The sequence below is a fragment of the Natator depressus genome, chromosome 3 (assembly GCF_965152275.1).
Source record: "Natator depressus isolate rNatDep1 chromosome 3, rNatDep2.hap1, whole genome shotgun sequence".
Taxonomy (NCBI): Eukaryota; Metazoa; Chordata; order Testudines; family Cheloniidae; genus Natator; species Natator depressus.
In genome coordinates, this window is record NC_134236.1 from 199,392,433 (window position 1) to 199,536,611 (window position 144,179).

The 144,179-nt window shown below is 44.4% G+C and overlaps 1 protein-coding gene and 1 pseudogene across 2 annotated transcripts; one reads left to right on the forward strand and one right to left on the reverse strand.

Annotated features, from left to right (window-relative positions):
- Window positions 1–3,191: 3,191 nt before the first annotated feature.
- On the reverse strand, window positions 3,192–96,815 carry SNAP25 (synaptosome associated protein 25). 2 transcript variants are annotated; one of them, XM_074949656.1, is made up of 8 exons: window positions 96,656–96,815; window positions 40,191–40,326; window positions 39,339–39,380; window positions 29,626–29,674; window positions 18,735–18,852; window positions 14,172–14,297; window positions 11,440–11,584; window positions 3,192–4,529 (listed from the first exon to the last, which is right to left on the reverse strand). In XM_074949656.1, exons 2-8 carry the CDS (start codon window positions 40,260–40,262, stop codon window positions 4,461–4,463), a joined length of 621 nt encoding a protein of 206 aa, XP_074805757.1. In that variant the 5' UTR covers window positions 40,263–40,326; window positions 96,656–96,815; the 3' UTR covers window positions 3,192–4,460. The 2 variants fall into 2 exon arrangements, with proteins under 2 accessions (XP_074805757.1, XP_074805756.1); XM_074949655.1 differs by lacking the exon at window positions 18,735–18,852 and adding an exon at window positions 18,479–18,596 and having other exon boundaries at window positions 3,193–4,529.
- LOC141984573 (recombining binding protein suppressor of hairless-like) lies at window positions 81,261–82,042 on the forward strand (annotated as a pseudogene).
- Window positions 96,816–144,179: the final 47,364 nt, after the last annotated feature.

Genomic DNA, 144,179 nt, shown 5'->3' on the forward strand with positions numbered 1-144,179 from the left:
TGTATAAATGATTACTGGGTTAGGTCATAAGTGATCATGGTCAATGATGTGGCTGAAACTGCACTGTCAATCAAGCACTAAAATAATGTCTTGCTATAGCGGTCGAAAGTAACCATCGTCATGTATGTCAGCGTGAAGTTCACTGGGGATAGTCCTGTTGCTCACAGTTATGAGTCAGTGGACAATTTGTCCATTAAAAAAATATATTCAACACGCAGGTGAAGCGTTAGGTTTATCCATATAGCCAGTTCCCTCCATTGCTTTGGGCTGATCCTTTTACGTTTCCAGGAGAATTTGCACTTTTCAAGGGAGGCTGTCATATAAGGGGTGGTGTCCACAAAATAACATGTGGCCTATGCTATGAAAATGTCAGAGAATCCCTGCCCTAGCACCTTTCATAGTCCTCAATTTCCCCCTGGTCAGAGATCCCCCAAGAATAGCCTCTGTTATGGTCATTTGGTATTTCTGTTTCCACCTGAGAGTAGGAAGTGGCCAGGATGTGTGACCGCCTCCATCTTGGCCAACACACTGGGGACCAAATCAATGATCTCCAGGGCTAAAAGCACAAGCTGCTTGAGCTAACAAGCCAAGTCTCTGTAACTGGGAGCTGTCACAGCTCATATCCTCCAGGGTTCAATACAGAGAGGGACCTGGAATATGCGGGTTACAAATGACTCATCATTTTAGAGGAACTCGTCAGCCGTGCTTTTACAGAGCTCAACGAATGTTTGGTTAGATCTGAGTTTTGGGTCAAGATTTCAGATGAGGAGGCTGGACACCCCAGTCATCTCTGGAACCCAGCAAAGCTCTGGTCGGCTCCATACCAACTCCATGTCAGAACCGCATCATTATCAGGATTTGGCCCTATAGGTTGTATACAAACTGTCAGTGAATGTGTGCGTCAGCTGTAAAATGTAAGCTATATTCCATTAACCCCGGCCTACTTGCTGATCACCCTCAGATCCTTTCCCCAAAGGGTAGCTTTCTACGTGGTGCCGGTTCAGAGAACATTTCTACAACATGAGGGTGGTGTGCAGAAAACGCTGCCTGGCTGTTTACTCAGCTAACATTCCCCCCCATATGTCCCTTTGTAGGGCCTTGTACTGACCTCCTCACCAGGGGTGAGTTTTAGCTGAGGCAGGACTCAGGCTCTGCGTGAAGATTTGCCTTTAGGGATTCGTGACTGGAGTGTGCATCTCAGCATTTACATGTGTGTCGAGATTCCAAGGCCAGAAGGAACCACTGTAATCATCTGGTCTGGCCTCCTTCATAACACAGGCCAGTGAATGTCTCAAAAATAATTCCTGTTTGAACTACAGCAGATCTTTTAGAAAAAACAGTCAATCTTGATTTTAAAATTGCCTGTAATGGAGAATCCATTATTTTGGTAAGTTATTATTACTCTCACTGTTAAATATTTACACCTTATTTCCAGTCTGATTTTGTTTAGATCAGTGGTTTTCAACCTGTAGTCTGCCCACCCTTGGGGGGTCCACAGACTATGTCTAAGATTTCCAAAGGGGTCTGCACTTCTATGTGAAACATTTTAGGGATCCACAAATGAAAACAGGTTGAAAACCACTGGTCTAGATTCAACCTCCAGCCATTGCTTCTTGCTATACTTTTGTTTGCTAGGCTGAAGTGCCCATTGTTAAATATTTGTTCCCCATGTAGGTACTTACAGACTGTGAGCAAGTCATCCCTTACCCATCTCTTTGTTAAGATAAATAGATTGAGCTCCTTGAGCCTACCACTATGAGGCATGTTTTCCAATCCTTTAATCACTCGGGTGGCTCGTCTCCTAACTCTTCCAGTTTATTATCAACCTTCTTGAATTGTGGGCACCAGAACTAGACACACTATTCCAGCAGTGGTCGCACCAGTGCCAAATACAGAGGTAAAATGACCTCTCTACTTCTATTTGAGATTCCTTTGTTTATGCATCCAAGGATCGCAGTAAGTCCTTTTGGCCAAAGTGTTGCACCGGGAGCTCGCGTTCAGCTTTTTATCCATCATGAACTCTTCAGAGTCACTGCTTTCCAAGATAGAGCCCCTCCTCAGCATGTAAGTAAGGCTTAAATTCTTTGTTCCTTTGCCCATATTAAAACACATATTGTTTGCCTGCACCCAACTTACCAAGCAATCCAGTTCGCTCTGCATGAGTGACCTGTCCTCTTCATTATTTACCACGCCGCCAATTTTTGTGTCAACTGCAAACGTTATCAGTGATGGTTTTATGTTTTGACAATTTGGTCACTTATTTAGGAGGGTGCTAATAACATCAGAACGCGGGGCAAGATCTTCATGGGGAATAAATCATGTAAATGTGGATTTAGGACTCTAAATTTAGACACCCATTCTTGGAAATCTAAACCCATAGTTTTGCATATTTCCCTGAGTCTGACATAGCTCTTTAATTTTAGCATAGTATGATCCATAATAATATTTGCCAGAAGTTTACCCTTTATCGACAGAAAGTGGGGGGAAATTATTTGCACAAACGGAATAACAACAGATACTAAAAATAAACGACTGCAAGAACACACACAGCCTGGCATTTGCTTTCTTATATGTTTTGACAGAGATCCATTTAGGCATGTGAATGAATTGTTCACTCATGTAGAGCTAACAATAATTGGACTCCCCGTAAGAAAAATACCTGGAAAAAATATGCCAAACCTATTTTTAACCACATTCATTGTCAATAAATATTTACCTATATTTAGTCCTTTGTTAAAGGCATTCCTACCAGGCTATACAAATGTTACAGTTACTAGGGTTCTGTGAATACAGCCATATTAATAACATGAGGCCTGACCCTCAGCTGGTATCAATCAATAACATTCCATTGACTTCAGTGAAGCTACACCGGTTTATACCAGCTGGGGATCTGGCCCATGTATTCTATTTTCTACCCCAGAACAGGGAGAAATTTTCATCTCAGTATTCAGCTAGCTCCCCAAAACGAGGTAACTTAAAACAATAATCACATCACAGTTTGCTCGGTGTGAACCGCTTTTGTTCGGAATAGTTCCCTGTCACTTTAATTAGCATCCCAAATGGAAATCTTTTGTTTCCAGCCCTTACATACCACTGATTTGCAAAGAGCCCTTGGACTGCATCCCTGGCTCCCTTTTCACACGTGGGTGGAAAATAACAAGATATCACTGACACACAGGCCGACAAATGGATAATGGAAGCCTAGATTCCGAGGTCTATAATTTTTAATAATTTTTAAACTAGCTACAAAATGTCAATCACGTCACAAACTGACAGGAGACAGAAAGAATTTTCATATTACATGCGTCAATGATATTTATCTCACAGTTTATCTAGATTTCATTCGTGTAGGTTATTTTTTATTATTATTTTTCATTAAGTCAGCTACTAAACATCTCAGCGATTTGGTGTGCATAGCCCTAGGTAAGCAACAGAGAACTGTACTGATAACAAACCACACGAGGAGAGCGAGTAGTAAGATAGAGCCTTATAAAAATTACATCTCTTTGCATCGATTCCTATGGTAGTCGTTTCCTCCAAAAGATAAGTCTTCAAAAGCAACAGACAAACCCAATATATTACACCTATTTCTTTTTGCCTTTGACATATTTTCAGCCAAAGGTTCAATTTTACTGGCAATGATGAAATGGTGAGTGCCCAAGCCATCTTTTTTTCCATAATTAAAAAAAACCGATCATGGTTAAAAACTGTATATATATCAACAAGAAAAAAGTGGCACGACTGCATACTTGCTGGTATAACACAGTCCCAATACCGAGCATGCTTTTGTTGTCATTTGTTGGTGTGCTACTGCCATGGGAAAAGTCTTGTTTAAGTAGGAGTCTAGAGGTCTAGTTATTTCTCATGCATAAATGCATAAATCACATCACTTTTTAGTGCAATGCTTGTTATAGTTACATAATTCCACATTGTCTTATCATGAAATTATAACAACAGATGACAGCAATGGAGAACAGAAGACAGTAAGTTTAAGTGATACCCAAAGACAGGAGTATGGCAGTAGCTCTGTGGAATGTCACAGTTTTACAAGAACAATACTGTATATTTAAGGGTTAACAGCACAGTTAGCATTCCAACATTGGTGTCATTCAGCAAACATCATAAAAGAAAACAAAAAGAAAGCAACCCAAAAGAGAGAGAGAGAGAGAGAATTGAAACAAACAAACAAACAAAAAAACCCAACCAAAGAATCCCCCCAAAACTTCAAAGTGAGCTAGAGCCATCAAATCAGCACTATGTACAACCTTTGGAAAGAAAGGTCTCTAGAAAAAAATAATTACAAGTATCATTTTTGGAAAGCTGACAGACTACACAGGACAACATTGACAATGGGGGCTGATATGTGCATGTGTGCAAACCTAGTAGGTAAATACCATGAGAAAAGCATGAAGAGACTGCCGCCTGGGACAGTGCTAAGAGGGAAATGCATTACGTGGCATTTAACCACTGCCCAGCATCTTTGTTGCACGTTGGTTGGCTTCATCAATCCTGGTTTTGTTGGAGTCAGCCTAGGGGAAAGGAAGGAAAGAAACAACTGATTACACAGCAGAGAGAGAACATCTGCTTTGCTAAATATGTAGTAGAGTATTTCACCTATCGGGGCCCTCTCTGCTACCTACCTCTCTGCTTCCTGATCCTGGCCAACTCAGGAAGGGGAAGCTCAGAAATACCATGGAATTGGCTGTTGTGTTTTTTGGGGCCCAGCAGGAAGACAGAGTAGATTGTAGATTGGGTCCCTTTTGACCTTAAACTGTGTGATTCTGCGACTAATAGAAATCACCTGTTGGCATGGAATTCCCACCCGAATTTGCAAGCCCAAGAGGTTCAGGTAAACTCTGGGTAAGCATCTCACATTTCAGGTTTTTGTCTGAGCTTCCAAATGCTAGGCCACATCCCTGGCGGGTGTGAACTGACATAGCACCATTAAAGTGAATGCTAGGAATCTGACCCAGTTTGAAATTCATCCATCAATAATTGTAACAGATGTGCTGGTTTCCCTGACCTAAGGCTTCGTTCATCTTTGATATTATATAAGCATGTGGGATGCCACGGATCTGGGCTCTGTCCTGGCTGCACAATGATCTAAACCTTGTCCAGGCTGCCTAACAAGACTTTTGTTTTTGTTGCATTGGCAAAGCAGTGGAGAATCCATCGGGACAGAGAGCTAGATTGTCCTTTCATATAAAGCCACTGAGAAGAGGCAGGTTTCTTTTGAAAATACATCAGACTGAATCTTCAGGCCAGAGCAGAACTTGCTGCACTTGTGGTGGGAAGGGAATAGGAGGCATTAGGCCACCCTTCCACCGTTCCCACAAGATCCACTGGCACTGGTGCAAATTACAGCTGCCTCAAGGCTACTCTAATTTTCACCAGCAGATAATAGCATAAATGGGAATTGAGAGAGACCAAGGATCTGGCCCATCAGTTCCACCATATGCTCTGGTGTCAGATGTATACAAGGACTTACAATGCTCCCAATCCTATATTCCTCACATGTGGTTGCATCTCAAAATCCCATTGAAATCAATGGGACTGTCAGGCAGGATTAGGTCCACAAAAAGAAGCAAAAAGAAAAGATTTCTGGAGCCCCCTTGGACACTGGCTCTAAAAGAGACGCTCAGCACACTCCCCGCAACACTTTGTAGAGGGGTCTATGTGGAAGGAAAGAGTCCAGGAATACAGGTTTCACCATCTCGGAGCTCACTGGAATATCATTATAAGAACAGGATTGCAATTCCTTTTGAGAAATGTAAATATCATTTGAAATAATCAGACTGGATCTTATTGAATACAGTGGGTTAAATTCATCCTTCATATAATGTCATTGTCATCCAGGGATGGATCTAGCCCAGTAATTTTGAAAATTAAACAACTCCCCTTTTTTTGGCACAGACACATTTTTTTCAATTGGATCCCCCTTTGACTGTGGGTTGTAGTAGCTGCCCGATGTCAGCTTTGGAGACAAAGGGGCATTATCTCAACTGAAGTCGACCGGCGCAGCTATATCCAAGTGGATGTTGCTACGCCGACTGACACCAGCTGAGGATCTAGTCCCAAATGTTCTTCAGTGTTGATAGACCAATGTATTTAGGTATGGGAAGCAGGGCTGCCAGCTGGGGCTGTGTGTATTCCTGCAGGTTTCGTTACGTGACATAATCTTTAAATCAAGGTTAATCTTTCATCCCTGGAGCCTCCAGGTCAATCCTGGAAGGCTGGCAACCCCCTGGGAAGGGTGGGAATGGCATTACTGCTCTGTTAGCATTCATTTCAAATGAGCAATTGTCCATTTCATTTTATTAGCTCGGTATTGTCTGTGTTGCTTTTCATGATGACTATCCTGGTAGCAGTGCGGGGACACGTTTCTGTCATTTCAAGGTCTGGTCTTGCTCTCATTGGCGTCAATGGGAGTTTTGTCCGTCATTTGTGTGGCCGGAGAAGTGGGACCTGGGTTTATAAAGATTTCTGTATAGAACAAAACCTGGTGGAAAAATTGGTGGTGCAGTCTGAAATAGTGGGTCTTTCTGGAGCCTTTTTCTAGCTCATTCCCAGGCACAAACACTCTGGGGAAGAGAACTTTTACCTCGCCTGAACAAACCAACCCCCCCACCTCCTGTTATGATTCTCCTGGGCAGAGGATAGAGCAATGGGTTCTAGGCCTGGCTCTGCCACTAGCTGGCTGGCTGTCCTTGGGCAAGTCACTCCCTTTCTCTGTGCTCAGTTTTCAGAGCTGCAAAATGGGGATACAGCTGATCCAGCGAGCTAGATGAAAAGGCACTGAATAAGAGTGAGGTAGTGTTATTTTACCTCCTCTCTAAAGCATTATATCAGAACTAGGTATTGTTTTTGTTTCTGCACCCTTGATAAAGTTGAGCCATTAATATTAGACTCGTCACCATTAAAATTTTTAGCCTTTGTAAGCTGATAATGACACAATAGTATTCCTTTTATGTTGTAGGTTAGAGAATGCCATGAATACTCAATAACATTAATTCCTTACTCAGGCAATTGTGAAGATTTTAATGGAGAACACGGTACCTATCTTTTTGGAAAATGCATTAGTATTTCTGTGGTTTGCCTTTGTTTGTTAGCATCTACCGCTGTCTCCAATTTTCTGTGGCATATAAAATACATTTAACTGAATCTGAGAGGTAAGTAGGGTTACCCCTTTTTACAGGTGGGGAAACTTAGGCACAGAGTGGCACAGTGACTTGCCCAGACATGGGCCTTTCCAGTTCTTTTTAAAAGTGGCAAAATGGATAGGCTGATCATCTTTTCTTTAGAGTTTGCTGCCTTGTGTCCCATAATTGATTTGAAAGGCTACGAAGAAAGATATTTTTAGTACAGTAATGAATGCAGTGCTACTTTGTTTTATCTGTGGGCCAGCTCCTCCGCAAGTGTCAATCTGCATAGGTCCTTTCATTTCACTGGAGCTTTTGTACTGGATGCGGATTTGGCCCCAGGTATCTCTGGATATCTGCGTTTGTTCATGACAAATGGTGCCTCTGTTAGAATGCTGGAAGACCATGAACAGTTTTCCATTAAGTAACAGGAACAATGCTGGGGCAAGGTTATATTTTGTCAAAGATGAAGGCATGACAGTCTACTTGAAAATGGTAAAGGCCATGGGCGGCCATTGAACTCAGTGGGAGTCTTACAGTTGACCTCAATGGGAGCAGAGGTAGGCCAAAGCAGAGCACTTTTGAAAGCCCCGCCCCATATTTATGGCTCATTGTCACCCAAAGTCCTCTGGAGAATGTGTCAAATCTCCACGATGTTCCTGAGTTTTTATATCTGGATTTCTGACTTAAGAGAGGGAAAGAACAAAGGCTTTTCTTTACCACTCTCCATAACTGGATAGGTCAGTCAAGAGCTCAGTCCTCTGAGGTAGCTCCAGGTTGCTCATAGATCCAGCTTAAGTTCAGTGCCATATAAGCACCCAGAGCTGGCATTGCTGTGAACCTCTGTTTTTACAGAGAGTGGCAGTGGGGGGATTTTTAATTACTCCAAGTGATCCAGGCTGCTATTTCCTATCTCCTCTGAATGACAGCACCTTCAGCAACACAGTGCCCGTACCACTAGGACGGACCATTAGTCCATTACTGACTCATGGGGAAGAGTCCTCCCTACTGAATTACCATCACCACCACTAGGAGCACCCGGGTTTTCCCTCGGAGTTGACCTGATCCAGCTTTGCTGGCCTTAAATCTCATAGCTTGAAGTAATGTCAATAGGGTTAGAGGGAATGATATCGATACTGTTCCTTGGTTGTTTTCATGAGCCAAGGACTTGGTCAATTTAAGGAACCATTATTTTCTCTTGATCTGGAGTAGGGGGTTAACATGATATATTTGTGTGATGCATGTACCCTGGTGAGCTGGATAGTAGCATATTTTGCTGTATTGGTCTGTATTGCAGGTGTTTGGTTAGAATCAAGGAACACGCTATGCATGGGAAATGGCCTCTAGTGACAATATTCTTTAAGGAAGGATGTTGGGAATTTACACAGAGCTTGGTGCACAGTGAACACTGCCTCATTTTACCTTCATTCAAAAACATGAAGCTTGCTCTGTGAGCATGGTGTGCAGATCCAGTATTCAGAAGCACACAGGTCAGCGTTTTCAGCCAAATGCTGAGAAGCCAAGAATCCTGCCAAGTCAGTGCTCTACCTCCGGCTGGATTTAAGCATCTGTGTTAGACTACAACATAGCTTCTTAAACTCTGTACAGTGTGGTGTACCTAGCTATGTAAGAGGTTTGCATAGAGGGCCATTCCTCAGCTGGTATAAATCCGTGTAGGTGAAATAACACCTGAACTACATCCATTTATACCAGCTAAAGATCTGGCCCACAGGGCTTTACCTACACAAAGTGCCTTGTCTATGTTTTCAACATCCGTCAGGATGTTTTCTAAGCAAGAACTGGATCCAGCCCAGCAACGGGATATTCCGAGCTAGTATTCAGTGCATCGTTACGTCCCATAGGCACAAATGCCACACACCAGTATTTCATCTGTGTTAAATCACCTACTGGTAAGGCTGTGCCATGCTACTGTTGGTGGCTAGCATGTGCTTCTGCACTTCATCTAAAAAAGCACTTGTGTGCTACGCCTCCCATTTCCAAGACAGATATGACCCATGCCGTGCAATACTGCCATCCCTTCTCCTATCACAGATAGGCAACTTTCATTCAACATTGAGCTGAATATTAGCAATCTCTTAATGCCCCATATCAGGTTTCCGCACTCCAGAAGTGTGACATTTTACAGGTGGTGCCGTGAGAATGGTCATGCCTTTCTCAGTGTGTCCCAGCTCCTTTTCTTTATAAAGTTTAGATTGCTGGTCTGAAGAAAATGTGCCCTGACTCACCCTGATGTCTAACACAGGTGCAGTTACTGTCATCAAACCACGAGGCCCTTCATTCATTGCTTCATGGGCTTGCAATCTGACAAGGAACGTCACAAAGTGCTACATGTCCCCGAGTGTCAGGGTGCAGGAACAGTTTGCATCGTGGGGGTGCTGAGAGCCATTGAACCAAACTGTCAACCCTGTATTTAATGGAAACCACTTCAAGCCAAGGGGTGCGGCAGCCCCCCTAGTTCTAGCACCTATGCCTGAGTGCGCGTACGTTTTGCACTGGGCTCTCTGATTTAGTCAGTGGAAAAGCACATATAGCCTATTGGCCCCCCATATGAGGAGGTTCAATAGTGCAAGTTATTCTGGCATAGGTCAGCATTAACTCCTTGGGCCAGATCCTCAGCTAGTGTAAATCTCCATTGAAATCAACACAGCCACAGAAATTTACACCGCCGCGGTTCTGCCCCCTTATTTTCCTTTCAGTTCCTTTTGAGAGATCTGCCAATACAAAGGTAGGAACTGTGTGGCTCTTCAGATATGGGGCTGCTAATGGATTCTTAGTTAAGCATGGAAGTTGCTGTCAGCTCTTTGAATGTAAAAAGAGACCCAAACTCCAGAGATCTGCAATACAGGTCTGGTGTTGGAATGGTGGCCCCGACTTTTTAGCAAGCAGGGTTTTAATAGTGATTTCAAATGTAATATTTATTATTTGTATTGTCGTAGCACCCAGAAGCGCCAATCAGGGAGCAGGGGCCCTTGTGTGCCAGGCACTGTGTACAATGAAAAGACAGTCCCTGCCTCAAAGAATTAACAATCTCAGTTCGGATGAGATGTATGGGTGCCATCACCATGCTAAGATGAGGCCCCAGTCTCCTTTATGGGAGTTATTCCCATGAAGGAAGATGGGGATTCTAGGTCTTTCATGGAGTTTCCTTCTAATTCTTCCATTGGAAAGGGGGGGGGGGAATTTAATCTACCCCTACCCTGGAAGTGCCAGAGGGTTCAGCCTTCACTGCCCCCCCCCCGCCGTCCCCCCGGCCAAATCTGCAGATCTCTGAGGACTTCTGCATTGCAGTGCACCCTCCTCCCCCAATCCCCAAGCTCCCGCAGGAGCCATATTGAGCTATGCTGTGTCCCAGCTGCTGCTGCCACAGCACAGAAGGGCCAGCAGCACAAGTTACTGGAGACCCTTCAGCACCATGCCCTGCTTGGTCCTAAGGATTTTTCTTTGGTGGGCGAGGGAGGGGGGAAATCTGGCAGAGATCTGCCAGCTCCCAGGCCCAGCTCCCTCTTCCCAGAGCCAAAAAAATGGTCTCTGCAGAGTAACTTAGACAAAGGTTTCTAACCATCAGAGGAGTGAAGTTCTGGAACAGCCTTCCAAGAGAAGCAGTGGGGGCAAAAGACCTATCTGGCTTCAAGATTAAACTCTATAAGTTTATGGAGGAGATGGTATGATGGGATAACATGATTTTGGCAATTAACTGATCTTTAAATATTCATGGTAAATAGGCCTAGTGGCCTGTGATGGGATGTTAGATGGGGTGGGATCTGAGTTACTACAAAGAATTCTTTCCTGGGTATCTGGCTGGTGAATCTTGCCCATATGCTCAGGGTTCAGCTGATCGCCATAAATGGGGTCGGGAAGGAATTTTCCTCCAGGGCAGATTGGAAGAGGCCCTGGGGGTTTTTCGCCTTCCTCTGTAGCATGGGGCACAGGTCCCTTGCTGGAGGATTCTCTGCACCTTGAAGTCTTTAAACCATGCTTTGAGGATTTCAATAGCTCAGACATCGGTGAGAGGTTTATCGCAGGAGTGGGTGGGTGAGATTCTGTGGCCTGCATTGTGCAGGAGGTCAGACTAGATGATCATAATGGTCCCTTCTGACCTTAATATCTATGAATCTATAAGGGTCTTTGTGGGTTGGAGGTGGGGAATTGGCAGGATGCTGCAGGCGAAGGCTTGCAGAGAGGGCTGGGGGCATTCCATCTGGCACTGCCTGCTGGGCAACGTGACTTGTTAGGATTAGTATGGAAAAGTTGTTAGTCCAAGAGGCAAATCAGCCCTCACCTTCTCCATGATCCTGTCAATTTGGCGGTTCTGTGTGTCAATCTCGTTGCCCATATCCAGGGCCATGTGACGGAGATTTCCAATGATGCCGCTGACTTGCTCAAGGTTTTCGTCCATTTCGCCTTCTCGGTCATCATTTGTTACCCTGTGAAGGAACACACAATTCTTTTGAGTGGAGATGGACTCAACCAGTCTGGGTACGTATGCAGCTATCCAGCGGCCCTTGTCCATTCAGCCCTGCCAGCTACTACCCATCCCTACATCTCCCTTCACTTTGGAGCTATTCAACCTTCCTCTGGGCCATTCACCATCAACCATGCTAATCCTGCCACTGCCAGAAGTACTGACAGATTAAGTCTGGGCTGTCACTACCAGCAGTGTTATCTTTAGTGGTGGTTCTTCTGAGCATTGCTACTCTTGGACTTGAGGTTTTGCCTATGAGCGAACAGGATATTTGGGAGCTACCTGTGGGCTGCTGAGCAAGGAGATCCCATCTACCTGCTTTGAGTTACCTACGCCTAACTCATGATGAAAGTGCTGATCTGGCAGATTTGAGACTAATCAAAGCACGACGCAGGAGCAGTCTCATGTCTGAAACTTTTGGCTTAAATGATGAATTTTTAAGTAATTAAAAAAAAAAACAAGTGCATCAATTTCTCTTGGATTCATCTGCTTCAGTATAAATTCCCTGTTGCCCCCATTAATCCCATCTGGAGTTTGCAGTTTAAAGAGAAAATTCTAGCTGGTGGCGAGCAGACCCTGCAAAAGAACTCAGCCGTTAAGTCTTGAATTATGCATCAGCTCTAAGAGTTGGCCAGTTATGCAGGGAGTTACTGGTCGGTGATTCAAACACTGGAAAAAGCTTGGCCCGCTTGGAAAGTCACTGCTTTTCACCATCTCCTGTGTTTCTTACAAAAGATGGCAGATGGATAACCCTGAAGGCAGATGTCTTCTGTTTATCCGCAGAACAAATAGAACAGCAGCGTAAGCTTCCCCTGTGATATTCCACCACTGCGCCACATACCTGACCTGGAGGGGCTGCCCTCTAGGGGTGAAAAGGTAAATGGCAGTCTCGGTGTACTTAAATGGCAGCTGGATCCCACTGTGGTCAGCATCATAGAATCATATAATATCAGGGTTGGAAGGGACCTCAGGAGGTCATATAGTCCAACCCCCTGCTCAAAGCAGGACCAACCCCAACTAAATCATCCCAGCCAAGGCTTTGTCAAGCCGGGCCTTAAAAACCAATAAGGATGGAGATTCCACCTGTCCCACATCCTCCAGTCCCATCACAGTACACACATCTCCCTTCATCACAGCATCCAAAAAGTGAGTGGTTAGTAGTTATCAGAAGAATATTTACCTATTAATCCAGTTACCTCAGTCTTCATAGAGCAAAGCTTTGCATACTGGTAGGCCATTCTGTGGAGCAGCTGTCATTATGAACTTGACTGATAGCATTGACACCTACATATCAGTTTTATAGACACTGTAATCAATATTTACTTACCGCTGTCTCCTTAGCTAAAAGAGAAGGTTAGCAGGTGGGAAGCCAAGTCAGCACACTTTCCTGGTACCAGTGGATTTCATTTCAGCACCACATACCCAGAGGTGGCCACTACATGGCAACATTTACCTGCAGTTAGTGCAACACAGCATCCCAGATACTGCACTTTGCCCCGGTTCAGCAGGGGGCCTCAGGATGCACATAACTTGAAGCTTTGGGTAGTTCCACAGAAGACAACGGCACCACTCATGTGCTTTAAGTTATGCGCTCGCTTGAGGGCCTCGTTGAGTGGGAGCCTGCACAGCTGTTCGTTTAGGAAACATCTCCATCGCACGCAGCGTGAGCCTTCCACCCCAGGCTGACAGACTGGGGCTGGTGGGGCCCCCGGTCCCACCCTAAAGCTAGCTGTGCAGGTGTTTCACTGCGGGCTCTGGAGCCTAGGGAGGGGCATGGACATCAGAGCCCATGCTCCAGCCTCTGGCCCAAGCCACCACTTCACAGTGCTGTCTACACAGCCATTCTTGCAGCGCTAGTGTGAGCGCCGCTAGCCCAAGCCTGTCCACCCAGGCTGGGAGGTTGGGTGTAGACATACCCTTTGATAGAAAATAAGGGGTTTTAAATTGGGTGGTGTACTCCAGTGCTGATGCTCAATGATAACCACTAGGTATCTTGGAACAGTAATAATAAATTGGCATTTATAGGACACTTTTCATCTTCAAAGTACTTTGCAATCATTAATTACTTAGACTCCTCCCCCCCTTTTTTTGCATAGTCTTGTGCCCATGCAGAAGCCCGTTAAAGTCAATGGGGACCATGCAGGCACAGAAGTCCACCAAGGGTCAGTGCCTGAGTACTAGCAACTCCTTGGTCAAGTAATTATTATCATTCATCCTATTTTACAGCTGGGGAAACTGAAGGAGAGAGATTAATGGCCACTGTTTCAAGAGGCCACTCAGTGTGGGTACGTAGGTCCTGATTTTCAGATCAGCCGAGCACCCACAAGTCCAGCTGAAGTCAACAGGAGCGGCTGGTGTTCAGCACCTCTGAAAATCACACATCAGGTGGATGTGAGCACCAACTAATCAGTAGAAAATGTTGGCTTAAGTAACCTCCCCAGTGCCACAGAGCGAATTAATGAAGAATACAGGATTTCTGACCATCTGGAAGAAATCTAAATATATCAGCACCAGGGAAAATAGAGAGAAAACTGGATAACAAGGCTCACCTGCGGATAAAGCCACCGCTGATGGCCATCTGCTCCCGCTCATCCACAACACGTGCAGGCTGGCTGGCTACAACCCCATCTTGATTATTGCCCCAGGCTTTTTTGTAAGCATCACTGGATTTAAGCCTATGCAAAAAAGAGGGTGAGCAACAAAGCACCAAGTAGAAAGAGACAAGTGCAAAAATCTTTACTTCTCCAAGCTACGAGCTACATCAAGCAAATGAGTTTTAAGATAGAGGGGCATTTATCGTATACCGATATATCATAAACCTCAACAAAACTTTTTTTTTTCACTGCCACAACAACTGGAGTGCGCCGAGATTTCGTTTCCAATAGAGCGAATTGCAATGGTCAAGTCTGCAACGTTGCACACTGGGTTTTCGAACAAAACAAAACAAGAATAAAAATAACGGTAACGGGGAGACCATTCAATTGCATTACAGCAACACGTGCGTACTTCGACGTAAGACACAGAGAACACACTGGCAGACAGACATAAAAACAAAACTGCCAAATATAGTGTGTACATCACATCACAGCAACACACTGGCTTAGAGAAAAATAGAGCAGGTGAGATTTTAACACATTCTCATGCAAAAGAGTCCTTTTAAAAATATATCTGTGGCATTGTGGGCATCTCAGGCCCTAACCTGTCCAATGTTTTTCCAAGTATATAGCGTTGTTGGAGGAGGGGGTTGTTTTTAGCGTTTGCGTCACAGTGAGTGTAATTTCATTAGATTTCTAAATAATATATCGGTACTTGAAAATAGTAACCATACATCGACCGTTGATGTACAAACCTTTGTCCACAGAGACAAAAAGTAAAATAGGCAGAAGTGGGATGAGTGCAGGAGAAAATAAATACAAGCAAACTAGCATCAGAAAGGGAAATTTCTCTACACTTTCTTCATGCACCAGCTACAGGCATGAATAAGAAGTGAAGCATTCTCATTAAGCACAACTGCCCCAGTAGTTCATCATACTCTTAATGCACCAGCAGTAACAGCCTTCACAATGAGCAATGCCCAGGCAAAAATAGATCTTGGTCTTCTTCAGGAACCTGAAACCTCAGGACTTAAAAAAATTGCCTTCCAACAGGTCATTTCTTTAGCTTATGCAAACTTTCCAAGAGCCATTTTTGACTGAGCCGCCATGATGAGAAAAATTAAAATCCAGGCATACCAGCAGTGGCAGATATTAAGATGTGCAGCATACTTTGGGTTGTTCTGACACTAAAGTGATCATGAGCTTTTTGGGTTTGTAACCAAAGAACTTCATTTGGTTCCAGAAATTGAGCCTGTTTTCAGCCAAGCTCTTGGGAATGACAAATTCCAATTTCCCTGTTCTGCACACGCCTATGACTGTGTGTGTAAGAAAGAGCCTTGCCGCTTGCACTTTTGTGGAGGGAGTGAACGCACTTTAAGATGAATTGGGGACGTTACTGAAATAAGCTTTAGATACTCCCATCATGTAATTCTACTCTCCCTGGAGCTGCCAGGAATTTGTTTTGTGCAAAGATGAGTTACAATCCGAAAGGGTATTGATAAAACACCATTGAAGGGGATTTTTCCGGAGAGTCATCAGTTCTGCTGTTTTTACCTCTTAGAATTTAGTAAGACAAAAGAAATTGAGGGTTTTTTGCGAGGTGAAATGTATGATACACTATCGTTTCTGGAAACGAATTAGGGAAATGAGTGCATCCAATGAAGTGAGCTGTAGCCCACGAAAGCTTATGCTCAAATAAATGGGTTAGTCTCTAAGGTGCCACAAGTCTTCCTGTTCTTTTTGCGAAGACAGACTAACACGGCTGCTACTCTGAAACCTAAACAGGGCTAGTGATTATCACCCCAAATGCTGCATATAGTTATTGTTATGCACTTTCTTTTAGACCTTTGCCACATGCAGAGAGTAAGATATCTCCAGTGAGTTCTTATATCCCACTCAGAGCCTGTTCCCACTCTTTTTGTGCATGCCAACCTCCCACCCAAAATCAATGGGTGAAATCCTGGCCCTATTGCGGCCAATGGAAGTTTTAACATTGACTTCAATGGGGCCAAGGTTTCACCCAATGAGAACTCTGGCTGCTAACGGAATGGGGGAATGGGCCCTAAATTAGAACACATGGTTCATTTAATGTTATTTCCGTGTAGCAGGGAATTATTAGATGTGAAAGTGTCTCCTCGTATATGGCTACCCAGGAATTGTGGGAACGTGTTATAGTAGTGTTGGTATTTAGGCCCTTATGGATTTTTCTTCCCGCCGAACGTCACTTCTAAGAGCAGTCGCCCTTTCTAAAGCAGTTGATTCCTGGCTTGATGTCTGGGAGAACTGCCTCTAAAAGCAATATGAGCCCAATTCTGCAGCCTTAAAAGGTGAGTACCCCCACTGAATGGTAGTATCACTTGCTTACTGAGCCACTCGTGTCATGGCTGCAGGTCTGGGTCCATGTGTTACTTTGAAACAGTAATCTCAATTAGTAGCAGAGTGACACCTTTAAAAACTAACATGTACCACCCCAAAAACCTACGGGACCCTTTCGCTATGCACTCCATGGTACTGCCATCACCGTGAAGTGGTAAATATTTGAGGGCCAAATTCTCAGGCAGTGTAAACTGATACAGCTCCAGTGGAGCTCAGCGGACTCACACCAGCTGATGATCTGGCCTTGAGTTTTTAGTGGCTTTCCCAACCGTTTGTACACTCAAAAAGTCAAGATTTACTGCAATATCCCATGGGATTTTCTGTATTCAAAGGGCTCCCTTGTGGCATAGGGTTTGCAGAGGATTCCCTCCCCAACAGGAAGCTCCAGAGGCATTGTTCCTATCTCGGGTGCAATGACTCCAGGAGAGCTGGGAAAATGTGGCTGCTGATCTACCCCGTGAAAGGAAACAGCATATGCTCCTTCCCTGCAGCTCCACACCCCACTGCAGAGGGGAGGCAGAGCTAGAACCAAGACTCCACACCAGTGCTTGAGTCCAGGTGGCAGGTAGCCCCTGCATAGGGCATATGCATGTGTATGTGTCTCCTTGAGTTCTCTCCCGAACACCACCTTGTGCACCCAGGCAGGGTTAGACACACTCTGGGGCAACACCAGAGAGGGTATTTATACCTTAGTGCAGCAAATCAGAGTAAGAAAATTGACTTTTAAAGCTCAACCACTGCTTTTATGTCCCGTTCCCCTCTCCCAAACAAATACCAGTATTACATTTCCTCTCAAGAAATTAACTTTAAAAGAAACAGTGATTGCTAAGAGACAAATGCCAATCCTGCTGTTCTTACTCAGGGAAAATTCCCAGGCAATTCTAGGAGACTTTTGACCAGTTTTGCCTCAGTAAGAATAGCAGCATGATAAGACCCCAGTTGTGAACTAAATCAAGCAGTTGTGCCCCCCAAAAGACTGTAACATGGTATAATAACCCCACTCTCAGTGAAATCTTTGGGTTGGTTAATTATAAATGTATTCTCCATAACCCTCTATTCTCAATAACCTTCAAATTGCCTGACTGCATGCTAGGTCTTTTATCCATCGAGAAATCTGGTCTTTCCAGTGTATTTCCTCACTTCCTTACCCCCACAACCACATATCATATTTTTCTGCTGCATTTGAAACAAGCTTCGTTGTACTTGGATAATAGTTTCATTTGAGTGTGATGGCATGCAAGCGAACTAGACACATTTCAACATTTCTGCTTAGTGTATGCTCTACCCAACGGAAAGAAATTTGGCACGACCACTAAAATTTGATTCTTTACAACAAGATGGTAAATACTGTAGGTTGGGATCAAATTGCAAAACATCATGTCTCTTTCAATATCATGTCAAGGGAGATATCTGCCGAGCAATGAGAAGATAGTGATTTCTCTTCCATAACTGTTAGAGGTATGTGTCCCAAATGACCACTTCTGCATGTTTGAGCTATGAGTCTTAAAAACGTAATTAAGCTTGATCATGACAACATGTGTTTTAAAATTTAGGGTCTCCAGAAAAAAAACAGCCCTGATGTTACCATGATTTTTGTCAACTAGGTAGTAGTCCCACGGAGTACACGTTCTGTAAAATGTTGAAACGTTTATCATTAAAAGGTTTTTACAGTAAAGCTTTCACTGCAGTATGCCTGATTTTAATGTATCTACAGTAATTCCCACTGAATTGTCTACACTATGAGATGAATGCATTGGAACCAGAATCGTTCTATCTGCATGCCACATGCTCATCCTGTCCATGTGCCTAGCAAGGATGAGCGTCACAAGGCTTTCAAGATCGGCCTTGAGTGCTCAAAAAGATTCAGGCAGGCAGGCAGCACCTACTTGTTACATGGACAGACACAAAGACCACAGAATTTTCCTAGGTCCGTCAAATTCTTTTCTGCTTCTTTCATGTCCTTATTGATTTGGTCCATTCCCTCTTCGATGCGTTCCAGTTGTTCTGATTAAACACAAGTATTTTATCCCCACAGAATGAAGCAGATGGAAAAGGACAAAGAAAAAAAAGACAAAAAACTTCAGACATTCACTGTGACAAAAAACTGGACATCACATAGCAGAGCCGGTACCCAGTACCTACTTGTTACAAGGACATATGAAAAGGCCACAGCATTTCCCTAAATCTTTTAAATTTTTCTCAGCCTCCTTCATGTCTTGGTTGATATGGTTCATGCCTTCTTCAACACGATCGAGTTGTTCTGGTCAGGACAAAGGGATGACAGCATGGAATGAATTGTATTTTTGTTGCTTGTTTGTTTGTCTTCAACAGAACATGAAAAATGACCATGGGAAACTGAATTAATAGCAATATTACAATGCATTAATCTGGGCTGATGCATTGCTGCTGGGATGTATGCCAAGCTAGATGCTGAAGTATGATGCCTTTTACTAACATGAGTAGAGTAAAGCAAAACAAAGCAAAAAAAAAAAAGAGAAAGAGAGATGTTTGAAATATATTAAACAAGATGTAATGATGTAGAAAGAAAACACGATCATAATCCTGAAAGTCCAGAAACATAATACAGTACATCCACTTACTAAGACACCAATGACATCCAAGAGAAAGAAAGAGATAGGGTTATCATCTTGCATTTATGCGCATTCATAAAGGATAGCATCTCATTCAATGGACAATACCTTAATTACTTACACTTACAAATGCCTTTGAATTAGATGATTGACAATGTAACTGGTTTGACTTGCGGGTGAGTAAGTGACGGAACAGTTAGTAATGAAGTTAGGGGTGGGTATGAGCTGTCAAGTTAAGACCTATGTCCAGGTACACATTTTTGCAGAGACTGGGAGAGTTGAGATCCAGATACTTGGTTCTGGTCCATTTCTAATCAGAAAATTATTCTCCCTGGGATTCTGTTGTAAGTCAGTGGTAATGTCACTTGGGTCAAGGGAATTAGGCATATCTAGAGACCTGGACCAATGCTCATTGAAGATAATGGAAAGATTCCAGTTGACTTCAATGGGCTTTGTATTAGGCCCCTCAATGAAGTTCACGACAATTTGTTATGCCACTATAATTCCATTTATTTTAATGGAGTCACTCCAGATTTGCATTAGAACTAGTGAGCAAAGTATCCAGCCCAATAACGCGGTTTATACAGACGTGATGTGCTGCTTCACTGACATCAGTGGAGTTTTTGTTGACACTTGGGCTGAATTTGCTGCACCTTTTGCTTGGTGACTCTGTGGCTGAGAATAATTTCACATCGTAATTTCTTCACTGAAACTAAAGGTCCAAAGCAGCAATATGCAGAAACTAAAATCCTAGGCCCAGGTCTTTAGGTGCTGGAAATAGTCATAACTCCATTGAGATCCTGGATCCTAACTTTGACTTCAACAGAGCTATACCATTTTGCACCAGCTGAGGTTCTGGCCTTTAGTTTTGTTTTAAAGGGAAAGAAGTATCATGTGTCAGACAAAAATTGCTTAGGGTGCTATTTTAGTCCATCAAACTTTTAGTCAATTGAAGCAATCCTGGTTATACACAAATAAGGAATGATTAACCATGGTTAAACTGGTTAAACTCACGCTTCCTGCACTGGATAGAGAAAATACATCCAGACATTTCCGTGTGTTAGATCTGAGGGGAAAAAAGGACTAGAGAACACAAAAGTGCAATAGAAGTGCAATGTGATGCCTGAAGTTATATGGACCGTGTCAACATACAAATAATATATTTTAGAAACAAGAGCCCAGTCATGCCTCCACTGAAATCAGTGGAAATCTTCTATTGGCTTCAGTGGGAAGAAGAGCAGACCTCATTTCCTCCTTGGGTTTCTGATAACACTTTGAGATTAAGGTTTTCAAAGCTTCATAGGGTATTTGGATGCCCATTTCCCATTACAATTAACTTAATGTATTTTAATTAATTTTAACAGGAGTTGGGCATTTTACTCACGAGGGGCTTTGAAAATCTCAGCCCCAATTATTTAAGCTGAAAGAATTCTAAACATTGAATTTACCATTCAGTATTTACACTATTTAAGTGTTTTTAATTTGAAAGTGAAAGTGGGTGTGTCAACAGGCTGTATGTTGGTTTCACTTTTCTTGGTCTCATCCCCATCAGTATGTTCATGTGTTTGGGTTCCCAGCAGTGCGGGAAACTGTCTGAATCTTAATTAAACCCCACATTTTGGGGCCTAAATTACCTGACAGTGTTCTTTAGAAGGAATACACTTCAGAGGGTTCAAGAGTTAAACATTGATGTGAAAACCTGAGCAACATATTTCACCCGCTTTGTCAAATAAAATTGTTGAATGAAGAACCAAAAATAAAATGGGTGTTTTGCTTTGAGAAACAATATAATTTTGATGTTGAGGCTTAACAGAAGCTTTGATCTGACAATTATCATTAGACTCCTCACATACTGAACTTAACTATCTTACTTGATCATCAGTTCTGTCTTAAAGTGGCACTTTGGTCTGAAAAGTGACCATGTGATGTAAAAATGGCATTTCTGCTCACCTGTTCTGCTCCCTGGGTATTCAAAGTCCTACCTGCTGCTGCTGCTGACTATTTGGCTAACACTCTTTAGCTTGGAAACAGCCCTTGCAGCTGTGGGAGTTTGAGCTGGATTCTATTCTGACTCATGCATCATGACGAGAATTGCTAGCTAAGTCCCAGTTATGTGTTACCTATTACTGGTTTTGATGAAACAACTGGACTTGCTGATGCCAGACGGGGGTCAGTTAGAAGAACCATCTTTTTACTTGAAAATGTTGAGAGAGGCAATCCCTACAGAATCTTGTGGTGCCATTTTTACAGTTACTTTTCACAGGATACCTGCATATATGTTCTCAACATAATCTGACCAGTAGAAACCACTGGGGTTAGGCAGCTAGGGTCAATCACAGATCAAATATGAATGATGGACCTTGAGAATGATCCTCATGCAGGCAAACACCCTCTGAAGTCAAGAGTAGGATGGGGCCTTTGAACTTTTACTCCCAATAGATTCCTTGTGATGTTCCCCATAATGTCCAGGTTAGGCAAGGCTTAATTGGAGGGTGTATTTTACATGGCTCAAGGCTTTATCTTTAAATTATACTTCTCACCTCAGCTCTGCTTTAATTTATCATACTTCTGTATTTGTGAGTGTGCTGCTGTTTGTGATTTCACTTGATGGTAGCCTTCATCAGAGCTTATGCTATTCCTGAGGAACAAGGGGATGCTCAGGCAATCTATCTTCCATTAAGGGAAACCTCATCAGTCCGAAAAGCCTGTATTGCACTAGTAGCCCATCAGTCTAGACATCTGGTTGCGCCTTCTAAAACTGCTTGTTTAATTTAAACCCTGTAGGCCAGATTCTTAGCTGAATTAAATCAGAATAACTCCCGAGGCTTCAATGGAGCAATGCCAATTTACACAAGCTGAAGGTCGGGCCCCCAGGCAAGACTGATAAACAGACTCTTGATCCGGATCACCATTAAAGTGGAATAAAAGTGAAGTGGGGTTATTGTGGATTACGTTGGTATAACAGAGATCAGAATCTGGCCCAGACTGTTTGTTTTTTTTATCGATACAGCATCTGATGGCTAACAAAAGGTTAATGTCATATATATTTAACTGGCTTCCCCTAATCTAATGTTCTCTCTATTGTACTAAATCAGCTGGGGCAGAGGCTATGACAATTTGCACTAGCAAAGGGTCTTTTTCCACGTGATTTAGTGTAACAGACTCTCCATCTCAAATGGCTATAAATGATAGGAATTCCAGCAATCCAGTCTGGAGATGCTGAGCACACAGATCACCATGGCCAGAGCCTTATCTGAGAGACAAGGGTGCAGTCTCCTAATAAGTGGAAGAGAAGGCAGCTCTCGACACTGGCACTGTCTGGTCAGTAAGTGTCGTGGATGAATCCACAGGATCCTTGAGGTTTGCCCCACAGTGACCAATGTGGTACAGAAGGGAGGGAAGCCAGTGTCATGGCTAGTTCTTCAAAGCACTTCCCCCATCCTGGCCAGCATCATTGTGTCTTGCCAAGGGGTAATTTAAGCCAGTTGTTCTTCTTCCAACTGTTGACGACTCTGTGACAGCACTGACGCCATCTGTGGAAACTGAACTACAGCTGGGTGTGACTGGAGTGCTGTCGGCTGCAGAATTTGGGCATCTCACTGCCACTCCAAGTAGTCTCATGTAGGTACTGAAGGGGATAGGGACAAGGTAGATCCCTGTCAGACTCCTCAGGTGGAGTTGTCACCATTCTGTCTTGTTGGAGAGGACTGATTGGAGCCTCTGTAGTTATGTCAACACCCTCTCCAGCTCTGCCCTGAAAGTGGGCCAGCAGTTCCTTTTACTCAGCTGTGATGAAAGCTGCAAGGAAGGCACGTAGTAGGAGCACTGAGATATGATCTCTGTCCATTGCCATGTGGAGGTCATCCAGTAATGCTGCTAGGGCTGTCTCCATGCTGTGACCTGGTCTGAAGCCCAGTTGTGATGTATCCAAGGCAGTGACAGATGTCATAGGTTATTGGAGCTTGGTTGTCACTGCTCTCTCAGCAATTTTGCCTAGAAATGGGAGAGGATAGGTGGTTTGCATCAAGGATTGGGTTTTTGAGGTCTGGTCAGCCCATGGCATTTTTCAATGGGGTTGACGGGTTTTCTTTTCTAAAGGGTTGATAAGTCCTGGTTGCTGCTGTGCAGATTTGTTCTTTGCTAGCTTTCACCATGCAGGAGGAGCAAGGATCTGTTTTCCAGGTGGTGGCAGCATATGTATTCTCACCATGTCTGATAAGGCCAAACACAGTCAGGCATGGTAGAGCAGCTAAAGCCATCTGCTCTGATGTAGATTTTTTTGCCTCATGGAGTTCATGTGGGTGAGCTTATCCGGGGAGTAGGAAGAGAGCTTTTCACAGAGGCTGGTGCTTGTGTCCGACGTTTGCATTATGTAGTTGGGTTGATTAACCTGTGCACTTGGTACAAGGGCTCTGCTGGCTGTGTGTTTGTGGCTGCAGTGGCAGAGAAGGCTTGGCTTCCTTTACCGGGGCAGTGCCTTCCTAGTGGCTGACAAATGAGAGACGTAGGCTTCATCTGTCTTGTCTCGGGTGAAACCTTTGTGTCTGAAACCCAGGCCTTCCTCCTGAATGGTACATCCTGCTTTCGCTGAAGTAAATGGGAAAACTTTCCCTGGCTTCAGCAGAAGCAGAACCAAGCCTGCTATTTCCTTCTGCAGCATACCATGCAAGTGTATCACCGCACCCACCGTCAAGGATGGTAGGGCTGAGATAGCCCTGTCTGAGGATGCTATCCAAGTGTGGTGCTCCTGGGTGAGAAAGGGCACTCTCTTCACTTCATAGCCCCATCGCGCATTGTCAGCTTAAATTGTGAGGAGTGATATCAAACTGGTTTTGAACAATCGCCCTATAAATACAGCTGCATTTTAACATATTTTTAAAGTTAGCATCTGTTGGAGAAATAGTTAACGAATGACAGCTACTGTCATTGCACAAACAATCCATTATTGCACCACAGATTTGGAGTTTAAGGCTTACATACAATATTTTAATGGTTTGACAAATAAGGAAGCTTCCATTTGTGGGTTGGGGGATCTGGCTTGGGCTGCATAGGGAATATTTTCAAAAGCACTTAAGTGACTTAATAACCTGAGTCCCATTTTCACGTGATTTAGGGCCAGGTTTTTAAAAGGTATTTTGGGTGCCTCTATATTCAGACAGGTGCCTAGAGGGATTTTCAAAAGCACCGTGGCAGCTTACTCATGAGTCATGACCCAGGGGACTTAGGTACCTAGGTGCTTTTGAAAATCTTACTAGCCGCCTATCTGCCTAAATGCCTGCCCATAAGTTACTTCTGAAAATAGGACTTAGGCAGCTTAATCACTTCAGCCCATCTCCTCAGCGGTATTCAGGTGCCTAACTCCCATTGATTGCAGATGTAATTTTGTACTTTCTGATGGAGTTTGGTTTGTAAAAACAAAATCTTAAGAAGCATATTAAGCATGTATTTAACACCCTGCAAGGACAACACAAGAGTGCATTTCCTCTGCTTTTTCCTTGGTAAGATCTACAACATGAGCAAAACAATGTAGTAACCTGTGGCTTGACCCTGGGAAGCACAGAGAGTCTGCAATCTTCACTGAAGTCAATGGGCCAAACTCTGAGGTTGTCACCTCACCTAGGCCTATGCGCAGAGGGAACCCTACATGCAGAAATCTCAATATATGCAAAAGGAGGTCCATTCACATTTACTGCAGTGTCTGCTGTCCCTCCATACCCTGCAGAATGCACTAGGACCTGCTAGGGGAGAGTGGGCAGGGTGGGGGAGTGGGGGAAGGAGCAGAATGTGCATCATTCCCCAGGAACCCTTTGGAGCTCAGGGAAGAAGATGATGTAATCTCAGGCCATGTTATATCCCACCCCTCTCCTCTCACACTGGGCATGCCCCTTTAAGGGGTGGACGAAGCAAGTGCTGGTGGTGGGAGCTCTGTCAAGCAGCTCCATTGGAGTCACACAGCCAAGGTGGGTGGGCTGCTGGAGACCCAGAGCTGCAGTTAAACCATGGGGCAGCTGTGTGGGTGGGTGAGGGACCTTTAAGGATCCTTGGAGCTTGTGGATGGGGCCTGCAGCATATTCCATAGAGGGGAGGAATGACTGGAAAGAAATCTCCAGAAAGGGAACCTCCTCTCCCTTTAAGCATCTTTCAGTGGATTTCTCCTGGGGAGGGGCAGTTTCTACTTATTCCTAACTGAAGCGAATCCCAATGGCTTTGGAGAGAATGTCTGGCCCCTCGGGAGTTTTGGGGACCAAGTATCTCTCTGAATCTATTAGGGCCTGATCTAAAGGCCTTTCAGATCATTGGAAAGATTTCGCTGACTTCAGTGGGCATTGGACCAGGCCCCTAGTTCTCACGGCAGTCACATTCCCTGGGGGACCTATTATAACAAAGGGCATGGTGATGGCCCGCCTGGCAGCAGCTGGCTGCGGCGATACAATGTACTATGCAGCCTCCTGGCCTGCAGACTAGACTGAACTCTTCCAGCCAAGAGGAGCTAGCCAAACTGGTTTTTACCCAGAAAACCATCTAAATACCTACTATTAAAAAGATGCATTGGCCTCTTTCCTCTGTAGTGATGATCTCAAAGACATTTGCTTACAGGTGCCAGAAAGTGAGTTCTGCTCTGTGCTATTGAAACTGAAGTTGGCTCAGAAGAATGTCTCTAGTAAGGTGTCTACAACATCAAAGCAAACACGTTGTCTAGAAAACCTACAAACAGAAAAACCCAAAGGGGGTTGAGTGGTTGGAAAGATTAGCTATACTGTTAGCCACCCATTGGAAAGGTCAATGTAATGTTCTTTGTCTAGATGGCACCTAATAATCTTAAGTAACTTATGCCGTCAGGTCAGCTGAAAAAAGATCACACAGCTGTGTTAACGAATGCTTTCATTCATCTGATAATCTGCTGAGACATCCATGAGTTACCCACACTGCAGTAACTGTAGGGTTTGAAAAGCCATCCTAGGTATATTTTGCCCAATTACACATAATAAGTATATCACAATTTAAAAAACAAGTTGCAGCAATTATTATTAGAACAACACACTGCTAAAAATGACACAAACATAATGAAAACGCATTTAACATAGTGCCATGATTACAATATTTGGTTTGCAACATGACCAGTCTCTTTTACCTGAGAAAGCTGTAATCGAAAATTAACAGAGTAATTTACTGAAGCACTTAAAACACGACCATAACCATTTTAAGGAAGCTTTTATGTTGTCTGAGTCTTTCCAGTTGTATTGACTGGCTGCATACCTGATCATACAATGTCCATGTATGTTCAATGGGAATTTAGTACTGAGATTCCTGGATTATAAAGTGGTCAAATGGCCCAATCCTGCAACCCTTATGTATGTAATCCTTGCTCAAGTGAGCGGCCAATGGGACTACACACATGACTAAGGACTGTTTGTATGTATAAGGCTTTTCAGGATCTGACCCTAAATGACAGAGGTCTGAGAACAAAGAATATTCAAGAGACAAAAATATGGTGAATGGAAAATAGCAGTTAGATTATAACGTGCTGCTTTAGCAGTTAGCAGAGTCAGTGGAAAAATCCCATTGAGCTTTTCAGATAAGGCCTTATGGACATAGGTTGAGGTTTTCAAGGGCCCTGAAGGTTGTTAGGCACCAAAATCCTATTGAAATGTAATGCGAGATAGGCTCCTAATTCCCCTAAACCATTTTGAAATTCCCAGCCTGATTCTAGTCTGTGTTCTCATGTGTGGCACAACTTTAATTAACTGCCCTTGAACATTTAAGATCCATTCATGGAGAGAGAAAGAGCATCTGTAAATTTCCTAACCAGTCTGTGGATGTTTTAGCACTGCAGTAGGGTCTCGATTGACTGGAATGAGAATTGCAAGGATAGACTCACTTGGATATTTACAGGCTTTCACTCACGATATTTGTGCTTATTGATTTATTTTAAAAGTGCAGTTCGTTTCTATGCATCATAAAGGATACATGTTACTTATGCAGATACTGTATCTGTTTTGACACAGCTAATCTTTGATTTCTGAGACCTCAAAGTCTCTTTGCTGGTATTATGCATGAAAAGTTAAAGCTGCGCAAACTTGATTCCAATAAAAATCATATGTGAAAAAATGATTTATCTAATGCTTTAAGGGTGAAACTCTACATATGGCTTATGAACCACTTAAGTTCCACCCAAGCCCTCAAAATTGGGCTGAAATTGGACTTAAATGGTGCATAGACTTTGTGCTGCCCGATACAGAGAGGTGAATTCTGTACTAAAAGAAAACAGGCTTAGGAAGTATTCTCTCTTTGATTCATTCCTGACACTCCCGTTATGAATGTTGGCAGGAGCTCTGTGCATGGCGGGAGAGGAGAACGTATCCCTTACTTTGAAATATGTTTTTCCTAGGATATGATTCTGTAATTTATTATTCTGGATTTTACTGGTGTCTAAAGTAGAATTTAGTGAAACCCCAAAGCAAATGAAACTCCAATGAGTTTTGTCTGGTTTCGATGCAAAAAGCTATAAAACAAGGCTCAGATTCATTCTAAAAGGCCATGAACCATAGTACACTTTCCAGTACAGTTAGTTTGGAGTTTGGAATGAAACACAAAAGTGGGTGTGTTTCAGAAGTTTTCATTTTGGTTTCAGATATTTCACACTGCTTTACTTATCAGCTATTGCAGGTCAAACATGAAAGGCCTGAACTGTGGCTTTGACAAGCAGGTATACATAATGGTTATGGGCCAAATCTGGCTTGTTTTGCTTATGCAAGTAATGCCAAGAGGTGTTTTCAGCGCCCATGGAATGTGGTATCGGGCTCTAGACATGTATTTGCAGTGCCAACTCCTGCCTGCTACAGTCACACCTATAGCCCCTTTGACTTCAATTGAGAGTTTTGGATGCACAAGGAAGGCATGATCAGAAATAGCCTGTTATTAGCTGAGGAGCTTAAACAATGTTTATATTATGGGTTAAAAGCCTTTGTTAGACTGTTAGCAAAAAAGTGACACAAGGCAACAACCACAAAGCCGGCGTAAATTGGCCCAGATCCATTAGGATCTGGTCCCAAACCTCTCACTTCCTTGTGATCTTTGGCATAATATCATAAGCACATTCCCACGTTTCGCTTTAAAGAGAAATACTGGCAACAGCTCTGTCAAGAAGCTCCTCCTTTCATTCATTTGTGATACAGAGCAGCTTCCCCAGGCATCAGAATTCCACAGTGAAAGAACTGCCTTATTACCAGGAGTTGCCAATGTTACACAGAAGTGGCACTGTACATCCTGGGACCCAGAACTGAAAATTCCCTTTTTAGACTTAATAAGATGGTAATTTCATGGTGACTCACTGATCAAATACATGAGGTTTTGCTCTTAAAAAAAAAAAAAAAGCGAGGAGGGAAAAATACTTTCCATTTAGATTCCACTATAATGTTGCATTCATTTTAACATCATAAAAGAAAAAAAAATTACAGAAGAAAAGGGCTGTTATGTTATCTACTCCATTCCTTAATAATGCAAGATTGTTCCGGATGCTTTTTTCTGTAGCATAGTGTTGTCAAGTGTCTAGAAAACATTCTCCACTAATGTTTCATGTTCTGTTCTATTCAAAGATGTACCGAAGCCTCACAGGGGAGGCTGGTATGAGATAGGGCCACAGGAATTAACAGTACATCGGGGAATTTCTTTTTGGAGATACCATTTTGTTGCTACTGTGGGACTGCAGCAAAATGGATGCTTCTTAATTTTATTGAAAACATTCCATTTACTGGTCATCAGGATTACAATGGGCAAACAGTGTCATTTTCCCCATGTTTATATTAAACACATCCAACTCTGGTTTTGCCCATATCAGAGCCGCACACTGAGCTCCCTTTTAAGCCTATAAGCTTCTATACTGTACATCATACTGAGCTATATTTTGCCATCACTTTTCATGCAGAACTCTCATTGCCTTCAGTCAGAGCTCTGCCCTGGGAATGATGGAAGAGTGCATCTGATGCATCTCTCTTTTATTTTTCTCTGTTGTTTGGGATTGCTGCCTGCTCTTGAATCATAGCTAGAAAGGGAAAAATCATACAGTGCCTGCATAAATGGTACTGTATTTTAAACAAAGTATTCAGGGACACATTCTCCCGCATTTGTGTGATATTACGGCATGATCCAAAGCCCATTGAAAGATTTTCATTGACTTCAATGGGTGTTGGAACAGGTCCCTTTACATGAATGGGTGCCATATACACAGAGATCAAAGGCAAAATAGCCCCCCCCATATGCTTATCGTAGGTCACTTTATTACAGAAAGAGGTTAGAGACAGTGAGACTATGGCAGATCTCACCTCATACACAAATGCACACAAGTGTGTTTTAAGAGCATTAGTGATTATTTATAATTGCACATAATTAATACACTTCTCTGAGAGTGCTTTTATTTTTTGACTGAAGCAATTTGAACTTACCTCCTTGCTCATCCAACATAACCAAAGTCCTGATACCAGCATCTTTACTCTACATTCCAGTAATGGAAGCAAAATGAGAAGAGAGAGAGAGAGAGAGAGAAAGAGAGAGAGATCAGTGAGGGAACAAATAACCCTAGATTTGAGATTTAGGAAGACAAAGGAAAAACAGTGAAAGGTATGGTAAGGCCATAAGGGGCTAGTTGAATAATTGGAAGCCTTCATGTGAATGAATACAGTAATGGAAACTGAGCATTCTCCATGGCGCCATAACCCATGTAGTACTCACTGGGGTACAGACCTACTACAAAAAAATGGAAAATTCCAGGGCTGCATTTGGAAATTAACATTTTAGACAACAGCCATTTTCTTAACAGAAGGATTAATCTTCAGGTTCCACAGGAGGCCAGGTACATGTTGTAAACGTGCATTCATTCCCCGAGAGAAATTCCAAAGGAAAACATCTTGCACATGAATAAATACTGGTAAAGTATGAGGAGTGGAAGCAACTGTATGAGGCCATCAAGACATATTACTCTCCCTCACTATATATTAGGAAACCTTTCATAAAGCTGGTTAATACTCAAGATGAAAACAGGCAGTCCTCAGACTTACGACGCAGTTGGTTCCTGAAAATCGCATTTTAAGTCGAAAACGTCGTCACTCGAATTTCCCAAAGGAATAATGTCGGATCGAGCATTCTAAAGTCGAAACCGGCGTTGTAAAATCGAAACACAATCACAATTTATAAACGTACGTGCCATTCATCGTAACTCGAATGTCGTAAAGTCGAGGACTGCCTGTATGAATCATTTTTTGGTACAAAGGTTTAACAGATGTAGGGGCTGATCCAAATCTTATTGGAGAAATGGAAAGTCTCCTGTTAACCTCAGTGGGCTTTGGGTCCAGACCTCCATGGGAACAGTTAGGCCAATTTTAAAGCCCTTTTAAAAATCCCGCTAAGTGTACAGATGGCAACGTGCCCTTTACAAACACGGCATTTGCCATTATTGTCATTGATTTGGAAGGAGATAAATTATATTGTTGGTTTTTCAACACTAAACTATACCATAGACCAGAAAGGCATTTTTTTAATTACTAAGGATAGGCTAGACTCTTTCTGCTCAGTGCAATAATAGTCATTGCATATAACTGCGGGTCTGAAAATGCTCATGCCTGTTACAGTTCAAGAGCAGAGGAACCAAGTTCTTTATGGCCCTACATGGTAATATTGACACATTGCCGGGAAATAAGGGCTTCCAGCAAGGGGCCCCACGCAACTATTTTCTGCACAGTTTAACTGCCTTCCCGGTATCTATTAACTGAGTATCACAATACTGCTGTGAGGGAGATAAGGATTATTACCTCCATTGTGCAGCAGTATAAGGAGATTGAATTCCTTGCCCGGGAACTCTGCGGCAGCTGCTAGGAATGGAACCTCCTAGTTTTGTGTCTCAGCCACACCACCATCCTCCCTCCCTGAGGCTACCTAAGGGCTCAGTCCACCAACATTTAATATCCCCAGACAGAGACTTCTTCCCAACTGCTTTTTTGCCACTATCAGCTCCTGGTCACAATGATGTCCTTGCTGCCTCTTGGGATGTCAGCGGCTTGGTCCACCCTCCCTCAGTGCTGAGCAGCCCTAGGCAGTCTGGCTGCACATTCAGCGCATTGGCTCAGCTACGTGACTGAGTGTCTGACACTCAAGGATCGCTCAGAGGCCATGGCCCATCCCCTCCACTCAGGCCCCTCACAAGCGATGAGAGGACCTCTCGTGCTGACCCTAACTGCCAACTCCACTGTAGCCAGCAGGTGGTTGGGGGCCATCAGATCTGTGAGTTGCCTTTTTTCCCCCCTCCTCCTTTCCTTTCCTACCAAGAGCGGGTGAGGCTGGAGAGAGGAGGGGCCAGCCCTATGCCTCCTCTCCATCCTCCCCTCCTTCCTGCAGCAATTCATTTCAAGTCCGTTTGCAGGCACCAGTGAGGTGGACGTTTGCTGCTGCCCTATGCCCCTGTTCTCTGGCTCACTGATGTCATTTATACTCTGACATGGGGCCCCTCCACATGCTGGACCCCCAGGGCGTGCAGTTGTCTTGTAAACCCCGCTGTTTTGTGGCGTGACAAGTGGTGTCCGTTTTCAGCAAAGCCAGCCACTGCCAGGCTTAGAAATGCCAAATGCAGTGAAAAACATCCTTGCCAAATACCATCTGCAGGGGCTGACCTACTCAGGTGAGACCAGTAGCGTGCCTGGGAGTTGCGCCTGGAGAAAGACTCCATGATTTGCCTTTGGTGACAAGTCCATCTGAGGAAAATGAGTGCAACTTTCTTCTGCCTACCTGACCTTAGCTGCCATTTCTGTTGATCAAGCAGAATTTAGTCCGTGTTTATTACCAAGGAGGCCTGTTCCACAGGCTGCCACAGGGTTAATACAGATGTGATCAACCAAGAATTTATTAAACGCATGCACAGTGGATATATTTGTGTGTATTCTGGGCCTGATGCAAAGCCCACTGAAACTAAGAGGAAGGTTCCCGCAGGTTTAGATGGGAACTGGATCAGGTGCTAGGTGATCATCTACTCATACCCTAACATTCTTTTATCATTTGTTTTCAGCTGTCCCCCCGCAGACAAGGCTAAACGGCTAGGCCCACATTTTCAAACGAGCTCAGCTCCCTTACAGGGACTTAAAGAAGAGCCAGATTTTCACCCAGCTCCTCACAGTGTGATGCTGTGGGTGTGCCTATGCCACAGGGTGTGACTGCAGCACATGTCGTCATAAATGCGCTCCCTTCACTCTAGCTAGCTCACAGACCAAGAGCAGCACAGGCTTCAGTATGGGCTAGTCACTTCAGTAATTACCCAAGGTCTTGGATACAACCAGTGCGGAAGCCCCATGCTGCTGCCGGTACATGAGTGAGCTCGATTAAAGCAAGCTTGGCTAGGTCGACAGGTGCTGTACTCACATTCCGGCTTGCAGCACGGACAGACCCTGTGACAGTGTCGGTTTGTGACAGACATCTCCGGCCAATGGCCAGTGTGTCCCCAACGGGCTGAGGTTCTTTTTTGGAGACAGGCTCATTGATTTTGGTGCCAAAATGCAGATGAGCGTCTTTGAAAATCTGGCCCTCTGTCTCGGCAAACTGAGGATTCATGTGAAAACGTGAAACCCTCCTTGATTTAGAAGAACGAACACTAGCATTCACGTTAGCGGGAGCAGAGGGCAGCCAGTGTGGAGTGCTGTTGAAAATCCCACAGGAGATTTAGTTTCTTGATAAATGCAGGATCAGATTCTTGAAGTATCTCAGACCAGAGAGGTATAGCCTACACACAGGACACTACAATGTGCATGGGTCTCCTTTTGTTGAAGTATCATGAAACCAGGTTTTCCAAATCTGGGCTAACTAGTTAAAATATGCAACTGTCTCTTCTCGGTAATACTTGGACTACCTTTGTTTTCCCATTGTACCTGAGAAGAGCATTTGGACCAACATGCTTTGCCATGGCATTATTAAAACCTGAATGTTTTATATGTCTGGTCTTCAGAAAAATAAATCAGAGACTCTAGGGCTTTTGTAAGGTATTGAACTGGTGGGTCTGGAGGCTGCAATCCTTTGTTTAGCCACAAGACAGGTACATCATGGGCAGCAGAAGGATAATCTCTTCAATACATTTCTCAGCCCTAACTCTAGAAATGAGTAGTTCAGTGTCCATGACCATACAGTCTTTGGCCTATGCTGGGAATGCCAAGATGCCAATTAGTGCAAATTGCCATAGTATTTATTGTGATGTGGACATATATCCACTAAGGACAGGCCTGACACCACCCACACATTTCACATAAACCGCCGAACAGCCATCAGATGGTATTGACCAAAGTCCCTTTCACAAATGGAACTTCTATGGAAGCCAATTAGAGTTTTTTGAATGGAAAAACTATGTCATCAAGCACTTGAGCTGAATTTGAACTGGTGACTGATTAGTTAGACATTAATTGCATTAATAGAATAGAAACAAATAGAAAACAAAAAATGTATAAGAGCAATAAGTTCTTATTCTTCCATTATTCAGTACTACTAAGCTCCAGCATTCTGAGTACTAATGAAGTAGTCTTTTCATAAAGGTGCTCATTCAGCAAAGAATTTAAACATGTGCTTAACTTTAAGCATGTGAATCAATCCATTGCTTAAAGTGAGGCACATGCTTAAATGTTTTGCTGGATCTATTTCCTGATTAGAAAAGTATAATCTGGAGTGGCGTATGATTTTAAATTCTATGGGTCAAATTCTGCTCTTGGATAGATCATTGTAAACCTGGCATAACTTCAATGAAATCAGTGTAACCAAGAGCAGAATTTGACCCTGTCAGTGACTATGACATACACTACCCTCTATCTTTTGTAATGTTAACAATAGCTTTTTATTACAGTCTGAGTCAAAGCCCATTGAAGTCAATGGAAAGACTTCCATTGAAGTTTCCACAGCACTTTGAAGGTGAAATGCATTGGTATATAACTGCTAAGTATTATCATTATATGGCTTAATTTCCCAAGGAGGGAATGAAACTGGGAAGGACAATGTAAAACGACTCAAAAGCCCCATCAATCGTTTCAGAAACAGAGTGGCCCTGATTCTTCCTTGCTTTCCACTTTGTGCAGACATTCACACCTGTGCTAAGTGGCTGTAAAAAGGACCTTTTCTGATATAGTAGAGGTCTACACACACTTCTCCTTTGCACAGGTGCAGAGGACAACATAAGGTGCCAGGCACTGAGGAAATCTAGCCCAGAAAATATATCAGCAAGTGAATCAGAAATACAGGAAATGTTTTCCATATGTTTCAGTAGGTACATTGAAAAACAAATATATGCTTGATCATGACCAAATACTATAGCAGACATAAACACCCAGTTAAATAAAGAATTCTACTTCAATCAATATGGCTTATAGACTTTATTCTGAATAAATTAATGCAGACAATTATCTACCAGGACAGGCTGACATTGCTAGCAGTTCACAAAGACACTAAAGGGAAGTGTCAATACCCTAAAGACAAAAGTCTGGCTAACAAAGCATTTCGTAGTCATGCATTATAGTATATTTCCTCAGACCCTTTTTCGAGATAGCAGTAGCTCTATGCAGTACAGTATTGTCTTTCCAGGTCTGAGTAAAGGAATTAATCCATTCTCTCACTACTAGAATTCACCTGATAGTCCAGAACATCAGCTGGTATAAGTCAATGTAGTTCTACTGAAGTCTGTGGGCTGGATCCTCAGCTGGCAGAAACCGATATAGCTCCAGTGACTTCAAGGCAGCAATGCCAATTTACACCACCAAAGGATTTGGCCCTGAACACTTACAGTTGACACGAAAATTCATCGATTCCAAGGCCTGAGGGACCGCTGTGATCATCTAGTCTGACCTCCTGTGTAACTCAGGCCAGAGAACTTCTCCAAAATAACTCCTAGGGCAGATCTTTTAGAGAAATGTCCAATTTTGAAAAATATGTAAAAATAATCAGTGGTGGAGAATCCATCATGACCCTTGGTAAGTTGCTCCAGTGGTTCATTACTCATCATAAAAAATTTACACCTTATTTCTAGTCTGAATTTGTCTAGCTTCAGCTTCCAGCCACTGGATCATGTTAGACCTTTCTCTTGATAGACTGAGGAGCCCATTATTCAATATTTGTTCTCTATGTAGGTACTTTTAGGCTGTAATCAAGTCACTTCCCTTAACCTTCTCTTTGTTAAGCTAAATAGATTGAGCTCCTTGAGTCTATTGCGACAAGGCATGCTATCTAATCCTTTAGGATCCAGCTTCATTTTGGGGCAGATAACTTGCTTCCACAGAGATACATTAACTAAGTAAAACTCTTTCTTGACTAGAGGCCCAATCCAAAGCCCAGTGAAATCAAAGGGATTCTTGCAATGGATCAGGCCCTACATTGTCCAGAATGTTATTTTATGTGGTGCTTGTTAGGCTACCACTGAGGAACATTCAGAATGAAAGAGCGATATCATGGGGAAACATTTCCCTATTACAGATGAGGGCACGTTAATGTACATGAAAGTCAGCTAAAATAGTGACCCTACACTAAGCATCCAGCTTGAAATGGCATCATAGCATTATCCAATGAAACAGTTATACTTTACAGTTTCCATTCTGAAATGTCAATGAGCTTAAATGTAAAACCAAATCTTATAATAACATGAGAAAACAGCCCCATTTGGTTTGGGGTTTACAAAGCAGCTCTTATGTCTGCATAAGAAAAGCCTGTTGAGAGTCCTTGGTTTAAGTTTAGAGGTGAGAGCAACAAGGATGGTGTTATGGTGAGCGTCTGCTATAGGCCACCAGACCAGCAGGATGAGGTAGATGAGGCTTTCTTCAGACACCTAACAGAAGTTCCCAGATCACAGGCCCTGGTTCTCATGGGGGACCTCAATCACCCGTACATCTGCTGGGAAAGCAATACAGCAGTGCACAGACAATCCAGGAAGTTTTTGGAGAGTGTTGGGGACAACTTTCTGGTGCACCTGCTGGAGGAACCAACTAGGGGCCGTGCTCCTCTTGACCTGCTGCTTACAAACATGGAATAATTGGTAGGGGAAGTGGAATTGGGTGGCAACCTGGGCAGCAGTGACCATGAGATGGTCAAGTTCAGGATCCTGACAAAAGGAAGAAAGGAGAGCAGCAGAATACAGACCCTGGACTATAGAAAAGCAGACATTAACTCCCTCAGGAAACTGATGGACAGGATCCCCTGGGAGGCTAATATGAGGGGGAAAGGAGTCCAGGAGAGCTGACTGTATTTTAAAGAAGCCTTATTGAGGGCACAGGAATGAACCATCCTGATGTTCAGAAAGAATAGCAAATATGCCAGGCAACCAGCTTGGCTTAACAGAGAAATCTTCGGTTAGCTTAAACACAAAAAGGAAGCTTACAAGAAGTGGAAACTTGGACAGATAACTAGGGAGGAGTATAAAAATATTTCTTGAGCATGCAGGGGTGTAATCAGGAAGGCCAAAGCACAATTGGAATCGCAGCTAGCAAGGGATGTGAAGGTAACAAGAAGGGTTTCTACAAGTATGTTAGCAACAAGCAGAAGGTCAGGGAAAGTGTGGGACCCTTACTGAATGGGGGAGGCAGCCTAGTGACAGATGATGTGGAGAAAACTGAAGCACTCAATGCTTTTTTTGCCTCAGTCTTCACAGACAAGGTGAGAGCACCCAGACTACTGCACTGGGCAGCACAGTATGGGGAGGAGGTGAGCAGCCCTCCGTGGTGAAAGAACAGTTTAAGGACTATTTAGAAAAGCTGGACATGCACAAGTCCAAGGGGCTGGATGCAATGCATCCAAGGGTGCTGAGGGAGTTGGCTGATGTGATTACAGAACCATTGGCCATTGTCTTTGAAAACTCCAGGCAATCGGGGGAGGTCCCAGATGATTGGGAAAAGGCAAATATAGTGCCCATCTTTAAAAAAGGGAAGAAGGAGAATCCGGGGAGCTACAGACCAGTCAGCCTCACCTCTGTCCTCGGAAAAATCATGGAGCATTTCCTCAAGGAATCCATTTTGAAGCACTTGAAGAGGAAGGTGATCAGGAACAGTCAACATGGATTCACCAATGGCAAGTCATGCCTGACCAACCTGATAGCCTTCTATGATGAGATAACTGGCTCTGTGGCTATGGGGAAAGCGGAGGACGTGATATATCTTGACTTTAGCAAAGCTTTTGATACAGTCTCCCGCAGTATTTTTGCCAGCAAGTTAAAGATGTATGGATTGGATGAATGGACTTCATGGTGGATAGAAAGTTGGCTAGATCGTTGGGCTCAACGGGTAGTGATCAATGGCTCGATGTCTAGTTGGCAGCTGGTATCAAGCAGAGTGCCACTGTTAGACTGTGGTAGGAAATCTGAAAGGCCTTCTGTAGTCACCTTAATGGAAATGATGCTCAGATCACTGTGAGAGATTTCTCCTGATGTTTCAGACTAACCAGTGCTATATTTAGAAAGTTCTTTGACTGAATGGGAAGCTCCTGTATAAGACGAATAAAAGCCAGATCCTGTGATCTGCTGAGCTCTTCCCAGGAAGTGCTGGGCTCCTATATGGACTGATCAGCAAACTCAGTATTCCCAGTCTTTTTCCCATGGAGATCAATTACTGTTATTTAATATTTGCATTCCAGTGGCATTCACTGGATTGGGATTCAAGAGACACAGGTATGATACTTACTGACTGGGACAAGTCACTTGCTATCTCTGTGCCCTTTGTTGTCTAGGCTATTTAAGCTCTTTGGTGTAGGCCCTGTCTGTTATTCTGTGTTTGCAAGACTCGTTTAAGTAGAGTAGAAAGGTTGGAAATAAGAATGGAGAGACTCAAGGGTAGAACTAGAGAAGAGGAAGGCGAAGGATCGATTGCATAAGGCATGTTCACTGAGTGAAGTGGTGGAGGGAGGAGGTGGTAGAGGGACAGGTAAATGGGTTACGGTGGGGTTGTTTCAGGATAGGGGAGAGAAAAGCCTTCTTGAATTGTGAAGGAACAAACCGAGAGAGAGAGAGAGAGAGCTGAAGTAGGTGGGCGGAGAATTACAGTTGTGGTGTTTACTGATCAATAGGTGTCGGACTCCACAATATAAGGCCCAACTCCATTTGAGCTGAAGTCACAGGCAAACCACCACTGATTTCAATGAGGGTAGGAAATGAAGGCTGGAGCTTATGCCACCTTATAAACGTGTGACTCAAGGCTATTTCTTTCCCTTTGTGTTTGCTTGGAACTCCACTGTTGTCGATGCAAAGCAGGCATGGGGGTCGAAGGTGTCCTGCAATAATAAGCATGTCAAAGTTGATGACTTATTAATGTCTGAGGGCCATAAACAAAGTCTAACAGCCGTGTTTGAAATTATACATCAGGTGACCAGGGGACCTGATGGCTGGCTGGTGGTATGAATCCAATGTCCCAGATTATAAAATCCTCCACCACGATTAGGATGAATTGGCACCCGAGTGAACTACCCTTTCCCTCCCAGAAAGTCCCCACCTGGTGAGGATTGAGGCATATTAGCAGGGTAGACTGAGCAAACTTCCACTCTCACTCCCAGTGCTGTGGATGATCAGAGGCCTTCTGTCTCCTGGGTTCTCAATCTGCCATCTTTCATGAACCCTAACATCCTCTGTTAACAACATTCCAAGAGAAGATAAAGAAGCATTGCCTAGATTCTGTGGTGACTGAGGCTCTATAAAGACCCGAAATGGATGAACAGATAGATAAGGAGCCAGTCACACCATTGCATTTCTCCCCATTGACTTCTGTGGAGTTTATCGGCTTCCTGCAGCTTAATGCCACTGTGGGTATCGGGCCCACGGTGACCAACCAGAGGTCATGTACAAAGGGCGTTTCATTGCTTTATCTTGAATATTTCAATTCAACCAAAATTAAAATATGGACTGAATACAGTTCCCCATTAACTATAGTAGTTATCCTGCAGTTCAGTTGAGTCTTTCAACTGCTTGATCAACTTTATCAATGGCTACACCACATCTTGTCTAGACTAATTCCCAGGAACACCTTTTGAAAATGCCCCATTTTTGATGGACACAAAAACCTATGGAGATGCCCTTGGTGTGTGAATATTGGCAAGTGGCTCAGGCCTTTGCTTGTGTCAGGCTTTCCCATACCTCTATCTACAAAGGAAGGGAGGGTAAAGTGTAAGTTCTTACCTCTTCAACAAGCTGCAGCATACGACGGGTGCTTTCAAGTGACTGGAAAAAAAACAGGAGAAAAGCAAGTTAGATTTGGCAAATGCCATTTCCATCACTGGTCTGCAGGCATGTATAAAAGTCATGAATAGCCTCATGTAGAAGTCTTTGAGTGCTTCTTTCCCCACCCTCTAATAGCCAGATTACAGCTATCCCAGCATGGGAATGCAAGGAGGGAAGACGGCGTTTCTCCAGGCACTCTGGCCTGGGAGGTAGCCAGAATTCTGCAGCTAGCACTCTCTAGCAGTAGCACTGTTGGCAGTGATGAATGCTCCCATAAGGAGAGGATAGCCCTGGCCTTGCCCTCCTTCCCCATCTAAAGGTGGGACCTGGGCTCTGAGACCTTCTGCCCTTGCCAGGTTTCAAAGCCTGGGCTTCAGCCCAAGGCCAAATGTCTACACTGCTATTTTTAGCCCTGCAAGCCTGAGTCAGTTGACCTGAGCCCTGAGTCTCGGTGCTGCAGGTTTTTCTTTTCAATGTAGACATACCCTTAGATCCTAACTCTGCCTTACCTCACTCAAGTATCACTTCCATTTTTTCCACCGCCAATACCCTGGCAGTTGAGATCTGCTGGACCACTTGAGCTAACCAACCCTTGGTTTAAACAAGGGTAGATGGGTGGCAGGGCATTTTCAAGGAGGGACCCTTGATGCTGGGATTTTTTTCGTGTTCCGATATCCTAAGCCTGTTGACCTACAGGATATGGTGCCAGACGTATGTTTTGCTACAGCTGTGCACATTTCTGGATGTAGCCTGTGGACAGCAAGAAGAACCTCAAGTGTTTCCACCCTCCTCGTTTGCCATTGGTCTTACCTCATCCGCCAGCTGGTCAGCACGCCGCTGCATTTCTTCCAACTCATTGCGCATATCAAGTTCTTCTGCCATTTTAGCTGTGAGTGTGTCTGTCGAGGCTTCAGACCAAGGATTTGTGTTTGTTCTGCCCGTGAGCCTGCAAGACAGCAAATTGGGGGTTAAACACTGGGGTTAAACTTGCTGCACTCTGCAGATTTGTGCTTAAATGTCAATCCCCTCAAATGCTTTCATATGAGTGCTCTCGCCAGCAATCTTTCATCAGGGCTGGTGATTCTTACAAATGAAAGAGTGCTCGTGGATTGTTCAAGGTGATGTTCTATTCCTGGGCTATTAGTCACTCTCTTGTATAGGAGCATGGATGGATCCTCGCTGCCTTCCCTGCAGAGAAATTAATTCATTTGTATTTTCTACCTAGCACACTTCAACTGCCATTAAGCACCAAACCCTTATAGAATCAGCAGGGATGACTTGTAAGTAGACATGGGCTTGAGCTGCATTCAAACTTCTCTGAAGTTGAAAGGGTTCAGCTCTAGGGTTTTGCCCCATACTTGCTTGCAAGTAAGGGCAAGTCTACACTACAGTGCTACATCGGTGCAGCTACTTCTTCTGGTGAAAGCATGCTATGCTGACAGGAGAGAGAGCGCTCCGGTCAGCATAATTACTCCACCTCAGTGAGAAGCGGAAGCTATGTCGGCGGAAGAGCGTCTCTCACCAACATAGTGCCGGTGTGGACAGCGTGAAACTTGCATAGCTCATGGGGGGAGGGGAGACTTTTTCACACCTAGGAGCGAAGTAAATTATATCGACTTAGGCTGTAGTGTAGACCTGCCCTAGGTATATTTGCCTTTATTTGCCTTTTAGGACAGGGAAGGAGTATCTGACAGAGAGCCAGATCCTTAGTTAAGCTGTAAATCTGTGTCGTGCCATAGTAGCTTGCAGATAATGGAGCCTGATTGATTTTCACCAGCTGAGGATTTGGCCCAGAAACTCCATCTCAGAAACCTGAGCCAGTCAAAACTACACTGGATACATTTTTAAAGGCCTGGCAGGGGGTTGTACTATATCACCCAGTTCATCTTTTCTATCATTGCTTCTAGAGGGGCCAGATTCTGATCTTGATTACTCTTGTCTAAATCCAGAGTAAATCCACTGAACTCACCTGTACCTGAGATCAGACCCCATCCATTGAATCTAGTTTAGGAAGATATTAGCTTTTATTATAAACCAAAAGACACAACGTGGCTTCTATTGTTGACTTGAAAAGGAAAAGTGGGGCCATCCACCACCTCTGAAGTCTGTAGAACACCATCACTGTTTTATTTCTCTGCCTGATTGAAGCATGACACGTTGAAAATTAGTGCTCAGCGAGGGTTTATCGCTTAGAGGAAGAACTAATCCAGCTGGAAGGAGAGGCAGAGGGCTGCGAATAACTGCTATGAAGCACTGGCCATTTTATTCAATTACATAATAACATAACATAAGGATGGCCATACTGGGTCAGACCAATAGTCCATCTAGACCAGTATCCAATGGCCAGTGCCCAAAGCTTCAGAAGAAGCGAACAGAACAGGGCAATTTATTGAGTGATCCATCCCCTGCCATCCAGTCCCAGCTTCCAGCAATCAGAAGTTTAGGGTCACCCAGAGCATGGGGTTGCATCCCTGACCGTCTTGGCTAATAGCCATTGATGGACCTATCCTCCAGGAACTTACCTAATTCTTTTTTGAACTCCATTCTTCTTTTGGCCTACACAACATCCCCTGGCAATGAGTGCCATAAATTGACTGTGTGTTGTGTGACGAAGTACTTCCTTATGTTTGTTTTCAACCTGCTGCCTATTAATTTCATTGGGTGACCCCTGGTTCTTGTGTTATGTGAAGGGGTAAATTCACTTTCTCCACACCATGAACGATTTTATAGAACTCTATCATACCTTGCCTCAGTCGTCTCTTTTCTAAGATGAACAGTCCCTATCTTTTTAATCTCTCCTCACATGGAAGCTGTTCCATCCCCCTCATCTTTTTTGTTGCCCGTCTCTGTTCTTTTTCCAATTCCAATACATCTTTTTTGAGATTTGGTGACCATAGCTGCACACAGTATTCAAGATGTGGGTGTACCATGGATTTATATATTATCTATTCCTTTCCTAATGGGTCCTAATATTCTGCACTGGCTTTACACCTTGTGCCACTTTAATGGAAAAGACGAGTCAGGGCAGCCTTTGGCCCTAGGAGTTGACAGCAAATAAACTATAGCATCTGTCTATAAAAACTAGCTATTATGTATTTAAGGCGGGCTCAGTCCTTGCTCAGACGATACTCTTACTGAAGCCAGTAGGAGCACAGATTAAGGACGGCAGAAGTGGACCATAAGGCCCCAGATCACAGGGTCTGCAAACAGGGAGTACAGGAGCAGATGGGATGCTCACCCCCTTCCCAGGCTATGAGCCTGTGCTAGAAATGCACCTTTTAAGCTGCTGAGGAGAGGAAGTGTGCCTGCTTGATTCACAGAGACATGGATAGGTCACCCAGCGCAAACTCCTCTAAGCTCACACAGACTGAGCCCCTGTAGTGCACATGGGGACACAGAAGCCTCCCCTGGGGGGTTCCCTGCCTGCTGACTCCCACTCAGAAGAATCACACCTGCTGACCCACACTCAGAAGAATCACACCACTTCCTCTGCACCAAGCGGAGCATTTGCTTCATCTATATGGGACAACAGCCAGGCAGGTGTACGAATTAGCATTGGGAGGAAGGAACTCTGTACAACAATAGCAGTGCCCCATGGAGGGCAACACTGGTGTTTGCTTTGCTAACATATGCCGATTAATTAAAGCCAAACAAAAGGTCGTTGGCTAGATGCTGACCCAGCTGTTGACTCCCATTTCAGCAGAATGCAACAAACCAACCACCCAAAACTGTCTAAGTAGCAATCAGCCAATATATGGCAGTGAGTTAAACTCTGGTTTGGATTAGACGTCCTTTCATATTCATCTATCTAGTCCTTCCCCCCCCCCCCCCCACTTTCTTTCCCAGAAACTCTTTTGTAATGGGACGGCCTTTCCTCTGCATAAATCAACTTCCACTGAGCGAGGAGCCATAGCCTTCCAGGGATCAGGCGGCAAAGGATATTTGCTGCTAGAATCAAGCTCTATCTGCTTACGAATATGTAAGAAAATCAGACAGCTGCTTACGTATCCTCTGCAGCTTCTACAAAGGATTGTTGTTATATAAGGAGGGAAATGTATGACCTTCATGCTTTTACATTAGCTGTGCTCTCACTTGAGGTTGTCTTGCTTCTTTTCAGTCTAAAGCAGGAAGAAATCCATCTCAAAGAGGAGACTGAAAAGCCAGCCCCCAAGCAACTGGCACAGCATTCTGTTTACATCAATCTCAAACGCTGAATACATCGCAACACCCCTGTCTGAGAGAGGCTAACATCCTGTGATGGCTCACATCAAATTTAGAAGTTCCCAATATACCCTGGAGTAGCAGCTGGGGTAGGCAGTTCTACCTGGTGTGTTGGATGGCTGGGCAATTCACACCATTAAGGCTCAATGGCAAGAAATGTGTCTGTGGGCTCAGCTGATTGATGCAAATGCCTGGCTTAATGGCACGGTGAATATTCAGTTTGACATCAGACACTTTTGGGATGCTCACTGTCAGCAGTCAGCAGGTTTCACCCCAAAAATAGGAAGCACTCCAGGGATTAGGAGCTCCATGGCAGAGACACATCAGGGATCCTTCTGCTTCCAAAGAAGAACACTGTGAGAGTGACTGAAGAAATCCTATTGTTCTTGTAGGGGCCAATCCAGCCCCGGCCCACATGGGTTCTCCTGGAGGCAGAACCACTGTGATTCCACAGCACTGGATTTGAATGGGCTGTGTGCCTAGAGTGCAGTGCCATGAGGAGTCACTCCCTGAACAGCCACATGCAGGGGTTATTTGGGAGTGAGGCAGATAAGCAAGTGGTCAGGGGAGGTTGAAGATCCTCCATAAAACAGCTGCTCTGCAGCCTAAGTGGAGGACTCCTTGGCTATGTCTACATGACCACGGTAAGTTGACCTACGCTACGCAACTCCAGCTACATGAATAACATGGCTGGAGTTGACGCACCTTAGGTCGAATTACCGCGGGGTATACACCACCGGGGGTCGACGGGAGAAAATCTCCCATCGACTTACCTTACCCTTCTTGTCGGGGGTAGAGTACAGGGGTCAACTGGAGAGCAATCTGCAGTTGATTTGGCAAGACTTTAGACCCGCTAAATCGACTGCCAGCAGATCAATCTCAGAGCATCGATCCCAGCTGTAGCGTAGACCTGCTCCTTGACTCCTTCCTCACCATGTACCTGGGGCACAGCTCACTGTTTGGCTTGGCACTAAAGCTGATCAGAGAACGGAATTTCCATTCATGGGAAATTCCAATATGTCAAAATTTGTTTGCCCAAATCAGAACAAGCCGCCAAAATTTTGAAATTGTCCATGGAATGAACATTCCAATTCAGAACCATTGAATGTGTTGTGTTTCGAAATGGCAAACACATCGTATGGAAACACTGTAATATAATGTAAAATATTAAATGCTATAGATATTCAGTATGTACAAATATAAAATATTAATTTTAATACTGTATTATATGATGTAAAAAAGTCTAAATGAATCAAAATGATAGTCAAAATGAAAAGTTTCAGCATTACAGGAATGAAATGAGAAAGTTAGAATGATTCATTTTTTTACTCTTTCCATAGACAGTTTCATTGAAACCAAGGTTCCTGCTAAACATTTAGATTGTGATGAAATTGCATTTTCTAGCGGAACACTGTTCCATCAGAAATTTCCCAACAAGCTCTACTTGACACTAAAGATCGGACCTAAAGCCACTGAAGTCAATGGGCCATGAGATCAGGCCTGTAGAACAATCAGGGGTACAAAAGCCAGAAAGCATTTCTGGGATTTTCAGTGCCACAGAGGGCTTGGAATAGGGATTCTCTAACTGGCCTGTTGGCCCTAGTCATGATCTGAACATGCACTGGAAGCTTCTCTCTTCATTGTGGGCGGGGGGGGGGCGCTCAGTACGGGTTGATGCAATAGGGGACCTTGGGGAAGAACCAGTTCTCACTTACAGCCCCTCCTTATTTTCCCTGCCTGATTTACTCAGCTGCTATACAAATGTGTGATATTCTTTACAAACTTGGGGCCAGGTCCTCAACTGGTATAAGCTGGCTTGGTTCCATGCCTGGTGAGAAAAATTTGGGGCCGTGGTATGTTATGGTCTTGGGGCCCCACCCTTCCCCTTTTACTTTATTTACACAGATGTTTTGGGGTCCCTTAGTAGAACTGTACTCCACTTCTTCTCCTCCCCCCCCCACACTTCCCATCAGCCCTAGTTCCATTGATTTCAGTGGGGCTATGTCCGTTTACATTAGCTGACTATCTGCCCCATGGTTTGTTTCAGCATTTTCAAATACCTCACCCTGTCACCGCAAGAAGCTAGGTAATGCAGGGAGAGCCTTCCCTCCTGAGTAAGGGCAGTGCACCCTCAACGTGTATTACTTTCAAGACATGCACTGATCTTTATAGCTCTTTGTGGCTTGTCTCCAGCTGGCTTGCTGCCAATCAGCTTTGGAGAATCATTAACCCATGACGTGAACATCAGTGGGCTCTTGTGCTATTTCAGTGGAGGGCACTGGATCTCAGAGCCTTGCTTACCCTAGGGTTCCTACTCTAGAATTTCTCATCGTTGCTAACAGTGTTAGCCACGGGGGGAGCACTAGTGGAGACAAGGAGCTGGGAATTCTAGCCACCATGTTGTCTATATCTGCTCTTAAGTGACCCAGTGCTTAAAATACTCGCAGCTGCCTGCATCTTGGTCTACACTAGCATTGGTGGAGTTGCACAAGTGAATTTTAGGGGAGGGGAAAAGTTAATTTAGACACAGCCTAGGAAGTGATATGATTTGAACGTTCATATGAGTGGGTGAAGAAGAAACTAGAATCTGCTTTCTACCTATTTGGTGTATGGATAGTCTAAATAGTAAGGGGATAAGGGATGGTCTAGGTAATACTTAGTCCTGTCTCAGCATGGGGGGACTGGACTAGATGACCTATCAGTGCTACATTGCTATTGACATTGTATTCCTAGCATGGGAGATGCTAGATAAATAAGACGATGCAATGCTAATAAGGGATTGGTTTTAAACCTCTGAGCATACGCAGTGTAAACTAGGTGGTAAATGAAGCCTGAGCAGACTAATGCTGAGCTGAGTTCTTGTGCAATTAATAAAAAAATAATGATAGTATTTATGAATCACCATAGTTTCTAAACATTGCACAAGTAAATTAGTTCTGCAGTAGACATCTCTCCCCACAACCTGGCTCTTGATTACAGCACTTAATGATCACGAATGACCAGTAAGTTTGGACGGTGATGAGAAGTAGAAAGATATGGAGCCCTTGTGACTTACCCTTAGAATTATAGTTTCTGATTAATATATCCCACCATGTTTACATTTAGGGATAGATTCATCCCATTTTACATCAGCCTAGAAAATGTCAGAGGTTATAACTGCAGAGGTGTTTTGTAGCAAATGATTAAACTTGACAAGTTGATTGAAACTGGTTTTTTTTGGTAAAGCATTTAGAATGGAGTGAGAAACACCACAAAGCCCTCTTACAGGCAAGCCATTTTACATCATGTTTTAGTCATAAACATGAGTGCCCTACTGCGGTGCTGATTCAACTTCATTTATAGAAAACCATGCCCAGGAATCAATACAAGTTACTCATAGGCACACAGTATGGTAAACTGCATAATTTGTCTAGATGCAGGCTGAAAGTGGGTAGATTTTGCAGTTGATACTGGTTATTGCCCATATCTTTGCAATAATCTTCCTTAAGCATGGGGGATAGTATACATTGGGGATGGGATTCTTTAGTTAGATACCCAACACCCACTGAAATTCAAAGGGAGTCGGGTGCTTAACCCAGTTTAAGCTAAAATAAACACTGATGGGAGGTAAAATCCCTTCAGCTTCACTAGACACTGCAGATTTGATTTATGGAAGCAATTATTCTCCTACAATTTAGATTAATATTTTGCCCACTGATACCAGATGCTGTATTTCCAATACAGAAGAACAGTAGGAAACTGAGGGTTAAAGAGAAAGTAATAAAGAAACTCACTGAGGAGAACACATTGTCTACTTCAGTTTGAACACTGCATTTATTATATTACAGGTAAAGTTCAGATGTAATAAAGAATCAGGTAGCTATAATGTTTTATCTATGTGGAGTTATTCTGAAGCTCTAAGTGAACCGTCATATGTCCCTGAAGAGGGAGAAATACAATGGGTGACCTTTAAAAGGAAATATTTACTTTACTGGGATGTAAACTCTTCAACACAATAAATATAGGAAAATGAAAATGCAGCAGTTTACCATGGCAAAGTCAACATCGCAATAAAGCAACTGTTTCTTTTCAAGCACTCTCACTGTGTTAAAGCAGATCTATTTTTTCCCTGGATATCCTTAGCCAGAGGATGACTGCATTGGCATATTCTCCACAAAGAACATATATATATATAGGAGACTGCCAATAACAATACTTTATATAGAGACTTTTCTTCTGTAGAGTTCGAAGAGCCTTGCAAAGGTGGGGTAAGCATTATTATCCCTATTTTACAGAGGGGAAAACTGAAGCACAAAGAGATTGAGTGCCTTGACCCAAGTTGCAGAGCAAGTCAATGGAGAAGCCAAGAATAGAACCGCCGCAAAAACAGTGTTCAAACCAGAGGGCCCACATTCCTCTGTCTCAGCCAGCTCCCATTGCTACCCTCTCAAATGTCACTAGAAAAGCTTCGGGGTCATCAGCAGGCCCCATTTTACACAGGGGTCCGGTTTCCATTCCCCATACTGGGACTCACCAGGAGTAACTGCTGTACTTGTCCTTGCTCCCTGATAAATTCCTGTAAGCTCCTCTATGGCACTGCTTGCCAGGCCAGCAGGGATTTTCTCTCCAGCTGGTGTGACTGTTGGAAAGATTGCATGCTCTGTTGCAGCTTCTTCTGCTGGCCCACCAACCGCTGCGGAGTCTGCTCCATCGTCTGGACACCCAATAATCCCTGAGGCCTCCCCTGTGTGTCTCTCAATTGCCACCACTGGGGCAGTCCAGCTGACAAGCCTCAGCATGTCATGGAGCATGGCTCGCCTCCTGCCTTCTCCCCACAGAAATTACACAGACTCCTATGGTTGTACCTTCACCATATCCTTTTATTTTAAATTCCCTCCACCATTTCCACAACAACCTCCATGCAACAGTCTATTGACAGCACCAACAGTGTTTTTTGGCCCTCTCCCCCAAAACCTGAGGGGAACAGATGTCTCCCTTCCAAGAGGCCTCTGTGTTACTGGGCTTAACTAGCCCTAAACCCTTCTCTCCCATTTTGGGACTTCCTGCCTCTTTATCTCCCTTGGGCTGATGAGCTAATTGGCTCCTTATCCCATCCATCCAGCCAGCCTGGCTGTCTAATGACCTCTGTCAGGTCATTAACGCCTGAGTGATCAGAGTGCAGGGGCACCCGTTTGCTCCCTGCACTCAATCACAGAGGGCGGCGACACACAGGCTGATTGAAGAACACCAGATAAGAAAGAGAAACCTTAGAGAACTGAAACTATAAACCAGAGGGATCTTTTCCTCTCCCACTCTGGTGCTGAGTTATGCGTCTGCAGTTTACTCCCCTCATAGCTGCATATGAGGGGTTTCTATCCTTGGAAAGAGGCCGCTGTACGTTGCTTCACAGGAGCCCCATCGGGGGCAGGGGGACTGCTCTAGTGACATGCAGAATTAGCACATCCACCTACCTGCTATGCAATTATTGTCTCCTCTTCAGCTAGCGCTGCCCACATTTGGAGCTCTGCTGGCTGGCAGGTGGGGAATGCTTTGTACCACTGCCATCCCTCTCAAGGCTGCCTTTCTACTGTGAGTGCTGGGTTATACTAACAGAAGCTGGCATAAGCTGGGGGCTAAAATCTAGCCCAGAGACTGTCCACCAACCCCTTGCAAAGAAAGACTGTTTTGAGATTCAGGAATGTGAAGCTGTTGGGAATAGTCCTTTGGACTCCAGTACCTCCACATGCTGCTGAGAACGAGCATTCTCCAACCCGCCTTTTCTTGTGTCCAGGAGACCCCACTGCGTCAAGGAAGCATAATGCTGCTGCACCTGGCTTCACCTTGTTGACCTGTCATTCCTTGTCCTCAGACCTCTGCCCATCTGAATTCCAGCTCAGATAGTGTCTTGAGAACCTTATGCCTGAAAACAGATGCCAGCTGCTGCCAGAGAATGCAGAGAGGTTTATGTTTTTGAGGTGTAATCTGTCCACATTCAATTTCATATACTAATGCCAATGGGGCAGATTTTATGTGGGAGCATCATTTCCATGGCACACGTGCTATTAAATCCAGTGGGTGCTCTTGTAATTCTCCCCCACAGTTTATAATTCTTCACCAAGTTTTCACATCTGTCTACTTGTAGTAGAGTCCTCAGAGGGCCAGGTGGCATAGTGGTTAGTGCACCCAGTCACTCACCTCCCAACAGGAAGGGCCTTTAGTCCAGATCCTATCTCTTGTCTGTGGCTTATCCTTGCCTCAGAGTTTTCAAAATCCCTTTCCCACCCCTTACTAGAGATTTATACCCTCCCGCAACAAGGACAGTTGGTAGGGGAGCCAGGTCTTCCCACTCCGTTGAGCTCCAACCCAGGGCCCTATAAGACACAATAGTGCCCCAGAGCTGTTTCCCTGGGTCACTTCCTACCATCCATCTCCCCCAGAGTCTCTCAGTCCAATATAAGAGAACAAAAGAAAAGAAAAAACAGTTACACCTTTGTTCCCAAATGGGCTCAGCCTCACAGGGAGGCTTCTTCAGTGTTCTTGTTCAGGAGCCCTCAGGGTAGTAGATAGGTTGGTTGGTCGGTCTTCTCCCCTGCTCTGAGCTGAGTGGCTTCCTTTTAAGTTTCCTCTCCAGCTGGAGCATGCATTGCAAGCCTGGAGGGGCAGAGCTACCGGGGCCCCGTTTTGTCCTTTAACCCCTTTACGCCCAGTGTGGGGTTTGTACACTCCATCACGTTACTCTAACACTATCCATTTGGTTTATAGAGTGCTTATAGCAGTTAATATTGCCTCTACCGAAACCATGGACCGGATAGGCCCTAAATATGTTTTAACTGCTCTGAAAGCACCTTTAAACCCTATCCAGTCTGTTCTGTAATGAAAAATCCTATCTAAAAATTTACGCTATCGATATGAAGCATTATTAACAGACAGGCTGTTTAGATATTATATTTAAATAAATAGATATGATATGTGAATTCAACATTTTGAGTAAAAACTGTGTATGTAAAACCTGTGCCAGGCTCATTGCCTGGATTGTCTAGGATCCTGCAACCTTTTTTAGGGAAATTGGCATTATCCAGCAATTCCAAAGACAGTGGGTTTGCCACGGATACATTTCTGCTTAATTCAAAGCTTCAGCATCTACATTTTTGCAAATTTGTGCTAATGTAAACCCTTGGGACCCAGTCTGGATCTGCACAGGTCAACAAAGTAGGTGGATAATTCATCCCAGTCTGCCTTAGAAAATAGTAAAGAGTAACAACCACTACAAGGAAAGTCTTGAAAAGGAATCATATTAGAAAAGATTGGAAGAATGATCTTGCAGACAGGAATTCAGGAGACCTGAGTGTAATTCCCAGTTTGGCCACAATCTTCCTATGTGGCCTTGAGCAAATCCCTCAATCTCTTTGTGCCTCAGTACCCCCTCTGTAACATGGGGATAATAATACTCCTTTTCTTGCCTCCTTAATCTGTCCTGTCTAGTTTAGCTGGCAAACTCCTTGGCTCAGGGTCGATCTCTCACTATGTGTAAGTACAGCACCTAGCCCAAGGTGGGCCTAATCTCAGTTGAGGCATCTAGATGCTACGGTAATAGACATTTTAAATAATAGCAGGGGTGTGATATGACCCCAGGCTGCATCTTTCCCCCAGTTACTGCCAGAGGAGCACAAGGGAGCGCAAATCAAACTGGAAAGAGCACTCTTCAAAGGCCAAAACAAAGATGTTTGTTGAAGCATAAATAGATGGAGTCATGAGACCGTACCCAATATGTTGGAAAAATAATTCAAAACCAATTTTCCTACGGGCTGGTGTCTATGCAGTTTTTGTACAGTTAATGCTATAACTATATCAAAACAGATAAAGTTAAAGTAGTCCAATGCTAGTGTAGACATACTCATACCAGTATAAATGCACCTCCATGGGTATAGCTGATTCTCATACAAGTATGCACCTTTGTGCTGGGTAGAACCCCATCCACAGTAGAGGGTCGGACCACTTTAACTATCTGATATAGCTGTAAAAAAAATGTGTAGCCCTAGGTGAAAATGTAGCACCCAATATTGTGGGACTAGTAATAACAATGCAAGAGTTCTCCCAAAATCTAAGGGAAAGAACAACATGATACCTACAAAACATTGACAATGGTGAGGTTGCTGTGGTGCCACGGCCACTTTTCCATCATGCTGATGTTTCCTTATACTTCCCTGACTGTCTGTATCCATCTGTGACTTAGATTGTAAGCACTGTTGAGCATAGACCATCTTTTTGTTCTGTGTTTGTACAGTGCTTAGCACAACGGGCTCCTGATCCATGACAAGAGCTCCTCGGTGCTCTGGGAACACAAATGATATACAACAACAAATACTTCCCCACACTGAAAGAGAGACTTCTTATATTGGGTTCTGCAGGGAGCAAGACAGAGGAGAAAGGGATGCCATTGGCACTAGAAGTCTCCAAAATCATGAAGCTGCTGCAACCTGTCATGGAGTTAGACCTGTCCGGGGGTTCTTTGGAGCTAAATATAATAGATGATACGCCATGATCACTCAGTATTATCTCGGACTGAAACCCAGCGTGATGCTGAAACCTGAGATATGCAAGTCATAAGAAGGATCATCACCTACCCCAGATCACTATTTTATAAATGCGTGGTTGCTGTGGAGTATGCAAGTACTGTTGACACAAATGCTCTTAGCTCCTGGGACCTGCAAATAGAGGGGCCAATGAGTAACACATCCCACGGCTTTCCCCCCCCCCCAGGCACTGAAATAGGATAGAAGTGACAGCTGAAAAAAAACTGCTTTTGACATCTCGGAGCTTAACAATAGGACCTAAACTGTACGCCCAAAGCCATGTCCCCCACATGGCAAAGCGATTCATTGTTGTTCTGCCAGTGGGCTGACAACACTTGTGTTTTATAAGGATTAAACAACAGAGCAGGTGGGTGATGTGCTGCAATTCACATACTAGTTTTCTTTAGCTGGCTTCTATACTGAAGACAAGGAAGCTGAGGGCAGCCATTTTGTCATTCTTTCGCCTCACAGAATTGATTTGCTTTCTGTACATTTTCCGGTTAATCAAAAACTTTTGAAAATAAACCTTTCAACATTTTACCTCTTCACAGCCATTTCTCACAACAATTTACCCACTCATTTTTTTCTGCCAGCAACAAAACAATATCACAAATGAAGCATGGGCTGAAAGTGACAGACCTACCGCTGTGGTGGAAGGTAAACAAAAGAACCACCACAGGGTGTGGGGCATTCAAATGGCCATATATGCAGTTTATCTCCAGACAGTGGATGATTAAAGAAAATGTCTTGACCCTTCCTTCCAATGAACAAAGTTTGTTTGCTTTCCTTACTCAGAATTTAACCTGGAAGCAAATGAAATTTCCTCAGCTAGAGGATGAGATTTTCAAACGTGCCTTAGTGATGTAGAAATATAAGTCCCCTTGACTTATGGGATTTGTGTTCCTAAATCACATAGGTGCTTTTGAAAATCCCTACCCCTTATTGCTAGAGCAAACAAAAAGAAACATGCCTGGCTTCAGGAAGACTCTCTTTCTCTCCTTCTGATTATATTTCTTCTAGGAGAAGTCACGGCTTATTCACACTTCTACTACTGAGTCACTAAACCTTGTTAAAAGAGAGCACTAGTAACAAGGGATAAAATCCATCCCACATTGAAGTCACTGGGAGTTCAAGTCTGGAAGTCACTGGAGAGATTAATAAAGCTGGGACTTTTCAGCTTGGAAAAGAGACAACTAAGCGGGGATATGATTGAGGTCTATAAAATCACGACGGGTATGGAGAAAGTAAATAAGGTATTATTATTTACTCCTTCTCATAACACAAGAACTAGGGGTCACCAAATGAGATTAATAGGCAGCAGGTTTAAAACAAACAAAAGGAAGTATTTATTCACACAACGCACAATCAACCTGTGGAACTTCTTGCCAGAGGATGTTGTGAAGGCCAAGACTATAACAGGGTTCAAAAAAGAACTAGATAAGTTCCTGAAGGATAGGTCCATCAATGGCTATTAGCCAGGATGGGCAGGAATGGTGTCCCTAGCCTCTGTTTGCCAGAAGCTGGGAGTGGGTGACAGGGAATGGATCACTTGATGATTACCTGTTCTGTTCATTCCCTCTGGGGCACCTGGCATTGGCCACTGTCAGAAGACAGGATACTGGGCTAGATGGACCTTTGTTCTGACCCAGTATAGCCATTCTTATGTTCTTATGATGTCAGGGGGCAAGGATTTCACCCTAGTTGTTGGATGGCAACATTCTGCTGGCAATATACGCAGGATAGTCATGAGTGTGTGTATGTGTGTGTGTATGAATGGGTGGTTCTTACCCTCACTGGGTGCAAGGCTGGTGCCACTGGTAGGACTGTGGTCCATAAGGCAAGAGTCATGATCTTGCCTCCTTCAGAGGGCCTCAAAGGGACCTGCCTGATGCTCCAAAGATCATGGGACTGACCACCTCCATGTTGGTCAGTGGAGGTGACCCAGCTCTGGCTGGGTGCAAACAGGAGCAAACTCTGCATTCTGCCAGAATATGAAGCAGCAGCCAAGCTCCATCATATTTCTGGAAGTTCCAGAAGACATAAAATCTCCTGGAGTGCTCACTAGGGCAGTGCATCTGTCTTTTGCACCCCAACATGGGACTGTGCTCAGACAGGCCCAAGCAAGTCCTTTATACACAACTGTTCATATGGCTGATGTTCTGGCATTCATATATTAGTTCTCCTAGCTGGCTCCTGCACTGAGGAGATGTGCTCAAATCCAACTATTCTCATGTCCTTTACATCTTTATTAATCATTATGCAAAACATTTGGATCACATTTCTTTTGCATAATGCAGCGGATCTCTTCTGGTTGTGAGAAGATGAAAATAAATGACAGAGCTGAATATAAACGACGGCTGAGGAAGACGAATGAGAGAATGGTATTGTTTCCAGTCAGTGAGGGAACTGTGCACTGTACACATGTCTGAGCCAGTTCCATGTGAAGGACAGTGCATCTCAAAGAGTCTGACAATCTTCATTTATGTCATGCAGCTTGAGCAGAAAGAGACTATTCTGTAAGGTGCTGAGGGACCTGTCCCAGCCCAGAAAGGGCTCAGCACCTGTTAGCATCAGACCATGCTCTTTTTATAACTGGTTAGGCTATGCCATGCTATCTTCACTGTTCAATGCACTCAGTGTGATATGAGCAGTGGCAGTCAACAAGAAAGTCAGGGAATGGAGAGGAGCAGGTAGATTATGCCCAACAGCCTGTTCAGGCAGATTTCTCAAATGCAAACAGAACGAAATCCTTGATTCGATCCCAGAAGATAATTGTATAATACCCAAAATTAATGGTGCCAATGACTACTCAGTCCCCCAAAGGAGTTTCGGGCAGTGTCTCTGAGTCAAGAGCACTTTGGATACATATCATATAACGTAACACGAGAGAACTGCAGTAGCTCAACAAAGTCGGCTCATTCTTTTGCTCTTAATCCTGCCAGTCTGGATGCCTTGGAGCCCAGTGCCCTAAGAGCCAGAGTTGCTGATGTCACTCTACTCTCCCAGGTTAAGGGTCTGGATCTTCGTAAAACAAGAAGAGAAGGCCCACTGGCAACTGATGAGTCAGAAGAAAATTCTGCTTCAGCAGAAGGACATTAAACATCAGCTGTTGTTCAAAGGAAACCAGGGGCCTGAGTCTCCATTGTCCTACCCTTGCACAGTCATCATGCCCGTGCAAAGTTGGTACAAAATGCTATCAGAGCAGAATGGTAGCATTTTATCTTTGCCAAGTGTAAACAATGATACCAAATGCCAGGCAATGGCCAATCAGACCCCAAATCTTTTAGCGTGGTCCAAGACATGCATGAAAGTAGAGTAAGATTCTATATGACATCAGCCAACAGTAGGACTGATATAAGGAGAAACCAAACAATGTTACTGGGAGGCCAGAGCATTTGTTTGCATTGAACTCTGTGGCAAGCTAGACCTAATTACTGCAGTTTCTGTGTTCTATTATCCTTTGATGAGGCCAACTGGAAATTCTGTGGCAGTTTCATATTAATTAACAGGTGAGGTTTTTAATTAATTAAATAGGAAAATGAGTAATTGTGACAGTCTGTATCCCTATGTCCACCCATTTTACAGGACTATGATAATTTTTGTACAAAGCATGACTTGTGAGGTATCATTTGAAAAACATTTGCTGATCATTACTGTCCAGGTAAAATATGTGTGGCAACATTTTATGTAAAGTTATATGATTCTATTCTGTGATGTTACCAAGGCATATTTTAAATCTGGGGACGCAACCACAAACCAGTTCCTCAGAGACAAAAGGCAAACTGATGCCTCAGCCAAGTGTCAATGAAATCAAATGGACTATCACCTGGTTAAGCGACCATTCTTTGGCAGATAAAAGGGCACGAGCAAGAAATTTACATCTTGGCAAAGAAATAGCTGGAGGTTCCTGTCACCACAGACTTTCTGTCTCCTAAAGCCCAGCCGGAGTTGATCCTCAAAGAAGAGGAAAAAGTATAAAGAATGGGGAACAGACACTCCAAACCAACTCTCCCTTCATCTCTTCTCATGACAACAACAGCACTTGAAGGACAAAAAGAATCATCACTGGGCTAGGGAGGGATCCTGGCAGAAAAGAATTCAGCCAGTCAGACTGCAAGAACATGTGGTGAGAGAGACTTTTGCTTTGAATTCACTTAGCTTGTTAAGTTAGGTATTAGTTGCATTTACTTTTGTTTTCTTGTAACCAATTCTGACCTTTATGCCTCATTACTTGTAATCACTTAAAATCCATCTTTCTGTTGTTAATAAACTTGTTTTATTGTTTTAGCTAAACCAGCGTGCTTGGATTGAAGTGTTTGGCAAACTCCATTTGAGATAACAGGATTTGTGCATATCATTTTCTATTGATAAAATGACAGATTTTATATGAGTTTGTGTTGCACAGGAAAGGGCTGGGCTGAAGAAGATGCACATTTCTGGGGAAAGTCTGGGACTGGGCGTTTGCTGCTGTTGCTCTGTAGTGTAATTCAAGAGTGGCTGGCCATAGTGTTCATACAGTATAGCTGGGAGTAAGTTACATGTTGGAGGCTGGGCATGAGCAGACCAGGAGTGGTTGCTCTCTCAGCAAAGCAGTGTAAAAGGCACCACAGGTTGGAGAATTGAGGGGACACAGCTGCTCAACAGTCCAGATTATACCATGGGTAATGTCATAGTAATACAGTCATTACAGTAGCTCTGTGTTCTTTATTTTGGTATTAAAGTCACTTAATTTTGTTCTGTTCCTTCATTTTCAATCCTGATGATGCATAATTGCATGAGAGAAACTGTCAGGATGAATCCAGTGTTGTTGGGAGCTGACTGAGGGATGGCTGAGGGGTTTGGTACATAGGGAAGCATGGGAAGAAGTTTGGGGTTGTGTGATATGCACAATAGCTAGATATTTGTGCTACAATGATTGGCAGTGAGATGGTTAAATATGTTGACATGTAATTGGTCATGTCTTAGATTTCAGGCTTACTGAGATAAATATGGCAAACCACACCTCTCCAAGACATTGTTTCAGACTCTTTATGGAGTCAGGAAGATGACAATGCATTGGTTTGTACTTGGTTCACATTTACAATGTTTTCTTTGCAACGATAAGGGCTAGAAAACACACACGCAGCAGTATGGCACAAATAGACACTTCTAAGAGCCTGGCTTTGCATGTTCTGGATATCACATGTGTGACATTATCTGATTACAGTATAACCATGTAGAGCATTGTTGCTACCACTGTTATATAACTGCAACAAATCTTTGCTCATGTGGAAACACCAACAGGGTGTTTAACCAGCACATTGTGAAGGAACTATTCAAGTTGAATGGCCCATCAAAGAACACTTAACTCATAATGGAAGACGCCTATCTATACTTAATGAACTTTCCTGTGAATGTTCTAACTGGAATATGGGTAATGGCTTGTGCTATGACTAAACGAATCATGTATGGACATGTGACTTGCCCATGTGACTCCAAACACCATCTTATTACCTGTAATTTTCCACAGTGAGAACAATGGGTTTGCCTTCACTTGACAGAAGCTATAAAAGGTCCTAGAAACATATCAATTTTGCTCTTTCCTACACCAACCTCTGGACTGTGAACTTATACTAATGGGAGCATTCTAACCAAGGAACTGAGGACCTTCCAATGATTTGGAAGCAACCAGAGACTTAACAAGCCAGAAGTTTACTCCATCTCTGCTACAAGCCTGAACCAAGAACTTTGCAATTACTGTATGTATTTGATTCCGTTAACCAATTTTAACTCTCATCTTTCGTTCTTTCTTTCTTTCGTTCTTTCTTATAAAAAACATTTAGATTTTAGATACTAGAGGATTGGCAATGGTGTGATTATTGGGTAAGATCAAAGTTATATATTGACCTGGGTATGTGGCTGGTCCTTTGGGATCAGAAGAACCCTTTTGTTTGATGAAATTGGTTTTATATAACCACTCATCATTAAGTTCAGTGTTTTTGGTGGTGATCCAGGACTGGAATACCTAAGGAGACTGCATTTTTGACTTCTTGTTAGCCAGTGTGGTGAGACAGAGGTTTATTTTTGTTGCTGGTTTGGTATATTTCATGGAAGAATAACCACTGGCTTTGGAGTGTGTCTGCCCTTTTCCGCAGCAGCTTGTCCTGAATTTGGTATTCTCCGTTTTGACCCACAGAGGCACGGTGACAACTTGATAACCATGTATTTGTTGGAATAAGTGATTAATAAGCCCAGTCCTTTCACCTCTCTTGCCCAGCATTTATGTTCAATTGGCTGGGGAGATCACGAGATGCACTGTCAATATGCTGACAACCCCAAGCAAACTATTTTTTCCCCCATCCAGCAGACATAATGCTAATTCCCAGCTGTCACAGTGTCTGAGGGAAATTGGAAGCTGGAGAAAGGAATCTAGGCTCAGTCTAACTCTAGGGAAGATGGAGGTGATGTTACTAGGAAGAGAAACTATTTTGGTGAATTGGCGTGAGCTAGGATCTCACCCTTTACTGCAGATATCTGCTTCGGATGGTCACCTGTGTGACTCCTCAGGGGTTTTCTGACCCTGAACATCTAAATAAGCAACAGTGGCCAGAAATTCCTTTTATTTCTCTATCCTGTTGGGTGAAGTCATAGCCGCAATGATCCATGCTTCCAGCACAGCCAGACCTGCACTTTTTAAAGATGCTCTCCATGGGGTTTGACGATGACTGAAACCATCCATACAATAGACAACATCCCAAATTCCTTAATGAGATAGACAGAGCAATGCTAGGGACTCTTCGCTGGGTTCCTAGCCAGATCTGGATCTCTTCCAAGATGGGGACCCCAATCTCCAAATCTCTTTATGGGCTAGGCCTAGGCTATCTCAGAGATCTTCTGTAAGGATCTGGGGACTAGACGCCAAGTTTCCAGAGCCTGGGGTGGCTGGTGTTCTCACAGTGCCACCAGGAGGCCAGAGAAGCACAACCAGGGAGCACTATGGAGAGTAGAAAGAAAAGGAGTATTTGTGGCACCTTAGAGACTAACCAATTTATTTGAGCATGAGCTTTCGTGAGCTACAGCTCACTTCATCGGATGCATACTGTGGAAACTGCAGAAGACATATGCACAGAGACCATGAAACAATAGGTGTCACAGGAAGTGCCGGCCATCATGCCCGAAGTGACAGTACCCTGCAGCGCTCTGATTGGCCAAGTTGCCTGGGAAACCACACAGACTTTGGCCTGCTACAACGCCAGACTTTCCTTGATCTCCAGCCTCCGACTCCAGCCCTGATTCCTGGCTCCTGCTTCTAGGCTAGTGCTATCTCTGGGCTCCGGTCTCTCACCTCAACCTGACCCTGACTCTTGCTTACAGGACCTGGCTCTTGCGATTCCTCCAGCTCCTGCTCAGTGACTACCACCCTTGCTGTGTGGACCTCAGCTCGGCTGTGACTGCTAGGCCAGACTGCCTCCACCCCGCTCCCTTATTTCCCCTTTCCATAGGGCCTCTGCTACAACAGTTATGTCAGAAGTGACCACTGTGGCGGTCCCTTCGACCACCACAGATAAGATCACTTTTAGGACACAATGCAAGACTCATTTCTGTGCTCAAGCTTTTCTCCTAAAAAGAAAACTACAGTACAGAATGGCCTAGCACCATTCTACTGGCAGAAATGAGTGAGAGAAAGAGAGTGTTGGTCTAATCGTGTACAGAAGTCAATCATTTACTTAAGAATATGGCATCTAGACACTGCAGTGAAGAGAGCATTAGAAATGCAGATAGATTATAACCAACAGAAATAGATAAGGCCGGGGGCTGTGGGGGGGGTCATAAAATTTCAAGTTAATTTATCCCCTCAGTTTTGCTTGCTGGTAAATGTGCACATATTTTAACCAGAGACCTGATATATTTTTAGCCGAAAGAACAAATCTTCTTTAACTAAGGCATCAGACTCAAATTGGCTACTGACAAAATATAGACATTGTAAAACAGGATGATTGGTCTTATTTTTACAGTATAATTTTCAGCTGAAGAAGGTTTTTTGGAGGGCGGGGGTGGAGGGAAGATCCCATAGTCCTTGTGATATTTGGTGAAGACGAATATTTTACTAATGAATATTTTACTACCATTTGATTTAGAGGCACAGATCCTCACCTGCAGTAAATCAGAGTAGCTCCACTGAATTCAATATCTGTCTGTCAATCCCTCCCTCCCTCCCTCCCCAGACATATTATCTATCTATCTATCTATCTATCTATCTATCTATCTATCTATCTATCTATCAGATAGTAGTTGAAATAAACCACAATAAGAGAAGGAGCTCCTCAATTTTAGTGCCTGTCCATGTCTAGACATTAGGACAGTGGTCCCCAAACTGTGGGGCATGCCCCCATAGGGGGGTGTGGAGGAATGTTCAGGGGAGTGTGGTGGGTCCCAGGCCAGGCCCCACAGGGGGTGGGGAGGAAGCACCACCCAGCCCCGCTCTGCCCCCAGCTCTGCTCCGGCTCCACCCCTAGCCACGGCCAGTTGTGGCTCCGCTCCTGGCTGAGGCCCTGGCCTCAGCCCCTGGCTCCTGGCCTAGCTACGGCTCTGCACCCGGCCATGGCCCTGGCTGCTGGCCCCAACCACAGCCCAGCCATGGCTCCGCTTTTGACCCTGGCCCCACCCCCCCCAGCCTCAGCCCCCAGCTGTGGCTCCGCTCCCAGCCCTGGCTCTACCCCCTGGCCAGCTGCAGCTCTGGCTCCAGCCTCAGTTCCCTTACCCCTGTCCGCCATTCTCCCCCCCCAAGAAACCACGGCCCCACTCCCGGCCCCAGTTCCTGACCACGATTCCGGGGGGGAGGGAGGAGCAGGCAGGGGTAAGGGGAGGCATGACATGAAAAGTTCAGGGACCACTGCATTAAGGGCACGTCTAATTCCCAGCTCAGGTATAGGTACCTGTGGTTGCTCTGCCGAAATGAGCACACTACAATAGCAGCGAAACTGTGGCAGCGCGGACGGTGGCTCAAGCGCTGACCTAGGATCTCAGATGGGATTGTGCGTGGTAGGCTCGCCCATGTTGCCAGTCCACCCAGGCTGCTATCGCCACACTACTATAGTTAGGTGCTCGCTCAATTAGAGCTAGAGTGTGTACATCTACCTGAGCTGGGAGTTATGCCTCCAGGGGCAGCGTAGACCTAGCCTAGCCGGTGATGGCGCAGTGCACCATCTTGTGGTAATGGAGTGCAACGCAAGGAAGAGAATGGGCCCAAGAGATGAAGCCCATTTAAGTCAACATTTCTAAATGTATCCACAGGAGGTTCACATCCCCAAGCAGGCCCAAACAGAAGCATGTGATTTTGTCTACAGTCTAGGGGCACATCCCTGGTACTGCCCACTAGTTTCTCCCAGGATGGTGAATGTGTGTCGGTGGAAAAGCAAAGAACGGCGGGGCGATCTAAGAAGCTCTTCTCCAGAACATTCCAACATGCCCCATTGAATGTCTTTCCTGTTAGAAGACTCCAGGGCTGGGTTCTCCCATCTGAAAGTCACTTTGCACTGCCTGTGGATCAGCTAAGCCACCAGTTCTGCTGCCTCCTGCCATGGGACCCTTCCCACTGGCATAAGGGGAGGGAGGGGGCCTGTCAAGAGAAAGGAAGATGGGGGACATGAAGGAGTTGGATTCTGCTATGCCTGATTCTCCAGTGGCATACAGTCGCTCAAGGACTTTACATCAGAAGTGCACGTTAAAGCTGCAGGGAGGCTTTGGGAAATGACAAAGAGCCCCTCTCCTTCAAAAAAAAATATCTCCAGCATTTCTGAAATAGCTTTTTACAGGGCCTAATCCAAAACCCACTGAAATTAATGGAAAGACTCCCCTGGATTTCATCGGGCTGTGGATTGGGCCTATGTAGGATACACAGTGGTGTAAAGATATAAGGGATTAATTGACCATTATTTGTGCATTTGAGATGATCTGCCTAACTCACTTATTCCTTCAGCAGTCAGACCTCCAGGGATTCTGTTTCTCTATATCTTCATTTGTTCGCATAGACAGATGACAGACAGACATATTAGAAGGGAGAAAGCACACAAGAAAATCTTTATATTAAAGTGTGGTCTATACTATTAAGAAGTTTGAGAACGCCCCTTCCTTATTCTAATAGTTTTTCAGCTCTGACTTTGGTTATTTCAAACCTCACTGCAGTGCTCCAAAGTACTAAAAATTCCAGGTCAGATCTCCAGCTGCTGTCAATCGGCTTAGCTCCATCAAAGTCAGTGGCACTGCACTTGTGAGTCGCTGTTTACCAGTGTGAGTGAGCGGTTCACAATCTGGCCCCTGAGCACGCTGGAGCTCATTCTGAAATACAGCCTCTGATTTTAGCTCAGTTGATTATAGGAGCAAGGGACAGACTTTAGCTGCCCAGCTATCTAACTCGGGGGGACGTGATCTGGTTATTGGATGGCTACCTCCTAGCACTCACCCTCACAATTAATTGTAGGTGTAAATACAGAAGCACAATTAATTGTGGGGATAAGTATTGCTTTTGGATCATTAGACCTCAGGTTGATGACTGTTTAAAAATGTAGATTTCCAGATACATACATAAGTCGAATATTGAAAGCATCTGGCATTTCCAGGCTGAGCAAAAAATTATATTAGCCACAGGAATATTTAATAGTACCCCGCAGCCTTGTGATACTTACTCAGTCATTTCCAAAGCACACTGCTGCTCTCTGATTCAGACTTGTGACTAATTCCTAGCTGCCTCCCACTTCTCAGTACTCAGTAGTATAAATATGAATAGGCCAAACACACGCACATTGGCTTTCCCTGCTGCAGCATAGGAGAACTTGTCATTTTTTATTATTGCTTCCTGAGGTTGATTTAGAAACCTCTCCTTCCACGAACCACATTTTCAGCCTTCGCAGGCTGATGGAGAGTCCAATGCACAAGCTTTAGTATGCCAAAAATTCCACAGCCTTGCATGAGAGGATTTATGCTGTATTAATATAAAAGCACAACATCGACTCTGGGGTTTTGGGTGTGTGTCGGTGGCATTTTTCTGAAAACCGATCAGCTAAACAACAACAGGCTGGATTGTGCCTCAAGGCCATCACTTTCAATCACGTGATCGGTAGATTAACTGAGAGGCTGCAAATTCGTTTCTGCTCAAATTGTTTTAACAGAGGATCACAATCTTTCCCTCTGCATGTAAGATTTTATTTAGTTGCTTTCATTCCATTTTGCACATGTTCTTGTGGGAATTAAGACCCACAAAGTCAGGCACAATGATCCAGAATGGTGCTGTCCTCTCTCAATAAAGCAGCCTGATGAGTTTATTTGTTAGTATAATGTTTGCCAAATTTTTCCTGGGAATTTTGCCCCTTCCTTAACCTTTATGATTGCATTACAATTGATATCTTGCACTGAGGTCTCATCAAACCGCAGATGTTGCCCTGAAAGAAAAGTTACCGCAGCTGCTTTTCTTTCCCTGGCAAAGTCTATATTCATTAATGACTGAGATGAAAAGATTAAATGAGGCAGTGATGCAATCTTCAGGGGAAAACCCAGGCGCACATGGACTGTACTGAGACGGGCTGCTCACGCCCTACCAGGTTCAGTTTAACAGTTGGCTATGGGATTAATTTAGATCATGTAAATACAATAAATAAGAACTGACTCTTAGGCCTTGTCTACACTACAGGGGAAAGTCAATCTAAGTTATGCAATTTGAGTTACATGAATAGTGTAACTCAAATCAATGTGGCTTAGATCTACTTACCGGGGGCACCACACTATGCAATGTTGAGGGGAGACACTCTCCTGTCGACTCCCCCTACTCTTCTCGATATGATGGAGTACAGGAGTCGACGGGAGAGCGATCTGTGGTCGATTTAGTGGGTCTTCACTAGACCCGCTAAATCAACTGCCGATGCAGCAATCCCCACTCGTCGATCCCCCGGTAAGTGTAGACAAGCCCAGTGTCCCAGCAGTGTGACAAAAGCGGATGGCAATGTAGTCCAAAGGACAAAGATGAAGCAGGAATCCCCATAAAAACCCTATAAACGCTCAGTGCCTACGTCTGCCCTGAGAAATGTGGGTACAACTCCTGTTGACATCCAAAGGGGATCCCTGATTTATTCATTTTCACAGCACACCAAGCTTTCTTACCAACCAAAGAAAATGGGGAACTTCACAAAAAAACACTAGCCACTGTGTTCAAGTGGTGCAGAATGAGAAGCATACCCAGGCAAGGGAGTTACTCAGAAAAGGACATGCAGAAAGGAATGAGCCTGGAATGACCAAATGGCTCCTCTGGCTGAGAAGAAAAGGTGGGGATGTGAAAATGGCAGGAAACTTCATTGTAAGCAATACACTTGCCCAGTCAGAGAACAGGTAAAATACCATGTGACTTACAGCATTTGTCCAATCAAAACTAACCAACTCACCTCAGATGCTGGATGGTAAATGACAGCAGGGAAGTGGCTCATGAACAATCTACAGAATTATTCCAAGAACTAATTCAACAAAGAGTTTCAGTTAAGTCTGAAAAAAGTTTGACCCGCTCTGGACAAGTTGCAAAAAATGTCAAAATCCACCAAGTAAATGATTACCAGTGAACTCTTTGCTTAGGTGTTCCTATAAGTTAGCCACTGAAGAGACTGCGTCAGTGCTAAGGACCTACAGCTAGTGTTTTCAGCCTGGGGAGCAAAATGTGCATTGTACATCTGAGGACGAAGAAAGTTTGCTTCACTGGCTATAAAGGAAAGATCAAATTCTTCACTCATTTAAACCCTTAAAAACCTCCCTGATGTCAGTGGGAGCTACATGGATGTAAGTGGTGGCAGAATTTGGGCCTTTAAGACCAGAGGCACTATAAGGAGTGATGCTAACACAAAGGAATAAAACATTTCTTCTGTTAGATTACAGTAACAGCTGTTTTGACTTTTTTAAGTATTGGAACAGTGCTTGTTTTACAAGCCCATAGACCCCTAAAAGACATCCAGATTCATACTTATTATGCCAAATTTGCTCTGATTTTCCACTGATATAAATCCAGACTCAGTCTGGATTTCAATGGAGTTATTCTGGATTTATAGAAGTATAAATAGACTTGGCAGAATTAGATTTAAAAAAATATTTTTGACAGATAATATTGACGTCTAATTATAAGCATTTTAAAATGTTCACCGATTTAAATTTTCACAGTTGTGCAAAACTATGGATGATCAGACAATAATCATTTAATGACAATAGACACCGAGATTTAAAAATGTAAAACTTCATAAGCAAAACACAAATTGTCAGCATTATACAAAGTATATTGTCAAAATATACAAAGTAAATATTCTTAAATTAAGCTCCAATAAGTTCTCAACCAACAGATTTCTTACTTTGCCTGTCTGTAAATTCTGATTATTGATGGAAGTATTTTTTCATCGGTTTGCGTGTTCGGTGAAATTGATGTTTACTGACATTTACCGATACAAATTTAGTTGAAGTATAAATGAGAGTAGAATGTGGCTCAAGGACAGAAGGCTATCAATAAAACTGTCTCCAGAGTGGCATAAAACATGAGTCAGGCTAGGAGTTCTACGGGGATTAACAGGCATCCTTGCTTACAGAGCTACAGATAGAGCCCACAGGGCAAACTCCATGACAAAGCAGAACTGAGAGTACCCAGCTACCTACCACACAGCATGTCTGGCCAGGAAAAGACTGTGACGACACCCCAGACTGCAAATGCGTAGGTATAGGAATGGTAAAGGATACGTGCGCCAATCAATGAATAGGGTGGGAATAGAAAAGCAATAGGAGATATTGCTATTAAGCATACATGGTATGTATTAATGAAAGAAAGAAAAGCAGCATCATGTTAAAGCTGTGACATCAAGCACTCGTTAGTGAGGAAATTCTAAAAGGTCAGATTGCTCCTGTGCCAGTAAATGGGCCAAGTAGCACATATGTGGTATTTGTCAATCCTCCTTCATTTGCAAAACTTTAAACCCTAGCATATTACTCTTTGATCTAGTTAGCTAGCTAGTTAGGTATGTAACTAGCCTCATCAGCCCCCATCACCGTAGAATTTTGAGTTCCCAACGAGTAACTGATATTAGTCATTACAATAACTATCTCTCTCTCTCCCCACACTGAAGAAGAAGCCTTTCTTGTCGATTGGCTGTTTTATATTGGGTGTAGGTGAGCATGGAAAGCTGAGTCGAAGAAATGTTCTGAAACTGGGGAGGTTCTTATCTCTTGTGGGAGTGAGATCCATAGCTTAGGTCCTGCTCCCGGGAAAGTTCTGTCTCCTATGTTCCCAAGTCTCTCCCTGTTGGCTAATAGTTTCATTGTCCCAGTGGAGCATAGCTGTTGTGGGAAGTTACAGTTGCTGAGGGAGAGGCAATCTCTAATGTGAGTAGGGCCAGTCCCATGGAAGGCTTTGAATATCAGGACAGAGACTTGGAACTGGACTCTGTATTCATTAGGGAACCAGTGCAGAAAGTGGAGCATTGGGATGATGATCTGGCAACCAGCATTGCGAAACAGACTAGCTGTTAGGTTATCAATGAATACAGTACCATAAAATATACAGAATGTGCAATGCAGCCAAATTAGCATGGACTCAGAAACCTTAGGGCCCAATCTTGCAACAAGTGCCAAGTCTCTTCACAGAATTTGGCCTTTACCCTTGGTATTGCTTTGATTTTAGTTTTTTGAATGCAATTAATTAATTTCATTTTGGCATTAATAAGCTGCTGTGGGTAGTGATAAGATGAACAGCTGCACATATGCTCTGTATAGCATTTTGCTGAATATATGTCATGTGATGAAAGACCTTGTTTGTAATGCATGCACACAAAGGGGCAGAGATAAAAGATTGCAGTAGGGACTTTCACACTGAATTTCCTTACTTTTGTGGGATTAAAATCTCAAACTTCATTTATTTCATATTTTGCATATTATTTTCTTTTGTCTTCCTTTTTGCAACTCTCCATGTAAATCCACACTATTGTCTCTAAGTAATAGATACACATTTTGTTGTGGTGAAAAGATGATGGCAATGCATTAGGAATTGTGAATAGATTAAATGCAGCATGCTGATACATTGTCTGGTGAAGTTATACAAGCACAGTGCGAGGCTTACAAATAATAGCTGGGATTTTCAAAGGAAAGTCAATGGGATTTGGGTAGCAAACTTCCTTATACTCCCTGAAAATTCCAGTGTACAGGCCCAAACCCATGACTCTTTACCACTTAACTACATAATCCCTATTTACACAAGAAATCTGATTGACTTCCAATGGATTCCTATTGACTAGAGCTAGTTGGAAAATGGTAAGTGTTTTCTGCATTTTTAGCAAAAATTTTCAGGGTTTTCAACAATAGCAAAAAATACTGTTTTTTTTTCTTTGTTTTCGGTTTTTGAAAACCAAAAGATATGAAGATTTTGGTTTTGGTCAAAAAACTGGAAAATTTTGGAAGAAACAACAAATTTTCCCACAGACAAAGACCCTTTTGATTAAAAAAAATTTCTGACCAAACAATATTGATCAGCTGTACTGACTTCTGTGGAACTCACATGTGCAAGGGTAGCAGAATCAGACCCTAAACTTCTATTGCAACAATTTAAATCTAAAGCAGATATCCCTTTTCCTCATATGTTACATAATCTAAATTCCTGTGGAAAGAATCTGTGAGTCTCTGGCTCTTCAGAAGAACAATCTGAATGGCAAGAACAATTCCATACCTCAGACGGAACACGATCTCTCCACATAGTATTGTTGAATTCAGATGTTTTAGGCTGGATTGTGTTCACGATGATGACATTTATTTTTCAATAGGAAAAAAAAAAAAGCAATGATTACCTCCTCCCTTTGAGATCAGAGTCCCTGGTGGCACGCTGCAGAAAATCCAGGCAATGTTAAAGATCTTGAATACAGCAGCCTCCTCCACACTTGACCTTAGGGTGAATTGAGGACTGCAGCTTTAAGTGATGCTACTCTCTTAAGCTTTACAAATACATCTAAAGGGCATTCTCAAGGACATTTGACCTGGGAGCATCTAGTAGATCATAAACCTCTCATTTTAAGCATATACAAATTGTCATTGCCAGAAAAATAAAAATATTTATGTCAATTAAAGTTATTACAGGCTTCACACAGCCAAGGGTCAGTGACTTGACACATATTTCACAGAACGCTACCAGTATGAAGGCAGGACCATGTTCTGGAACATCACAGCCTAAACTAGTCACTTTATGCAATAATTCAAACAAAACAAGCGTGTTTGTAATTATAAGCCTCTCGAGTCTTGTCCAATGGGATCATGAAATATTTGGAGCCAAATGAACAAGCTGCATTGCTAGATGACCTTGAGTAGTTCACAAATGCTTTAAAGGGATACTTCCCTATTCCTATAGACGATGCATTTCTAGGACTGCCATTTTGTGCGGCGGGGTGATACAGCAGGTTTCAGGTGAGACACACACACAGTGCTCTCCCTCGTGGTGACTTTGCTTTTGATTTTTGTTGTTTCAATGCATTTTTTCCTTAGTAATCTGAAATCAAAGTCACTCAGACCGAAGCACAGGCTTGCTCTCAACAGAAACATTTTCTTGTCTGAATTCCTCCTCCTAGGTGCAATGTGTTTTGTGTTTACTTCCACCCAGTGTTGATGAGTTCATGTGGGCCTTCCAGCAGGCTTCTGGACAACAGGGTCTCCAGCCACAACTGCCCTGTTTCTCTCCCTTCCCAAAGCCATGAAGGCCATGCCAGGAATTGTACTTGGCGCACCAATCGGCACACTTCCCCTGCTCTGGCAAGAGACCATGCTGTAAAGCTGCCAAGGAGAGAAAGGAAAGGTTTTCTCCTCAGAGGCTTTTGAACTCCATGGCAGAATCCTGGTTCTGCACCATTTTCAAGGCTATGCAATCACACAGTCCTGTCAACGTTACTAAAGTCCAGATCCTCAGCTGGTATATCAACATATTTTCTCACTGGAACTGCACCTGTGTACACCAACTGAGAGTCTGACCCCATTTGACTCACCCCAGGAGCTCAGTCATAAAGCTAAGGATTGAATCCACTGCTCCTGAGCATCAATCCAGGGCCTTAGCCACAAGGCCATCCTTCCTGTCTAGTCCCTTGTGTGCTAAATACTGCCCCTGGCTGTTACCTGGCTGTTACCACTCCAGAGATACAAACATGGTGTGTGATGGGCAGGAGTGGCAAACTTTCCTTAGGAGCAAAGAGGTGCCTGTAGATTGAGAGCAGCAGAGGAAGGCAGTGGATAGGAAAAAGAGGGTAAAAGGTGACTGAGCCCTGTTCAGTGTAATGCAAAATAACTGCACAGACCATCCTGTTGTATAACTGAAGGAGGGTGGAATTTTACCCCACATACTCTCACTGATCAGTACTTTACTCTGCAAGTCGTTCCCACTGATCCCAGAGCCCACTGTAAACCTTACTTTTGTGGAGTAAGGTACTAAAGCATGTAGAGACCCGTCTATAATTTGCTGCCATGAAAGCAAGCAGCCCTGTTTTATTTTATTAAAGACTGATGACAAACTCTACAAAGAATTTTTTTTTAAAATCTCCTTTAAAAATGCCATGCAGCCTGTCAGTCCCCTTTACTGGATGAAACCTTCAATCTCCCTAGACAGAAGTGTCCTGAAAACACAGCACACACTTCCCTGGTTTTATGGACATCCATTGTGAATCCCCCTTGCCCCTCTGAAAATATATATGAGGTTTCCAGGGACATTATGGCTCTTTAAAATCAAAACCACTAGCAATGTATTGTGCTTGGAGGGGCCAGTGAGATTAGAATCTCCTTTACCGAAGAGATCCCAGGTCAAGTAGAAGCAAGACAGAAATTAAGATGAGCAGAGAGTTCACCTCATTTTGTTCGCTTGCCTGGGAATAACCATTCCTCCAAGAGCTAACTCTTACTCCTGCACATAAACAGAACTAGCAAAATGATCTGTAATAACGCCATCTGGTGAGAATAATATCACTCCCCTTTCTCAGAGAAAGAACAAGAAAACATGCTGTACAGCTAGTTTTCATAGACTTGACATTTCTCTCTACTGAGTATTTCAGAACATCACTATTTAACATCCTATATTATTCCAATATTCATTTCATTACAAAATGTTCATTTTACAATAGAACCAGCTCAGGTAGCGTACAACTGTGCTTGTCGGTCTTTGCGTTTCTTTGTGAATTTTGGGCAACAAAACTTCAGGCATGGTCAAATGTGTTTGTAAAATGGTGAAGAAAACTGACATCTGGTCTGGAAATAGAGCTTCTTGAGTTATAATCACAAAGGAAATGGATTGATTTCCTGTGATATGAGCAAATGTCCACAGTTACATCTGAATGTTCCCCCAGTGTCCATCTGTACCAGATAGGAATTCAGCCTGTGTAATTTGGCTGCAACAGTTCTAGTGACTATTAGCATTCTGCATGCATACCCTCTCGCCTTCCTGCGGGAGAGAGAAGGCCCAGCAGCATTCCTATTACAGTGCTTGAATTGGATCTCCTCTTTAATTCTTGCATTCACACAGCCCCAATCAACCCATCTCTGGCCCTCTGTGTGTACTTCTCTAGCCCCATGTGTCTCTCTGTCATGTTCAGTCTCGGTGATCACAGACTCCTGAGCCTTGGACCTTTAAAAATCAAATCCTCCATAACAATTTTCTACTTATGGGATGTCCCATACCCTTTCACTGTGGAAATCATCAGCAGTTCTCAGCCTTTTCCATATTATCCACCTCCCATGTTACAAAAGAAACAAGTTTTGAGGTTCCCCTCATATTTAGCCTGTCATAAATATAAAGGGAAGGCTAATCACCTTTAAATCCCTCCTGGCTAGAGGAAAAACCCTTTCACCTGTAAAGGGTTAAGAAGCTAAAGATAACCTCGCTGGCACCTGACCAAAATGACCAATGAGGAGACAAGATACTTTAAAAAAGCTGGAGGGTGGGGGGGGAGAACAAAGGGTTCTCTCTGTCTGTGTGTGTCTTTTGCTGGGACCAGAGCAGGAATGCAGGTCAGAACCCCTGTAAAGGGTTAATAAGCAATCTAGTTAGATATGCGTTAGATTCTGTTTTGTTTAAATGGCTGATAAAATAAGTTGTGCTGAATGGAATGTAATTCCTGTTTTTGTGTCTTTTTGTAACTTAAGGTTTTGCTTAGAGAGATTCTCTATGTTTTGAATCTGACTACCCTGTAAGGTATTTACCATCCTGATTTTACAGAAGTGATTCTTTTACTTTTTCTTTAATTAAAATTCTCTTTTAAGAACCTGATTGCTTTTTCATTGTTCTTAAGATCCAAGGGTTTGGGTCTGTGTTCACCTATGCAAATTGGTGAGGATTTTTATCAAGCCTTCCCCAGGAAAGGGGGTGTAGGGCTTGGGGGGATTTGGGGGGAAAAGATGTTTCCAAATGGGCTATCTCTCGGTTATATTTGTTAGACGCTTGGTGTTGGCAGCAATAAAGTCCAGGGACAAAAGGTAAAATAGTTTGTACCTTGGGAAAGTTTTAACCTAAGCGGGTAAAAATAAGCTTAGGGGGGGTTTCATGCTCGTCCCCACATCTGTACCCTAGAGTTCAGAGTGGGGAAGGAACCTTGACATAGCTGTAGAGGCACGAAAGGTGGTTGTAACCCCCCCTGGACTTGCCTATGACCCCCAGGTTCAAAAGCCATAGTATTTATTAATGTTTTCCTTTTGGCTAGCCAGGATATTTTCCAGCAACATGGACAAATGGGATCTTGCTTAGTGGCACCCCGTAGTTCTGTCAGTTTCTGGTCCAACACAAGTAACCTGTTAGACCAATTAATTAGTTCCTCAAAGGACTCCTCCATATTGTCCTGCCCTGTTAGAGACAATCTGCTTAAGGTATCAGGAACTGATAACCCTTTCCTGGTCTGTGTTTAATTACAGCATTGCATTTAGCCATCATTCTTTTTAGCTTTCTGGGAACTGCCACCATTTATTTTTGCATGATTGCTACCAAAGACATGTGGTCCTATGTGGCCTATGTAACTCCCCCCCTTGCACATACTGAGAAAAGTGTGCACAGCTGGACATCTCTTGTGCAATTTATGCATAGTGACTTGGATACATGAACCACTGGCTTCTCTTCTTGCAGTACACCTCCCACCCCAAGTCCTAGATAGGATCCATCCATCTGAACCGGCGGAAATTTTTCAAACAAAAAATGTGATCATTGAAAAATGGCCTCATTTTCCAAAATGAGATTCCACAATCACCACTATCAATTATTTTTTAATAAAATATACGTGCTTTTTACCCAATATATTTTCATAATTTTGTAAATTAAAACATGCTATAAAACGTTGGACTTTTTTGTTTGCCAAAAATCCCCTCTCCCACACCACCTATTCTAAATGTCAATGTTTTCAATTAAAATTATGAAAAGATATTGAAAAATGCTAAAAAAGATTCATAAATGTCTCCTATGAAGCTTCCAAAATAAAAAGAACTTCCAAATTTTATTTTTTTCATCAGTTTTTCATTTTTTGTCCAGCTCTGTTTACATCATAGTACAGGTTGAAACTCTCTGGTCCGGCAACATCCGTGGTCCAGCGTGATTCTATTTTATGTTTTTTATGCTTTATCTACTTATTTCCTTGTGGCAATACACTAAAATTGTGTATCAACACTACCACTTTGCTATGAAGAGAGCCAGTAAGCCTTGGCTAGGCAGCGTTGCAAGCGTTGTTCCAGGGTCCTGCACTTAGGATGGAAGAATCCAATGCACCGCTACAGACTAGGGACCGAATGGCTAGGCAGCAGTTCTGCGGAAAAGGACCTAGGGGTGACAGTGGACGAGAAGCTGGATATGAGTCAACAGTGTGCCCTTGTTGCCAAGAAGGCCAATGGCATTTTGGGATGTATAAGTAGGGGCATAGCGAGCAGATCGAGGGACGTGATCGTTCCCCTCTATTCGACACTGGTGAGGCCTCATCTGGAGTACTGTGTCCAGTTTTGGGCCCCACACTACAAGAAGGATGTGGATAAATTGGAGAGAGTCCAGCGAAGGGCAACAAAAATGATTAGGGGTCTAGAGCACATGACTTATGAAGAGAGGCTGAGGGAGCTGGGATTGTTTAGTCTGCAGAAGAGAAGAATGAGGGGGGATTTGATAGCTGCTTTCAACTACCTGAAAGGGGGTTCCAAAGAGGATGGCTCTAGACTGTTCTCAATGGTAGCAGATGACAGAACGAGGAGTAATGGTCTCAAGTTGCAATGGGGGAGGTTTAGATTGGATATTAGGAAAAACTTTTTCACTAAGAGGGTGGTGAAACACTGGAATGCGTTACCTAGGGAGGTGGTAGAATCTCCTTCCTTAGAGGTTTTTAAGGTCAGGCTTGACAAAGCCCTGGCTGGGATGATTTAACTGGGAATTGGTCCTGCTTCAAGCAGGGGGTTGGACTAGATGACCTTCTGGGGTCCCTTCTAACCCTGATATTCTATGATTCTATGATTTATTCACCTCGGCGAGATAAAAATAAAAAGAGACCTGCTTGCTACATGTTGACCTCCCGTGGTTCAGCAAATACTCTGGTTCGGCACTGGTCAGGTCCCAAGGGTGCCAGACTAGAGAGGTTCAACCTGTATAGCAATGGGCCTGCACCGTAGCTATGCCAACATAACTCTAGAGCGTAGATGGAGCCTACACTGACAGAAAGGGTAGTTCTGTGGCTGTGGAAACACCAAGCGAGGAAGCATTCTTCCATTACGTGGGGGTGTGGATTTTTCCCACCTGTGAATGACATAGCTATGGTGACATAAAGATTTTACATTTTATTTTTCAGAAGTTTTAATATATCCATACCGACAGATTCAAATATAATGACAAAGAAAATGCAACAGGAGTTCGGCTGTAACAAAAACACAGTATGAAATATTCAGATATAAATACTCCTGTAATTCCCTACCAATGCCCACCAAAAGAAAAGAAAGGAGAAGCATCAGAAGCCCAGTCTACCTGGACTCAGTTTGTAATGTTTTCATGAAAGACCAAGTATCTTCATAGCTGGATCTTGTGCCTCTACAGATTAATGTCAGTTTTTCCACGCGCAATTAGACCATCAAACAATGGCGGGGGGAATAGCAGATTACCATTTTCATAAAATGACTCTTTCGGCCACTATATGTCCTGCAGCAATCCATTTCCTGGCATGACTCAAACAGGGTAGATCTTTCAGAATCCCCAAAACACAAACATGGGGGAAATCCTGACCCCAGTCTCTTTAGATGGAGCACCACATATTTCCTTCCCAAATGTGCATATACTTTGACATTCAAAAACTATATGAGACAGGTTACATTAGGGCTGTCATATCTCTAACATTTTCTATGCGGGGTGAGTCCAGCTGTATGCGAACACTCAGGAGTCCAGTAATATCTATTTAGAATTTTGTTCTGAAAGAAATGCAAAAACAGAGAACAGGATGTTCTGTATATATTGTAAAAACAACGAGGAGTCCTTGTGGCACCTTAGTGACTAATAAAATTTATTTGGGCATAAGCTTTCGAGGGCTGTAACTAGGGTGACCAGACATCCCGATAAAATCAGGACTGTCCCGATATTTAGTTGTTCGTCTTGTGTCCTGACCTATGTACGGTTGGGACACCATTTGTCCCGATATTTTGCTTCCGTGGCACTCCGGCTTTTTTTTTTTTTTTTTTTTTTTTTTTTTGCTTGGAGTGGCAAAAAACCTAGAGCCGGCCCTGGTGGGGGGTGAGCCTGTGGCTGCCCCCCAATGTGTCCCAATATTTTGTTCTTGTCATCTGGTCACCCAGCTATAACCCACTTCATCAGATGCATGGAGTGGAACATACAGTAAGCAGATACAAATATACAGCACATGAAAAGATGGGAGTTACCTTACCAAGTGGGGGATCAGTGCTAATGAGGCCAATTCAATAAGGGTGGATGTGGCCCATTCCCAACAGTTGACAAGAAGGTGTGAGTATCAACAGAGTGAAAATTACTTTTTGTAGTGTCTCAGCCACTCCCAGTCTTTATTCAGGCCTAATTCACTCCATGCATCTGATGAAATGGGTTCTAGCCCACTAAAGCATATGCCTTGGGTAGGAAGGGATAGTTCAGTGGTTTGAGCATTGGCTTTCTAAACCCAGGGTTGTGAGTTCAATCCTTGAGGGGACCCTTTAGGGATCTGGGGCAAAAATTGGGGATTGGTTCTGCTTTGAGCAGGGGGTTGGACAAGATGATTTCTTGAGGTTCCTTCCAACCCTGATATTTTATGATTCTAAATACATGTGTTAGCCTCTAAGGTGCCACAAGGACTCCTCATTGTTTTTATTGGTACAGACTAACACGGCTACCTTCTGAAACCTGTATATATTTTGTCATACTTTGTCCCACCTGTCAGAGGAAATGGAGACGGTTAGCTTCTTCTCCCATTTGTATTTTATGGGATAGTCAATAGGATAAATCAAGGAGTTCAGCCACTTGCATACGTTACCCACAAAATGTTTCTGGCTAGCATACTTTTTAAGTTGCACTTCACATGGGGTGTTATTTGTGGCCTGCCAACAATTCCCCAGCTCCTTCATAATTTTGAGTCAAAGCTGATTGTAAAAAGGACCTTGCTCTGTTGGCAGCTGGTATTTATCATGAAGACATGTGAAGGAGGCTAAAACTGTCTGTTCAATAATATCTTTTATGGTTAACATCCCTTGGTTAGCCAGGTGGTTTTTGAGCTATTAGTAAATTTTAATCAGGTATTATTCTAATCAACCTAAATTTTAAGTGCAGACCAGGCCTCGTTGTGCTGTGATCTTCCTTTTGGAGATCTCTTAGTGATGCTAAAACTCCTGCAAGACATGGTATAATCTTAACAGGTAAATCATCATCCTCAATATCTTTTCTTGTTCAGGGTGCTACTCTGGTGGCCGTGTCTCAAGTGACTATTGCTATTTTTGCAGAATAGGGCTTGGCATCCTCATTTGGGAGAATATGACCAAGATACCTTCCTGCAATTGCAATATTATTTTTAATGGCATCATCTGATGACTCTAAATAATGCTCGATTCACATCCCTTGTGTTTTTTGCTTCCAGTGAAGGTTCTAGTGCATAAGTTTGCTGGCAGGTAGGTTTGTAGAAACAGCAAATTTTAAGTGGCCATTGGAGAATATTCCTGGACAGCAAATTTGGAATTTGTAACTGTAAACGGTTCCACTCACGGCCTTAATGCCCCCTGACTTTAGTGCCTGGCATTGCAGGGGGGTTGCTGCTAACACCCCCTGCTGATTGCTTCTTTGGCTCTGATGGCCTATTTCTGTCCATGAGTTAGCCTTCCAGCTAAGTCACATCTAGTTCTAACCCCCTTCCAGATAACAGAAGTCTAACCAAAAGTTCACACAAATAAAGGGTCTTTCACCCTCTTGGACTCCTCTTCAGCCCACTCTCTGGGCTCAGTTCCCAGCCCCTTCTGGGCTCTGGGATAGAGCCCTGATTGTCTCAGCCCCACTTTCACATTCTGCTCCAGGGTCTTCCACAGGAATCCAGGCACCTCCCTGTGGTTCCTCCTCAACTTCCTTCTGTGTTCTCGTAAGTCTTTTTTATTAGGAGGCCCAGATGCTCACCATACCAACACCTGACCTCCTTACTCCCTCCTCGTCAGGCAGGGACACAGTTAATTGTGGCACCAGTGGAGCTGATTGAACAGTGCTGGGGCAGCCCCAGGCCTCTGGCCCCTAAAAGGGGAAGGCCACACTGTTACAGTAACAAGGAGCTTTTGCACCAGCAACCTGATTCTAAGAGTTACTGTCATCCAATCAGGGAACCGAAACATGTCATGTGAACTTTCATGTACCATTAAAAGTAGGCAACACAGCTCGAATTTTGAATACGTGCAATGGAAAATCTGAGGACCAAAAAATATTTGCAGAAATTACTCAGCAAATAACTTTGACTAACAAGTAAGTCTGAGAAAATCATGATCTGGTGGCAGGCAATTCATGAACAGAATAGAGGGGAAAATTCACCACATAAACGTTTCACTCCTAATTATTCTCCCACTTCGACAGCTGAGTCATGCCTTAAGTATCTCTCTTCAGATGGTCATGTGGTTACTGAGTTGCTGATAAGCAAATTGGCTAACTCACCCCCTGCTTAATACTTCTTCTTAACAGCTGATTAATCAGGAGTAATTCATTCATCTTCAGCCATTTCAGAATGATATCCTGAGCAACTTCTCACGCAGACATGAAGGCAGGAATCCTGGCTGCACTGAAGTCAATGGCAACCCCACATTGACTCCAACAGAGTCGGGGTTGCACCTGAAGTGTGTAATCAAACTTTTTTTTCTGCCTCCTTCAGGTCAATGTATGTACGTATTTATGCATTTTTGGGGCCAGATCCTCAGCTGGTGTTCACCAGGATAGCTCCCTTGACTTCAGTGGTTTTGCACGGATGTGTGCTGGTACTGAGGATCTGGCCCTTTGCTTGTGAGTGTGAGTATGTGTGTAGAATTATTCTCAATGCACTTGTAATTACTCCTTTTTACCGTACACCTCCCAGGTACATACTGAGCTTTCTTTATAAAGGAGGAGCAACTCAACAGACTGTCCTTTGTTCTTGCATCTTGAGCTAAAACTACTCGATCACCACCTGTACGTTTTTCCTTTTCTTCTATCCGTTTTTTTGTAAACTAAATGGGTCAGATCCTCAGCTGGTATAAATTGGTGTAGCTCCTTTGTCTGCAATGTAACTACACTGAATTACGCCACCTGAGGAGCTGGCCCTAAATACTCAGTCATAATGAAAAATATCTACTGCTCTTTAAAAAATTGTGTGTGTACGTTCTGACGGCGTGCCAGTCCAGCAGTATATCTCACTAAGACATGGAGGAGGTCACCTGGCTGTGAGAGCAGACTTGGAAATATACCTCTGGCTGATGGAAAATGGGTACAATTTGTTCCTAGTCTTCCAACTGCCAAAGCCCACTGGCTGAGCAAAATGCAAGTGCTCTTAGCACATGTGCATTGGTATTTGGGACTGAGACAAGGGATATGATGTTCATGGAGGGAAAAAAGAACATCCATTATCTCTTATAGATAGGAGTAAACCTATTCTACAAATACCATCCATTTTATTAAAAGTAACATAGAGTACTTCAATCCTGGTTGTTACTATAAAGCCAGATTCTAATACCCTTACTCATATGAGGTGGCATTTAACTCCACAAGTAACACCACTCATTAACTACTCAATGGAGATCTATTCAATGTGAATAAAGTCATCATAATCTGACCCATAATGATCATGGTGAGCCCTTTAGTTACTATTAGAGCAGGTGGAAATTTTAAAACTCATCGAAATGATTGAAAATACTGCCTTGACAAAAATCAAAATGTTTGCCAAACTATTTGTTTCTTCAAAATGCCTCCATTTTGATAAAAATACAAAATGAAAAAAACTGGTATTTTTTCTTGTTTCCCCTTTTCCAGTGGAAAATAAATGACAAGAGTTCTCCCACTCCCCACTTTCTCTCACTTTTATTTATTTTTTCCACTGAAAACAAGACAAATAAGGAGAGAGAAAATATTGTTTTTCCTGCCAAAATGAAATGTTTGGAATTTTTGCTGGAAAAAAAGGAAACAATCATTTTGCATTGAAAAATGAACAATTTCATGAAAAAAAATGAATGAATTTTTTTTTTAATTTGTCATGAAATAGTTACCTTTTTTCAGCCAGCTCGAATTACTGCTAATCAATTGCTCTTGATTCTCAGCGTTGCTGTGAAATTAATTCTTAGCGAGACAACTTACTAACAGGTTTGAAACAAACTGCCAGCATCCCAGGCCTATCTTCCTTATCACAGCTGACTGGAACTTAAAGGCTGCAAAGGAACCTGCATTGGAAGATTGTCAATCCCTTCCGACTCGGAATGTTGCCAAGCCCGTTCACAGTAAGCGGATTTTGGCTTCTTTCTTTGTGTAATTGCTCTATTGTGCCTATGTTTGCTTGTTGATTGTTTTGGGGTGTTTCCCGGGGGGTGGGAAGGAGGCCTTTCGCTTTTTAAAAAATTATATTTTTAATTTCCCGCTGGAGAGCGTGATTGGCTCTCAGTTGTGCAATCCTCTTCTCTGTGCATGAGCACATTGCTAATAAAGAGTTTAAAAGCCTACTTGGGGTTTGATTTTTCCTTTCGCTTTCGGGTTGCTGCCTAGCTTACTTCAGCCACATGGGACTGTGGCACTAGATAGGGGCGCTGGTTTGTGGTTTGGGTGTTCCAGGGAGGTTTGTGGCTTGGGTTACGGGGCAGGGGGGAGAGGGAGAAGTAGCACTGTTGCACAGTCACACAAATAGTCTTTAACAGCCTGGAAGTCAGAGTCACAAGGTCTCTACTAAACATAATCTTCCAAATAGCTATCATCTTCTCTAATGGAATGACACTGTGAGGAACTGCTTACCAGCGCAGCTTTATGTGATCACCTCTATTCTGTGCACTTTTTATTCTCCTTCATTTTGTATCATGGTTTCCACTGAAGCAACACTTTAATTCACAGCCTTTTCCCAAAACACATCCAGGATTCTGTACAGATATCTATGTATGCATCCTCTGAAATAACGACAGGTTTCAGAGTAGCAGCCGTGTTACTCTGTATTCGCAAAAAGAAAAGGAGGACTTGTGGCACCTTAAAGACTAACCAATTTATTTGAGCATAAGCTTTCGTGAGCTACAGCTCACTTAAGCTTATGCTCAAATAAATTGGTTTGTCTCTAAGGTGCCACAAGTACTCCTTTCCTTTGAAATATAATTCTTTTCCCAAATAGATACCATCTCATTTGCTTGTTCAGTTAAAGAAAAAGTCCAGTCTTTCCCTTGTGACAATGACAAATGGTAACTTGCTTTGATTTCCTGACTGAGAGCTGCATAGGAAATGTGCATTTCCAAGGAGTAGATGTCAATATTTACCACTTCACTCACCAGTGTCTCTCTCTCTTAGAGAAACAGCTACGCTGCTATTATACAATGGCTGTACTCTGCAAACATTGGCTTCCTGCAGACATCCATGTACATCTAAGTTGGTTCTAGCTGTGCCAAAAACTAATGGCACAAGGGGCTAATTCACAGATGGGGAAACTTGATGTCCTGCAGTCGTGTAGCTGTATTTTGTTTAAATCTGCCAGCTATGCTGTAGTTTATGCCTTTAGGCATAGCCCTGAGCGAGGGGTGATCTATACTCTGCACCATCCCACAAGTAGCCTCAAGAGGCATAGTGCTTCCGAGACACCTCTCAGAGTCTTCTCATTATACTAACAAACCCATCTGGTTGGGTAGAAGCAACACACAGTGTCTTTGTTCACATTTGTTAGTAAGGATATAAGAATATCAAAAGTCAAACGGGTAAACAAACCCCAAAATTCTATTTCAGGCAAATATACAGGCCTGAATGCTATATTACCATCTCTAACAGAGCAGTGGGGAATCTTTGTGTTGACAGATGCATAGCCCTGTGGAGATCATGTTTAGCAGAAAGGCCTTGGGACTCTGCCTTGTAGGCTCTGTAAGGTTTAGGGCTAAGGAAGAGAAATTCTGGAAGCAGTGAGAGTTTACAAGCATCTGCCCAATTAGGACTCCCTGTTGGTCAGTGCACTGGCCAGTTTAGGAAGCCAGTCTCAAGGGATGTCAGATTCATCCTACCAGGCCACAAAAATGCTTTGCAAAGCTAAATGCCCAAAAAAACATCCACTGGAATCAACAGGAATCCTTCTATTGACATCAGTGGGGGTTGGACCACACCCCTTTGAAGAGAGAGTAGATATTTTTAGGAATATGGCTGAGTGATGGTGACCCCAGATTATGTTGCTGAGCTAAAGCAGAGGACTCTGATTAAACCAGAATTGAAGCTAAAATCAGACCCAATGGGAGAGAGCCCTGTACACCCTAATAGATTAACACCTTTTAGAGGCTCCACTGCCAGAAATTCAAGTACTAAAGATTATTTTTACGAAGTATACATAGCACCTAATTTTTTGGAACAATATCAGTTTGCTAAAGCAAATTATACTGGGCCTTATTAGAATAATATTAATTGAAGGGTATAGTGTTGCAACTTCAGTGAACAGGCTGGATTCTGGTAATCTAGTGCCCCGGTATCTCCCTGAACAAGATACTCAGGAAATGTACCAAAACCAGGAAACATGGAGAGGATTGTATGGGCAGTGGATGAAAGGGAAAAAAAAAAAACCAAGCAAAGGGAATGTGATGGTTGCTCTGAACAAGAGTCACAACCATCTGCTTTCACTGGAATAGGACACAGTGACCAAGAAATGCAACAGCTGAATTTGGAAGGAAAGAACTATTGCACAGCCAAAACATTGTACATCTCTGACTCAGACAAGAGAAAGCACTTCATGTTATCAGTGAAAATGTTCTCTGGCAACAGTGACAACATTGGTGTGCTCCTCAGTGAACGGATCGAAGTCATCTCCAAACCTTCTAAAAAGAATCACTGAAAAATGCAGACTTATGTATTGCATCAGGGACAAAAGTGGCACTATTTAATAGACTTTGATCCCAAACAGGTAGCACCAGACACGTCCATGTAGAGGGAGAGGAATTCACAGGGAGAGATGGCTACATTCATTATGGACAGACTGTCAAACTTGTGGTTCAGATACTGGCATGGCACTCTCAAGACTGATCATTTGAAAAATGGATAAACAGACAGCGTCACTGGAGGCAGATGGTCCAGCATCGGAGCTCCATAAATGTGCATTCTACCTTAAAGATACGGCAAGAATGTACTCGTGCCTTTCCCAGGAGAAAATAATCCAGTTTCAAACCTCTTGTAATGCCAACCCACACAGTGACGTTGGTAATGGGGATCAAACCTGGGACCTCTGGAGCTAAATGACGCATTTTCTTAGCCAAGGCTGTAGCAGGCTAATCAATTTCTGGGGGGTGACAGAGTGCCTCTCCAAGCAAGCAGGGGTTACCTATAAAAATGAACAGCTTATACATGTACCTTATCAGACATTAAGTACCGATTCCTGCAAGCATCCTCCTTATGGAACTCCCAGTGAAGTCCATGGGAGTTCTAAGTGGCAGACAGATTACATACTTGTGTCCAAAAAAAGGAGGTTTTGGAAAATTTCCCTGGAATATTTTTGTTACAAATGGAACATGCATGCACCAAACAGCAGGATAGCCCCAGCCTCCAAATTTGTGGATCCAGCTGATTGCATCTGCCAAAATAGGCATGCACAGATTTGGGTCTGTACATAGTCACATGCAAAAGCAAACTAGATAGGTGGGCTTCCAGCTGCTCATTCTGCATGTCCAGATCCAGGTTCTGTAGATCCAAATGGGATGCATGTCTAATTCTGCATGCAAAGCAATGGGCAAACCAATTAAGAGGTGAGTTTGGTGTTGGCTAAAAATTTGGCTAAAATTTTTTACTCAGGATATATGGCAAATTAGTCTAGAAGGGAAAAAGGCCAAAATGAATAATAATAAAAAAAAACCTACCAAGCAAAACAATATACAAAATTTAACAACAGTAACCTAGGAAGTTTGTAACCCAAACACTACTCCTTATTTAACCATAGGTCCAAGAGTAATTTAAACACAGAAGCCAGGTTGCTAGCAACCAACAAAACACTAGCCATTTAGAAACTATATTCATAACATACAACTAGTAATTGTCATCGCGCATGCATTGTATGTAGCGGGAGCAATTAGCATGTAAAGATACAGTCAGCACAAGAAGATTTCTTTGTCCTTGTCTCTTGCTGTTTACAATCTGGACTCCTTGCTAGATGATTGGGAGATGAACAATAAGACTTTGAGGTGGGATTTTCAGAATTTCTCAGAACTCGCGTGGGTGGCATGGATCAGTGTTGACATCAAACTCACCATCAGTACCCGGCCTGGGATGGGGAAACTAATGATCCAACCAGCAGACCAAATTCAGTGATGAATCCTGGTCATGTGCTGCATTGTGCATATGCTAAGGGCAGGTCTTCACTACCTGCTGGATCAGCGGGTAGTGATCGATCTATTGGGGATCGATTTATCTCATTTCGTCTAGATGTGATAAATCGATTCCTGAGCATGCTCCCCATCCACTCCGGAACTCCAGCTCACGAGAGGCGGAAGCGGAGTCAACGGGGGAGCGGCAGTGGTCGACTCGCCACCATCCTCCCAGCCAGGTAAGTCGACCTAAGATACGCCAACTTCAGCTACGCTATTTGTGTAGCTGAAGTTGCGTATCTTAGGTCGACACCCACCCACAGTGTAGATCAGGGCTAAGAAGCGCTGGCCTAACTCTGCTCCTGTTAAAGCCAATGGGAATTTGATTGCAATGGAAGCAGAGTTAGACCAATACTGAGTGCTTTGAAAATCTTGCCTTTAATCATTATAGCAGTAACATTCTTCCCATGTTCTTTCTCTCAGTCCCATGGTGCTGTGCAATGAGATGTCTCTTCTAGCTGTTTCTCTCAGTTAAAGAGAGAGCTTCTGAAAGCTACATTTTTTTGGTAGGAGAACGGGGCAATACAAGAAAAGCCTCAGGAGGACATTTTGAGAAACACCAAAGAATAACAGGACTCCAGAATCAACATGGTAAGGAAGAATGTAATGATCAAGGTAATGGATGGTGCAGAGAAGAGCAGCGGGGTTAAATAAAGTATAGGAGTGGATCTGAAGAAGAAATGGAAGGTAACATGGAAGAATGAATCCTGGGGCAACCAGAGAGGTTAGTGCCTAATCCATGGAACAAAGGAACCATGACAAAAGGATCTTCTGTATGTGAGAAATGAGCAGAGAGGATGTCAGAGAGAAATAGAGTAATCAAGACAGAAGCGGAATGAATTGCTGAGGTTCAGTACATTAGAGGAGAGAGCTAGTACATCAAACATCTAGCCAAGAGAGAAGGAAAGTCCAGTAGCTGGCTCTCAAGTACGACATGCAAGTCCACCATCTACCAGTTGAGGTGGAAGGTGTGACTTGGCATAAGGAGTGTATTTTGGAAAAGATCAGGAGAATACTTTTTCTAACCATCTGAAAAGGAGCAGCATCAAAAAACCAGCTTAATTTCCTCCTCCAGAAGTAATTAACAAAAAAAATCTAGACTACCAAACACCGTTTCCACCTCCCACAGCCTATGTCCAAGATGCAAGATCCTCTAACGTAGGTAACAAGTTTATTAAAATTACAAATAATATCATGGCATGTACAATGTAACACAATTAACTGTCACCCATGATGACATTTTTATGGACTTTTAAATCTATGGGTAAAACAGGAAGGCGGGGGTCATACCCAATCAAACCAAGCCCAACCCAACCCAAAGAATGACTGCAATTCATAGAACTAACAAAGCCGAGCCAATTTGTCACCAGACTCATTTGGTTGTACAGTGTGTCCCCATTTGCTACCCTTCATCTGCTTGTGCCTTTACACTGCAAGGCCTCAGGGCAGGGATTGTCTTTTCTATGAACAGCACCAAACACAATGGGGCCCCTGATCCTATTTGGAACTGTTGGGTGCTACCACACCATCAGTGCTTACTACTATCCCAGCGACGTGGTCTGGAGAAAAGAGTACGGGGTTGAGATTCAGGCACTCCTGAATTGTACTACAGGTTCTGCCACTTAAACATCCTATGGCCTTGGAAAGTCACTGCACCTCTTGTCTCAGTTTCCCTATCTGTAAAATAGGAGCAATCCTAGTAACTGTACCTCACAGGGCCACTGGAAGGATTAGTTGGTTAACATCTGGACAGTGCTTTGATCATATAAAAATGCTGTGTATTATTATTTACATTTCTCCCCTTGGATCCACGAGTCCTTCTCTTCTTATGTGTGTGGCTCCCTCACTGACATCAACAGGAGTAAAGCACTGTGCAAAAGAGGGTAGCTTTTTGCCTTATATTTTCAAGAAACAAAAGGGGCACAGAGCTGATGCTCTCTGAGAACCTGAAGTGCCACTAGCCTGTTCTATAACACACTGCCATCTGCCAGGCTGCTTAATATACTAGCATTAAATGCCTCGGGGGCTAATCTGGCCATTCAGGTACTACAGTAATGAACATCCACTTCACTGTCCATGCAGCCCTTTTGCCTTTTTAGTCATTAACCTGTTAAATAGCTTTGTGTAGCGTTATCACATTCAGCAAATGATTTTCAGAACAGATGCATGACCTGTGCAAGTTAGCTACCTGCTCCCAGAACAACCACCTCATAGTATTAAGAACAGTCAATCATGGAGAAACGAACAACTAGAAGATCTGGTGACTGCAAAATCCCCTGATAATAAAGAAAATAACTTTAAAGATGCTCTGAGCTGTCCCTACTGTGTTACGTTAAAGAAGTTGTCTATATAGCATTTTAAATTATACTCAGCACATTCTCAAAGCCTTAAGGGTTTTTTTCCCCACTGACTTTTCCCTGATGTACTCGTCTCAAAAATGTACTAAATTGACAGGACTCCCCAACAAAAGCTACCACATCTGAGAGTCATCCAGTCTGTTTTTAATATACCCTCTTATGATAGGAGACAGAAATGTTTTTCAGCCAGGGCAGAAGTGGGTGGCAGAACCCAAGAAAATGTTTCTTAATGCTAAAGAGACAAGGTGGGTGAGGTGCTGTCTTTCATCGGACCAACTTCTTAAAGGTAAAGATTTAAAAGAAATCCCTGAAAAGGCTGTGCAGGGACCATGTGTATATTTCAATCATTTTCATACAGGCGAGCAAATAGTGGGAACTTTTTCTGGTGGATATTTGCTGCAATTCAATAGTGGATTTTGATTTGTGTTCACACACCTTTTAGGTTTGCTTTCTGAGAGCCTTCAAACATTGGTGTGTCACGTGTATGAATACTTGCAGAAAGTAAATGTTAAGCTCAAATGCTCACAGAAAGAAAATTCCAAGTTGTATATTCAACTGCAGTGTTCTCAATTTGGAATTTGCACTCTGTCAGTTAGTCAGGGCTGGATCCATAGGTCCTGATTCTGTTCTTACACACATGGGTTTAACACCCTTGTAACTCCGTTTACATTAGTGGCATTACTCCGGATATATACCAGAGTGAGATCAGAATCAGACCCATACATGGTTCATCCTATTTTTCCCTTCCCCCATTAATTTTTCCTTGTGCTACCATAAATATAATACATTCCTAGCAGTGTTTAATAAAAATACTTTGTCTTGCTATTGCACCTTTCAACATTTTCAAAAGTGGCTAAATATTCTGGGTGTCTCAACTTTTGGATGCCCAACTTGAGACAATTTAAAGGGGCCAGATTTTCAGAGGACATGTAGGCTGCACTTTCTGACAATCAGTCCCCTTTAAAATGTCTCAAGTAGGGTGCCAAAAAGGGAGGCACCCAAAACAAAATCACTTTTTGAAAATGTAGGCCATTATTCTCATATTTACAGATGCAGGAAATGAGGCTCAGAGAGTCAAAGTAATTTGTCCGAGGTCACATGCAACTAGCCTGTGGCAGACCCAGATCTGAATTTAGATTTCCTGAGTGCCAGTCTTATGCCTTAATCACTAGACTAGGGTTCCTATAACAAAATAGTTGGTACACGTAGGCCCAAATTTATTTTAATAGCAATTTTGTTGCCTGCATTTCCTTCAAGAACACACTATTGGAAAGAGAGATGTTTGTGTCTAATAAATTAAGAACAAAATATCACTGTTCATATGATTTGTAATATACTGGATAGTCCAAGAACCAAACTCTGAGCTTTGACAGATGTCGGGTATATTTCTGAAGCACTCTCACCAGCTGATCAAGTTCAATGCCCTGCTTTCTGAAGAAAGGATCTTATCCTATTTGCCTTTGAAGTAATAGGCAAAATTCTTACCAATAGGAATGAAAGCAGGACTGGACCTAAAATATTAATACTGACAAAAAACAAGGCAAAGCAGAATACAAATTAATCCTGCAGATGCAACTAAAACATTTTTCAGGAAACAGTTTGCAGCAGCTTTCCTTTAAAAGAGGTTAAGTATATGAGCAACATTTGCATATGATGTATCTTAACCCTTGAGTCTGTTGGGATACACATGGCATATAGCAGGTAAAAAGGCATGTATTTGTTTAATTTACAGTAGAAATCCATAACATTCAATTTTTTTTGTTTTAAAACATCTATCTATGAATAGTCATTCAGTTTTTGACAGTTCAGTTCTGTTCAAATAGATTTCTACTGTAGGTCAAGCAAACACATATTATAAGCAGAACGATAAATTGGCATTATAAACTGTGATTTCCTTTTGGGGGGGGGAGGGAGGGAATTAAAACAAGCAGTTCACCTATTCTACAAATGATTGATTTATTTGTTTGAGAACAAATAAAATGGCATGTTTGGGAACACTCATATCACAACCCGTAGAAACATTCCCCAGAATTTCTTCTAATTTAAAAGTATTTCAGATCCACAAGCATTATAAAGAATGGTAGTACTGAGAGCCTTTAGAACACATCCCACTCTGATATCTAGGAGCCTGATCCAAAGCCCACTGAAGCCCACAGGGGTGTTTCTGTTGACTTCTGTGGGCTTTGGGTCAGACTCTGTGAGAACTGAAGGTGTACACCATCCCTCACGAAGCACTCAGCACTTTGCAGAATCAGGCTATTATGGTATTAGATTAAAGCAATCAGCATAGAATTACAAATATGCCCTAGCAAATGCTCTGTAGCATACTTGTTAAAATATATGAAGTGCTTTTGTAGTGTTTTTAGCTGTAATATGCACCTCCCTGTTAATTGGTAGGTTTTTGAGCAAGAAATGGCAAATCATGCATTAATGTAAAAAATCACATATGTGAAACGTCCTTCTGTAATCACGGGCTAGAAAACACAATTTTGTTATTAGCAATTACACAGAACTATGATAATTATAATATTGCCTCTACCAGTATATTTAGGGCACCATAATTTTGCCATATTAAAAACACAAGGAAAACTATAATTATAAAAATATACATATAAAGTATCAGTTCCCTTGCTTCCTGTTAGAAATGTATTCAATGATTCATTTTTTCTACTTTAGCCCACCGAGAGCTGAGTCACGCTGCTGGTAGAATGAGAAATGGTGGGAGTTAAAGGGTTAAATGTATTTTTTTAAAAGATCTGGTAATGTGGCAGCGATATGGATTCCAGTTTAGAAGATATTTGTCAAATATCCTTGATAAAGAAAAAAAGGCAAAACTGAAGATTAGACCGGACTAATAAACTGACAAGGAAAGACACCATAAGGAATCAAAATGCATTACCCTTTCTAGAGGAACAGATTTACTTGTGTATGCATGTATTTATAGAGTACTAGGGCCAGATTCTTGTCTCTGATTCTGACTTTCTGAACATTTGGGTAAATCCAGCGGCATCAGCTGAAACTCAGATGGATTCACATCAGTAACTGAGAACCGAATCTGGTTCATCGCTGTTAACCTCATTAAAAGGTTCTGCTGATATCATATACCACAAGACTGGAGCAGACCCCAAAACTGAATTATAATCTTATTAATCAGTACAGGTGTGTATATTTCTTTATCGTCATCTTCTTCCTACTATCATCATCAATCAATCATCATCACTATTTATAAGAAATATAAACTTTTTCAAATCTTTCTGTTAAAGAATAATATTTGAAACTTCAACTTCATGAAAATGTTAATGCAAAAAGAGTAGGATTTTAGGACCAGATTTTTAAACGTATATAGGTGCTCAACTCCCAAGGAAATACCTTGAAAAGTCTGGGCCTCCAAGCCTATGACTAAACTGCCAATTCATTTAAAACTCAACAGCAGCTGTTGACTGAAAAATAATGTTGTGGCCAGACTGCAGATCAAGTTGAGCTCTGTTAAGCTACCCTAGCGGAGGATCTGGCCCAATAACGAACCATAGCTTGAAACAATAATAAAAGAATAACCGAAAACCTAAGTGCTTCCCAAGTACGTGGCCAGAATAGCCAGTTTGGTCAATGCCAAATGAGCATTCAGCTTCCAAAGGAACAGTGAAACATCCATGATTAATTACTTTGTGCCTCTTTTTTTCATTTGGATTAGAATCCAACCTCCTTTCTTGCATAAAATGAGATACCATATCTATCGTTACCAACGAAGAAAAGCTAGAAAGCTTTAATAAATGTTATTCTTTTTAGGACTACAGCATAACAATACATTTCAGATGACGCATACACAGATCATTCTTTTGGCCCTTTTAAAATTTAAATTGCTAAAATGTGCAACAAAGCCCTGTTGTAAAGATGAATGGTGTGCACAGTTTCCGTTGGGATAATGTATTCAATCAGTAAATGCTGCACTTGGGAATGGTATCTTTTTGATACCTGTCCATCCCCTGCTCTCATCATTAATAAGTCAAAATCTTGATGGCCTTATCATTTAGGACCTCATCCAAAGTCCACTGAAGTCAATGGGAGTCTTTCCAATTATTGCAATATGCTTTGGATCAGGCCCCTAGTACACTGCAAAATCTCTTCTCTCTTTAGACCATCGACTTAAAGCTCCCTTGACATTTGAATTCATATTTGACATTTCATTATAACGTCCATTGATCCCTATTTGATTATTGTTGCAGACAGCCATGCTCGTGACTGAAGAGGTGATTAGGAAATTAACATCATTACATTTTTCAGGCCAAAATAGAGTTCCATTCCAAAATGCTAAAGGAAAGTGGCAAAGACAAAGAAAAAACTTTAAAACGGACATTTAAAAATGCTTTAGGATAAGAAAGGAGACAAAAATAGCACTGATAATGCAAGGGGTCCTGCCATCTTAGCTATGGAGAATGGCTACCATCATCCAAGATCAGGAGAGGACCAGTAACTTCCAGTCCTATAAATTTGACTCAGCTATGGAGGAAAATGCTAGAAACAACGAGACAGGACAGGGCAAGGTATGGAAAGTTGTGGTCCGATTAAGTATAGACTTCACAAAAAGAAGAACATGAGTAAGTACTTTAGGATAAAGGAACAAGCGGGAGTTGGTGGGATAAAGCTATGAATATAATGGATGTGCACTTTAGGAAAGCTCTTGCTGCAGTGCAATGCAGCAGCGTCAACTGCAAGGCCAATAAGTAAGAAACAGAAGGTTATGAAACTTGGGGGCGCTTTGGGGTGATATCAGTTAGGGATGAAAGGAAGGTGGCTACAGATGGATGAGTGCTTTGCTAAGCTATGCTTTCGACAATTTCTGGCCATGGAAGATGACACCTGACTGCTTAAGAGTAGGCATGCTAGCTCTAGTGTCCCCAGCGGGGTGTGCATTTCAGCAGTGGGTGAAGCAATGAGTCTTGTACATACATTTCTATTCTTAGTATAGATCCAGAGTCACTCTGCTGACAACTGTGGAGTTACACCAATGAGAATCTGGAGTGACTGAGTGGGAGGTATCTAGCCCGCTATCTTTAGAGCAGCTCATAAATCTTTAAGATGAAAGATGCTGTATGACAGTAATATTGCTATTATTACGTGTGTTACACTGCTGGTAAGGTGTTCCTTTAAAAAGGTTTTTAAGATAAAGTAGAGACAGACACTAAAAGAATGTTGGTGATCTCTCTAGTGAATAAAGTGTCTAGCCCTGTACTCCTGTGTGGCCAACAATTCACTGATCTGAATGGGAATTGTGCCCAGGCAAATACTGCAGCATCAGGCCCAAAGGGAATCGGTTACAAATAACAGAAATAAGGCCCCGACACAGCAAAGCACTTAAGCACATGCTTAATTTTAGCATACTCTTAGTTCACAGGATTTAAAGACGTGCTTGAAGTTAATAATGTGCTCAAGTGTTTTGCTAAATCAGGGATTAAATGATCAAGGAGCAACTATTTTATATAATATTACAGAGGAGTAAGGCAGAAATTCAACTGAAAATATTTAGAGGGGTACAACTGCTAAATAAGAGGTGTGAGCTAAACTAATTAGCTGCATAGCATCTTCTTTCTCTGAAATGTCTTATGTTCCTGGGCTCAACTGAAAGAGAAATGATTAACAAATTGTAAAAAAAAATTTCCAGTCCTAACTTGGTTCTATAAGAATTGACCCTGCTCCCACTGAAATTAATGGCAAACTTCCCATTGACCTCCATGGCGCAGGATCAGACCCTAAAAGATGTTTTAATTAAAAAGGAGCCATAGTCCTAGTTACTATGCACTGGCTGCACCTTATCAGTAAAAATAAAATAGTCTATTAAAATTTTTCATCTTTTTTTACAGAGAGAGATTTTATTTTCTACAGGCTGGTCTACGCACAGGTTTTGTATCACTTTATACCTATATTGGTGAAGAACCAGTTCAAGAGGTACAACATGCAGTTTTACTATATAAAGTAAAGTACTATATAGTATAAAGGTGCTTATATTGATATAGCTGATTCCCCTAAATTTAGATATAGTTAAAGCAGCACAAAAGCTGCCTGTAGACCAGGCTTAATTTGCCTTAACAATACCGTGTTACGGGCTGGATCCAAAGCTCACTTAAGTCAGTGCGAGACTTTCTATTGACTTCGAAAGGCTTTGGATCAAGTCCTTACAGCTTAAACCTACAGCTGCATGTTGACTCTCATTTGTAGGGAAGCCCCTCTGAAAAAATAAATCAGTTCTTTTTCTCGTTAAAGAGAAAGTCCTCAGGGTGATATTTTCGAGAGGACTCAGCATCGGACTAGCTCTGCCCCCACTGAAATTAATGGTAAAACTCCCAGTGGCAACCGCCTTAGGCTAATACTCAGCACTTTTGAAAAGCCCACCCTTATATCTGCTCCAGTTGGCACAGTAAGTTAAATAATATTGATCTGATTTCTTCAAAGTGCTAGGGCCCTACAGTTCTCATGGAGTTCGATGGGAGCTGCAAACAGAGTTCAGCACCTTTGAAACATCTGGCCATCTATTCCTTTTTTTTGGATGTGTGTCTGTTGTCCCTTTACAAACTGATTCTCCCGAGTCATCTTAGTCATTGAACATGCAGGGAATGTCCTCCTGGCTGACCTCTGTCTGCACTATGCAGAGGTACCAAAAGAAAAAAAAAAGCTTCATTCTAATTTTCACAGCCCGCATCTCTTGGCAATAGGATGGGACATTGTGGAACTCTATTTTGGCAGCTGTGTCTTTTAAAGGTGGACTGCAAGAGTCCCTTGAAACTCCAGAAATGATGCTCTCTTGTCTCTGATTAAATAATAAGACCATCTGTCTGCATCGTAACTCTCATATTTTACCCACCCCACAAACCACCCCCCCCCCGTTTGATTTACATCCGCATTGATACTAGTATTTTGTGTTCTGAAGAAATTTCTTCCCCTAATGTCACAAAAAGAGGTTGCCAAGTATTTGGGACCAGGCAGGCAGAGGGAGAGATTGCCCACTCCCCAGCCCCGCACACTTCTACTGCAGCATCTTCTTCCTTCTCAGTTAATGCACTTGATCTTAGGAGTCTGGGGTTTCTTTAAAGACACGCAGTACTACTGAAAGATTTTCCAGCCATTTTTTTCTAGCACCTGGCAAAGTATTTTGAAATATGATTCAGGCACAAAAAGACAGGAAAAGCAGCTGGTGGGACACTGCGGAAGGGTGTTAGAACCAGTTTGTGGACTTCAAGAATAACCCAGCCTGGGACTGGATTCCTGACCCTCTTCAGAGAGGCAACACTTTCGTTTCTCCCTTCCCCGTCTCCTCTCTCTCCTAACTCCTTTTGCCTTTCCTGTTCTCCTTCTTTTGCTCGTTTTTACTCCGTTTCTCTCCGTTGATCGGTGTGTTCCCCGCTAAGCACACTGCGGTCTCGTCCTCCCCTCCCTGGCAGTCACACATATCCGATGGCCCCTGAACAGACTTTCTGGACTCCCAGCCCTTGCCAGGAAGGGGCTTCCATCGTGTCATTCTACCCTGCCAACCACAGCTCCCAGCCAGTCACAGTGCCAGTGAAGGACGAAACTGCCCCCATGTCAGCACTGAAGTTTGAGCCACATTTTCTACCTCTGGCACCAGCCAGCAGGGAAAAATTACAGTGCTTAATTTGTAATGAAAGAGGTCCCCAGGCTCAAGCAATTAGGTTCAGGGGCTCAAGCAATTTTTTTTATTTTCATAACGGAGGTGGCAAGCCCAGAGATGCAGGGGCTATGAACTGCCACCCAGAGGTGCTGGGGGGGTGGGGGGGGCTATGAACTGCCAAGCCCAGACGTGCCAGGGCTCAGCCCTGCTGGCACAAATTAAGCCCTGGAAAATTACCTTCCCTGCAAGGCACTGGCAAAGCAGCACTCCTCCCTCACCCTTTGGTAGGTACGTTTCCAAGCCCTGCCTGCTCTGCATAAAACCAGGCTGGAGCATGTCCAGCCTAGAGGGGAGAGCAAAGCCGATGGTCCTGTTAATGCCAGTGCCACCCACCCAGTGCAGGCAGCTGACAGAACCCAGCCAGGATGTGGGCAGTTTCCTGCCAGATCCTGCATTTGTCCAAAGGCTGGAGCAAGCCCAGGGTAAGAAGGGGAGGGGGCTCTCCTTGCCTCCTAGCAGCGCTCTTTGATCTCCCACATCGCCAGCGTAGCCTGCCCAGTGCCGGGTTTACAATGGCACCCGTGACGCCACAGAGCCGGGCCCATGCTCAGAAGGGGCCTCGGCCTGTTCTGCTTCCACTGCAGCCCCAGACCCCGCCAGCCCACTGAGTCCCCCTCCACTTGGTCCTCTTGGCCTGCCCGCTGGCCAGGGCTCCTCTTCACCCCCTGACCCCACCCGCCGGCTTCTCTCTGCCTCCTGACAGGACCCCAGTGCACCTCCAGCTCCAGGCAATCTCTGCTTCCCACCATCTGGGGGGGGCCCACCTGTCTCCCTGGATCTGAGCCACCTGGGAGTGGTGCAGAAGCCTGGCCTGTCTCAGCCAATTTGGGGAGGCAGTGTGGGGGGCTTGGCTGGGCCCCTCCAGGCAAGTGGGTTCTGAGGGAGGTCAGCCAGGATGCTGGGCATAGCGAGTCTGTGGGGGCTCTGGCCATAGGGAATCGGGGGGAGGAGCGGGGTCCAGTGTTGGGCGGGCGGCTGTGTGGTGCAGCATGGGCTCACCCCCGGGGGGAAGGGGCAGGCTGGCAGCACAGGGCCAGGCGGGCCATTGTGCGTCTGGCAACTGCTGGTGTGTAAATAGTGCCCTTGCACTGGGCTGGGGGAAGCGGGGCCGCCCCTGCCATGCCATGCCCCTGGCTGGCCCCTCGCTCCGGGGAACGACCCCCACCCACGCCATGTTCCATTGCCCCCATGGGGACCCACATATATGTTTGGGGCTGGGCCCACAAAGGGTTAATCTGGCCCTGAGCCTGCCTGACAGCCGCAACCGACTGTAAAGAGGCTGGCGAGCGTGATGAACATGGGATCAAGGGCGCTGGAATAATTTGGGGGGGTGGGGGGGCGGTGCTGAGAGCCATTGAACCAAACTGCAAACCCTGCATATGATGGAAACCACTTCAAGCTGGGGGGTGCAGCAGCCCCCCTAGTTCCAGCACCTCTGCCTGGGATGGTGGCTTTCTCCCGGTGGCCTCCCCCCTCTCAGCCAGTCTCTGACTCCCCCCCCCAGGAGATTGCATCCACCCCTGCAGGAATCCAGGCAACGTGACGTGCAGTACCCAGCAGCCCGGGGGGGAGGGGGGGGAGAGAGACGCTCCCCGAGCGTGCCCTTAAAAACGTGACCGTCCCCGCCCCCTGCCACTGCAGAGCCCCCCCCCCCCCCCCTGCGTCCCTCCCACGCGCCGGGAGCCGACCCAGCCGCGCGCTGCCCCGGGAAGCGGCCCGGAGACGTGGGGCCCAGCCGCGCGCCGGGAGCTGCCCTTTGACGCAGCTCGGCCAGAGAGCGGGCGGGACGAGCAGCCGGACAGCAGCCCGGGGAAGTTTAACCGGCGTCGCGCACCTGCTGCTTTCGCCTGCCCTGCGGACAAGCCCCCTTGCTTAGCCCCCCCAGCCCTTGCAAAGTTACCCCCGTCCCTTGCAGCGGGCCTGGGGCTCTGCCCCCGCCCCCCCCCCCCCCGGGGAGGAATGGCCGGGTTTGGGCTGCAGCCACCCCAGCCCATGCCCGGGCAGGCCAGCAAATAGGTTACATAAGCTGGCACGCTTTGCTAGCCGAGCTCTGCAGTGCCCAGGCACCGGGCCACAGGGTGCAGCTTGGACTCCCCCCTTCCCCTCCTTCGGGGTGTGTGTGTGGGGGGGGGGATGCATATTTCAATGGGCGCCCTCGCGCCTCGAACAAGACAATGGCTCTGCCCCAGCGCTCCGGTGTGGGAGGGACTCTGGCTCTGCAGCAGCCCAAAGGCTCCCGTGCGGGCATGGGGCTGAGGAGCCCCCCCAGTGAACCTGCAGCGAGCGGCTCTCCCGGAAAGGGGGCGAACAGGCCGGGGTGTCTCGGTCAGATCCCCACTGGCAGGTGCACAGCCCCCAGCCCCGCGGGGAGGCCACCGCGGGTGGCTCACGGACGAGCCCCTCCCGAGCTGCTACCTCAGTGTCCCGCCTCCCCGTGTGTTAGAGCCGCAGGACACGGGGGAACCGGGGACATCCGCAAACCACAACTACTGCCCGGTCCCGGGTTCGAACCCCGGATTAGCCATTCACGCCGTTCAGTGCAGGAGTGCACCAAGGACAAGCGAACAGCCCGGAGTCACACGCGTGGGCGCGCACACCCATGTGTGATGGGCCCCCCCGGGCACGGCTCGGCATGCCTGCCCCTGTGTGGGGAGGAAGGCAGGTACTGCTGGATTCAGAAGGGGGGCGGGAAAGGGGGCGTGGGGTGGCGAAGGGGGTGGAGGAAGGGAAACTGGCGAGCAATTGATTTGGGCAAACGGATCAGTTGCGGGGCTGCTGGCGGCAGAGGAAGGTATAAATAAGATCCGGACGGGCACATTTCCCCCCCCCCCCAACAAAGCCTGCAGCTGTAGAGGTGGGTGTGGACGGGTGGGTGAGGGCCCCCCCCCAGCACTTTGCAGCGTATGTCACAGGGACGCTGCTCCCTTTGCACCCCGCCAGCGCTGCCCCCCAGCGCCGCACCAGTGCCCCCCCCCGCCCCAACCAGCGCCGCTGTCCCGGGTGCTGAGCTGCACAGACCGGCCTCTGTCGCTCTCCGAGGTGCTGAACCGGGCTCTGCGGCTGCGGGCGAGCGCCGCTGTCCCCGGTGCGGACCCCCACGCTGCTGCCCTGTGCACAGGGCGGCCGACCGGGGATGGAGGCTGCTGACCCCAGGGAAACAGAGGCGCAACCTCCTCCTTATTCCCCAAGGGGTTGGGGGGGGGGGTTAATGCAACGGCTATTTGTTCTCCTGTCCCCCCAGTGCAGAAAAGCCAGCTCCATAGCCCCTTGGGTGCCACAATCAATCCCAGGAAAACGGGGCTTTATACATCGCTCCCCGCCCCCTCCGGCGGGCAGAAATAACCTGGTGTGGAGGTTACCGCTCTCCTCCCAGCCTGCAGCAGCTCTGCCCTGCCCCCGTGCCCGGGGCTCCAGGCAGGAGACAAAGGGCTCTGTCCAGGCGCACTCCCCTACCTTGGCTTCCGCAGAGTCCGGTGTAGGCAGCCCGGCGGCGGCTGGGAGGGAAGGACAGCCGCTCCTGACCTCCCCAAGCCTCCTTCTTCAATGGATCGGGAGCTGTGCCCTCATCAAAGATGGCCGTCCCTTCCCACGTCAGCAGCTTTTAATAGACATCTATCAGGGGGTGGGGGGAGGAGAGGAAGCGGGGCGGGGTGGGGGATGGGGGGGGGCTGAGAGTAGTCTGTGGGAGCCTGAGTCGTCAGATGCTTGCTACTGCACTGCAATCCTTTGCATTTCCCCTCCAGTTAGTAACAAGAGACGCCAGAGACAACTGGCCCCAGAATTAGCTCAGCAGCCATGTGATGGGCTGTGATCATCCATGTGCAGCATGCAGCCGCTGGTCTTCTGGGGGGGGGGGGTGATTGTGTGTACGTGTGTGTGCGGGGGGGGGGTTGCTGAGCGAAGCTTTGCTTTAATCATTTTTTGGGAGGGGGAGGGCAGAGAGAGAATGCAGTAGTGATTTGTTTTCGCCAAAGGGGTGGTCCGAAGAGGGTATCCCTGTGAAGTCTCTGGTACTCCATATATGGCCAATCTACGTGGGCTGCTATTTTTGTGTGTGATTTCTTCTTCTTCTTCTTTTTTCAGATCATCATGTCAGGGGGTCTCTGTGTATTAATCTGATCATGTTTTCCCCTCAAAGCAAAACCAACCAAATAACCAGATTTAAAGACACACGGCATGGTTGATCATTTGGGGGGGGGGGGACATCATCGATTAAAACAAACCCACCCCCAGCAGAGATAAAAACGGTTCCAAGAGAAACAAGGTATTATTTATTATTCATTAATGGAATGATCATTTCAGAGCACATCCTATTTGGAACAACTCTCTTATTTAATTTGAATTTTAAAAGTGGAAATCAAAATGCAGAGAAGAGTCCTGTGGTTTCATACAAAATGTTGGCTGATTTTAAATGAAGTACTAGGGTCTACCTCATGCCATAGACTATAGTCCCAATTTTATTCTATACAGATTTATGTGTTCTCTTATGGAACCATCCAGACCTACAATTAAAACAAATATAAGACAAGAGGCTTCATTAATTTCCCAGTCTCAGACATTCTTGTAACCAGAAATGATTTGGTAACTGCTCAGGGCACACATTAAATCCTGACACTCAATTCACAGGCTTTTTAAAATGAAGTGTGGATAATACGAGTCAAAATGTATTTTCCAGATTAGGGATAATTCTAGCCTAATCAAGTTTATTTGGCGTGGCAGGGAAAACCCAGAGAGAGACTAAATGTCATGCAGCTGTATTTGCAGCTCCTGTTATGGTTGTTTGGTGGAGTGAGTAGGAGAGAAGGGAAATGTGGGTGATTTCTCCTCCCATGCTCTGTTGTGCCCCACAGAAAAACGTGATTGTCGGTCGTGCCTGGCAATCACAGCAGCTCGTACCCCCTCCCACAAAAATATGTCCTTGTTTAAATAAGACATCAAAAGTTTGCTAATTATATCACAAAGAATTTCTCAGACAAGAGGGGCTCTCTGATCCGTTACAGTATTCAGTAGTCTATGCACACGAAAGACTCAGGAAAGGAAACAATTGGTTAGGTTTAAGGTTTGTAAGAATATCATATAAATATATTATGACTGTGTAGATCTCAGGTATCTAGTTAAGACATTTGGGAAAATATCCCTTTTAAAACTAATTAATAAGAAGATTTATTAACATCAATGCCAGTTTTGAAAAGCAAGCCATTTTCCATCCAGGTCGTGTTTGTATTAACATTATCCATTGTTTTGATTAGGTAAAGATTCCAGATGTCTAGATAAAATCCAGAATGTCAAAAATCCAGAGTCTGCAGGTACATTTATGATGGGTTTAAATTATCAATACAAATCTAAAGTAAAAAAAATAATTAAACAGTCTATTAGACAGGCACTTGGAAATGAAATTTGATTTCCAATAAAGCAATGCTAATCATTATGAATAATGCACAATAATTAACAATAAAGAGGTGAAACAAAAGGCAAGTTATAAACTGCTGCTTTGCTTAGGTCAGTAGCACTGCAAAATCCTGGCTGGTTTTGGATTCATTCCAAAGAATGCCTTTGAGGAGCATTACAGCCCATTACAATTAAACCCTGGATGAATTTGGTCCATTATAACAAAAGTTGGGGGAGAGGGCGCAGAAACAGTGCTGATGGCAACCTAAAATTCAGTGTGATAAAAATGAAGAAGCTCCAACAGCAGACTTTGTGACATAGGGGAAAAGAAGGGGAAATCCGTACAAAATGTGCAAAAAGTGAGCGGTCACAGATGGGGAGTATCATTATGCAGACAAAAACATTACTACAAGATCAATTGTAAGAAAATTGGATTGGGATATAAAATGAGCTTTCAAGCCCCACTGCACCACACACATATTTTAATAAAACAAAGTGGGACCAAATGATTGAATAGACCATGAACAGTGGCCAGTAGTCCTAATGAGAGTAACTATCTACCTTGTGTTTATGTCTAAAGTTATATGGGTAAGGGATACATTGTATATTGTTTACAAAGGTGGAATGATCTGTTCTGAGAGATACAAGGAGGCAGCCTTTTGCAGCCGAGCACTAAGAATTCTATTGAAAGAAATGCTACTAAGCAATTTTTAGTTGCTTCAGGAGCACTCTTATGATACTTGGTTTTCAAAAAAATGAACAAGTGGGATGCATACCAGTTTATCACCTCTTTATGATATTCATTTAATAGTAAGTAGGAGAACGGATGGAAACAAGGCCTAAAAACAAGGTGGCAGGAGAGACAGAAGATAAGAACCGAAATTTGGTCTAAGAAAGATTCAGCTCCCTCCTCATTATTCAGGAAAAGATTCAACAAGCTGAATAGCTAGTACATGCAGGCACAATCCATGAGTAGTGAGAAAATGAACCTGCTTTGGTGGATGCAAATGTACATTATATTACCAGGATGCCTACGTTACTGTCAGCGAGTCTACTGAGGATATTGAATGCAGAACCTGGAGCACACTGATAGTGTGAAAACCACTTTTGTTTCATATATGACACAAAGTTTTCACATATCACGCAAGAAATCAGGAAGATTTTTGGTTTTAGATAGTGAAAGTTTTCCAGCTGGTAAAAAGAACAAAACAAATAATCTTTCTCCTCACCTGCAGCCTCCAAAAATACTTGTGTGTTGCAAGGGCATGCTGGGTAGAATTTTTAACAAGGAGGTTTTATAGTTTGTGTGTCTGTGTGTATATACCAGTGCTCATAAGACCTGATCCAGAGCCCACGGATAGATGCCCAAATTTTCCAAGCCGAGGAATTTTTGAAATAACATAAACAAATATCCTGTTTATTGATTTATTTATTTGTGCTTGAAAATATATAGGCTGGTAATAGATTCTCCTGACTTACTTGCCAAGAAAGAGACACAGTTTTTCTCCGTTTGAATGTGAATTTTCACAGTGTATTTGAATGTTTGAAGACACACAGGCTACCAGTTTCCAAACCTGGGTGTATAAAATTATGCATCTAAATACATGTTTTGGCACCTCTATGGAAGTGACCTACTTTTCAGAGCTGCTAAGCAATAGGAGCTGTCAGTGCTCTGAAAATTGAGACATTTTTATTTGGGTAACTCAGAGACTGCCTTAGGTGCTTAACTTTATACATCCATATTTGAACATTTTGCCTACACCGAGTAATGTTTGTGAAAGAATAGCCATTCAACTCCCCTTATTTTTAACTGTCTCATCAATATGATGAACCACTTACATTTGTTTTGTGCCTGATTATTAGAGGAGCTGAGCATTACCATGGGAGATGTGAGTGATCAGTACATCTCAGGATCGAGATCTTTATGTCTAATTTATAGCCACTTTGTATCTTACACTGAATTTGGCTGAGAGACATAAATGAGAGAGGCAAGTGCCTACTGCAGGCTGTATTTGATTAAATTTTCAGCCCTGACTAGATCTGAGCTGCATTGTTTTTATACCTTCGGGATATACAGATATAGAACAACATAGTAAAACCATATTTTTAAAGAGTGAATCTGTGATTCAACCCAACTCATTTGTATACCCAAGATTCAATTCAACTTTATTTGGTGAAGATATAAACAGAGATTTAAAATGAAAATTCTAATGTGTGGTCTGATCTAATGCCCAATGAAATCAGTGGAGAGATTTCCATTGACTTTGCTGGACACTAGCTAAAGAGAGGAAGGACACTCTAGTAGCTAGGGCACTAGCTTAGGACTTGGGAGACCCTGGTTCAAGTCCCTGCTCTGTCATGGACTTCTTGTGTGACCTTGGGCAAATCACTTAGCCTCTTGGTGCCTCCGTCCTCCATCTGTAAAGTACACTGCCCTCCTTCCCAGGGGTGTTGTGAGAGTACGTTAAAGATTTTGAGGCGTTCTGATACTATGGTAGTGAGGACTACATAAATCCCTAAAATAGACAGATAGTTCTGGTCCCTAGTCTTGCCATCCTTACTCAGGCAAAGCTTCTAAAGACTTGCATGGGAGATACATGCTCAAACGAACTGTAGGATTAGGACCTTAACTACAACACCACTGCTAAGATAATTTCAATATGGAAGACTATAGACAAGAGTGACAAGGTGGGTGAGGCAATATCTTGTATTATAGGCGAGAGTGGTATTAGTTCACAAATGGCAACATTTGCTTGTGGTGTGGAGGGAAGGTCAGCACAAACTCCTCTGCTCCCAGGCCTCACAAAGCTGCTACATGGGGGTTCCCTTGGCAGGGGCAATTACAATGAGCCCGTGGGCCAAGTAACTTGTCCATCTAGCATGAATAGCAGCTGTGGGGGGCGGAAGATGCTGTGCAGCAGCCCTGGTTGGGAATGGATTTCACACCCCCAATGACTTTGCACTCACCCTGCACAGGGTCTGGATACAGGGACTCAGTGCAGACTGGAGTGGCTCTCACTCAGAGAGTAAGCCTTTGTAATGAAGGATTGCTGGTTGAATATTTACCAATGAAATCAGTGCATAGTGGCAGATCTAATTTAGATCTTTCCAATTATGATAGACTTCAGCATCAGTTATACATTTCTTAAATGCAAATAAACACATAAAGGAGAAATAACCAGAATGCAATCAAAGCAAGGCTGGCGCGCCATCAAGACAAATAATAAACTACTCATTCATTACTAACATCAAAAGTGGGCTTGCGACAAATCCCACCAGCTATTAAGGGAATGACATATATCAAATATAGCATGAGGTACAATGATAAATGAGGAAAGGCAACATGGGTCTCTATTTCTGTATGTTTTATTTAAGAAGAAGTTGTGGAAAGAGGTGTGTGTGTGTGTGTGTGTGTGTGTGTGTGTAAGAGAGAGAGGTTTAAAAATCTACCATTTACGATAAAAGAAATAATAATTTGTTATAAATTCTTCTCCTCTTACGTATAGGGGCTTTAACATGGGGCAACATTTTCCAAAGCACCCAAGTGACTGAGGCACTTATGTCCCATTGACAGTCAACAAGATTTAGGCTCCTAAGTCGATAAGTGCTTTAAAAATGCTTACCCATAATCAGTAACCAACTTTCGGTGATGGAGCAAGAAGGCCCCTAGCTTAACAAACAGACCTTCAAAGGCTGGAAATTCTGATAAGCAGAAACCTAGAGAGCTGATGGTGGGCTATTATTGTGAATCAATTTCATCATGGATTTCCTAGGGAATATAAAACGGGCAATGAAACGAAAATCTTATTTCACATGCCTAAACTGAGTAATCACATGACCATATGACTGTAACCCTTGCCTTTCCTCACACCACTCCTTTACTGTTTGTCACTGTTAAGAACTAATGTAAAAGCTGCACAAAGGGAGCCATTTGCATTTTGCACAATAATGTTTACTGGCCTTACAAGGTCCAGGAACTATATTACATATTCTTGGCTGCCATCTACTGGAACTTTATCTCTAAATTAACTATTTACATATATACAAACATACAGCACTCCTGTAACAGTCACCCTGGCTTGCTGTGTCATAACTAGAATGTAGATTGTGAGCTCCCTGGGAAAGAGACCATGTCATTCCATGCTTTTTCAAAGGCATCATAAATTAACTTAATAAATAATAATCCATTTTTACTGCAGAACTGCAATATTTTAGTGCTTTCCATAAGAGACAGTGCGGTACCCCAGAGGAAGCAACTTTAATGTAAATACCAATTAAAACCAGCTGTGATTTGTAAAACAACGTGGAAGTGTGCAAGAGCTGAACATTTCTTCATTGTGATAGTCCCTTAAAGTGGGATTTACAAAAGCAGTTTGTGTTGACTTGACTCTCATTGACTTCAATGGGAATTTTACCTCTCATGCACTAATAAATAATAATAAGAACACCTAGCTCATATACAGCACTTTTCATCATGCTATAACCTCTAGCTCTTTGAGTGTCTTTGGGTACTCACCCAAAATATAATGGGTCAAATTTATCTATGGAATAAGTGAACACAAGTCCCATTGACATCAGTGGAAGTTGTACCACCTGAGGTCATATCTGACCTTGATCTCATGTATCTACAGGAAAAGTGAATTTCTGGAGGTGGCAGATGTTTAACATCACTGAATAAAAAAGATATTCCTAGAGTTGATGTCACAGAGGCTGCCAACTTGCATTTTTACATAGGAGAAAAGAAAATCTTGCCTCATGCTGGTTTGAAAATAGTTAACTTATGTCCTAGTACAATGCTAAGTAATGAGACTACTTGTCCAATGACTGAATCCTGATTCATACCTCAGCAGCAGATAAAACTATCCCTTGGATTTATTCTGTGGTTAATCTGATTGAATATGCAGCTCTCCACTTTCTGATTGTCTTATCAAAAGTAAATAATCATTTTCCATACCTCTAGACTCATTTCCCCTTGGGAATACTAACTTTAAAAAGCTGATGATGACATTCATTCACATAGAGGGTCAGATTCTGATGCAATTGACTTCAGTAGAGTTATTTTACGTTTGCACTACTCTAACTGAGATCAGAATGGAGCTAAACAACAACTGAGGAGTTGGCTCCTCCTAAATACCTTTGGAAATTGATAGTGTACTACAAACATTAAGGAAGAAACATTTCCTTGCCATAGCAGTTTACAATAGATAAGACAAAGACAAGATACAGGACAATAGTTCAAGAAAGTTCTATACAAGTTAGTCCATTTAGGGCTTCTTTAATTTCATTTCTTGGTTGTACTTCATAGTGTATTGAGTAATAATGCGCACTATTTGCTGCTATATTCTCCCATTTGCTTTCTTTTGCATAACTGTGACGATGAAAAGACAGCAGTGCAATGCTAAAATATTTGTAAAAAGCCCCAAACTTCCACCAAATGCCCTCTTTTGCCACTAAGTTTTCCGCTAGTGAAAATTAGCAATTCTTGCCTATCTTTGCTTAAAATATGGTTACAACTATGGATACATATTGTCCATATAGCCACTGTCCACAGGAAATTATTAAAATGTCTGACATTTAAAACTATGAGAGGGGTTCAAGAACTGAAAAATCCAATTAGTTCCGTGGTTGCCTGCTTGTAATTTTGAAGTCAGCAGAGCTATAATGATCAACCCCAGCTGAGGCTCTGGCCTGTGATTTTTAACAACAGCAACAAATTAACAGTGCCATGTGGATCCCCGTCTACTTACAATTGCAACATATATGTGGGGCAGATCTTCAACTGGTACAAATTGCAACCACTCCATTGACTTCAAGGGAGCCGTGCTGATTTACACCACTTGAGGTCTGGCCCACAGAAAATAAAGCAAAATTTTTTCAGGGACAAAAAGATACAGGAAATAAATATTACTCTCCTAGTGAGAGTAGGAGATAAAGCCGGTGGTTCTCCGCACAGAGGTATGAATTCAGTAGTCAGATTGCTGTTATAAACAACACCAAAAAAACCTCCCCTCAGGGACTCAACTAATATTACTAGGAAGATTGCTGTTGCCATAGCAGAGGAGGACATCAAATCCGGTATACTTCCCGTGGCACTGGTCAGTTAATATTTGTAAAGTGCTTTGAAGCTGAATAGTGTTGTACAGCTGTTAGGAATGGTTATAACACACACCCAAAACTTCAGAGGAAGGCAAATTACCCCTTCTAATGCACTACCGCAACTTCCATTGAAGTCAACCAAGGTCCGCTGCCAATGGGAGTTGGATTGGGGCCCTGTGTCTATTGAGAAGCAGGGAGAATTCCTGAAGTGTGAGTGTTACTAGTCCTATTATAGAATGTTATCTCCCTAACTTTTAAATGCATGATCTAGACATTGTGTGTTGTATGGGCTGGTAGGCAGGATTGTGGTGCCTGTCAGGGGGGGGAAGCCGTAGGACTCAGCACTGGCTCAGTTGTTAGGAGCGATTGTGACTCAAGTGTTTTTCGGAGAGGAAGAGCATAGCAGAAGCCTGGCGGGGGTGAGGAGATGTCGTTTATTAACAGGCCTCTGTAGGGACAAATTCATTCAGCTGTAGTAGTTTACTGCCTTTTTAAGGGTTAACGTTTTGGACCGAGCTGGTATAGTTGTTGTTTATGGAAATATCGAACTGTTCTGAAATCCTGCTAAGTTATTAGCCTCAGTAACATCCCCCAGCAGTGAATTCCACAAGTTGACCACAAGCAGCCTAGAAAAAGTATTATCTTCTCTTTGCTCCTCATCGTGAGATTACGGGACAGAAAGGGCAGAAGCCTTCAGATGGCTTCCACTAAAATGGCAGAGAAACAGGCCCTCAACTGGTAAAAACTGGCTTAAAGCCACTGACTTCAATGGATCTGTACCCAATTACCCTAGCTGAGGATCTGGCCCTCCTTTTTACCCACCTCTGCCTTGGTATGCAGCTGCATCGTGCACCCAGGCCTGCTGTCTGCCCTCACTGCCTCGTGCATGCTGGTAAGCAGCAAGCCGGGGGCATAGGCAACCTGTGGTGCTTGCCATTTGCCATCTTTGACCACAAGAAATGAGTTAGGAGCACAAAGAAGTGCTACAGTTTCTGCGTTTGCTCCCGCTCCTCTTCCTCATTGTTTTCTTTTCACAGAGGAATCTGAGTGAACGTGTGTGGGAGGCTGGGTGGGTGTTGGCAGTTGATCGGAGTGCATTTCATGCTCTCCTCTTCCTTAAACTGGGTCATCCTCATTTAGCCTGTTCCTAGCCTTCTCCCTTGCTGTAGGGTTTCATTCCTTACAGCTGCCCTCCTGTACCATCCCTTCTCCAATACTCCCCACTCTTCCCCTTGTACCATACAGGGGGGAAGTTCATTTCATAGCTTGTTCTCTCTAGCCTAGACAAACCCAGAAGCATTTAACAGAACAAATAGGTAAGTGTCACCTATTCTGGTCAAATTATAAAGCTGTTTTTTTCTTCACTGTACTCCTTGGCTGGCATCATTTCCTCCCTTCCCTTCTCTTCCAACAACCTCCCTGCTGTAACAGCAATTGCTGCTCTCTAGTTGGCTAGTCAAAATCAGTTTGAGGCTAAGTGACTCAGCAGGCTGAAAGCAAGATAGTTGGGTGGGATTTTTTTTTTAAATTTTTGGAGCTCACAAATTATTGCAATGAGGAGGATCATGCATGTGTACAGAAAAAAAGGAGGGATATTATATTGTAGATACAGTGTTGACTGTGGTTTCAGGGATTTTAGCAATTACCAAGGGAAAGAGGTGAAGATTTTCAGCTTATTGCAAACCAATGTCTGGATCTTATTGCTCACCACATAACAGGGCTCTGGATCCCCATCTGCTTGCCATGCTCAGTGTCTGAAAAACTCAAGAGACCCCAGTCCGGCAATGCCTGCGGTTGCTCATAAGTATGTGAATAATCTCATTGACTTCAGTGAGGTTTTTGTTTCGGTGGGTTGGGTCCTAATCACTCACAACAGGATAAAGAAAATAAAAGTATAGAATATAATACTATGAATATAATTCAAATCACAATCCTGGATATGAACCCACCTCCTGAACTGCGGGGAGAGCTGGAATCCAGGCTTAGATCTAGATGAGTGTCTATGCCTTGCCTGGATCTCTTCAACGGGGCAAACCCCAAATCAAAACACTTCTGGACTTTGCCTGGTGGGGAGTTCAAAATCCAGCTTGAAACTCTGGATCATGCTTTGGATCAGGTGGGCCCAAGCAACATTCTTAGATCCAGAATATGCAGCTCAGAAGGACATGGTGACTATTCCTAGCCAATATGCCAGACAGGATTTTCTCAAGAAGAAGATTTTCTCAAGAAGAAGGATGCGTTGTGCTTGTAACACACCCTACAAGAACTAAAAACCTCCTGTCCTCTTCACAGCGGCCATCATATATCAGGAAACATTGTCAGATAGCTGCCAGGAATACTCTGTTATTAATTTGAACTTAACCTCCTGCTTTGATTTTAATGCATCAGACCAGATATGCTACTTTCCCCTGTCAGTACTGGAGAGTCTCAAATTCTCTTCTCACTTGCTGTATGGAGAGGCAGAATGGATTAGGAACTGGACTGGGACTAAGGAGACCTGGCTTCTACTCCCAACTTTGCCACTGAGCTGCTGGAGGACTTTGAGCAAATCACCTCTTGGTTTCCCTTATCACCTTTTACCCCACCTCTTCTATTTAGATTTTAACCTCTTCAGATATGGACTGTCTTTTAGTGCGTGCATGTATAGTGCTTAGCAATGGGACTTGGTTGGTGCCTCTGGGCATGTCTATAACACAAATAACAACAACATATCGTGTAAGCTGTTCCTGACTTTTATTGTTTATCTCTTCAGGAAAACAGGCATAACACAAAATGAGAGCTGGGAAAAATAGTGATTGAAAATTGGGTATGAAGAATGACTATATCTTAGAATATGACTAGTATAGTAATATTGCATTTAAAACCATGTTCAGATTGTGTGATTAAGCACTCAAAAGTCAGGAAATGCCACAATGGAGATTGCCCACACGGTCTTGTGAGTAACTTCTTCATTGCATACGTGCATTATATTCTTTCATATGCTGAAAAGTATTTTATTTTCTCTGTAAATATGATGTGATTGTTTCTTTGACTCCCAACCAAATAAACACAATGGAAAGGCAATGTAAGCAGAGTACGAGTGATGCAGGAGTTGGAAACAAAACTACTGGTTTGGACGGGGGGCTGATGTTCAGAGATTAGAGTCAGGGCAGCCTTCATGTTGCTTACATTTCAGTGATTCCCATTTTGTTTGGTTGGGAGCTGACCAAGAATGTTTCCTCTTTCTCATACACCCAAGACTACAGCAGGTGCTCATTTTCCAGGACACAAGAACTGTATTTAAGATTGACTAGTGGGGAGGTTTCTCTTTATTAGAGAAATGGAAACATTCCGATATTAAAATGTTAATCATGTAAACTCCTTGATCCCTCTGGAGACCCATCATGACCCCACCTTATCCTCCAGAGTCACAACGCACATTGTAGGAAATTTGTTTAATATCACTCCAGAAGAGAGAGAAAAGTTAAAAAGGGAGAAAGCACAGGAATCTTCTGTTGTGACCTAATTTCTATTCTCAGTTTACGTGGGTATAAATCCAGAGTAACTCAAAAGACTTAAAGGGAGTTACTCTGGATTTAGAGCACTGTACATGAGAGAAGAATTTGGCCTTATGAATATCCAGTCAATGATTTTGAATAGGATGTTACAGCTTGTGCTTTTTCTCCACATCCGTATTAAAATTTGAAGATGAGTATAATCTCTGACGGTATTTCCCAGTCTGCACTGGGCAAAAAGTACATTTTTATACCTGTTTTTCAAACCAGCAAAAAGGAATATTCTAACAGGTTTGCTTTATGCATGAAGCTTTCCCCATTCCTCTCCAGTAGTGTTAGGAGTGTGAACTGAGTGGGAGTGAAAAAAGTGTGGGTTTTTTTTTCCTGTGGAAAATTTACATAAAAGTCAAACATTTTTTGCAATTTTTTTTTTTGCAAATTTCCAGCAGAATATTTTGACCTTTTGTCAGAAGATCCAAAACTGACACTTTTTCAGGGTTCAGCAAATGGAAACCAAACTTTTTAGGCTGGATACTGAAAATATTTCTGTCAAAAACTGCGAAAAACTGAGCCCCCCTCCCCAACCCAGGTTTCAGGTTTTTATCTTTCCAGTGGAAAAATAAAATAAAAAAATTATTTTCTGTGAAAATTTTCATTTAACCAAAAATCCCATTTTTCCCATCAAAAATTTTCCATGAAAAATGTTTTGATTAGCCCAATTCTCAGTCCAATATGCATAAAGCAAACTCTTTTGCATAACTGGCATTCATTCAGCCCATGCAATAGCAATGCTTAATACAGACATTAGTCCAGGAGGTCTCATCTTGATGCTTCAACTTCATTTTTTACATCACATAAGTACCAAACACTTCAGTGTAATTGTACTTGATAATCAGTGCCAATGATAAGCCCTGAACTGGACTAGCAGGGGCTCTTGAAGGTCAGGATTTCAGTGCATTAGTGGAGTAAGGAGAAAGCTTTTACATTGCCTGATTGCATTGTCTTGTGTGCTTTCAAAGTTTAAGAAAACAAAAAAATAGAGACTAAGAAAATGGGTTAGGGGCCTCATTCAAAGTCCATGGGAGTCTCTTCATTGATTTCCGTGAGCTTTGGAGCAGGTCCTAAGGCAGCAGTATACATTTGAAGGATGCTTTGGATTGTTATATGAAATAGTTTGTTTAAAACTACAGCATTTATGATCAGAAATCTCTCTTATGGTTTGGCTACTCTGGCCAAGCAGCCACCTGTGATCCAAGGGCCTGACCCAAAGCCCATTGAAAGCAATAGAAAGACTCCCAGTGACTCCAGGCCCCGGGAGAGCAGTAGGCTCTACTTTCATAAGGGATCTTGCTGGGCCTATCAGGAGTGGAGTGATCGGGAGATGGAGTTCACCTGTGGGCTGTCTGGCTTCCGGCTGTAATTCTAGAAGCCTCGCTTTGGAAGCTTAGAGTTGACACAGCTCTAGCAGGGAGGCAGGCCTTATTTCTGGTATACTCCTTGGTAGAGCTTGAAAGCTATATTCAGTGTTGGCACAAGTGACGATGCTTGTGCGTGCATCCAGTAAACACTGCAAGACAAAATGGTCATAGCCTTGGGAATGCCGAACTTATCCCAGCTCGCAGCCATCGCTCCTAACTTACCAAGAGGGGGCTGGGGAGTCCAAAGTCATAATATATTTGGTTTGTTGTTAATTCACCTCTCTGCTCATGAAGTTTATGTATCCACACACAGGGCTAGTTTGTCACTTGGCCTCTGTGCCTGGGCAAAGGAACCAGAACCTTCTCGTATGCCTCTACATGAGCTCCTTGGGCCCAGATTCCTCAGAGTGAACTTCCTAAGAGCTCCCACTGGAGCAGCTGGGTTGGAAGTGGGCTGGGAATGGGTGGACCCTGGGTGCCATCCCACCTGTTCGCTGGCTACAGTAGCTGAGCTGGCACAGAGGGAATATAAAACAGTTCATTGCTGGTAAAGGCCGATAGCGCATTACTATGCTCCTGGGAGCAATGAGGAAGTTGAGAAGCATTGTGGCTAAGAGGATTGTGCCCACTGGGGCTTCTGCTGATGTGGGGCAGCTCTCATCCCAGCCCTTATTCAAGCTTGTGCCTGGAGTCGCAATCTTACACGCTGTTCCTTTGGCACCTGAGATTCGTTCACCCTTAGGTTTTGATCTCCTAGCTCCCCCGGAGCCAGGAAGGAAGCACTGTGCCAGTGACGAAGGATCAAGACTTTTGAGTTCAGCAAGCCTTGGACTTCCTCTCAGTTGCTAGAAACCCTCTCAGATACTTGTCGTGCTCTCTCCAGGCGATCTGGGTCTCTGCTGCTGACCTATGCCTGACCCTTCAGTGAAACAGGCTGGTTAGAGAGGACCAGTCTGAATCTGGAGAGGGGCAGGAGGCTGCTGGCATTTACAACAAGGCAGTAAAAAGGGAATCTGCTCTCCGCAGAGGAGCAACAAACACCTGGGAGAAGGTCTGAACACCTACTGGGAGGGAAAGCAAGATCGGCGCCAACAAATGGCCTCATCCCCTGCGCTGAAAGGGTTAACAACAGCTAGGCGTTCACCTGGTTTTAAAGGGGAATTAATACGTGAGGATTTGCAGGTTAGTCTTTATAATGGTTTTAAGAGCATAGAAAGCTCAGAGGAGCTTTAGAACAACAGAAGAGGCTTTCTGACACTCTGACCAGCACGCGCAGGCCTGACATCAAGAGGCGTAGTAAATAATCTAGAGATAAGAGGGCACATGGCCCTTTAGTTCTGATGCACCGTGGTAAAAGCAGATCAAAGATCACAACAAAGACGTGTCCCCCTCCGGTAGTCCTACCTCTCCTCCCTCCGCTCCCATCACCACCTCTTAGTTTCCCTCTTCTTCATCCAGTCAGCATAGCTGTGGACACTAACATGTCTGCTACTTAGCAACGCTTCTATGTCTTACGGCCTGCTCAGTTTCTAGACTTGCCCGCCTGCCATTCCAGCTGCCCACCCAAACCTGCTCACCACCAACCTGCCTGGGAATAATCTCTCATTTACTCCCCCTCCAAAGCAGGTGAGCAGTGATTAGACTCCTGGCTCCATCCTCCCCGCCTTCCTGTCCACTGCCCAGAGTAGCCAAGCCAGCTGGGGGTAGTAATTTAAGTTTGGTGTAGACTAGCGGTAAATGATTAGCTCCTGGGAGCAAGGAGGAAGCAGGCGAGGAGTTTTGCATGGGAGGGGTGCGTCTGAGTCCCAGCACCTCCTGGGGCAGTACAGCGGTTCGCTCACCAGCCCTCACACAGGGCAGTGCCTATGGCGAAAGCCTAGCCTAGAGCAGCGTTTCTCAAATGCAGCCACCGGGGGCTTTTCTTGCGGCCACAGCCTCCTGGGTGATGATGGGGGGCCGTGGGAAGCAGTGGCCTCTCCCCCCTGGGCCTGGTTCCTACCCCGTTCTGGAGCCCCAAACACTGTAGGGGCAGGCAAGCCGTGTGAGTTCTCCACCTTCCCAGGGGTGGTGGGGCTCAGGCTTCAGCCCCAGGGCAGTGAGTGGCGGGCTGTAGCCGTGCAGCAGTGGGCTCCATCCCCCAGCCGCCAGGCTTTGGGCTCTGGCCCTGGGCTCGCTCTCCCATGTTGCCCCTGACCCCACTGCCTCTTCCAGTCCCCAGCTGTGCAGCAGGATCCCAGGCTCCAGCCCTGGGCTCACCCCCCACCATTGCCATGATCCCCGCTGCCTCCTCCAGCCCCCTCGCCCCACCTCCCCATCCAGGGCTTAATTTGTCCTCCAGCTTGCTGGGGCTGAGTAAGGCTGCTGTGAAAAGTGATATTAACAAATATACAACTGTCAGTTTTCACAATAGCAGGCTTGCTAGCTAGCAAGTCTGGGGGGAAAAATCAACTAAGAGAGCAAAACACGCAAAGCACATTATTTATGTTTCTATTCTGTTTAGGTCCTGGAAAGAATAGAGACAACTGTACTTTGTTTTTATTATTGAGTCTGCAAAAGCTTACGTAAATAAATTGCAATGATTTGGACCTGTAGATGTGCATATTTATTTGTTCTTCCTCAAGTTAATTAAGTGTTTTAGGACAAATTGTCAGAGCGGCCACCAGCAAGAGTTGGTGGCCGCACTCTGAGGCCACCAAAAATTTTGCTGTGACAACCCCTGGCCTAGAGACATTAAAACTAAGGCACGACGAGAACTTCCCCATGCTAGTGTGAGAGAAACAAGGCACAAGATTTAACTGTAACAAACCACCACAAAACATCACTCTCCAAGAAATAAATAGAAGGGCCACCCCAAAGGCTCCTTAGTGCCTGCCGATCTCCACAGGCTTTGCCAAGCATAACCTTTGTCCTCTCTCCCCTTACCCGCTTTGCCTAGAACTGGCAAAAAGGCCTTAGCATCTCCCACTTTTCCAGTAGGGAGGAAGGATGGTCCAATGCACTAGCCTCGCCTGCAGGTAGCCTGAGTTTAATTCCCTGCTCTGCCACAGGCTTCCTGTGTGACCTTGAGCATGTCACTTAGCCTCTCTGTCCCTCACTTCTCTATCTCACAGGGCTGTTGTGAGGATACCTACATTAAATATTGTGGTAATAGGTGCCTAGGTGCAAGTATCCAACTCAAATGGAAGATTTCTTCTGGAAATACATTTCCCAGGCTATCAGAGCAGTCTCAAATATCAAGCATGCTGGTTATTCAAAATGTCTTCCTCTTCCAAAATGTCCCCTGCTATGTTGTCCAAGAGCCAGGTAATCTAGAATACATTAGTGCTCCACACCAAATTAGCTATCCTGAGTGGCTTGGATGTTTATTTCCTAACCAGGCTCTCACAGAGGGTTCAGTTTTCAGCCCCGCATCACACCTAAATGTGAATTCATCCTTGCAAGTAGGGCGGGGGGGGAGGGGACCATGATTCCTCATTTTAAAGGGACATCCACGATTTGGTGCCCAATGACCCTCGCCTTGTACCAGTTTCGTGCATTTTGTCCCACCGTTCTGCGAAGGAGCACACATTGTGAGATCAGTACGGTGCATCCCAGGTATTCTCTGCTTCCCTAGGTGGCCACAGGAAGCCAAGTGTAAGAACAGCCCTGAGACTCCTCTGACTGTTGACAGAGGCTAGGCTGGCCCTCGAACTGCCCCAGAATACAGGCAGCACAGAGGAGGATTAAAGCCACTTTTGAAACATGTACCGTTCCCCCCAACTCTCTGTGCTGAGCACAGAGGAGAAACAACTGAAAATTGGCCTGATGCTCCCGTCCTAGGGTGTCAATCAGGAGTGTGTTGACTTAAGACAACGGAGGAGCATTGCTGTAAAACTGATGGCAACAGAGAGCATTGTAAAACTGGAGTCACTTCCTTTGAAGTCACATGCATGACTGCAGATTTGTACCAGTGTAACGGAGAGCACACTTTGGACCCCACTCATTATTCTACAGCAGGCCCCCCGCGCGCATACAGACCCTGCATGCTGTGCCAGGGCCATCTCGTTTTATTTAATCGCTGGTGTTAGACTCAGAGATGTAAATCCAGGGATGCTGAACACTCAGCACTGCCCAGAAACATGTCTAGCATTTAAGACTAGTTAGCAATTGGCATGAGGCAGGGTTTGCTTTTTCCCCCCACAAATAACTATAGTGCTTACATAACTGTAGATCCAAAGCATGTAATTTCTCCTGCGTTCCTTGGAGGTGATTCATTCATTCCCGTGTAATATTTTACTCCACTGTGGCCACACAGACAGCATTAAGCTATGATTATGTTTAGATTTGACTATTATTATCATAGGTCAAGAGTGTCAAGCCTCTATAATAAATATTGCAAAGCAATTTTTTCTCCCCTTTGCTCTTGCCTTGTGTCCATGGATGGCTCGGTGCAGAGATAGAAGTGTCAGCTCTTCCCTCTAGAAAAATTATAGGATGAGACTTATTTTACAAGGTGAGATTCTCCCCCCAAAAATTCTGTCTGATTTGTTTTCATTGTACACTGGCCTTTCCGGTGTTGTCAGAACAATGATGGCTTGATCCTGATAGGTCCTGAGCACCTGCAACACCCACTCCCCTGGGTGGAAGCCATGGTTGCTCAGCACTTCTCAGGACTCCTTAGTCAAGAGAAAAGCATAAGCCAGATACATCCCTGCACTGGTGTATTCATCAGTTCAGGAACAGAAGGGAGTCACTTTCACAGCTTAGTGGCGGCAAGGACTCGTGTGGGCCCCAGTGCAGGCAGTGTGGTGTGGTGCCCTGGAGGGCTGCTCTGAGTTGCATCTCTTTTTCAATAGCAGGATAGCAAGGGAGTGAGAATGTCCTGGCCACATCCCCTCCCATCCGGACATGGCCCTTCCCTACTCTGGCCCACCGATGGCACACTTCTGTCCTGCCCCCAGCCACCCTAGGAACACCCCCTGTGCCGGGGGCTACTGTGGAGATAGCATACAGCTGGCAGAGCTGCTCCTGAGTCTCTGCCCTGGGGTGTTCACCAGAGGGCTCATACACCTGCTCTGTGGCCCCTCTGCACCAGCCTAACAAGCATAAAAGGGCAGAGGGCAACGATGAAGAGGGTCCAGGCAGGGTAGCTAAGCTCTATGATTGTGTTTTGGAGAGTTTTCCCTGTTCCTATGGGTCTCTTGGCACTTGGCCTCTGCGAGTTAGGTACATGCATATCGTTGCTCATTGTTTTCTGTCTGACTAGAGGAGAGTCTATCTACAGAATATACCCTCCGGCGCCTCCCTAAGGTTTCCCATACAATAAACCCTAATGTTTGTAAGGTCTGATTCTATCCCACTAAAGCAGCAATAGCCTCGAACTGGAGCCAAGTCTCTTTCAGCACAGGAGTCCTTCATTTGTTAGATATCAGTATCATTGCACACACTAAGCTCCCAATCTTCCAGCAGCAAACTCTGTGGGAGTCAGGTCTGCCAACCCCAAGCATTAAACAATCACGAGTCGGGTCCCTCCAAATCATACAATTGACTTAAACATCCCTCCAAGGATTGTACATTGTCTTTCAAATCTTATGATGTTTATTTGCTTTCTGGGGGGCACGTTTCCAAGCTTATCTCTGCTGTCATGAGGGCTAGAAAACTTACTTTGTTTTAAGCGACTGCTGAGATTCTGGAGTATTCACATGAGTCCAAGAGCTGGAGCTTTCGGGAAAAACCCACCACATATCAGGAGGTTCATGAAAGACAGCAACACTGGAGAGTTTTGCCACTGACTTTAGTGGGTGCAGGATCAGGCCCTAGATTCTCTACCTGAGTAGGGTCTATGTCTTACATGGGACTGCTTTCCAGATGATCACTTGCATGCCGGGAAGCTGCAGGAGCCATTCAGGAGAACTCCTCCTGGGGGTCTCTCTAGGGCAGTGCAGCTCTGCCATGCCCCTTACCATGGGCTTTGCCATAAGGGCACAGGGTCTAGCCTTTCACAGTGATTATAGTGTCTAGCATCTTCCTTCACTTGGATTATTAAAAGAACTGCAGTACTCTGAGCAATGTAGCAGCCAGACGATGAGTCGACACGGCCTGCCTACCAGTGCCATGTGCCCAACTGCTTTAGACTGTCAGTTACTCTCAGTCTCCTATTTAGCCACTTTGGGCCAAATAATCATATCCTTCCTTACAATGAGAAGTCCCTTGCTCCTTGAGTGGCCCCACTGAAATCAAGGGACGGAGGTGGAGCTAAGAACGAGTAAAGGCATTAGAATTTGCATGTGGTGAGATTATATTGTTTTTGCTGGTTAGTTTCTTCACACATTCAGACATATGCGGAAAACGCCACAGCACAGGTAGACGCTGAAGGCAGCAGTATCCTGCATATATTAATATACCACATACCACTTTCCCATTGAAAATGAGATGGATCTAGTTTACCTGTCTGAAAAACTGCTTGAGTTTGCACCACTGGCTTTGTTCTCTTTCTGCACGGAGCCGACGGGATTGCTGCCATGCTATGCACCAGTTCTATTGCTTGTTTGGCAGAGGCAGTAGTCTTGCACAGTACTAAGTACGAATCTGTAATCGAAAGGAATTCTCCCACACACCAAAAAAGAACAGATTTACTGCCAAATGCCTACCCAAGGTGTTGATTTAATGTGTTGTTTTTAAATTCTGCATTTTAATCTTTTTTCCAAGACAGCTAATAATATAGTACCATTAGATTTCTGTGCGTGGGACAGGAGGGGGGAAAAGAGAGATCTGAAGAGAATATTAATAATATTATTGAAAATGGTCAGTCTCGTCATCTAGCCCGTTTCGTGATCAAATGAGGTTTGCCCTTCTGCACTGAGATTATATTAGATCTGATTCAAAGCTGATCTGTTCTGAGTAGTCCTAGGAGTCCTTAACTCATTACATTCTGTTAACCCCACACATTTAAAGAAGTCCTGTGCAAACAACTGTATGCCAGGGAAATGCAACACCCTGGTTGTAACCCCAAACTGATACCTTGCAAAAATCAAAATGTAATGACAAATGATAGCATCTCTCTTTCTCTTTAATCCAGCCTGTGGAAGTAGGGGTAAAAGGCAGCTTGTCACAAGACCAGCGTAGGAGGGCAGCACCCATGCAACAGAATGGGAAGCTGACTGCAACTGACCCCTTACTCCTATGTAAAGGAGCATTAGACTGCAACTATCTGGGCCTTCGAGAATGATAGCTCTGCTATAATATCGTATAGGTTGGTTTAAAACCTCCATAAGAAGGTTATCGTTCCCTTATGTTCTATAGGACTTTCCCACAGGAGCACTATTAGGTTCTTAAACAAACAAAAAAATCAACCACAATCTGAATGTAATGCTATATCATTCTGTATTATTTGTGTTACAGTAGTGCCTTAGCCAAGCATCATGCTGGGGGCTGCAAACATGCATAGAATGAGTCAATCCCTGTCCCATAGAGTTTGCAGTCTAAATAGACAAGACTGACAAAAGGTGGGTGAAAGGGAGTAATTGTCCCCAGTCTGAATGTGGATTTGACTTTCAAACCAAAGAGTAAGGGTTTTTAAAAAGCCTAGAGTTTTGGGAAGGATATAAGCCCTCATGCTTCAGGACATAAACTAACTTCTAAGTAATGGAGGCCAAGGAGAAACTTATCCTGAGGTAGGTTATCCCATCAATTCCTACTGCAGGGTTTTTAACACCTTCCTCTGAAACAGGTGGTACTGACACAGTCAGAGAGGATGCAGAGCTTGATGAATGCTGATCTGATCTGGTATGGCAATTCATAGAATCATAGGACTGGAAGGGACCTCGAGAGGTCATCTAGACCAGTCTCCTGCACTCATGGCAGGACTAAGTATTATCTAGACCATTCCTGACAGGTGTTTGTCTAACCTGCTCTTAAAAATCTCCAATGATGGAGATTCCACCATCTCCCTAGGCAATTTATTCCAGTGCTTAACCACCCTGACAGTTAGGAAGTTTTTCCTAATGTCAAACCTAAACCCCCCTTCCTGAAATTTAAGCCCACTGCTTCTTCTCCTATCCTCAGAGCTTAAGAAGAATTTTTCTCCCTCCTCCTTGTAACAACTTTTTATGTACTTGAAAACTGTTATCATGTCCCCTCTCAGTCTTTTTTCCAGACTCAACAAACCCAATTTTTTTCCAGTCTTCCCTCATAGGTCATGTTTTCTAGACCTTTAATAATTTTTTTGCTCTTCTCTGGACTCGCTCCAATTTGTCCACTTTTTTCCTGAAATGTGGCGCTCAGAACTGGACACCATACTCCAGTTGAGGCCTAATGAGCGCGGAGTAGAGCGGAAGAATTACTTCTCGTGTCTTGCTTACAACACTCCTGCTATGTTTGCGTGTTATCGCTGTGTGCTCTGCAATAGAATCAACCAGCAGGCTGGCAACTTGTGGGGGCTGAGCCAGCCCCCCGCCATACAATGCAACATGTAGAGTTACCCTGCTGCTGAACACACCATCAGAAACTAACAAATAAATAACAAATCAGCCTGTATTGTGATGTTGTCCCTGAGAGGTTGATTGAATAGACTCCACACATGATTTACGGTCTCAGCAAATTGGCTGCAACTTTATTAGAGGATAATGGAACATATGCAAACCGGGCACACAAAACAGTGCAGTGCAATGACTGTGTCGCCAAATGGCTATCGCTGGCCCAATCAGACGGGGGCCCCAGACAGACCTCGCCCTATGGGCTACAGCTTTATACCCAAGTGTGCGGGACAGAGTGGTGCATCTTCATTAGAGAAAAGGGTGTTGAGGAGGCAAGTGATCTGGCTTAGAAATCCACTTTAGCGTAGGTGTAAGGACCCTGAAGTGTCCCCCAAAGACCTTCTGCCCCAATGAATAGGGAGATGCTGAGTTTCTGCCATTCTCTCCCTATCTTAGGAATTATCTGCTCCCAATACCATAGAAACTGAGCACCTCACGGCCTGGAATATATTTACCTTCACAAGACCCCTGTGAAGTAGGAGATGCTATTATCCCAGCTTTAATAATAAAAAACAACAATGATAAGGAGGCTCTGGAACAGATGCTAATGATTACTCCTCTGTGCACGCATGAACTCAGGGTGTTACTTATTTGGAACAGTTTTACTGTCACTAGTAAACGAGCATGCAAAGAAGCCTACACGTGTATTTGACTTTACATACAGGAGCAGTCCCACCTAAATCAAATTATTAGCTCCTTTCCCCCCACCCTTTGTCCATGGCTGTGCATCTGTGAATAAAATGTCTTTCCTGCATCGGTCTTAGGTGCTTACATAGCCCCCGTTAGCATAGTGTCAGAGCACCTCACAGAGGTGTACTCATCCTCACAACACCTCTGTGAGGTAGGAAACTCCTCTTATCGCCATTTGATGGATGGAGAACTGAGACACAGTGAGAATAAGACCCAGATTTTTAATGGTATTCAGGCTCCTAAAGAGGCAAATAAGTACTTAACTCCTGTTGATTTCCAAAAGCTCCTAGGCTCTTAACTCTAATTTCAGTGTGCCCATTCACAGCGGACCATTGTGCTCCAGGTTTGTTGATGCAGCATTTTACACAATGTGATGGGTCTATCAGGCCTTCTCTGCCTCCTGAGGGAGGCATAAACAGCCTGACACTCCTCACCCAAGGAAAATCCACTCAGACCGAGTGACCAACAAGACAGTCCTCCAGAGGCCTAGAAGGGTCAGGAGAAAATACTGACCAATCAGGAACCAGCAGGCCAGTTAAAAAGGCTCACCTGCTGTTGCTCTGGAGCAGAGGAAGAGGTCTTCACTGCTAACCTGGAACCAGGTCAGGGGGCCTTGTCCTAAGTGTTTGCATCTGGAAGGCTTTTCTCCCCCTCTTTGTTTCAAGGTACAAGGAGCTGGATCCTGAATTGCTCTTTTGTTATTTGATTGTTTAGAGACTGATGCCAAGCTCACAGCTCAGGCTTACCCTGCCCCAAGCGGGTGGCCAAACCATGCACCTCAAGGGGGCGCTGCAGAGCAGCCCTGCCTTGCACACACAACAAGCATACATTGATTAGTTACAGACATAGATAGTTGGTGTTGGTCCTGCTTTGAGTGGGGAGTTGGACTAGATGACCTCCTGAGGTCTCTTCCAACCCAAGGCTTCTGTGATTGTGTGATTCTATGATTGAAAAAGAAGAGTGAGTGCAAGTGCCGACTCTTTATGAAGACAGCCCTCTGCTGTCCAGCCAGCCCTCACGGATGTGCTCAGCCTTTACTCACATAGACAACCCCATTCACATTACTGGGACGAGTCATAGGAATCTGGGCTTTCACAACTGAGCCTTACTGGTGCAGTGAGCCCAAGAATGGTTTGTCCATTTGAATCTGGGGAGCTCCGTACCGGCAGAGGAATCTTTACAATTGGGAGGCTAATCAAACCAGCATTGAATTTCTGGGGAGAAGAAATAGGACCCAGAGAAGGGCGCATTGCTGGGAAACTGAGGCATTCTTGTTCTTTACTTGAAAACAAGAAGGAAAATACTTTTCTAGAGCCGGGCAAACAAAAATGCTAGATACTAGAATCGAGCTGAATAAAAACATCTGGCTTGATATCTGCATCTAGGGATACTTGAAACATCACAGGAATCAGAAATGCACTGGGGAGGGGGATGAGACTCAGAATTGACAGGGGTGCGCAAGAGCCGCTCCTCAGAGCACCAAAGGAAGACAGGCAGCAAGGGAGCTAAAAATAAATCAAAGAAACAAAGCGAGAGAAGATGCGACAGCAGCTAAGCCCACTCTCCCTTTCCCTTTGGTACGTGTGTAGGGGGATGCAAGGCACTGGAATGCTGCTCTGGAACAAAGGCACCTACTTCAGAACTGGTCTTAGGAAGCTGCCCCCACACCCTGCATTTGTATTTTATTTTCATCAGGACAGTTGTATTATGGGGCTCAAGCTCCAGGCAGGAAAAGAGATCTCTGGCTTTTGCTAATGTATCATTTCCAGGGCTCCTTGTGGGTTTAGCACAATCTCACAGTCTTCTCCACCTCCCTGCCCCTACAGGAGTCAGGAGCAAAACTCCCACTGGCTTCAGTGTGTGCAGAATTGGGCCCTAACATACAAGCTGTTTGACTGCTACAAAGCGGCAACGATGTGATCAGATCATTATAACTTTGTTATAATTCTACCCCATGGCCCATCTGACCCTGCAGTTATTATTAATCCCCAGATATAACCATATATTGGAACAACCTGGAGTAACAGGGAGAAATAGAGGCTTAGAGGTATAGGGGCTGATCCTCAGCTGGTGTAGGCTGTCATAGCTCCATTCAAGTCAATTTACATCAGTTGAAGGATCCACCTCTTAAGGATAACAATGTGCCTAAGGACTGAGAATGCCTCCCCAGGTCCCAGGAGGAGTGTGTTACTACACTGCTTAATGAGAGGGCAGCCTGCTCCTTCCTGCATGCTAGTCCTCCTCCACTGGCTGGCGTGGTGAGGCACAGGGGGTGTCACATGGCTCACGTCTTCCCTGCTGCCCCTTCTCAGTTCCCATGCATGCCCGGGTTGCAGGGACTGCAGTGCTGCTGGGCTCTTACATGGGCAATGCACAGGGGAGAAAGGCTCCATGGAATCTCCCTTACCCCCATTACACCCTTGTCTAGAGGCCTGGCAGAATCAGACGCTAACTGAGCTGTAGGGAAAATCCGTTGGTGCCACTGATGCAGTAGCAGAAATGCCAGTGGGCTTCATGTCTATGAGGAGTCCCTGAGAAGGACATGTCTATTTATAACTCCGACTGTTTATGCTGTGTGTTTCTCTATGCAATGCTTTAATGTAGCTTGCAGATGGAGAACTGCCTGCCCTCTGTGGAAACCAGTAGGATCTGTATTTAGTCAGTGCAATCTGCTAGCTTAACTTGCATAGCCCTTAGTCTTCACCATTTACACTAGCCAGCTGTTTTGTTCTTCCTTAAAAACACACTGATCCTCATAGCCTTGAACTGTTCTCAAGATACGTTCGTGCTGATGAAAGGCGGCGGATTGTCAGCCCTGGTGAAAGAAGCTCTTTGCATCTCCACAGGAGGAGTACAAAGCCAGCTTCCCCACCCTGTCCTACCCACGTGTCTCATCCTTGTTCTGGTACACCCCTCCCTAGATGTAAGAGGGCAACTTGGTCTTTATGCCCTTGGCCTAGCCAATGAGATTGCCCCAAGGATGCCAGTTGTGGTGATGTATGTGGATACTTTTCCTTTTGGAACTAGACTGAGGCCAACAATCCATTTCTCAGCAGCCACTGAGTGGCCCTCAAATGAAATGACTTTTGGTCATTACTGACCGATTATAGGGCTTGCAAACATGGAAGACAAAGCTGGAACTCAAACTCTGTGGAAGCCAGACTGAATGTGTCAGTAGCTAGTACTCTAGTTCTATGATTGTGTTCCATGATTGGAATCCAGAGTAAACATGGTAAACATGGAACACAATCATGGAATGCAATCAGAGACAGATTTGAAGGACTGACCTAGAGGTGAAAGGATCCATATTCCATTACTCATTCCTTCTGGCCTCCCCTCACCACACACAACACTGCTATTTACAGATAATACTGTCACCATATCGGACAACTAGAACAAACACAACGGGAGAGATCCTCAGCTGACGTACATGGGTGTAACTCAGTTTACATCAGTGGAGCTATGCTGATTTACATCAGCTGGTCCAGGGGCTGTAGTCTGACCTAATGAACGTGTATTGGAAACATTTTTCGTCTTCTGTTGCTTTTAGAAGGCATGACAGGTAAATTGCCATCTCAATGCTCTGTAAATGGATGTCTCTTGCCTGGGAGGGATTTGGGTGATGGTACAATATGTTTAATGCAGGGACATAAAATCGGGGAAGCCTTATGCCACTTAAAAAGGATTTCACAAACAGTTTGCACACTTTACACTGGAAACAGCATAAAAAAAGAGCCACCCATAATGTGTAGTATAGGGGCTGGTTGCTTGCATGGCCCAATATGGTCTAGTTGTATTGACACAGTCTGCTCCCATCAGGCCAGATCTGCCTTGAACACCAGCTGATCCAGTAGACCATTCAAAGATTGCACCACCATAGTGGAGTCTTCAGGTGGCACAGAGTCACTGCAGTGCTTCTTCATCACTTCATCACAGTGCAGGGGCCATGGCAGGAGAAGAGCGGCATGGCAGGGGCATCCTTATACCTAGCAAGCTCCAGCAGCTAAAATGCTTTGTAGGTCAGCCACTGGAAGCTAGCATAGATTAGAGCAGCCTTTAGGCTGCTCTAATTTATGTCAGGGACTGGCCAGGATTGGGGTGGGTACAAAGCTAGCAAAAGCACCTCTCTGCCTGACCTTGTAGCCATCCAAACATCCTGGCTCAAGACTTGTGTTAACTACTCCTTGGCCACACCAGAGCATTGGGTCCTCTGCTTCTCAATGCTGTTCTCATAGCAGAGACGAGGAAGATGTATAATGGCCAATATACAGAGATAATGGAGCAGAAGGCCATTACATTATGATGACAATGGAGATATTGGCTAAAAACACTCCTTTTGCAGATTACTCCTGTATGGTGAAATTCAGAAGAAAGCCAGTGTAAGACATAAGCCCTATTTTGAGGGCTAAGTGGAACTTAAGTAGTGCATATACTTCATGCTGACCCTCTGCACAGGGTGCATTTCCCCCCGTAATGAAGATAGGACCCATAGCAGTGGTGTCTCGTGGGCGTCCAGTGGAAATTTTAGGCTGGACAGTCAACTTTTCTAGGCGATTTTTCATTTTTGCCCTTACTATTCAGATATATTTGCTTGTGGGAGATAAGATTTTCTTTCCTTTCTACCCCTCCGGATCCCTTCCCCCATTTCAGAGGAGCTGTCCTTGGAGGCCATGCTGGCAAAGATAGATTTTTTTTTCCAGCAGGCAGGAGGGAGGGAGACTCCATTTCCCCCCACTGACGTCGCAAACAGAACCAACACACCAGCGTTAGGGTGGCGGGCAGTATCCTTAGCAGATCCTTACCTTTACAGGTGCAAACTGACTCAGCCTCCAACCAGAGCTGGAATTTCTATCTGCACAGAGACACCCACTCAGAACATTTTGCAATCTGCTTCTTTTTACAAGTGCAGAAACAGCAGGGGATGCCGCTGAAAAAATGCAGCTGAAATGGACAATGTGCTCCAGGAATGAAACAAACACGCTCCAGTCCACGTATCCAGGACCTGCATGCGTTTGTTCCCTCACCTTCTACTAATAAAACCCTGTTAATAAGGAAGTAAAATGTTTACAGCTGCAGTGACCTGAGCCACACGGTAAAGAGCAGATAACAAAGAGCAGTTTTCATTGGTTGCTGCAATGAAACTGTAACCCACACAGCACCAGGTTGAACAAACCGCTGCTGCGTGGCAGAATCGATTCATTGCAGCCCTGACTTGGCACACGCGACACTCTTCTCGCTTTGTCTTTCCTTCCCTCTAGTGCAGCGTTGAGTGTCAGGAACCTGACTCATTCTTCCAGCACTGAGAAAAAGAGCTGAGCACAGTTTGTGCAGGGGGGAGGGTCCTGGTTGGGGGTCTCCTTCTTCGCGACAATTGATGTGGGACACGGTATTTGGGGGCCCTCCCTCCTGCCCCCGGATTCGCTTCCCATTTCTAGTGTTTCTTTTTACCCGTCACACCATGTTAAAACATGACGGAGAAAATTCATGCGTGATCTTTCCCATGAAGGATCCGTTGCTAACAGAAAAGTAGTTCGTGTCAGGGCAGCAAATCAAAGAGACAAACACATGGTAAGGGCTGGATTGTAATCTGCCCTGGCATGGGACCGTGCAAAGAATCTGTCATCCTACTTTGAAGCCTGATGGTGGCAATGTTTTCAGAGCTCACGAACACCCATAATTCCTATTGAAGTCAAGGGGAACCGGATGAGCTCAGGAAAAAAAAATCAGAGCATGTGAATTCTTGGTCTTTTATTTCTGACCTGCAGTTTTGCAGGCACAAGGTGCTGTTCTGTGTGCCAGCAGCCATTTGACATATGCAGAGGGATTTGCAAAGAAAAGGGGTATTTGGAGACTCAGCCAGAAATGCGACAGCTCAGCTCTGCGTGGTCCAGAATTCAGGAGAATTTTCAAAGCTGAGGGTTGGCCATGCAGGGGCTTTGGGAATCTTCATCTGAGTGCCCAGCTGCCTCAAGGCCTAGACTCCAATGCTGGCCACCAGGCAGCTGTCACAGTGGTGAATGCTCCCCAGTTACGGCTATGCCCTGTGGTTGCTACATGTAGAAACATCCCTCTGCTGCTCTAGGCCCCAAGCATGGCACAGGAAGCCAGGCAGGGTCTCTGTAATGGCTACTGGGAAGCACACACACAAACACGGGAAACACACAAGACATCAGAAGCGCCAGTGCAGCTCAGACGGGTAGGGGCAATCCCTCATAGCACGTCTGCCCTGGCTAGCTGCCAGGGACATGCTGCAGGAAAATAACATGTGCTCAACAGATAAAGGGCCATGGCAGCGTACTTCGCCTTCAAGCAACATTTCCAATCAAAATGCAAGCCTGTACCAGGAAGAGCTACTGCTGGTGGCATCTCAGATCAGAGAACGTTGTATTGAGCCGGACTCAGAGTCACCCACATGATAGTAATTTCTGATCTCTGATCTGCACATGAGTCTCTGAAATGGGTAAGTACATAGGACACTTTTCACGAGACACGGAGAGAGGCAGGAACCACCATGAGCAGGGCTCAGACCCACACAAATCTACACCATATTCTACTGCCCACTAGAAACCCATTCTATACCCTGGGTAAGGAGTTACCAGCCAAATCTGCATGTGAGTTATTTAAATGATGGTGCCAGCCCACATCATGCAGAATTTCAGCAGTGTCCAAGCAGGGGAATGAGGCTCAACCTGATGCTAGAAAAAGATCTCCTGGCCACACAGGTATACAAGGGATTTATCTATGTCAGCTGTGAGTGTAACCCACCCACTCTGTCCCCTCTGGCCACCATGAGGGGATGATGAGCCTCCTACAGACTTGGGGAGGAGACTCATGCTTTTAGATTATGACTGATATTCATTGTGGGTTTGATCCCCAAATGGGCCATCATTTTTAATGCTGAACCCCCTGGGCCTCTGGATCGAAAAGTATCAATCGCTGTCTGAACTGACTGACCCACGTCTGTGGCCGAGATTAGAGGGAGCTCAATAACTTTCCAAGTCTCTAAAAAGCAACCGTGATGCTCACCCATTCTAGTACTGGCACATGCTCATGCATGGCGACCTCTCTCGCAGCAGCTGGTAAAGGGAGGCTTATGAGGGCAATGCATCCTAAAAGCAGCTAAAGAAATGGTTGCTATACTTCACCTTAACTTAGAAACTGCTGCCTGGCTCTATGTCAGATGTCACATAGGGCAACAGAACGTGGCAGCCAGGGACAGCCGAAGAGATGGAATAAGCATGCCCAATGGGCAAGGGAGGGGAAATGTCTTGGGAGAACCAAAGATCTCCCATAGCCTACATGCAAATCAGCCAACATGGAGGCTAAGGGTATGTCTACACTGCAGGTAGACACCTGCGGCTGGCCCATGCCGGCTGACTCAGGTTCGCAGGGCTTGCGCTCAGGGAGGTTTAATTGCAGTGTAGACTACAGGGCTCAGGCTCCAGGACGCTGCAAGGTGGGAGGGTCCCAGAGCTGGGACGACAGCCTGAATGTCTAGAACAAAATTAAACAGTCCCTGAGCCCGAACTCTGCGAGCCCAAGTCAGCTGGCACGGGCCAGCCACAGGTGTCTATTTGCAGTGCAGACATAGCCCCAAAGTCCTTGCCAGTCACGTCCCCTACGCTGTACCTAAGGATCTTAGGTTTCAAGGTTGTTCTTGGCCAAGAATTTTCCATTGGCCCATCCTCTACTGACCATCTAGATACGGGCTTCCAGAAGATGAAGTCTTCACTGGTCACATTCTTGTGGGTGGTCTCCTGGTGCTTGCTGATCCAGCCCAGAGGAGTCCCTCCTCCCAGAGTGCCAGCCCTTCCCAAGAGTTCTCAGTGGCTGAGCCTCTTCTAATTCCTGGTTCCTCCTGGGGTGTCGGTTCCTGATGGTGAATCCCTGGGAAAAAGCAGGTTCAGTTCTGTTCATTCTGCTGATGTTGGTACAAGTTAAGATTCCTTCATGCAGTGTCTGCCAAGTTCAGATTTGCACTCTGTGGCTCTGTTGCTTAAAAGGGTGGATGTCTTATATGGGCAAGGAGCAGGATTCCAAAGCCAGAAGGAACCATTATGGCCACCTACTCTAACCTTCTGCATAACACAGGCCAGAGAAAATACCTGACAAGCTGCTGCTAAATTCAGCATTAATCCCCATTGTTTTCCCAGTTGCACCCCATTGAGGCAGAGTATAACTACCGCAGCAGCTACCAGGGAAACTAAAGAAATGGAAGCTTTTTTTAAATTAATATGGAAATGAATAATACACTTAGTACAGTATCCTTAGAGTTATTTGTTTTATATCAGATTCATCATATCTTAAATTGCCTCACAAATGTTCATCGTGCCACAGAATTGGGTACAGAAATCATGTAATTGCAGTGTAAAGTTGCCATGGGAAACTGGCTGTTTTAGTAGCTGCTGGGGGGGTCCCATCATTAAGTTTCAGAGTCAACACACTCTGGGCTGAAGGGGAACAGCTAACACTTATCCTTTGAGCTATTCTTTCAGGTTGTCTTCATGTTCAGTAAGAGAACTCTGCATTATTTTATCCTGGGTTCACTTTTGGAGGGTTTTCTTCTCAACCATAAGGGCTGGAAAGATAGGGTCTGATTCTTAGCTGGTGTAAATTAGTGTAGGGCCTTTGACTTCAATGGAACTATGTGAATTTGCACCAGGATGGTTTTGTGATTAAGGCAATGGATCTATTGACTTACATGGCTGCTGCTGGCTATTGAGTACTTTTGAGAATCAGGCCACTCATTTATGTGCCTAAATATGGACTTAGGAATCTAAGGGTATGTCTACCCTGGCAAGTTTCTGCGCCACAAGTTATACCACTTTTAATAAAACGCTGGAATTAAACCGCTGTTGCGTGTCCACACTGTGCTCCTTGTGACGCTGGAGCGCATCCACATGAGCAGCTCTAGCAGTGGCAAAGACAGCCGTGCACTGTGGTAACTATCCCACGGCGCCACTGGCCACAGGGTGCTTTGGGAAGGGTTTGCAATGCCTCACGGGGCAGGCACAGCATCACATGACGCAGGTTTCCTAATCCCATTGTTCCATGGGCATCCTACTACACTGCCAGCTGCTTTTCGACTGAAGTGTGTGTGTGGGGGGGGGGAGTGTATGACAGGGAGTATGTGTGTCTATGGAGCAGGGGAGAGAGACAGAGTGTTTGGGGGGACAGAGTGTGTGTCAGCATGCTGTCTTGTAAGTTCAGACAGCAGCAGGAAACAACCAGTCCTGAGGCAGGGGCAGGGGGGAACCTCAGCATCAGCCCCCGCCTCTCTCCCTGGGCTCTGCACAGCAACCTCTCTCTCTCTCTCTCTCACACACACACACACCCCTCCCTCTGTGTTCAACAGCACGAGCATTCCACATTAGTGGTTTGCTTTGTGTCCCGGAGCAGATCAGCACAGCGCCCAACAGCTGTCAGAAAGGGTACTTTGAAAGGGGAGGGGCGCAGGTCTCCAGGGCAGCTGAGTTCAAAACAAGGAGCAGAGCGGTCACTTGAGGCATTAGGGGACAGCTCCAGAGACCAATTACAGCACAGAAAGCAATCCAGGGTCTACGCTGGCAATCGAGCGCTGGAGCCTCTGCGCAAATAGCCTTACGACTCTCGTCGAGGTGGTTTTTTTGCAGCGCTGCAACTGGGGAGTTTCTGCGCACAAAGCGGCTGGGCAGTGTGTCTGCAATTTGAGTGCAAAAAGCTGCTTGTCTACACGGGCAAGTTTCTGTGCAGTAACGGCCTGCGTTTAGGCTATCCTTTTGAAGACAGATCTTGTCTGAGAACCTGCCATTATTGGAAAAGGAGATTTGTAGTCTTCCAATAGGTCACAGAGCATTTGCTTCTAGCTCTGGACGATTCTAGGATATTGGACTTTAAAACAAATTACATTTTATGTCCAGAAAAGGTTTTAAAATATCTATTAACTTTAATTTTTGTCTCCCTCAGAGCCCTGAATGGTTAGATTCATGACAGCTTAAACACTTAATGTTATAGGCAGACAGATGAAGAAATGATCCCTATGAACTTGCTTTTTAAAAAAACCTCTAAAATATATTGACAATAATCATTCTGGAAGCATATGGCTCATGCACAACATACTCATCGCTAGTGAATAATTTGTCCATCTACATCTTAAATTCATGGCTGACCATCGTGCGTGTGTCTAATTTTGCATACAGTGATTTTATGTACATAACTATAGATCGAGAGCATGCTTCAGAAGCTGTTAACTTCTGTCTTGTGATGGCACAATCCATTGTAGAGTCTCTCAATCACGGAAAACTCTCAGTCAGAGACCAATTTTAAAATGAACAGTGCACAAAGACTGCACCTTTAAAGAAAGTACCTGGATCAAAGGTGCAATATTTTCAAACTGTAGATAAGCTGGAAATGTGAAAGCAGCAAGGCAGCTCAACAGGACTTTTTATTGGCCAGGCAACTGTCTGGTTTATTTATTATATTATTCGCTGGATTTGCAAGAGGCCTGGAGAGGAAGGTGATGAAGAAGAGGGCAGCTGGGGAGTTTTAGTGAGCAGCATTGCAGCACAAATGGAACATCACACCCTTTTGTTTATACAGCTTCATTTTCACAATACCTTCCCTTTTATCACAACTGCATGGCACATTAGGGTCAAAGAACTGTGGCCTTTCTGCCAAGCAGTGGCAGGTTTTAGGGCTTTGCAGATCAGTTTCCCACGGAAGGAGAAATCAGGGACATGGTTTATTTATACTTTATGGCAATCCCTGAACAGGGGCAGTCAGACAGCAAGCAGGTAATTCCGGTCCATTTCAGGACCCTCAGCTAACATATCAATGTCTGGTTCCCAGGAAGCAACTCTGTCCCAGGAACTGAGTTTGGTTAGAAAGCTTACTGCAGACATCAAAGTCCCCTGCTGTTCGCAGCAGCTTCCCCTCAGAAAACTGCATCACAACTAACAGCAGAGCATTTCTTCAAAGACTGAGTAGTGCTGTCATGCTAAGAAAGAGAACTTGAAAACCAGTAGCAGCAGCATCTTGTGATACCTGCCATAACTAGATTAATACAGTGTTTTACATGGACTAGTCACTTAAGACTAGAATGTGTAGGAAAGTTTTACAAGGAACCTGCCCCCTCTGCAAACCCTGCCACAATGTCTTGACACAGACAGTCTCCTGTTCCCAGGCTCAGGCGACTGCTCCTTCTTAGCACCCCTTGGGGATACAACCCACCCCAAAGAGGGAGGAGAGTTAGTAGCCTATCCACACACACCTGCCCTGCATCAGCGAGCAGATCTGGCCAGCTGTGGAGAGCCAAGCATGGTCTCCCCCTCCCCAGAGCAGCCCAATCACAAAACAAACTCACTCTTTGGGTTTTAAGCATTGAAGTACCTCAGACTGCTACTGCTTGCTTCCTTTCTCTTTTATGTTTGGACCTGATAGGCTTTTGAGCCCACCTACATGTGCTCCTCGTACTATTTGCTCACTTCTTCTACATGTAGAGATAAAAAGGGGGTTGGCAGGGAATTGCAAGCACTTTGATATCCACCCCGACTTTTTTATTATCCAAATTGGCAATTTCTAAATTTCAACCAGCTCTAGAAATAATGTGGGGGGAGGGGAAGGAGAGAAATTCACTTGATTTTCAAAATTTTGTCAAAGGACAAAGTCAAAGTATGAGGAGTTGTAAAAAGCAGCTTAGTTCAACTCTCTTATTAACTCTTAACACTCTCTTGTAAAGCCAGCTTAACTCAACTGACCAGTATTGTCTGGTGGCTTTGGGTCCATATGGCAGTGAAGAGCTAATAGAGGCCTATATTTGCAGCAGTGAATATCCATTTTGGTTGCCTCAGTTTTTGTGTGCCCAGCTTGAAACATCTTAAAGGGACCTGATTTTCAGAAAATGCCAAGCACCTGCCCTCTGAAAAATCAGCCCCTTTAAAAAGTGTTTCTAGTTGGGCACCCAAAAATCATTAGTCACTTTTTGAAAATTTAGGCCCCAGGGGACAGGTGAATCAGGCCCAGTTGTTTTACGTTAGGAAACCATTACATGTATTAAGTTACAAGCCACTCTTCTGCCAGCAGCAAAAAGGGCTGGATTCAGTTTTCAAAAGGAATCTTAGAAACCTTAAACACCAGCTCAAGCCCCCACTCAGAAACCTGGGAAACTACATATATCACCCTGGGTGACCTTCATAGGCAACATTTCTCCACTCTATATGGGGGGGAAGGCATAACAGAATAAGCTTAATTTATTGGTTGTTGTGTTTCATAATATCAATTAGGTAAGACTCCCCTCCTCCCACCTGAGTGTCTTAATAGCCCCAACCTCAGTCCTCCACTTGCAGTTATGATAATATATTCTAGCCACTTCTGGCTAGCTCTCTGCTCACAGTTTATTATCCAGGTTTGGAGGAACCCAAGAATTCTGGCAGGTCCATCTCTAGCCCGAGAGGAAGTGTTGCCTGGTCTGCTCTGTGGCTCTACTAGCTGATGGGATTTAACCTTTGATTGCTGGGTAGGGGAGTCCACACCGGAGCCCCTCAACTAGACTTCTGCTGCCTATGGCTTCAGCTCATGCCAGCTCAGCAATCCACCATCTCCAAATCACCTCAGCTCTGTCTGCTGTCTCAAAGCCATCCACCACCTGCAAGCCACCTCGGTGCTGAGCCTTCAGAAAGGGATCAGCAGCATAAAGGACTCTGAACAGAGTTCTTACCATCAGGAGGTAGGAGCTAGCCTCTCTTCTTAACTCAGTCCAGGCTCCCTCAGCCTGCCGGGCCTGACTTCAGCTGCAGTCAAGGTGATCCTTCACTCCGGCACATTTGGTGAAGTTCTCTTGTCCTTTTATTCCCCATTCTGGATCAGGGTTTTGTTGCCCCCAAACTCAAAATTCGGCTAGTAGTTTCCCCTTGCTTACCAAGAGATGCCAGCACAGAACTCCCTCCCTGCCATCTGGCCTTCTCAGGCAGTTCTGGCCTGTTCTTCTCCCTACTCACCCAGATGTATCAATAGGCTGTTCTCTACTTTTTAGAGTTTCAGTCCCAAAAACTTAGATATGGAATTTTCTACAGCTTCAGGCCTTCCCCTACCATGCTGTATAGGAACATTAACTAACTTTTGAAAAATAAAATTTGACCTAATATTAAGGTCAAATTTGGTTCTCGGCTACACAAATGCAAATTCCATTAATGTCAATAAAATCTTCAAACATGTCTAGTTCAGAGCAGAATTTGGCTCCCGGTCTTTAATTTGGACAAAACCCATTTTTCACTAGAGTTGGCAGATAGAAAGTGGCTGTAAAACATATGTTTGAAAGTTAGTAGCTAACTATGCACCATAATTTCAGTAGCCATTCTAATAAAACATATCTCCACCATATGAAACCTTTTACATTATGTACTCTGTTATCCTATACCAAGTTTTGTTAATGTTAATCTTGTTCTAGTGCTGTCTCAATTGATGGAGTATAGCTTCACAAATTAATTAATCAGCAGCCCTAATTCATAATTTCTGTGCATCTGTGTTCTTGTGTTGCAGCCAGAATGTTCCTTCAAAATGCCATTCTGCAAATGGAGATAATAAAATCATGGAAGGGGTGCACTAGACTCTGGGCTGGAAGGCACTATTTGTATGCAAGGTATAAATTGTTTTATTTGACATATGTGCATGCACTATGGCTTCTTTTACTAATTCATTATGACCCTTAATTGCTTCTGAGACATCGTCAGCAACACCTGAACCATAATACTGGTTATCGGTGGGGCTTGTTTGGGTCACCACACTTAGGCTTGGGAACACATGATGGAGCAGATGGCCAGCTGCTGTTCCTACCTGTGACATGAACATCACCTTGCTTATACATCATAGCTTTGTAAACGTCTTCCTATAATTCTGTACATAACCTGTTCCTTCAATGGTGGCCAGTTTGGACTTTGGCAGTTAGTGCTGACAAGAGCTATATGGTAACTTGGACCATATGCATGTACAGGGATACAAGGAGGAAGAACCTCCTCCCTCACACTTCAACCTTGGTTTTTTAGCTTCTTTGGTCCCCGGTATTTATTTGAGTCCTTAGGCTGGGGGAGGGGCCTTTAGCCATGGGTGGGCACCTCCCAGAACCCAACAGGACCTCAACCTTGGGTCGGGTGCACAGGAGTAGGTGGGTGTGGAAGGGCAGGGAGGGGCTGGAGCCTTGGCCTTGCCTCCACCATGCACCAGCCAACAGAGCTCAGCCAGTGCTGCTGGAATAGGCCACCTGCAGATTTCTACCCTGCATCACTCTAGAGCAAGGAAGAAGCCTCAGAAGGGTGTCTAAGACAAAATGCGTCCTAGGTCTGTTCCTGGGGTGGTACATCTTACACAGCCCTCCATACTTATTGCTCTTCCCAAAGTCACTATTTAGCGCTCACGTTAGGGTAACCCATGCCCACTCCGTATGGTGCTCTGTTTCTCTTTGGAGATGGCAGGGCCACAGAGAGAGGTTGATGACACTGCTGTAGCCTTGGCTAACAACTGGGTGTTTTAGCTCAGGCAGTAGAGACTCCAGAGGCCCCCAAGATCAATCCCTGCTGCCAACAATTCACCCAGGGAAAATTTGTTATGCCGTACCCCTGAGCATGTTGTTCTGCCATGTTAGGTAATCCACAAGACAAGTTTCACAATATTAAGGAATCACCTGAAAGGCTGGGATCTATGTTTTTCTCTCTTCCTCATCCTTTCTGCTCCAGTAATGCATATGCAGGCACGTAATGTTCTGCAGGTGACTTCCGAACAAAACTATGCTCTTCAGGAACGCTTCCTCTTAGAGCTTCTTTGGCACTCTGCAATCCACGCTTAAAGGAATGTTTTCCTTTAACTGCAGAAATGGCTGGCTCAAGAGGACAGGAGTGGCCTAGCAATGCTCACCTTCTGGAATTATATCATTAGCGCCATGAGGCCATTAACAATAGCACATTGCAATAGAGATTGTGCTACTGTATAAAACCAGCCCTCCTTAATTCACAGGCACTTTATTTGGAAGAAACCGCCAGCTACTTGTGAACCTTCTGTTCCAGCCACAGGGAACTTGTAATAGGAGCAGTTTATGGAAAGGGAGTAGTCTTCTATGATTGGTAAATACCACTGGCAGATAAGTATCATTGCACCAGGCACTTGGATGCAAAATAGCTTTTTAGCTATTGCAAACTGAAGAGCTGCATCATCCAAAGATTTATAGCTGGTTAGTATTTATTTAGCTGAGCCTAACAAACTTCCCAGAGCTGACTGTTTCTCAAACTGGCAGGAAGAGAAGACGCTGCAACTGCACCAATAAAACAAACAGTGAAATACCTGGCATGCTCTCTCACCTATCTGCTCTTGGGAGGAATATTTAGTAATGCCAGGTGCCATGAGCCAATTCCTGAGGTGTCGCTCCGCTCATTCTTAGCACTGACTGAGGCCAGTAGGAGTTGCCAGTGCTTGGCCCCATGATAGCTTTGATATTTGTGTCCAAAATATTCTAGCTGAGCATCAGTTGGAAGTTGGCACCCACTGAAGACAAAGGATCTATGTTGCTTTACACCAACTGAGGATTCAGCACTCCAGCTTTAATTCTTTGCTCTTTGACCATGGAGTAAGTAGACACTACAAACTGATCTAAGCCCTGGTTCTGCTCTGAAAAATAACGTGGGGAAAGTAACACAGTGGGGTTTGTTTGTTCTTTTTCAGGGAGCCCCCTGCCAGAACGGCTCAGTTTACAAGATGACTTTTTCCAATGCCAGCCCTTGCCGACTTGAGTCCGACCCAAAGATCAGGCTGTGATCCACTGCAGATCAAGATTCTGCAGCTAGAACCAAACACGATTTGCTGTTGCCACTGTACAAAGTGGAGCGGAATCCAGCTCATTCTTCCACGGTTACGTTGACTTTTGGGTGTTCACAATGTTTAAGGCTGACCTGCGTGTGTAAGGAAAGGAGGCAGGTGTTACTGCAACCCAGTGGGAGCAGATGTATTGAGTGAGACAGTTTGACATAAGCACTTTTGATTAACAATTCATTTGTAAATAAAGGCACTTATGAATCCTAAAAACAATATAGAAATCAATAGCAAGAACAATTAAAGAGTCCTCAAACAAAGAGAGGCAGATCTTCAGCTGATGTAAATCAGAGTCGCTCCATCTGAAGTCAATGGACTCAAGTTATCGATCTGGCCTATAAAATCTTAATAGAGCACACTCCTCAGGCAACCTTCACCAGCAAGGAATCACGGCTGGAATTCTAAGCTGTGCTTCCAAGGGGTGAGGACTGCCCCCCCCTTCTCAAAGCAGCTTCCCTAGGAGTGTAATACAAGTGCTTGCCAGGAACCCCCTGCCTGGTGGGAGTGAACTCTGACTACATTCCTGACTATCCACAGTTTAATAAAGCCAAACAATGCAAGTACAATCTAAGAGCCAACACACACCTTTTCCAGTCTTCCCTTCATTCATTTCATGCCAGTGAGGAGTTTCATGTAGCCTGTAACTTTTTTTTCCTGGACGTGTACAGCATTATTCTCTCTTCATCCTCCTCTCTTCACATGTCCCTGTTCACTGTCCCACATACCATTCATTAGGTCCCCTCCATTCCTTGTTCTTTGCCTTCAAAGGTACAACTCTTGTACCTGTGCGCTGCCAAACCAGAACTCCTACCAGCCCATGTGTGAGAGTCAATGGACACAACCCCTCATGCTCTTCATGAATGGGCCATTGGAAAGCTTTCCTTCACGTTGCTGAAACAGCCTGAATCTCTGTTCTATGGAGAGATGGCAGGTTGCCTTGGTTATGATGTTTTCTGAGTTTTCCAGCTACGGCTCAGAAAACTCAGTAGCTGATGAATGCCTGCAGGGTTCAGTTCATGGACTTCACTCAACAAACCCTCCAGTCTAGGTCATGGGAACTGATAGTGAATCAACCCCTGCAACTTCTCTTAGGAGGTTTGAGTCTGATAAACTTGAACTTCTGAAGGAGACATGCAGGTTTCTCCCTATACCTGCCTTGCCGGGGCCAGATCCTGATCCCATTGAAATCAATTGGAGTTTTGCTATTTGCTTCAAATAGGAATGGGAATGGACCCTATTTATTTTCAGGGGTGTTGAACCCAGAGCTTCGGGGAAGGGGACAGCTATTTGGTGGGAGGAATCAGTGTGGTAATTTGCGGGAGGCTCTTTATGTACCACTCATCCCACATACACACAAAGATGGGCTGAAGTTCATGGATGAACTTCTGTGGTTTGAGGTCAAAAGACTAAACAAAGTTCTAGTAAAAAATGGGCCAGGCAAGCACATGCAATTGACAAAGTGTAAAAAGCCTGTGAGAGTTAAGGAGAGCTTAGAGTCAACAGAGAAAGGAAAAGTAGCAAACAAATAGATCAGAAAGAATTTCCCATGCACAAACACCTGCATATCCCCTGGCTAGGGAAAGAAAGGAAGAAGAGCAGTGAGCAAAGTCAGACACTTTTGCAAGGAGAATATTTGTGCTAATAGTTTAAAACTATGAGGCAGATCCTCAGCTGGTGTAAATCAGCACAGCTCTTCTGCAATCAATGGAGTTACGTCTGTTTGCAGCAGCTGAGGCTCTGACCCATCACCTTCCCTAAAGGGCATACTCAATGCAAGGAGCTTAGCTGAATAACTTGTTCAATACATAACCCTCTTTTACCCCCTGTTCACAAACGGATTTTGATTAACCTATTCACCAATAGTTATCTGATGAGCAGTTAATGCAATAACGGTCACCCTCTGGGTTGTCTGTAAATTGTTCACCATGATAACTACGTGCCTTGTCACATGGTACTGTTTCTGCATCTAAAAAACACCTGAATTTTTAAAGAAAAAACGTAACCGGCAAAGAAAGAACCAAGTGAATGCAAAGACTCTTGTTTGAGCATGAAAACTCTTGTTTGCAAGTCAGCATCTGCTTTCCTCTGAAGAGCAGCCATGCCTCAAACATGTGTGCAAACAACCACCGCATTGTGTGAGAACTCACATAAATCGTGATAAGAAGGATCATTTGGGGGACCTTGAATTAGCTGGATTTCTCTTCAAGAAGAGAGTGATTCATACTCAGAACCTTAAAGTTTATTTGATGTCAAAACACAAAGTGAGGGTTGGGGAAGGCCTGCAAGTTTTTCCTTAAGTAACCAAAGAAGGGATAGGAAAACTAATCAAGGGGCTCCTGATAAATCTGCTGAACAGATCCTGGTTCTGGCTGAGCCTTACATTTGGCTGGCATAACCAGCCTGCCTAGAGTCAGCCTATGGCTTTACTGCACCCCCTTGCCAGCCTCAGTGCTGGGGAACCATAGCACTGATACACCCAACTACAGCACCCCCAAAGAGCCGTTCTGCATAAGGGATTGCTGGAGTGTATTATAAATTGCACCGGGGTTGAACTGACCCGCAGGAAGCCCTGGGAGCAGGGGGAGGAGGTCTGAAAGGTGTAACAAAGTTATCTTGTGAAAGAATGGTTTAAACTAAAAGAAAACCTGAGACTTAAAAAACAAAACAACTCAAAGATTAAGTTTTCATGAAACAGCAGGTTTCTCGTGTTCATAGCCTGAAATGGATTTCAATTTTTCGCATTAAAGGAGGAATATATGTAATAATACCGAGCATCTGTGTCACAGGGTCCACTTACCACATGTGGCACCTCCTCCTGTCAGCTCTGGGAATTAACTCTGGCCAGGCACTGCTCTCTGGCGGTTTCTCTAGCCATGATCTCTTTCATCATGTGGCTGCTCTTGCTCCTGGAGCTGCAGCTTCCTATTTGTGGCTTGGCCCTCTGGCCAGGTTACTAAGATCCTCCCTTTCTGGGGAAATAAAAGTCCTTCTGGACCAGCCATCTGGCTGGCATTTCCAACGCCCTGCACCACTTCCCAGTGGCTGGCAGGGGAACCCAGGCCCACCCTTTACCCTGGGTTCCAGCCTAGGGACCCTGTAACAAGCAGCTAAGCTCTGTATGGTCCTACCCATTGCGGCTGTTTCCCTGGGCTTCTTCCTACTTAGCTGGCTTCTCCCTCTTTCTGGGTTTTCCAGCCCAAGCTCCCTCCTCCCAGGGAGTGACCGAAGACTACTTCCTTGCTGCTCACAGCTCCTGAGCTTTACACAGGCCCCTCCTGTTCTTGCCCAGCTGAGCCCATTTGCAATGAATGGCCTGCTCCCCATCTCCTCCTTCAAGTGCAGGCTGGGCAGCTAATTGGCCTGCCTAGCCACTTTAACCCCTCGAGGCCTTATGCGGCGTGGGCGCCCCACCACAATCTATAAAATAAACCCCACTGCCACCTAGATTTCATATGTCATGTCCTTAAAAAGGGAACTCTGCCTCTATGGTTCAGGCCACCAGTCTGTAATTTCAGCAGGGAAAAACAAAGCTGCTTGGATAAACTCCACACAAGCGACAGGAAAAATACAGACAGCTGGTGCCGTCTGTTGAATTGTCAGTCCCTCCGGATGAGCACCGCATCTACTGTTTTCGCCGGGCGCCGTGAGCGCCACATGTGAGGGCAGAGAAGTCAATCATGGAACTGGGGAGCAGGGCAGTCCAGCGTGCGATGTGCGTGGTGGTAGCTGGCAGTCCCCAATAAATTGTCTGGCAGCGAGGCCTATTTGGAGACCTCTGTCCAAGCCCGCCCAAGTCTGCCTTGCCCTCTTCTTGTGACGCCTACAGCGGCACCAGAATTCCCCCTGCTGGCAGCCAGATGCGCTGCAGCCTCCAGGACCACCCTCCGCTGCCCCCTGCAGTGCATGAGCCACACTACATCCCGGGGCCATAATCGGTGAGACTTAGTCCCATTAGCCCTGAATGACCAACTGGCCTGCCTGTGTTGCTGAAGTGATAGGAGGCATATCACGCAGCTGGGGCTTGAGCTGAGAGTGGGCTGAGCACCTTGCAGGGCCACTGCTTTTTGTTTATGGCAGACAAGCAGTTAAGCAGGGACATGGGACAAGGTGAGGCCTTTTTGACTTTAGTTACATTCAGGTCACATGCAGCAAAAACTGCCCCTGCCCCCTTTGCATTCTCTCAACAAAACTTCACATTTTGTTGACCAAAACCAAGACTTCTTGGTAGAGCTGGTTGAAGAAGGTGGGGGGAGGGGTTCCAGAGAATTGTCATTCTTGGTGGAAATGTAAATACTGAAAGATTTGGCCAACCCCCCCGCCCCCCCCCCCCCCCAAAAAAAATTCAGCCAAAGACTGAAAAAAGTTCTACTGCAAAATGCAGCCACAGTATCTCCTGGGTGTTATAGTTTGGGTGCCGCAAGCTCCCATAGATCAGATTCCCTGGTCAGACTACATCTACCATGATGCACCATTCTCCTGGAGAGGGGTGGCAGTGCATCATGGGAGTCCCTGGTCATGTTTCATCATGGAAAATGTGGTTCTGCTGGGGAGCCCAATCCATACAGGATAAATGGGGACATGAGGATACCCCTATGATGCTCCACTCCACAGCAGCATTTCCAAACTGGAATATTTTCATTTGGGATACTGTTTTTGTGATGAAAAAAAATCTATATTTTCTCACAGAAAGCAGACACTTTTCTCTCTCTCTCTCTCTCTCTCTCTCTCTCTCACACACACACACACACACACAAATGTGTTTATCGTCAAAAATCCAATTTTCAACCAGACACAGTTTCAACAGAAAATCATCCACCAGCTCTACTAGGTGGAGAGTCTGGCATAAGAATGACCTATTTGTTATACAGAAGGCTGCATCTTGGGGAAATGCTATCCATGTGGACACTGGCATGTCACCAGAATTGGCCCCGTGTGCTTCAGCTAACGCTGTTGTTTGTCAGGTGAATTATCTCTGCAGCTCGTAATGAAATTACCTGGGGACATTAACTTTTCTTTGTCAGCTGGAACAAAACCAAGGCAACAATTTAAAGTAGCCTCAAATGCAAACTAAGCTATTAATTAACCCCTGATTCAGTGTTTCTGAAGTGCAAACCTATATATAGCCAGAATACACATTTGTAATAGGAAGGAATATGATCAGAACTTTGCAGTCCTCTTTAAGCGGAGCAAAATTAAGGAATTACAGGTGTGTATCTATTGTTCAGCTGATAATTTATACTGAGATAGTACTGTTCCTCCAAAAGAACTTTGCTTCCCACACTGCTGGCACAGCCATTGACAGGGTAAAATGGGGGTCTGCTGAACACAGCTGATTTTCAGAGAAACAAAAAACAACTTGCCTGCTTAAAACCACAGTTGGCATTTTGACAGGATGTAGCTAAGTTGTTATACAGGCCCTCAGCACCGCCCTATCATGAATGGATTTATCCTCACAAACATCCCTGCAAGCTGTGACACTATTGTCCCCACGAGAAACCGAGGCACAGAGAGGTTAAGTGACTTTCCCAAGGTTTCCCAAAACATCTGTTTTAGCGTTCATCTTAAAGATGGCACCTAAGACAAGAACACAGGTCAAGGTGACAAATGAAGCCCTGGTCTTAGAATTCAGCAGTGCTGGCTGACTGTGATTTTGAAAGGAAAAGAAGAAAACAAAAAAACTAGTTGAAGACTGCGTGAAATAATTAATCTGAGAGATAATTGGTTCAGGCAACCTTGATACTCCTGCTTCATGTGTCCTACATTGGCATCTCACAATGTTATAATTGCCACATCTGGCACAATACAGAGGAAAAGTTTTCACGCACAATGAAAAGATATTATTACAAATATATTCACCAGAAGGGTCCAGTGACACAAAGCAGCCAGAAATCTGAATAAACTTTCCTTACCTAGCTGGACTCCACTGGTGAATCTGACCCATTGATTCAAAATGTAATCAATTCACATATAAATGTATATACATGGATGAAAATGTTTTATTTTCACTAATTTACCAGTATGCTCTTGCTGCTTTGCAGCACTCATCTTGGTCAGCTAAACTGCTGGCTGCTATGAATTACCAGAGTGGCAGAAAGCAGTTGGAGTGAGGCAATGGGTCTGTCCCGTCCTTTGGAGTAATTACTGCTTTACGCATCAGTGACATTAAAAGAAACCCACGACATTAAAAGAATATAAGGTTGCAAAATTAAGCACTCAAAAGTTTGGAAATGCCAAATGAAGGCTGATAAAATATTGACTAGCTGTTCCTTCCCTGAGCGCATCCTGTGCACTGAGTGAGGCATGATTCCTGTGGGGAGAAAAAAGATTACAATCGTATCATTAAAAACGGTATCAAAATACTATTGGGCTAGCCTCTGAGATCACTTCTACTTGCTTCCCCAAGAACTCAGTACGCCTTCGCTCTCATCACTTAGTTTCCTTTATTTGGCTTCCAGCAAAGCTACTCTGAGTTGATTCAACTCAAACGTAGGGGGTGGGTACCGGGCATGCCGCACATCCAAAGTTATACAGAAACTCGCTTCCTTCATACACATTTATGCATGACCTCACACTGAGTATACATGTCATGCTTTGTGATTGGCTTGGTTACTTTGCAGGAACCAATCCCTGTCCAGCATGCTCTGTCCACACACTCTACGTGTTCAATGGTACTCTTTATCTCATTTTTATATTCCTGACTTTTCTTGTCCATTGTTATCTTGTTCTTAACAAATGGTTCCCTGGGTGCTCCCTTTCTTATCTTCGCTAGCTCAGGCATTCAGTCTTCAAGCTTACTGACCCATTTACTTATTTTAGCACAAACATGATCTAGTTACCTCCCTAATCCTGTCTTCCAAGAAATGAGGCCTCCCCATGTTTAATTATTCATGTCAACCCAGGCCTACTAATACATATTCACAAAGGGGGCAAATTAAGGCTGCATGGGCAGCCTTAATTCTAGCATTTCCTTCCTAACTTTTGAGTGCTTGACTTTGTAGCCTTAATATGTTATTTCAATGTGTGTGTGTGTGTGTGTGGTGTGTGTGTGTAATATTCTAGGTGTTTAAAAAAAGCATATAAAAAAATCCATCATGTGGCATTCTGTACCAGGGTGTACCAGGCCCCGAGGTCTTCTGCTGGAGGCCTAGCAGTCCTATCACATCCCGCCCCAGAAAAGGAGCAGTGAAGGTGAGTCCTCGAGGCCTGTCTAGAAAGGCTGCATGGAAGCAGCCAGTCAGAGCACAGCAGGCTCAGATAAAAGGAAGTGGAGCAGGTCAGTTGCTGGCTAGAACTAGAAAGGTGAGGAAGGACTGGAAGGCTGTGAAACTTTCCAGGCGAGGAGGCTGGGGAAAGACCCTGCTGAAGCAGGGAACAGACCAAGTACCCAAGGACCGTAACCCTAAGGTAATGGGTGAAGGTGATGGAACACAGTGGGAAGCAGGCCATGGAAGCAGAAGCAGCTATTAAAGCAAGCAGCACATGGCTGCTATTTCTAGGGCTCCAGGGTTAGGACCCAGAGTCATGGGTGAGCCCGTCCCCTACCAGCCACTGGCGAAGTGGCCAAAGCCCTGAGAAGGGGACAAGTTTTGTGCAGAAGTCCGAGCACAGGGCTGGAGTTTAAGGGGCTCAAGGATGGGGCTGAAGACCCTGCAGAGGGCCAACCGTTGGCTGAACTTTGTTACCCCTGGAAAGGGACTGAAGTGAAGGATCGGCCTGGCTGGAGAGCTGGGACAATAAGAACCGATAAGGCAAAGAGTCTCTAGGGAGAAAGCCCTGGGTGCAGTGCTATATAACAGGCCAGGCATGGACCCCGAGCCAAGAAGGGACTGAGGCCAGAGACAGGGCTAAAGACTAAAAAGGCCACAGGCCCTGTTGGACCTTCACCTTGGAAGGGGTTTGTTCATGGATACTGATTGGTCTGACTTGGCTGGAGGGCTGGGTCACCGAAGAAGTTAACAGTCAACAGGGGGAGCCGGGAGCAGAGGGAGAGCGAGTGTGTAGGTTTGCACCCAACCGACAGGAGGTGCCCACGAAAGGTGAGTGTCCCCGTCACACACTCACATGGATCATCAGCAGGGCTAGAACCGATAGATCCTTTGCACAGATCTTTGCCAGTTAGGCCAACAGAATAACCGACAGCAAGAGTAGGTTGTCATTACCAACGTTGACCAGCTACCGGAGGGAAATGAGACTTTGTCAGTGGGTTCCACAGATATCCGGTGGCACCAGAGGAATGGTGAGACCCAGGAATCTTGGCTTCACTCCCAGATTCTGGAGAGGAACATGTTATAATGGTCTGCCCCGATTTTTTCAAACCTGACCTCTTCTGCCTACCTCCCGTCTCCACCCCATACCCTGGGTTCCTCATTCAATAATCCCCCTCTCCTGGCAGCTCCTCCTCCCAGCCCCACTCTCCTTGCCCAGCCTATCCTCTCAATCCAACCTAAAAGAGTTTCCTTACACCTGTGTTTGGGGTTGGTTTACTTTTTCTTTTACCTCTTTAATTTTTCATGCCTCTGAGCATCACATTATTGGTGCACAAATGTCACAGAATCTTGACCATGCATCCTCCCTCCTGGGTCTGAGAACAATAGTGTCAACAGTGCAAAACTTCAAAGAAGTGACAGCGTAACCCCTACTTAGTGTGGCTCTGTCCCCCACTCCTGGGGAGTCCATGTATAGGGATTTATGACACCGCTACAGTCATCAAGATGTAATACTCAGGTTAGATACCTCAGTCAGCTGAAGCTCTTGCTCCTAGATCCCCAGCTCCCATGATCAATCCCCAAAGATTAACATCCCATCTGGGGTGTCATGTTGGAGTAGTGCTGCTGTCGTTTGCTTTTTCACTGATGTACAGATGCTCAGCAGGTGTGAATCAGCATACTGCCACTGAAGTAAATGGAGCTACACCGGTTCGCACCAGCTGAGGAGGTGGCTCAAAGCTGCTAGTTACAACTTTAATGAAAGCATATGCTTTGCTAAATTAAGCAGTGATATTTTTACCCCTTAGCAGACGCTAGATAACAATTCTGATTTATTTTAGAGCTCTTCAAGCAAAAGCAAATAAGCCATAAAATAATAATACGTGTAGCACCACTTCAGCAGACGGTCAAATGTTGTCATGCTACCAGCATCTTATTTAATACACCGGTTGCTAAGTGGCATGGCTAATAGCAATTGCATTAATACACAAAGCCTCTTTAAAAATTAATTAGCCCAAAGTAGAGCATCACATGTTCAGCCAAACCAGCCGCGAAACAAGCCATTTCTAAAATGCCTGCCATGCTCAAGCCAAGAAGGGCTAGAAATCTTGCCCCTCTGACCTCCTGCCAAGCCAAAATGTTTGTAGCTCAGTCAGGACGTGGAGAGGAACAGAGAGTGAAGAGTCACCATGGAAAAGTCTCAAGTTGATTTTAGATGGGGGGTTATACCCAACAGCTACTGCGCTAGTGCCAAAGGCTCCTGGGAAATAAAATGAGAGAGGAAATGTGATTAAACTGAGTAACTGGAGGAAGAAAAAATGCCTTGCTATTTAAAAAAACAA

What these genes read in the sequence shown, in the direction of transcription:
- SNAP25 (XM_074949656.1), bottom strand. Translation starts at nt 40,262, where the DNA reads ATGGCAGAAGAACTTGATATGCGCAATGAGTTGGAAGAAATGCAGCGG. An exon ending in AGCGGTGGCTTTATCCGCAG is followed by an intron (nt 11,585 to 14,171) that starts GTGAGCCTTGTT and finishes GTTCCTTCACAG; the next exon opens with GGTAACAAATGATGACCGAG. An exon ending in TTGACAGGATCATGGAGAAG is followed by an intron (nt 4,530 to 11,439) that starts GTGAGGGCTGAT and finishes CCTTTCCCCTAG; the next exon opens with GCTGACTCCAACAAAACCAG.